Consider the following 144,179-nt stretch of genomic DNA (forward strand, 5'->3'; position numbering starts at 1 on the left):
TTCTTCATCTCACGTTCCCTTTCCTTCTTATCTGACTCTTTTTGAATTCTGCTCCTGTCATCCATTGTATAATCTATCCTTCCCAGCTTCTTGCTATATGCCAATTTAACAAGCAGACTTTCATGATGATACAGGCACAGCTGAGTAAGGAGTGTCAAGGCGTTCAAGGATGAAGAGATGGAAAAGGCACAGTCTCTTTCCTGGATTTACTGCCTAGCAGGAGAGAGAGGATATGTAAAGTGTTGTTTAACAAGAACTAGGCTAGAAGTCCAGAGACTCAGGTTGTAATCCTGCTCTTCCACTGAGTGGCTGTGTGACCTTGGGCAAGTGGCTCACCATCCCTGAGCTTTATCTTTCTCCTTTGTTAACAGGAGTGAGGTCATGATCCTTTATGATCCTGAAGGTCATAGCTGTTGATTCAGCAAGTATTTATTAAGTCTCACTGCTGACTACTACACTCCAGGCATTATGGCGGTACTGAGGGTGCAGAAATGAATGTTATAGTCTCTACCCTTGAGAACCTCTCAAGCCTGAAAGAAAGACAGAAAATTAAAACAGAATCGCCATCAATCCTCTAATAGAGGTTTGCACATGAGAGCACAGAGGAGCGCGTGCTGTGGTTCTGTGTTTGGAAATAACCATAATACAAGGCAGTCAGTGTTTGCTATTAAATAGAAGTACTGATGAAGCGTTGTAGGAAGTTGCTACTGGTGCCAGGATGCCCTCTCCCGATTGTTCTGAACTTCCTGGGGCCCCAGAGTAAACTGGGTGCCCGTGGTAAGAAAATCTCAGGCTACTGTTAATTAACATCCTTAGCTCAGTGTAACAAGGGAAGCTACTCTCAGACTACGACAGGGTCTCCCAGGACATTGCGACTCAACTACATTAGCTCCTCTCATCAAGGTCTGGATGAGTTTGAACATGACTTTTATTTTGAATTTGTCCCATCCCTGCCCTTCCTACTCAGCTCTCTCTCTTCTAATACTAACAAAATTCCAAGGGAACAATCCACCCTCCTTTGAAGCATTGGCCAAGGGCATACGTTACCTCATATTTATTAGCTATCAGGACACCATTCCACATTTCTCATCATCTTCTACCTGAACTTATTGAATTCAGGCCACCTCACATTGAGTGCCGCCGTGCAGCAGGCTCTGGTCCCCTGCCTCTCTAATAACTCAGCCAACAACCTGACAGCAGGTCCATTGACTTCATCCTCTCAGAGACCTTCACCCCCCCTCCCTTTAGCAACCCAATCAAATGTCCACCACTTGAACCTCGTCAGAGGAATTTCTCCACCTCTAAAATGCCATCCTGTTATCCTTCCATGTACCAAGCCTGCCTTCAGCTTTAGGGCAACTCCAGACTCCAACTCCCCCATAACTTCTCCGCTCATGAGTTCCTTCCTGACTTCTTTATGATGCCCATCGCATCCCCATCTACACACAGACACAGTGTAGAGTGGACAGTAACTTCAACTACAACTGTACTTTCCTCAGGGATCTCATTTCACTTGCCCCTTGACCTTCTACTAAGTTTGCCTTGCTGGTTCCTAACCTGGAGTCTGGCTGTGGGCTTCTCGCTCTGAGGCTGGCCAACATTTCTGGTTTCCAACCAGAGTCCGATCTCAGGCAGCTTGGCAATCCTCTTACGTTTCCCCAATCTGACCTTTTCCTTTCCCTATAGCAACTGTTCCAAACAAGATTCCAACCTCCCCTCACCTTCCCCGCTTGCAGTGGTCAACGGTTCCTTCCAAATACAGGGAAAAGTGAGACCATTGGTGAGAACTTCCACTTTGAAGGAGGACAGGCTATCTATATCATTCCTGAGTTGCACTAACCTCTGCTTCAAAACGTATACTGTTGCTCCCAAGGCGCTCAAACTTCTGCTCTATCAGCTCTTCCTGTCCTCCCCTGCCCGGCCTCCTTCCTCACAACCTGTGAGGATGATCAAATGTTTGTTTTCCCTGAAATATTTACCTTATCTTTCACTTCCCTTTACTACCTTTACTTCTCAAAAGAGACCAAAGGAAACCAGTCATGTTTTCAAGCAGTAATGGGTTACCAGAATTGGGTGATAAAGTGCAAACTTTGGCCTCCTGAACAAAGCAGGAGCGTCCCCACGACCAGACCTGAAGCAGACGTCAGAGCCAGGCCTGCCCAACAAGAGTGGCCAGATGCCAGTGCCTGAGTGTCACTATGGAGCTCCTAGGGGTCAGAAGAGGTCCCTGGTCGGGGGTAGGAAGAAGTCTGAGTGGAAGCACATGTGGCCCCAGCTGTGAGGAGGGGAGGAAATGGGGGCAGAGACCACTCAGGGTTGGCAGGAAGAGAACTTGGCCTCCACCTCTAGCCTTGTCCTGCCACTGTGAAGCCTCAGCACTCTCTAGGACACTTCTGTTGGGGGTCCCCCCAGCCTGTGTATGGACATCTCCAGGGATTAGAAATATGCTACTCCTCCAGGTGGCCCATTTTATTTTTAGGAGGATCTTCTTTTTACGGAGTCTAATTCTGTTCTGCCTTCTGAGGCCACACAGAGGAAATCTCAACTCCTTTTTGATATAATAGTCCTGCAAAGGTATGAAAAAAGTGATCACGAAACATTTCTTGATGAAACCTCAAGTTTCTTCAATAGCGCCTTGAGTGAAATGGCACTGAGGGTCCCGCACCAAGCTGGATGGTCCCCTCTGAACATGTCCACTTTGCCAATGTCCACCTTAAGCTACTGTGCCATGAATGTCACACTTCACAGGTGAGCTCTTCAAGGGAAAGTACAACTATCATCAACCTCACTCTGGTCAGTAGACTTTCAAGATCTTATTTTGCTTTTCTGGCACCTATGTGGACTCAGGCTGAAGTACCCTTTTCCACAAGCTATGGCACAGGAATTGAGGTCAGAGGTCAGTGACACCTTCCTTATGAAGCATCATCAGCTTCCACACCGGTTATCAAAGCTTCCCAGACCTATGGCCCATCTCAGTGCAAGTCATTAGTAGCATAGTAAGTTAATCAAACACATGTCCATCCCCCCAGTTTGCTCTATTTTTCCTTCTCTTGATTCCACTCATTTTAAAGGTCTCAGCCCTGAGCTCAACGAAGCCCTAGATTTCTGCTGGCCCTGCCCTCCTGTAGGAAACTTCTGCCCTTCTGCTGCAAGCTGCCCTTCCTGCCAGCCAATCTGCAGTGCTCTAGACTGCTTGTCTGACCACCCTCCGAGAGCTCCCACAGCTCCCAGCTCAAGGCAGCTGAGTCCCTAATCCTGGAGGGTGGAGACTCTAGGTCCTGCTGCTCTGGGATGAGCTGGCCACTCTGGCACTCCAGGGATTGGAGATGTGGCCACAGCTGTGCTGGGGTAAGTGGACACCAATTAAAGGATTACTGGCAACAAGAAGCCACTCTTGATTCTGGTTTGATTGGACAGGGAATTTGGGACTCAAGTGTAGAGCTGCCCTAGCCAGGTGCCCTCCCCAGTCCACCTATTCTGATTCAACATCCGATTAGAGGGGCCAGGAATTTCTGCCTCAAATGTAGGTCCTTTCCAGAATAAAGTTATCATTACATGAGAGGGTGACTCTGTGGTCAGGGGCAGCAATTAGATGGTCAGGCCCAGGACACAAACTCCACATTCTTAGAAAGACACCCTCCCAGCCCAGGCCTCTCCGGGTCTTCTTGCAGAGTGAACTGGTCCTTTTCCTTCCTTTCAAGTCTTTTTTTAAGGGTCCTTCTGTATCTCAGCCAGCCCTCCTTTTCCACAACAGCTACATCTTCTCATTCTTTAAAACATGCTAATACCTCCTGGCAATAGTTGCTGCAATTACTGCTCAACCCAAGGGATGCCACTGACAAACCAAGCCACTGCCTCCATTTTTGCCAGCACCTGCCACACTTCCTCCTAATCAGCTACTCCTACTTTCTAACCCCACCACCACCATCATCACCCATCCTAAAAGTCAAGTGTTATTTCCAGGTTCTAAACTCTCTACCTGTTCTAACTCTCCTGCCTGCTCCTTCACAACTTTCTGTGCCTTTCCTTACCATCACCTCCCCACTCCCCTCACCTCATGTTCTCCTTTTTCCCATTTAAAAATCATATTCAAAACCCTCCTCAGATCCAGCCGAGGGTAGAAATGCAACACCTCCTTCTCAGGCAAAGAGCTTCTTAGAAAGCAGAACTCACCTTCCTCCTCAGATACCAAAAATATGCAACCTTGTCTATATGCACAACGGGTCTTAGGGCAAAATTTCAAGCAACTTGGTCTAAGGACTAGAAAACCCCAGAGGAAAATAGGAATTGTATACAGTGTGCCCTGGGCTATAACTGAAAAGGGAGGCCTGGAAACAGTGGAGCATCCTAGTTTAAAATATCATAGAGCAGCTAAATCACTCACTTCAAGCATCAAAGATATAATCAACTTTCTCCGTTTTCACAGAAAATAGAGGCAAAGACTATGGGATTAAGTTTTAGAAGTAATATCTAGTAGACTTTAGTCTATCTATATCTATCTATCTATAAATAATACCATGCCCACCCATGAAACGAGATGGTGCTACTGACCCACTGTCACATGAGCACTCACTATGGTGGATGCTCTTCCCAGTTAGAATTGACTTAAATGGCTTTATCGTATCCTTTTGACACATTTTCCATACAATCAATTACACATTTGTTGAGTTTTCAGTATTCATGCACTAAAAGCTCAATTTCAATTTGCAAATAATAGTAAATATTATAAAAAATAAGAGCATGTTAAAAGGCCAATACATGACACAATGAACTACTTCAAGAATTCATCTGGACCTAGGTCTCTAATGAATAGATACCTGGGAAACAGAAGAATCTGAAGATGCTTTGGAATTACAAAGTAAACAGTTCAAACTTGGAAAGGCTTGACAAAAGCCAAAAGAAGTAGTTACTCATAAAAGAGCTAGAATTCTAATTGAAAAAGCAGAAATCTGATGCAAATTGAAATATAAATAAATGCAAATAAAAGTGATATTGCCTTGGGGGAGGGGGCCAGTGGGGGGGGTCTTCCATTTTTGTATATATCTAGGCCAAAAGTCAATAAATAAATAAAACAATTAAACAAAGGAAGAAATTCAATAAGAGATCTTGCCTTTAGGAAAGTCCCCTCTATTTTTACATAAATATATACAGGATCAAGAAGATAAAATCTAGCCAGGCTCAATTCTAGATCCCCAGGAACTTAAAACTCCCCCCGCCCCCAATTTGACAGATGCAAGAACTGAGGCCAAGAGAGATCAAATGACTTAGTTACAGAATCCAGACTGGAACCTAGGGCTCTTGATTTCTAGTCACTGGATTTCTTCATTCTATTACACTGCCAGTGAGTTTATTCTCAAGGCTATGTAGAAACAGGGAAAATGTCCAGACATAATGTTAAGTAGAAAAAAGTAGGGTACAAAATCAGAGGCAGTGCAGTGCTAGTCACACCTGAGTAATCTCAGATCTGCCCCTTACTAGTTCCATGACCTTAGGGTCAACCACTCTGAACCTCCAAAAGAATAATAGTAGTATTGATATTTACCTCATAGGATTGTTATGAGACTAAACAGGAGAAGGAATGTGAGAATAATGTCTGTGATACAGAAATGTTTGATGTTAACCACTGTTATTATCATAATTATACCATAAACTCAGCTGTGAACAGAACAAGGACTGGAAAATGATATGCAAAAATGAAAACAACTGCAAAGATGGGATTATAAATATGCATATTTTTTATTTCTCTAATAATGCTATATCATTTTCCAATAAGAAAAAGGTGTTGTTTTCTTTTTTTCAGCCGTACCGCGCGGCTTGCAGGATCTTAGTTCCCCAACCAGGGATCAAACCCAAGACCCCTGTAGTGGAAGCGTGGAGCCCTAACCACTGGACCACCAGGGAATTCCCCAAGAAAAAAGCATTTTAAATAGAGACCTAAAACAAAAAAACAAACTCATACTGGGACTTGAGTCTTAGTCTGCTCTTTCCTCCAGAGGGCCCGAAGGCTCCCAGTTTCTAAGACTGCTGTGGCAATTGTTGGTGGAAAAGGTCAGGCTTTGGACAACAGCCTGAATCCCCTGGAAAAGACAGGGAGAAATGTTCCAGAATCCAGAAGATTCTGTCTCAGATCACACCCTGAGAGAACTTCGTAGCTACCGGTTGAATCAGATTCTTTCAGTCACGCATGCATGCATTAATTCAGTCATTCAAACATTCTTTGAACCACTAGTGTATACAAGGAACTGTGCTAGGAGCTTTTAATGTATTAGACTCACCCACTGGATGAATTTAGAACAATCTCCATTATATAAGTGGAAAAACAAAGCAAGCTTCAGAACACTGTGTGTATAGAATGCTACCATTTGTATTAAAAATAGATATATAAATATACATATTTAAAAACTTGTAAATGCATAGAATTGCTCAGGAAGGATACATAAGATATAGAAACAGTGATTAATTCTGGAGAGGGGGATGTGGAACTGAAGGCTGACCTCCATTGGGAAGCTTACTTTTCATTGTATTCTCTTTTTGCATTGTTTGGATGTCTTACCATGTATGTGTATTAATTTTTTCAAAAAATGAAAAAAAAATTTAAAAACAAGTAAAAGAAGTGTGCCCAGAGCTGAATACACAGTGATGACCAGGGCAGGCAGAGGGGTTTTTCTGCAGTCTCGGGGAAGGCAAAGTGTGTTGAACTTGCTGAACCACAGCTGTTTTCAAAAGCCAGACTGTTTACATAAGTTAAGGGAAGAGCTCTTTCTACACCAATTAGCTTATAGTAATTCGGCATATCATTTTACAGAGATAAAGGAGTTGGAAAATAAATACTAGTCATTTGTCAAGCCTTAGAGTGTATTAAATTGTAGTTTCTACAAGGGTGGGGATCTTATCTGTTTAACTTGATCAGTAGAGCATTCACTCCAGCAGATAAGTGCTTGTTACAGCAAGCATTTTCTGATAACAAATGATATCACAACTCTTTTAAAACATCTTTTAAAAAAAAAATCAGAAGATATTGGACCCTGAGGGAACCATGTTCCCTGTGAGGGCTGGGCCACTTTTTCTGGAATAGCCTCACCAAAATGATGATCTTCAAATGGCAAGACAAATCCCAATGAGAATGAAAGGTCACAGAGACACTGCATGTGCTTCCGAAAGCCACAAGCAAATGTGATTCACAGGGCCCTCCTTGGGGTGAAAAGGCACAGACTGACTCCAAAGAGAACCTGGTGCTCAGTGGGGCACCCCAACTGCAGGGGAGGTAGGAAAGCAGATGTCTGGATGGCTGCAAACTGTTGATAAGCTGGCAGCCAGCCAAAGTAGCCAGGTCACTAAGGCAACACAGCAGTTGACATCATGGACTTTAGAACCAGATGGGCTTGACTTACAAGGTCACCCAGCAACTTATTTAACCTCTCTGAGCCTCTGTTTTCTTCTCTGTAAAATGGAGGATAACTGTGAGATCACTGTGAGGACAAAGTGAGAATCACTGGAAAGTGTTTTTAGAAAGATGCTGGGCCCACGAGCAGGACTTAAAGTGCTGTTAATCACCACTCTTACTAAACAGTGGAGAGATGTCCCAGACCCATCATAACTGACCATCAGCATCCAAGTCTGAATAGCCGGCAAGGTACACTCCACCCTGACATTGATAGTGTTTCATAGTCAAGTCAATAATCCCTGACATTGATAGTGTTTCATAAACTAGAAAATGCTTCCATACTACATTGATAGTGTCTCATAAACTAGAAAATGCTTCCATACTTATCACCTCACAAAAGCCTGTGAATCGAGTTGGATGGGAAATACTAGGTCTATCTTGAAGGGGAGGGGCTGGTGAAGTTAAGAGGGTTTGTTAAGAGCTGGTTGAGGGCAGAACCCAGGCTGTGACCCAGGTTTCTTGGTGAGTGGCTCGACATTCTTTCCACTCCATGCCATTCCCAGGAAGGAGATAGATCTGAGGTCAGGACAGGTCAAACCTGTGATTTCACCACCTCCTCTCCCCCTGCTCCAGCTATACTATCTCTGAGCAGGAAGTGGTTCCGCCATCCATTTCAAACGCTTCTATCAGCCTCCTCTATAATCTGTTCCTGTGAATGGCCCCGGGTGCAGGGTGGGCACCCTGCAACTGGAATTAGGAAGGGATGACAGCTGAGTTGGGGCCAGCTCTGGCTCTGCAGGCAGCCGGAATCAGGCCCGGTTTGCCCTCGCTGCCTGCTTGGGAAGCAGGGACATGGTGGCCTTGCCAGGTATGGCAATCATTAAAAAGCACTGTTTCTCTGAAACTGAAACAAGCACTAACCTTTCCCAATGCCATTAGCATTTCCACTAAAAATCTGGCATTTGATAGAGGAAGACATTTTTTTTTCAATTGTGAAAAGGTCAGGCATATTTACCTGACTTAATAATTTATCATCGATATTCAATGTCTTCCTTGAAGGATCGCCTCTAAGAATGCAGTCAGCACCCACTTCCCTTTGCTGCACTAGATCCTGCCGGGCCCAGTCCCACATCCCACCCACACAGGGCTGCAGCAGCTACTCGGAGCAGAGGTCAGAGGACACCTCCACACAGCCGGCTCCTTGCGCTCGGTCAGGTCCTAACTCTGCCATCAGTGAAAAGACAGCCCAGCCTCCCATGTCTAATCCCAGTGCTGCCACACCCGAGTTCCCTGTGGCAGGGGTGATATCAAGACCTCTTGAATGGTGGTGCAAGAAAAGTACAGAATTCCTCCCTTCTATCCCTCCCCCTCCTCCCACCAGTAAAGGGTTCTCTTAGTTTGAAAAACCGTTTGTAGGAAAGATGGAGGTGCCCAGGAAAATTTCAATAGGCCCTAAAAACCAAGGCTGCTAGCTCAGGGGAGAACTTGGAGGTGACTCTCGACCAGCATAAGGCCCTCCCCCCACCCCTTCAGAAGTACTGAGCTCCTGGTTTCCACACCACAGCTCCAAGGTCTAGAGAGGACGGTCCTTGGGCAGCAGGAAACAACTGTTCTCCCTCAGAGATGGGACAATGAGGGAAGTCTGAGGTGGACTAGGGTAGGGCCAGGCTCACTGGAAGAGGAATACAAGAGCCTACCTGCATGGTAAGAAGATTTTTTTATTTGAAATATAGTCTGAGCAACACGGGTGCAGCCGAGAGGACGAGGGGCTGGCCTGCCTGGGGCAGCAGCCTCTCTAATGGCACAGGAGCAAGAGTACAAATACCCCAACGTCTCTGTGCCCCAAACCCCGCTTGTCAGGAAAGGCAGAACAGCAGCAGAACAAGGACGCACAGCTCCTTCTGAAGGGGGTCTGCCTCTCGGTGCCTGCCTGCCTTGGCTGCGTTTCCTGCTCTCCCGGGTGCCAGACAGAGGTGTGCTGCAGAAGTTTCTCCCCCCCACACAGACAGGATGGGCCAGTGTGACAATTAATTCTCCAGGACTCTTTTTGGGGGAACGAATCAGAGAAGACAGAAAGGAAGGGCATGGTGACCGAGGGCCCTCTGCAAGCCAGGCTGGGCGAGCTCTCTGAGAGGGACTGCGCCAGCACCCTCATCCCCCTTCCCAGGCTCCAGTGGCAAGAAAGAGAGCTGCTGTCAGGAGGCCCCTGGCTTAAGGCAGCGAGCGGGGAGCCTCCCAGAAGAGCACAGCCGCCGAGGGGTTTCGAGCTGAGGTGACAGCATCGGGGTTGGGCCACTTAAGCAGCCTGGGGCTGGAAGGACGCAGACAAAAGTTGGGGTACCAAGAAGCAGCACAAAGCCATAAATAACAGAAGCAAATTCAGAGCTGTGAGGGTCCTGGGCGACCCCGCCATCTCCTGGGGCCGGGGGACACCCAGCTCCCAGAAGCTCAGGGCAGACACTGCTCCAGGGCCCAGCCAGCCACACACACCGGGGCGGAGCCTTCTCTTTCCCACTGTCCGCACGGCAGGTGGAGGACACCACGGCACCACCCCGACTGCACACTGCAAAGCTTCCAGTCACACCTGCGGGGACGGTGTGTGGCTGTCCCGGTCCTGAGAGGCCTGTGGTTGACTCTGAGCATCTTGGGCACCATCCTCGTCAGGGGCCAGGCCCAGTGACCTCCTGGCCTCTGCGTCACCCAACAGAGGCTCCTCGGCACATTCTTCCAGTCCGTTCTCCCTGGTCTCCACGGGCACCTCCTCCCCAGAGCCCTCCTCTGGCTCTGCCGCCTCTGCCTCTTCCTCCTCCTGGTCTCTCACCTTGTGGACGATGAAGAGGTGGCGGCTGAGGGAGCTGGCAGAGGTGTAGCACAAGCCACAGAGGAGACACTGGGCTGTGGAGCTGTCCTTCTGGTGCTGAGGTATGTGGCTCTGAAACTCGAGCCCTGAGTCTGTGGCAAAGCTACATTTCGCACACTGGAAAAGGGACTTGTGCCTTTTGGTGGAAGAGACAGTCGCGCCATTGCTGGTGTCTGGAGCATCCCCTGCTCCGCTGACTGGTCTTTTCAGATGGTTCACCTGAAAGGGGAAACGATGTGAGCCCGAGACATGAGCCCCCCAAACATGATAAACGCAGCCCAAGGACTCACAGAATCACCACCCAGGCCAGGCTCACCCCAGCCCTAAATTCTGGTTTAGGTTTGATTTGTTTCTTATGTTTTTGTTTAATGTAACACATACATGTGGCACAACATTCCAAAGATATGGGAAGGGTGTAGAAAAGATTAAGTCCCTCCTACCCAGCTCCCCAGCCCTGCTCTCCAGAGAACACCGTATTGCCTGGGTTCTGTGGCTCCTCCAAAAGATATTCTATCCATACACAGAAATAAAACTACTGCCTTTTACGAAATGATAGCATTACACGCACACTTTTCTTCACCCTGCTTTTTTCACTTAAAGACATATATTGACATGTTTCTTTATGCCCAAGGCCAAAGATATCTGACAGATAAATCTTGGAAGCCGAATTGCTAGATCAGAGGATGGATGCATTTGGCAGAGAAGGGAGGGTATGCATTTTAATCATAGCCAGATGTTGCCAAAATGTCAATTGACACCCTTCCTGCTGTGTGTGAAAGGGCCTTTGCAGACTAGGGCCCTTCTCTGAATAGCCATTAAAGAAACTCCTGAAAATCCAGGCAGTCTCCCAGACATGCCTGCCCCTCTGAGGAGCAGCCCCCTCGCCGTGGAGTGGGAAGAGCCCGCTGTGAGGAGGCTGCTCCAGAGGCTGGCCAGAAAGGGACTAGGGCACGAAATAGGGATGAGGCCATAGGGCGAAGGTCCAGGATAGCAGGAGTCTAGGTCTGGCTCCTCTGTAACTGGGGGTGGGGGTGAGGAGGTGACTCAGCCAAGCATGGCCAACCTCACCTAACAGTCAGCCCTGCCCACCCCTGCCTCCTAGGACTGCAGAGGGGCAGAAGCAGGAGGGTATGTGTGAAAGTACTCCGACGGCCACAGAATGCAGCATACACCCAAGGAAGGGGGTCGCAGTGACAGGGAAACAAAAAGAAAAAACGGTCAGTGGGCTGCCTCGTGGGTCTTTGTTCCTGTCCTTTCTTTGTGTGCAGTCCCCAGGCAGGTCACACAAGACTAGAGAGTGACTGGCATTGAGGGACGCTGTCACTGCTGGCTACTCCATGGCCACAAGGACAAATGGGCTCCCTGTAGCCTTCCTAGTGCCCCTCCAGCTCCAGCCTCACTGGGCAAGCTGCTCCAGTGGGGAGGGGTCCCACACTCACCTGAGGGGAATGTCCACCCGAAGGTCTGACTTTGGACGTCTGGCTCAAATCAGGGTTTCTGATACCATGCATAAGGCTGATGTGGCTCTCCAGGAGGGAGGGCCGAGGAAAGCTGGGGCTGTCCTCTGTGCAATACCTGCAAAAGTACAGCCGAAAGAGGTCATGTAAGATGACAGGCTCCAGGGCCCAATGGGGCCAGGCAGGTCTGGCAGGCAGGCAGAGGCAAAACTGCTTCTGGCTCCAGCAGGGAGAGAGTTTGGAGCAGGCAGGGTGGTCCTCAGGCTGGCTGGGTGGTGCTGGGTACTCCCCAGAGAAATCTAGCCAGCAAGCCAGCCAAGGTGGCAGACAACAGCGAGTCAGAGTCTCTGCACTGGCCCTGAGCTATGACTGCACTCTCTGCTCTCTGATATCAGGGTCCAGAGACCCAAGTGCTGGGCTAGTAGTCAGCCTGAAAGAGTGGCCTCTCCTGTCCTAAAGCTCGGACAGATGGCGTTGAAGCCTCACAGCCGAACTGGGCACATGCTCACATTGCCACCACTCCTCTCAAACCTCAGGGCCCTCCACTGCTGACTGGCAGGCCAGCCTGGGGTTAGGGAGTTGGGAAGGGGGAGGGCTCCAGAGCCACCAGGCTCTAGAAGCTTATTTCTGGAATGCCCTCATTTCTGACCTAGCCAGAGCATATTCCCGTTAGAAACCTGCTTATCTCTTGCCTTTGAGCCCTAATCTCACAGCAGAGAAAAGCCCCAGTGGTACTATGGACAGTCTTGATAAATTCAGGCCTCCTGGCTCCCGCCCCCAGGGACTCACCCACAAGTGTAGACTTTCTTTACTGTGTCATGGTTGTTGCGGATGTGTTTGCGCAGGCTGTTGGGGGTGTGGAAGGACTGTTCACACTGCCGACATGGGTACCGCTTCAACGTCTATGGGAGATGACAGGATGCAAAGCATCAGAACCATAAGACAGTTCTGGGTGCATCTTTCTTCTCAGATGATGAAGGCAGAAAGGAGGATGCCCCAAGACCTCAAGATCTGTAGTACCCACCATGCCCAAAGCACCAGGAAGTCATCCACATAAGGGGGCTATGACCCCACAGGACAGAAGTCCAGAGAATCTGGGGCTGCACTGTGCCTGTGTGGCTTCACTTACCCGACCATGGCTCTTTTTCATGTGGGACACATAGCTCTCCCGATCAGGAACCCACTCCTGGCACTCTTGACAGGTCCAGCCAGTGTTCCTCAGCCGGGGCCTGGCCTCACCCCTGCGATGGGCTTCAGGCCTGCCCCAGCGGCTAGAGGGCAGGGAGCTGCCCCGAGCAGCCACATTAGTGGCTGGGGGTTCAGTGGGAACTCGAGAGCCAGGGCGGCTTGAAGATGTGTCTGCTGAAGACTGGAGGCTTGACAGCTCGTCCACGTTTCGGGGAACACCGTGGGTGCTCTGGGGATGGGGAGAGCGATTACTGACTGGGCAAGGGGAAAGATGCACAGAGTCAGACCCCCGGCCTGAGGCATGTGCCCTTCTCCCCAGCCTCCTTCCCCAAGGCGTCCCACCTTGACATGTTGCATCAACTCTGGCTTCTGCAGGAACAAGAGCGGGCACTCAGGGCACTTGAAGACGCCCACCTGCGCCTTACTGGCATTCTGGTAAAAATGCTGCTGAATGTGCCTCTTCTTGTTGAAGACCATTTCACAGGAGCACTTATAAATGAGCCTGACGAGACAAGCCCCAGCGTGTGAGGTAACCAAGGCTGCGCTGGCAGAACTACAAGGCCCCTCCACCCCATCTCTGATCTCTCTGAACCAGAGTCAGGTTTGGGAAAGCAATACTCTGAGCCAACGTTGATACTCCGCAGACTCAGGATGTCTTTAGAGGACTCCAGGCATCTCTGCCACTAGCCCAGGCTTCCCAGTCCATCCCAACACCTCCCCACAGAGCACCCAAGCTATCAGCTCTGCTCCCACAGGCCTGCTGGCCCTGGAGCTGCACTCACTGGGAGGGTCTGTGGGGCTGGGTGGGATGCTGGGTGGCGCTGTGGTCCGCGGTGCTACTGGCAGTCTTGAAGGCCATGGGGCAGAATGCACATTTGTGGAAAACCTGGCAGTGTCGCTCCTGGATGTGGCTTTTCAGCAAGGCCAAGGTCAAGTGGACTACCCCACAGTGGATGCACCTGGATAACAGATGTGGGGGGTGCGGGGGTAGTAGGCATGTCAGACGGAGAAGTAGTGTTGGAAAAGGAGGAATGGAAGACAGGAACAGAGCCATCTCAGGGACCCTCCCTCTTCCCCTCCCTCGTGCACTCAGTCTTCTATCCTCCACGTGTACACCTCGAGAGCCTGCTTGCCGCCGCCTGGCACAATGCAGTCACCCAGGGTCCCCCAAGCCCAACACCCAACCTGGTAGAGAAGGGGGAAGAGAGTCTCCCCTCCCCTCACTGGCCAGAGAATATTCTTCTGCAAACCAAAAACTTGAACCCAGCCAAGAGAATCTGGTGGGAGTGGAGAGGGTGGAGAATGGTTCAAAAATGACATCAACAGTATCCATTTAAGTGTGATAACAACTGCAGGAGTCCAAGAGGAATTTTAAAAGGAGACTGCAGAAAGCCTGTGCCTTCCCGCAAGCTGGAGCCAAACAGGCAGGGATGTTCACTGAATAAAATGTACAATTACGGAATGCTACACTCGCCATAACAACCACATTAAAATAAACAGCCCTCGAAGCCCAAGAAGAAATGCTCTAGAGCAGCACTGTCTGATGGAACTTGCTGTGATGATGGACATGTTCTATATTGCACTGTCCATGTGACTATTTAAATTTAAGTTAATAAAATAAAATGGCCAGTTGCACTGGCTACACTTCAAGTGCTCAGTAGTCACATGTGCCTGATACTATTTTGGGTTTTCTTTTGTTTTTTTATAAATTTATTGATTTTTTTGTTTATTTATTTTTGGCTGTGTTGGGTCTTCGTTGCTGCGTGCAGGCTTTCTCTAGCTGCAGCGAGCGGGAGCTACTCTTCATTGCGGTGCGTGGGCTTCTCATTGCAGTGGCTTCTCCTGTTGCGGAGCACGGGCTCTAGGTGTGCGGGCTCAGTAGTTGTGGCGCACGGGCTTAGTTGCTCTGAGGCATGTGGGATCTTCCCAGACCAAGGATCAAACCCGTGTCCCCTGCATTGGCGGGCGGATTCTTAACCACTGCGCCACCAGGGAAGTCCCCCTGATACCATTTTGGACCGTGCAGCTCGTAAGTGTTCTACTGTCTCCTTGGTGGGACTATGGATAACATTTTTCTTTTTTTCCCTACCAATTCGTATTTTCTGAGTTTTGTTTAGTGCATATATCATTTTTGTAAAGTATCAACTGTCTTAAACCGTTTTTCTGAAATTGAGGTCTGCTGGACTCTTCTTTCAACTTCAAAATATCTCTCTATAAACACTGTGTTTCCTTCCTTCAGTATCAGAAAATGATGTGACCTTCCTCCAGGCTAACCTGCATCTATTCAGGTTCCTAGACCCTCTCATGTGTTCAGTCTTTCTTCCTGCCTATAAACACACACAGGTCTCCCCTACATGAGAAAACACCTTCCCTGCTCCCAGCTATTCCTCTGGAGATAACTATTATTTTCCGTTTGTTGCAGCATTGCTTGCTCCTATAACCTTGACATCCCAGTAGGCTAGATAGAGGCTAGAAGAGAGGCTGTTGCTTTACTGAAAGGACATCCCTTCACTTAAGAATTCTTTGACTCCCAAATATTAGCCTGCATTTCAATACATTAGCCCATTTTTGCAATCCACGTAACTCATCACAGAATCCTGACCAGTCCTTTTTGTTTTTCTTCCTTTTGTGTGTGTTGGGGAGTGGGGGTGGGGGACAGAATCACCTTTTGCAAACTTAATTAGCAACGAGGAGAAGTGTACAGAACCCAAAGCCTTTTCGCAACTGAGGCCTATGAGCATTCGTTACTAAATGTGTACATGTGTTACAGCAACTATACAAACTACTTACACTTAAATTATATTTTCTTTTCTCTCCTGCTAAACAAAATAGTGACCAACTCCTAGCACACAGAAGTACATCCATACCACAAGTAATTATGAGGAGAAAAAAAATCCACATATTTCCAAATTCATCCAAAGTGGCAAATACACCTGATGTGTAAAGAATCTCTTAAGTGGTTTTATTTGTGCAGTTTGACCAAACTCCTACAGGAGCAATGTAAATGCGACTGAAAATCTATTCTATTTACCCAGCAGACATTCTTGGAAGAAACCTCACGGAAAGTAAGAATAAGAATATAAAGGGGTAAAAGAACATGTGCCAAGTAGCCTCAGTGAAGGACTGAATCAAGCAGGGTTTACAAACTGATGAAAAACTCTGCAGAAGAGAAATCCAACCCTATGACACAGCTCTTTACCAACTGTTTAAGAGAAAAAGAGAAAACAGACAATTATAGAACCATATGCTGTCAAACATATAAAGTTTTAGAAAAGATAAAGAACAGTAAAATATTTAGCTTTGCCAATAATCACAAATAATAAGAAAATAACACATTAGTAAACAGTCTAAACTTGCTCCCTTACGACACTGGTCACTCTCCAAATTTTCAACAAAGAGCAGAATAATTTATAGAATTCTAAAAATATAATATTGTAAAACTCTGTAGTAGAGCTCAATGAAATGGAACATAGGTACCTTCTGAGAATTTCCTAAAAAACAGTAATACCCAGAGAATGGGAGAAAATATTAGCGAATCATACATCTGACAAGGGACTTGTAACCAGAATATATAAAGAACTCTTACAACTCAACAACAAAAAGACAAATAACACAATTTTTAAATGGGCAAAGGATCTGAATAGATATTTCTCCAAAGAAAATATACAAATGGCCAATAAATTTATGAAGATATGCTCAACATCATTATCCATCAGAGAAATACAAATCAAAATCATAATGAGATACAACTTTATACCCACAACAATGGCTATATGCAAATGTCAGACAATAACAAATATGTGAAGAAATCAAAATTCTCATACACTGCTGGTAGGAATATAAATGTGGTATAGCCACTTTGGAAAACAATCTGGTAGTTCCTTATTTTACTGTTAGGTATATATCCAAAAGAACTGAAAACATGTGTTACATAATAACTTGTACATGAATGTTCATTAGCAGCATTATTCACAATAGCCAACAGGTAGAAACAAAAAAAGGAATGAAATACTAATATATGTTACAACATGGATGAATCTTGAAAACATTATGCTAAGACCACATATTATATGATTCCATTTATATGAAACGTCCAAAGGAGACATATCTATGAGACAGAAAGTAGTTGCTTAGGGTTGGGGGGATGGGAGGATTGCAAATAAAGGGTTTCTTTTTGGGTGATGAAAATATTCTAAAATTGATTGTGGTGACTGATTGTACAACTCTGTGGATATAGTAAAAACCACCAAATAGGACACTTTAAATGGGTGAATAGGATGGTACGTGAATTACATCTGACTAAAGCTGTTACCAAAAAAGCACATTAATAGTTGAAGATCTTAAGTATAATGAATACTGTATTAGTGTGTATATCTTCTGAGTTCAACCATAGATCATTGAAAATTTTAATGTCAATATCTTCAGTAATCCCTCTAGCTGAATCATAATACTTTTTGTCTGACATTTCTTACAAAGGCTTGATAAACTAAATTCCTTTTGAGACATTAGGTTTCTTTCTACTCTTACAGAAGAAAGTAAAATATTTAATTACAAGACAAAAAAATGCTATTAATCCATCTGTGTTATTGAAAATTTCTTGGATTCAAGATTCAAATACAGAAATTAAAGTGTTGATTGCATTGCTATTGGATTCGATTTGATCTTGAAACAAGCAGCATACACTTAAGTCAAAGTTAGAAAGATATTTTCAAACTTTATGAATACTGCAAAAAACACAGGTTCAGGTGTTTGGTTTTAAAATGTAGCCTGGGGTGCTGCCCAGCAATGCTCTTCGGCAACACAGTGGCAATGGCTTTGTATAACCCCATCTCTCGATTATTTTCTTCCCACACACTTTAGCTTCTCCATTCTCCATAACATGTAAAAGAAATCAGTCTACATTTGGAAATGCTTATACCAAGAGAGAAACCTGGAAGTGATCACTAACCACTCCCCATCCCTCACCCCAGTATACAAACTATCATCAAGCTCTAATGTTTCTACTTCCTAATCTCTCTCAAATTTACCTTCTCGCCATCCCCACAGCCATGCCTTAGCTGAATCCCTCAGTCTCTCATCTGGATTGTCACACAACCAGTCTCTAATCTCTCCCCTCTAATATACATGTCACCTTTCCAGAATGATCTTTCTAAAACACAGATCCAGCTGGATCACTCCCCTGCTGCAAATCTTTCTGTAGCTCCTCACTGTCCACTGGATAAAGTCCAAACGTCTGCCAAGGAATACAAGGTCTTGCATGGCCTGGCCTCTACCAACTCCCTAGTCTCATTTCTCACCCTTTCTCTGGTTCATCCTGACCTACATCTATTGAAATGCTCATCATTCCTGTAAGCCCTTTTATGTGTGCTGGTATCCCTTGCCTATGCTCTTGCCAGATATGCTCTCCCCCTTTCTTCTACCTAAAACCTCCTAACATCTCCTCTATGAAGCTTTCCTGACCATTCCTCAACTATGGGACTTACCACTTTGAATCGTAATTACTTGTGTGCATGTCTGTAACCTATCAGACTGAACCCCTTGAGGGCAGGAGCTGGGTCTTAATCATCTTTGTATCTTGAGTGTCTGGCACAATGTTAAAGACAACAGTAAGTACTCAAAAAATGTTTATTAAATGAACTAAATCAATAAAAAAATTTAATACCAAAGAGAAGAAAACCTTAATAAATTTGGGCAAAATTATATTTCTGAAGTAAAAATGATCAAGTAAAGCATGAGAAGATGTAGAAACTCCCAAGCAACCAGTAAACCAGTAAAGGAGACCTGATTGCGTCAATGTAAAATGATGGATCAATGAGTTTTGGAGGGAGTGTTCTCCCTCATTTTGATCTTTTTCCTGAAAATGACTTCTTGCTTATATTTCTTCGACACAATGGAGAAGATTCAGTTTAATTAAAATAGAGTTTTCTCGGTTTTACCATGAAGCTGATGATTTTTTCCATTCTCAGGTTTTGCTTCTCACAAACTGACAAAAACTAATCAATACAAAGATACTAGAGTCCTTTGAGTTTGGCATCTTGCCATTTGTTAACAAAAATTGAGAACATTTGAAAGTACTGACAGTTGTAAATTTATTACTGAAATAGTACTTTAAAATTAGTATGCCAAACATGATAACTTTGTGAACAAATTTATATACTTTTAAAAAACAAACTGACAAAGTGAATGTTATATATATTCTAATCTCCCCCAAATCTTCCCATTTAAAGCTTTTTTTCTTTTTTTCTTTTTTTAATTTATTTATTTTTTATCTTTTGGCTGTGCCACGCACGGCATGTGGGATCTTAGTTCTCCAACCAGGGATCGAACCCGCGTCCCCTACAGTGGAAGCAGAGAGTCTTAACCACTGAACAGCCAGGGAAGTCCCAAAGCTTTTTTTTTTTTAAATGTTTAACTTTTTAACTCCTTATTCTTCTTCCCCTTGCTCTTCTGGTTCCCTACAAGATAAAAATGTCTGTCCACATACCAATCAACATTCTTCTCTTATTAGGCTGGAGCCCAGGCCCCTTGAGACCAAAACTCATTTTTTTTTGGCCGTGCCTCGTGGCTTGCAGGATCTCAGTTTCCCAACCAGGGATTGAACCCAGGCCACAGCAGTGAAAGCACCAAATCCTAACCACTAGACCACCAGGGAACTCCAAAAACTCTAGTCTTAAATGAGTTCTGGTCCAGAAAAAGAACCAGCCACTGGGCAAGCCCAGGACAGTGAGTCAGGTAGCACCCACCTGTAGCCCACCTTGCGGGCATAGTGCAGGCAATTCTCCTTTACATGGGTCTGGAAGTAGGCAGAGCGACAGAGGGCTCCACACTCCGGACAACAGTAGGGGGACTTGTGGGCGTGGATCCGCTGGTGGGCACAGAAACTGCACTGGTTGGGCAGCAGCATCTGGCACACCTGGCAAGTCTAGGAAAGAACAGCAAGAAAGCAGTTCACGCAGGAGCCAGAGGCCTGTAGCTCTCCAATCAGAGCTGTCTGGCTTTCCTAAGACATGGGTCAGAATGACCTCCTCCCCCAACCATTCTCTCTTCCAGCTCTCCTGGGACACTAGTGAAATCCCCAGGCCTCACCAAGTGTTGACACTGACACCCAAGCGAGCTTTGCCTCTCACCTTATTAATCAAAAACAGACCTGATCATATCTTCCCAAAGATTAGTCCTACATGTAGGACTGTGAGTACTTCTCTCCTCTGGCTTAGCAGAGGACCACGTTTTCCTTTTCAGAGGCCCAAGGCACTTCTTGAATTCTAAGACCTCATTACACTGCCAGACTCACCAGGGCCTCTACCCTAGCTCAGCAGGTTCCTACTCAACAGCTTTAGTCAGCTGGCTCAGGGACTTCCAAAGTAGACCTGAGCCTACCCTGGTTAATGCTCAGAAGCCCCAGTGCAGACTAACTGAGCTTCCATATCCTCAGCCCACTCTGGGGGGTGCCCTGAGCCACAACTGACCACATACACCCACAGGAAAGCACAGGATAGGTAGCAGCTCCTTTGTTGTCAGCCCCAGGAGAGAACCAGAGGCTAACAAGTCCTACAGGCAGACTCATTGAAGCTCTCTAATGGGGAGAGCCCAGAGAGGGAAAGCAAGAGACTAAGCTGGTGCCTGCATCTGAAGAGGTCCTTCTTAGTAAAAAAGGGACAACTGTATTACTCACTGAGGGGGCCACTGACCTGGGGTCAGAGGAGTGCTCAGAAGGATAAGTTGTTAGGGAGGCCAGGAAAAGATCTCTGCTTTAAGCAGCAATATCCAGAATGTAGGGCCTCTACAGGACAAACAATCCAGCGTTTTCAACAAAAAAAATTTCAATGGAAAAAAAAAGATTAAGGGAAGAGGAATTTCCAGATTAAAAGAGACTTAAAAGACATTTTCAGTGTATACAACTGCACTGTATAGCCCTTATTTGGATCCTGATTCAAGCAAGCCAAGTGTAAAAAGAAACGAGACAATCAGATATTTTAACCCTAACTTAATGATGGCAATACTGAGACATCTGCCACTTGATATTAAGATTTGATAGTAAGGAATTATTATTAATTTTGAGATGTGATGATATTATGTCTATGTTTTGGTATTTTTTGAGGATAAAGCTTTATCTTTTAGATATACATATACTGAAATAGACACTATAATGCTGGGATTTGTTTAAAAACAATCTACTGGGGGAGAGGTGAGCAAGAACATAGATGAAACAAGATGGGCCACTGAGTTGGTAACTGTTAAAAGAAGGTTCATTATACCGTTCTTTCCACTTTTATATATGTTTGGGACATTCCATAATAAAAGTTTTTGTTGTTGTTGTTATTTCACTATTGCTCTAGGTACAGAACAGTAAACAAGTATGCTATTTTTTGTGTAAAAAAGGAGGAAATAATCACTCTCACACATACACATACACACACACATTTGTTCATATTTGCAAAAAAGGAGCAATGGAGCGATAAACCAAAAGTCAATAAAAATGGTTACCTATGGGGAAGGAGAGAACAGGGTGAAACGGACAGGAATGGAAGCAAGACTTTTCTGAATATACCTTGTTATGTAATTTTGGAATCACATAAATGTTTTACATAATTTCAAATACATATACAAAATTAAACTAAATAAACAAAAGCATTCCCTAAAATTGAAAAACAGAAACTACCTAACTATGTATCAAGTAGGTGACATAACCATGTAAAGAAAAAAATTATACCCAGTGACTTTTAAAACATAGTATTTTGACTTATACATTCTTAATATGATATATTCTAAGGACAAAAAGAACTGCAAATACACCCTCAACTTTATGCAGTTATCCTAACATTAGAAATAATATTGATTTTGATATTTTAAAATTGGTGTGTATGTGTGTGTGTGCGTGTGTGTGTGTAGTAAGAAAAGCTTAGGAACCAAGATTTTCAGTATAAAATCAGTTACATAAAAAGGATAATCTTACATTTTAATACCAGCATAAACTCATGATCTTCCTTTCCTCTTTTTAAAAATATATTTTTTAGCTCTGACCACTGAAAAGGCCTGGGAACAGATATATCCAGCAGAATAAGCATCTCTGGTGCCCAGAATGTGGTCTCTAAATATCATTTCTCACACACATACACACACAAAAAACCCTGGCTTCTTGGAAAAACAACTGACTCTAGGTTTAGCACAAGAAATGTGCCCAGGACATCTTGTTGGGGCTCAAAGTAAGAAAGCTTCTCAAGGTTTAATGAGTTCATATCAAAAGGACACAGGAGCCAGCTTGAAGGGGCTCCCACTGATCAAAGATGGGATAATTGAGCATCAAAAAGAATGACTCACAGGACTTCCCTGGTCACACAGTGGTTAAGAATCTGCCTGCTTGCTGAGTACTGCCTTATCTCCTAACTAGTTTGGGACATTAGCCAAGTTAAAATCAGTAAGTGCTATAAACCACTTTATGTTGTTCCTGTCAGATTTCACCACCAGTGTGATAGATGGTCTGTGTTTGGAATGTATACACAGCTTGTGTAGAAAGGTGTGAATCAGCTTACAGCTTAAACCAACCCAAACAAGCCAAGTGGAGACTGAGTCCAGGTATGGACTCAGGAACAGTGGACACCATCATGCTTTGAGAGTCACAGATCACTATCTACAACTTGGCCGCAAACTCGTGGCAAACATTCCTGGCAGCAAATGCGAAAACAATGAATGTTGTGCACAACAATTAAAAAAAAAGTAGAATCTGACTGCCAATGCAGGGGACACGGGTTTGATCCCTGGTCTGGGAAGTTCCCACATGCCACGGAGCAACTAAGCCCGTGCACCACAGCTACTGAGCCTGCACTCTAGAGCCCACAGGCCACAACTACTGAGCCCACGCGCCACAACTACTGAAGCCCGTGCACCTAGAGCCCACGTGCCGCAACAAGAGAAGCCACCACACTGAGAAGCATGCACACCGCAATGAAGAGTAGCCCCAACATGCCACAACTGGAGAAAGCCCGCGCGCAGCAACGAATATCCAATGCAGCCAAAAATAAATAAATTTATTAAAAAATAAAATAAAATAAATACTCATGAGATATTTAAAAAAAAAGAATGACTCACAAATCAAAAACATACAACAGATTCACAAAAAAACAAAAAGAAGAGGACACAAGCATAACACAAAAGAAAACCATCAAACCACAATAGGAAAAACAAAAAGAAAAAGAAAGGAACAAAGAAGAAATACAAAATCAACTGGAAAACAAGGTTTAAAATGGCAGTAAATACATATCTGTCAGTAATTACCTTAAATGTCAATGGACTAAATGCTCCAATCAAAAGACACAAAGTGGCAGACTGTTGATTAAAAAAAAAAAAAAAAAAAAAAAAACAAGAACCTATAATATGCTGCCTGCAAGAGACCCACTTTAGGGTGAAGGACATACAAAGATTGAAAGTAAGGGGATGGAAAAAGATATTTCACTCAAAAGGAAATGATAGGAAAGCAGGGGTAGCAATACTCATATCAGACAAAATAGACTTTAAAACAAGGCCAAAATGAAAGATAAAGAAGGACACTGTATAATGATAAAAGGATCAATACAAGAAGAGGATATTACACTCGTTAACATATATGCAGCCAATACAGGAGTACCCAAATGCATAAAATGAATACTAACAGACATAAAGAGAGAAACTGATGGGAATACAATAATAGTAGGAGACTTTAACATCCCACTCACATCAGTGGACAGATCTTCCAGACAGAAAATCAATAAAGCAACAGAGATCCTAAACGACATACAATAGAACAGGTAGACCAATTGATATCTTCAGGACATTACATTCAAAACACACACAATACCCATTCTTTTCAAGTGCCCGTGGAACATTCTCTAGGACTGACCACATACTAGCATGCAAAACAAGCCTCAACAAATTTAAGAGGACAGAAATTATTTCAAGCATCTTTTCTGACCATAAGGGCATGAAACGAGAAATCAACCACAGAAAGAGAAATGAGAAAAAAATGATTACATGGAGACTAAACAACACGCTACTAAAAAACCAATGGGTCAATGATGAAATCAAAGAGGAAATTTTAAAATACCCTGAGACAAATGACAATGAAAACACAACCATACAAAATCTATGGGATGCAGCAAAAGCAGTTCTTAGAGGGAAGTTCATAGTGATACAGGCCTTCCTCAAAAAAAAAGAATAAACTCAAATAAACAACCTAACCTACCACCTAAAAGAATTAAAAAAAGAACAAAAAAACCTAAAGTTAGCAGAAGGAAGAAATAATAAAGATCAGAGAGGAAATAAATAAAATAGAGATTAAAAAAAAATAGGAAAAAAACAATAAAACCGAGAGCTGGTTCTTTGAAAGGGTAAACAAAATTGACAAATCTCTGGCCTGGGTCACCAAGAAGAAAAGAGAGAGGACCCAAATAAACAAAGTAAAAAGTGAAAGAGGAGAAATAACAACTGATACTGCAGAAATACAAAAAACCATAAGAGAATTCTATGAACAACTATATGCCAACAAACTGGACAACACAGAAGAAAGGATCAAGTTTCTAAAAACATACAGCTCACCAAAACTGAATCAAGAAGAAATAGATAGGGACTTCCCCGGTGGTCCAGTGGCTAAGACTCCATGCTTCCACTGCAGGGGGCATGGGTTTGATCCCTGGTTGGGGAACTAAGATCCCACAAGCGACGGGGCACAGCCAAAAAGTAAAAATAAATAAAAATGTTTTTTAAAAAAGGTAAAATTGGGACTTCCCTGGTGGCGCAGTGGTTAAGAATCCACGGGCCAATGCAGGGGACACAGGTTCGTTCCCTGGTCCAGGAAGATCCCACATGCCGCGGAGCAACTAAGCCCGTGCGCCACAACTACTGAGCCTGCGCCCTAGAGCCCGTGAGCCACAACTACTGAGCCTGTGTGCCACAACTACTGAAGCCCGAACACCAAGAGTCCATGCTCCTCAACAAGAGAAGCCACTGCAATGAGAAGCCCGCACACCGCAATGAAGAGTAGCCCCCGCTCACCCCAACTAGAGGAAAGCCCATGCACAGCAACAAAGACCCAACACAGCCAAAAATAAATAAATAAAATAAATAAATTTATTTTTTTTAAAAAAAGGTAAAATCATCATTATATGCAGATGACACGATACTATATAGAGAAAACCCTAAAGACTCCACACAAAAACCACTAAAACTGATAAACAAATTCAGCAAGGTAGAAGGATACAAGATTAACATATAGAAATCTATTCCATTTCTTTACACTAACAATGAAATATCAGAAAGGGAAAGTAAAAAAAAAAAAAATCCCTTTCAAAATCACATCAAAAAAAAAAAAAAAACCAACAATGATGCAGCAAAAGCAGTTCTAAGAGGGAAGTTTATAGCAATACAATCCTACCTTAAGAAACAAGAAACATCTCAAATAAACAACCTAACCTTACACCTAAAGCAATTAGAGAAAGAACAACAAAAAAACCCCAAAGTTAGCAGAAGGAAAGAAATCATAAAGATCAGATCAGAAATAAATGAAAAAGAAATGAAGGAAATGATAGCAAAGATCAATCAAACTAAAAGCTGGGTCTTTGAGAATATAAACAAAATTGATAAATCATTAGCCAGACTTATCAGGAAAAAAAGGGAGAAGACTCAAATCAATAGAATTAGAAATGAAAAAGGAGAAGTAACAACTGACACTGCAGAAATACAAAGGATCATGAGAGATTACTACAAGCAACTCTATGCCAATAAAATGGACAACCTGGAAGAAATGGACAAATTCTTAGAAATGCACAACCTGCCGAGACTGAACCAGGAAGAAATAGAAAATATGAAGAGACCAATCACAAGCACTGAAATTGAAACTGTGATTAAAATCTTCCAACAAACAAAAGCCCAGGACCAGATAGCTTCACAGGCAAATTCTATCAAACATTTAGAGAAGAGCTAACATCTATCCTTCTCAAACTCTTCCAAAATATAGCAGAGGGAGGAACACTCCCAAACTCATTCTACGAGGCCACCATCACTCTGATACCAAAACCAGACAAAGATGTCACAAAGAAAGAAAACTACAGGCCAATGTCACTGATGAACATAGATGCAAAAATCCTCAACAAAATACTAGCAAACAGAATCCAACAGCACATTAAAAGGATCATACACTATGATCAAGTGGAGTTTATCCCAGGAATGCAAGGATTCTTCAATATATGCAAATCAACCAACATGATACACCATATTAACAAATTGAAGGAGAAAAACCATATGATCATCTCAATAGATGCAGACAAAGCTTTCGACAAAATTCAACACCCATTTATGATAAAAACCCCTCCAGAAAGTAGGCATAGAGGGAACTTTCCTCAACATAATAAAGGCCATATATGACAAACCCACAGCCAACATTGTCCTCAATGGTGAAAAACTGAAACCATTTCCACTAAGATCAGGAACAAGCCAAGGTTGCCCACTCTCACCACTATTATTCAACATAGTTTTGGAAGTTTTAGTCACAGCAATCAGAGAAGAAAAAGAAATAAAAGGAATCCAAATCGGAAAAGAAGAAGTAAAGCTGTCACTGTTTGCAAATGACATGATACTATACATAGAGAATCCTAAAGATGCCACCAGAAAACTACTAGAGCTAATCAATGAATTTGGTAAAGTTGCAGGATACAAAATTAATGCACAGAAATCTCTTGCATTCCTATACACTAATGATGAAAAATCTGAACGTGAAATTAATAAAACACTCCCATTTACCATTGCAACAAAAAGAATAAAATATCTAGGAATAAACCTACCTAAGGAGACAAAAGACCTGTATGCAGAAAATTATAAGACACTGATGAAAGAAATTAAAGACGATACAAACAGATGGAGAGATATACCATGTTCCTGGATTGGAAGAATCAACATTGTGAAAATGACTCTACTACCCAAAGCAATCTACAGATTCAATGCAATCCCTATCAAACCACCACTGGCATTTTTCACAGAACTAGAACAAAAAATTTCACAATTTGTATGGAAACACAAAAGACCCCGAATAGCCAAAGCAATCGAGAAAGAAAAATGAAGCTGGAGGAATCAGGCTCCCTGACTTCAGACTATACTACAAAGCTACAGTAATCAAGACAGTTTGGTACTGGCACAAAAACAGAAATATAGATCAGTGGAACAGGATAGAAAGCCCACAGATAAACCCACGCACATATGGTCACCTTATCTTTGATAAAGGAGGCAAGAATGTACAGTGGAGAAAAGACAGCCTCTTCAATAAGTGGTGCTGGGAAAACTGGACAGCTACATGTAAAAGAATGAAATTAGAACACTCCCTGGCTTCCCTGGTGGCGCAGTGGTTGAGAGTCTGCCTGCCAATGCAGGGGACATGGGTTCGAGCCCTAGTCTGGGAAGATCCCACATGCCACGGAGCAACTAGGCCCGTGAGCCACAACTACTGAGCCTGCGCGTCTGGAGCCTGTGCTCCGCAACGGGAGAGGCCGCGATAGTGAGAGGCCCGCGCATCGCGATGAAGAGTGGCCCCCGCTTGCTGCAACTAGAGAAAGCCCTCGCACAGAAACGAAGACCCAACACAGCCAAACATAAATAATAAATAAATAATAAATAAATTTTAAAAAAATAAATAAATAAAAAAATAGAACACTCCCTAACACCATAACACAAAAATAAACTCAAAATGGATTAAAGACCTAAATGTAAGGCCAGACACCATCAAACTCTTAGAGGAAAACACAGGCAGAACACTCTATGACATAAATCACAACAAGATCCTTTTTGACCCAGCTCCTAGAGAAATGGAAATAAAAACAAAAATAAACAAATGGGACCTAATGAAACTTAAAAGCTTTTGCACAGCAAAGGAAACCATAAACAAGATGAAAAGACAACCCTCAGAATGGGAGAAAATATTTGCAAATGAAGCAACGGACAAAGGATTAATCTCCAAAACATATAAGCAACTCATGCAGGTCAATATCAAAAAAAAACAAACAACCCAATCCAAAAATGGGCAGAAGACCTAATTAGACATTTCTCCAAAGAAGATATACAGATTGCCAACAAACACATGAAAGAATGCTCAACATCATTAATCATTAGAGCAATGCAAATCAAAACTACAATGAGATATCACCTCACACCAGTCAGAATGGCCATCATCAAAAAATCTACAAACAATAAATGCTGGAGAGGGTGTGGAGAAAAGGGAACCCTCTTGCACTGTTGGTGGGAATGTAAATTGATACAGCCACTATGGAGAACAGTATGGAGGTTCCTTAAAAAACTACAAATAGAACTACCATATGACCCAGCCATCCCACTACTGGGCATATACCCTGAGAAAACCATAATTCAGAAAGTGTCATGTACCAAAATGTTCATTGCAGCTCTATTTACAATAGCCAGGACATGGAAGCAACCTAAGTGTCCATCAACAGATGAATGGATAAAGAAGATGTGGCACATATATATAATGGAATATTACTCAGCCATAAAAAGGAACAAAACAGTTATTTGTAGTGAGGTGGATGGACCTAGAGACTGTCATACAGAGTGAAGTAAGTCAGAAAGAGAAAAACAAATACCATATGCTAACACATATATATGGAATCTAAAAAAAAAAAAAAAAAAAAAAGAAAAGAAAAGAAAAAAAATGGTCAGAAGAACCTAGGGGCAAGACGGGAATACAGATGCAGACCTACTAGAGAATGGACTTGAGGATACGGGGAGGGGGAAGGGTAAGCTGGGACAAAGTGAGAGAGTGGCATGGACATATATACACTACCAAACATAAAATAGATAGCTGGTGGGAAGCAGCTGCATAGCACAGGGAGATCAGCTCAGTGCTTTGTGACCACCTAGAGGCGTGGGATAGGGAGGGTGGGAGGGAGGGAGATGCAAGAGGGAAGAGATATGGGGACATATGTATATGTATAACTGACTCACTCTGTTACAAAGCAGAAACTAACACACCATTGTAAAGCAATTATACTCCAACAAAGATGTTAAAAAAAATCACATCAAAACAAAACAAAACAAAACAAAACAACTTAAGAATAAACCTGACCAAGGAGGTGAAAGACTTATATGATGAGAACTATAAAACACTGATAAAGGAAACTGAAGATGTTTCAAAGAAATGGAAAGATATCCCATGCTCTTGGATTGGAAGAATTAATATTGTTAAAATGGCCATACTACCCAACGCAATCTACAGATTTAATGCGATCCCTATCAAATTACCCAGGACATTTTCCACAGAAATAACAAATAATTCTAAAATTTATATGGAACCATAAAGGCCTCAGAATTGCCAAAACAATCCTGAGGAAAAAGAACAAAGCAGAAGGCATAACCCTCACAGATTTCAGACAATATTACAAAGCTACAGTAATCAAAACACCATGGTACTGACACAAAAACAGACATATGAGTCAACGGAACAGAATAGAGAGCCCAGAAATAAACCCACAAACCTACAGTCAATTAATCTTTGACAAAGGAGGCAAGACTATACAATGGAGAAAAGACAGTCCCTTCAAGCAAGTGGTGTTGTGAAAGCTGGAGAGCCATATGTAAATCAATGAAATTAGAACACACCCTCACACCATACACACAAATAAACTCAAAATGGCTTCAAGACTTAAATATAAGACATGACACCTTAAAACTCCTAGAAGAGAACACAGGCAAAACATTCTCTGACATAAATTGTACCCATGTTTTCTTAGGTCAGTCTCCCAAGGCAATAGAAATAAAAGCAAAAATAAACAAATGGAACCTAGTCAAACTTATAAGTTTTTGCACAGCAAAGGAAACCATAAATAAAACAAAAAGACAACCTACAGACTGGGAGAAAATATTTGCAAACAATGCAACCAACAAGGGCTCAATTTCCAAAATATACAAACAGCTCATACAACTCAATAACAAAAAAACAAACAACCCAATCAAAAAAATGGGCAGAAGACCTAAACAGACATTTCTCCAAAGAAGACATACAGACGGCCAGTAGGCACATGAAAAGATGCTCAACATCACTAATTATTAGAAAAATGCAAATCAAAACTACAAAGAGTTACCACCTCACACCAGTCAGAATGGCCATCATTAAAAAGTCTACAAATAGCAAATGGTAGAGAGGGTGTGGAGAAAAGGGAACCCTCCTATACTGTTGGTGGAAATGTAAATTGGTGCAGCCACTGTGAAAAACAGTATGGAGGTTCTTCAAAAAACTAAAAATAGAGTTGCCATATCATCCAGCAATTCCCACTCCTGGGCATATACCCAGACTAAACTATAATTCGAAAAGATACATGCACCCCTATGTTCATGGCAGCACTATTTACAATGGCCAAGACATGGAAGCAACCTAAATGTCTCTGGACAGATGAATGGATAAAGAAGATGTGGTATGTCTGTATGCACACATGTACACACACACACACACACAATGGAATACTACTCAACCATAAAAAAGAATGAAATAATGCCATTTGCAGCAACATGGATGGGCCTGGAGATTATCATACTAAGTGAAGTAAGTCAGAAAGAGACAGACAACTACCATATGATATCACTTATATGTGGAATCCAAAATATGACACAAATGAACTTATTATGAAACAGAAACAGACTCACAGACATAGAGAACAGACTTGTGGTTGCCAAGGGGGTGAGGGGATTAAGGAGGGATGGATTGAGAGTTTGGGATTAGCAGATGCAAACTATTACATAAAAAATGGATAAACAACAAGGTCCTACTGTATAGCAAGCACATGGAACTATATTCAATATCCTGTAATAAACCATAATGGAAAAGAGAAAAAAAGAATGACTGAACACATAAACATACTGAATATATAGAAACCAATAAGTTCATTATAACACTACCACTAAAAATAATAGAGGAAGTCACCTCATACCAATTAGGGTGGCTACTATGAAAAAACCAGAAAATAACAAATGTTGGTGAGGATGTGGAGAAATTGGAACCCATGTGCACTATTGGTGGGAATGTAAAATAGTACAGCCACTGTAAAAAACAGTATGGGGGCTCCCTGAAAAATTAAAAATAGAATTACCATATGATCCAGCAATTCCACTTCTGGATATATACCCCAAAGAACTAATATTGTACAACACAAGGAATATAGCTAATATTTTACAATAATTATAAATTTTGGAGTATAACCTTTAAAAATTGTGAATCACTATATTGTACACCTCTAACTAACATAATATTGTACAGCAACTATAATAAAATAAAATAAAATAAAATATTTGATCACACAAAAAAAGAATTGAAAGTAAGGTCCTGAAAAGATATTTGTACACCATGTTGATAGCATTTTTCATGATACAACTGGAGGCAACGCAAGTGTCCATCAATGAATGAATGGATAAACAAAATGTGGTATATACAACAATAGAATATTATCCAGGAAAGGAAATTCTGTCAAATGCTAAAACATGTATGAACCTTGAAGATATTATACTAAGGGAAATGAGCCAGTCAAAAAGAGACAAACACTGTATGATTCCATTTATGTGAGGTACCTAGAATAGTCAAATTCATAGAAACAGAAAGTAGAATGGTGGTTGCCAGGGGGAAAGGGGAGGGGAGAATAGGGGGTTGTTATTTAATAGGTTTAGAGTTTCAGTTTTGCAAGATGAAAAGAGTTCTGGAAACTGATTGCACAACAATGTGAATGTACTTAACGCTACTAAACTGTACACTTAAAAAATGGTTAAGATGGTAAACTTTATGTTACGCGTGTTTTACCACAATTTTTAAAAATAATAGAGGAGGGACTCATAAAACACCATTTAAGATTGTTGGGGCATCAATTCACTACTGTGAAAACTGTTAACTGAGGGAAACAAATTTATCCAATTTTCCAACATAAACTGTATTTCAGGGTAACCTAATAGCCCTCAAGGAAGAGGAAAAGATTTTATACAGAATTCCAGCTAATAAATGAGAAAGAAATAATAAATTTAAAACAACCTCCTGCAACTCCTAATAAAATTACTGACTCAAGCAGCAATTATTAACGGCTGCTAAAATCATTAGGTAAAAAGATAGGAAACTTTATAAGGAAGGGATCTGAACATCACCAACCTAAACTCACTGATCAAGTTTAGCATCATTAAAATGGAGACAATCAAGCACATTGTGCCTCCCTGAAGTAATGAATTATGAAGAACACAGTATTCCCACTCCTCAAGACGAATCTAATCAAGTCTTCATTGCTAACTTCTAGTCTACAGATAAAATATGGGGTATAGAACAAATTAACTGTATGAGGAAGCAATCAGTCAAACTCAAAATTACCCTGAAAAATTCTCAGGAAGCAATCAGTGAAACCCAGAATTGTCCTGGAAAATTCTCAGGACACACGAACCAGTTTCTTCAACAAAGCAATGATGTGAAAAATAAGGGGGGGGGGGGCGGGGGGCCCTTGTTGGGTGGAGTAGGAAGAGGTACTGCTCTAGATTGAGAAATTTCAAAGATATAACAAACAAACACAACACTTGGTCCACATTTGGTTTCTGATTCAAAACAAGCTCAACTGTAAAAAGACAATTTTGACATGAAGGGAAAATTTGAATATGAATTGTATTAGACAATGTTAAGGAATTGTTATTAATTTTGTTAGGTGTGATAATGACATACTTAAACAAAAGCTTAAGAACAAGAAGAAATAATCTCTCTGTGCTGACATCTGTCCAACAAGGTGGCTTGGAATGTAAGGGGAAGGACCCCTCCAGCCACTGCAGAGGGAGACATAAGTGGTTCAGACTCCCAGGAAGAAGTCAAAGGCCCAAGCATGCTGTCCTACAGTCCCTCCAGCAGAGTGGAGCCCAACCCCACCCCACTGGTCCACTGCCTGCCCCTTGTATGGCCTAAAGCTTGGGTACCATCTTGGGAAACCCAAAGCCAACAGCCATCAAGGTTAGATTTTGATCCCAGAACTCAAGCCCTCCCCTTTCCCTGAGACTCTGAGGCCACATTTATTGGCAGGAGATTTTGTGAGAGAACAGAGCTGGACTGAGAGAAGCCTGACAGCAGTCCCTCCCTTTCCCTCTGGGGGGCCCTCTTGTCCAGCTCCCACTGAAGGAGAATGACACAGAGAAGATGCAGGATGAGAAGGGTGCCAGCCTGGGATCCTACACCCAGACCTTAGCCTGCTCAGATTTTAAAAGGCGAGTGAAGAAAAGTGTGGGGGAAAAACCACAGGCACAGGCATCAGACCTTCACTGGCAAAGGTTCTGATCAGATGACCCAGAAGAAGTGATCCTGTCCAAGTCAACCATGCTGGTACAGCAGGAATACCTGAAGCCCCAGAGGAAAGGGCCTGGGGGGCCCACACTCCACCTGACTCATTAGAAAGAAAATGCAAACTGAAAGAGAGAAGGTGAAGATGGGAGGCAACAGTGACCTATGGCACCTTGCTGGCCCCTTGCAGGGGCTGCCTACTGAATTCCACCTCCTGTCTCTAGCCCAACACTCCCAAGGCTGGTCTCACTCCCAACAACTCCCTGTACCTCAAACCACTTTGCACTTTCCCATACCTTTGTTCCCTATACCTGGAACACCCCTTGCCCCTCCCCCTCCTCCAAACTCATCCTTGCAGGTCCAGCTCAAATGTCATGTCCACGTGGCACCCTCCCTATGTCTGGAACCACGAGGAATTAGTCCCTCTGAGGAACTCTATGCAACTATGTTATAAGCCTGTTTTCAGCCCAGTCTTAGCCTGCCGCACACTCTAGCAGTTCGGGTAGGGAGCCCTGCCCTTGCTGAGCCACCGTGAGCTCCTGGAAGAATGGTGCGACTTCCTCCTATGGGCATCCCTGCTCTTGACACAGAGCCTCTGTGCACACGGGCAACACTCGATAAACAAGGGCAGAGCTCATCAAGACACCAACAGGTGCGTGGGTCACTGTGAACTGAAGTAAAAAGAGCTGGTTTGCTTTCCTTCCAGGCCTCTGTGGCCCTGGCTTAGGGAGGCTTGGTGAGGGGCTGGGCTTGGCTAAGTTGTTAAGGGAGCCACCTGGAGAGGGAAGAGAAGAGCCTTCTGGAGGCCTGCTTCTTCAGAGCACCTTGCTAATACAGACAACCACTGACACACAAGGTGCCAAAGGGTGTTTTCAGCATGGACTGCCTTAAGTCACACACACACACACACACTCATCAAGTTCTCATCAAGCATAACCAAGAATCAGAACAAGAGATAAGGGCAGCTGCTTTCTTAGTGGTGAGAACAGCGATGAAGGGAAGAGGCCCCAAAGCCTTTGACTCGGGGCCCACATGTCAGTCTACTCTTCCACATCAACCCTGCTACTGGCCCTACGACAGCTTCCCCAAAGGGATTCTGCAAACACAGCTATGTCCACCGTGGGGCACAACAACTTGGTAAAGACAAGGTTCTCAGAAGCACAGACTGAGGCGCAGGGCAGTGATGCACGTACCTCTGCCCCCAAGTTCTTTGGGCACGTGCAAGGACTGTGCTGACAGCTGCCAGAGACCAGGGGACCATCCAGCAGAGCCCTAGCCCCGGCCCAACAATGGACCCTGAGAGCCCAACAATGGACCCTGGGAGCGGAGTGTCCATAAACACACTCGTTAAATCTTCAGGGTCTCCCCTCAGTTGTGGGCAGGACGCTTTTCCCAATAAACACCAAGCACTAAATATCCAGGTGGGTCGCTAACCAGCAAGCCAGATTCCTCTTCTAGGACTCTTAAGATGCCACACTGCCCCACATCAATGAGCTTCTCTCTCCATGCCCAGTCATGGAACCGTGTGAACCAGGGGCCTGACAACTATCACAGAGAGGGTCTGCTTACCAGCCCCTCGGTTTCCTCCGTCATCCTCTGGAAATGTGCAGCCATAGCCATGTAGTCTCGCATCTGCTTGTGACATTCGAGACACTTGATACTGTGCCGGATGAGCCTCACAGGGTCTGGGTAGAGCGGCAAAGCTGGAAGCGGGGGGCTGGCACTGCTTGAAGTGAGGCCGTGTTTGGGGGAGGAGGGGGGAGCCGGGGTTGCTGGTGCCATGGAGTTCGCGGGGGCCGACACGAACATTTGGTCCGCAGAGATGGGCTTCACAAGCAGCTGAGAGCACTGCATGACGAGCCCCTTGCTCTTGTGGTCACGGGCATGCCGGAGCAGGCTGCACTTGTTGAAGAAGAGCAGCGTCTGGGAGCACAGCGTGCACAGCACCTCGATGTGGACGCTCCGCCGGCCGTAGTGCTGGCTCAGGCTCTTCTCTAAGGCAAACGCATCCCCACACTCCAGGCAGCAGTACCCACTGGCCGGCACGTGGATCCTGCTGTCCGCAGGCGGGCTGAGATTTGGCGCGTAGAGGGGCACGGGGTTGGAGCTGTGGAGGACCTTGTTGAAGACCTCCACAACCAGTGGGGCGGCCTTTTTCACCTGGTGGACCAGGGGCACCGACATCTGCGTGAGCTGTGGCTGGCTCCGCCTCTGTGCTGAGGACTTGGCCGTCACGGATGCGGCCACACTGTGGGGGACCAGATTCAGGTTGGCCAGGTGCACGGCTTTGGGCAGGAGGTTGGCAGGGGCCAGGGTGGATGCCTGCAGTGCTGTGCTCTGCTGCTGCTTCTTGCCCATCTGTGAGCCCGAGGCAGCCCCCTTTGGGCCCCGGGACCCAGAGCTGCAGCAGGAAGTTGAAGATTCACTGGCTTTTGTCATGCTCTCATCCCCCTTCCTGTCACCCTGGGGGCTCCCTGAATTTGTGCCCACCTCAAGAAAGTGCTCCGCCCCAGACAGGGCAGTGACCTCATCCTCTGGCACCTCGCTCGGGGCCTCAGCAATGGCGCTTCCTAGAGGTGACCCAGCAGGGGACTTACTGGGATCATCAGGGTCTGGCAGGATCCTTGTGACAGTCCGTTTGATTTCCCCTGATGATGTCTTAATGGTTTTGATTCTGACTTTGGGAATTGCTGGTGGGGAGCTGGCAGCCACAGAAGGGGAGCCTTTGCTGCTGCTGTCACTGCAGATGCTCCGAGGGCTGTCTGATGGCTTGATACTTTTTCTAGTGGCCTCCAGAGGGCTCCGGGGACTCTTTGGTGACTTGGGCATTTTGGGGCTGCCTTTGGAGCCCTCTTTTGTGGGCCCTGAGGGATCCTTTGTGTGGGTAGGCTGATCCTCCTTGGTGACACTGGCCACTCGTTTAGCCTGCAGGGCCACCAAGGCTGCAACACAAGAGGACAGCTTGGAATGAGCTGGCTTAAGACGCTGCCTAGGGGGCACTGACGAACAGGTACCTAGCTCCGAGGCAAGCCCCTTAGGCTCTCCGATACTGTTGCCGGGGTGGCTGTTGAACTCCAAAGCTTCCCCAAAGAATCGACTGGTATCCAGCTCCTTGTGAGGTTCCACTGCCTTCTGCCCACCTTGCTCGTCTTCCTGCTGACTCCCCAGGGGCAGGGGTTCTGGCTTGGGTTCTTTCTTACAAAAGTGATCAAACATATGCAGCTCTGGGACTGGAAACTTAGTCAGAGCCTCCAGGACCGGGCCCCCCACAGACTCACACCCAGGAGGGGGTGGGAAATAACTGTCAGAGTGCTTGGGCTTTATCCCAAACCCATTATCTTTGATGGCATCCTCGGGTTCGGGGCTGGAGATTGGACTGAACTGGTTAAAAGTTGGTAAGGGCTCTGACTTGGAAGGTTCCAGCTTGCTGGCGAAACTCCTGGTACTATCTCCATTCATGAAAGTGGAATCAAACTTCCCACAGTTGTGGCCTAGGTTGTGGGGATCTGGAGGCAGGTCTGAGCCCCGGAATCCATTGTGTAGGAGGCTGGGAGCAACGTGATCTTTCTCCGCTTCAAATGACTCCTGGCGGCTGGTGTTCTTGACGATGACACTCACGGCTGGCACATCTGAGGCTGATCCTGAGTGAGACAAGGACACATTCTCATCCATACACATGCCTGGAGGTTTGAGGGGACTCTCATTCTCCTCACTAGGGGTCTGGATGGCCTCCTTGGCATCAAGGCTGGTGGGGTCTGGGATGTCAAAGGCAGCCAGAAGGTCATCAAAATCTGGAGTTTTCATATCCCCCATGGCTGGATGCTGGCAAGGGCTGTAACAGAAACAGAGAACAGAATCAGTGATCACCAGGATCCCACTGGGCTCTGCCCAGCATCATCTTCATCACAAACCCATCTCGCTAACACACATGCAGCCAGCATGCACATGCACAAATCCCCATGCTATGGGAAGTCACACACCTGAGTTTTACCCCAACAGGTTTCCAAAATGCTGGGGACATTGGGGGAGGAGTGGAAGAAAAGTTAGTATGTCACTAGTGACAAGCCTGCCTGGCAGGCTCTAAACATTAATACGTGGAAATTCCTGGTTGGCTGCATAGCCAAAGAGAGGGTACACTCACACCACACTCCCTCAATTTCTCAGGGAATATCATCACTCCATGATCATAAGCATTAGCAAAAAACCAATCACTCAGCCCTTTAAAAAAAAAAAGCATGGCTCAGCACCTCCGTTCTTTAGAAAACTTCTGATTCATATATGAGACTTGGCTATAACTTCTGCTAATTTACTCTTAGTAATTAATCATTAACTTTGTATAACTTGGTTTTTTGCTGCATGAATTCAAGCAAATCCAAAATGATTTGCCACTGCTAGGATTAAACAAACTCTAGCAGATTATATCATCCCCTAGGTGTTTTTTCTCTAGTCAGTGTCTGCTTGATTCCTTAATTTTCACCCCAAATCTGTTATTGGTTGGTGAATTGATCACTAAACCTGAGGGACAGGGTGACTCTCAAAGAAGCACACAGTTATCAAACTGGCCAGGGAATAGTCTTAGAGAAGTCTTCAATTTTATTTTAACTTAATACACAAAGGAAAGAAAATCCTGTTTCCTTCATGATCTGGAGAAGCAGCAGAGCTACAAAACTACTGCAAAGGAGGAAACCCAAGATCCTACGAAAGAGGCCTTCCCTTAGGAAGTTACTAAAATACTCACACTTAGATAAGACATGAAGCTGCCTGGCTCAAACCTGCTGGAAAGAGGAAGAAAAAAACCCCACTATCTCCCTTGTTCAGCCCATAAATCCTGCAACTGCTTCAGCATCCCAGAGCCTTATTTGCTTAAGTATTTCCTACACCATGTCTGTACTGAAAGCCTCTGTGAATGCAGATTGACACAACTCTTTTAGAAAGCAGTACAGCAGCTGCACAGAACCAGATAAGGGGTAAATCCTTGGGTCCGGGAACCCCACTGCCAGAAATTTATCCTAAGAACAAAAATTCCCAAAAGCTATATGCAAAAGTGTACAGCATTATTAAAACAACACAAAAAGGAGACACCCACATACACACAAAGAATCTAAATGTCCAAGGACAGGGAATGGTTAAGTAACGGATAGACTATTACGTAGTTATTAAAAATCCCAATTATGAAATCTATGTAGCAACATGAAAATTACTTAGTATTAAGATTAAAATAAAAAACAAATACAAAAATGTTGTCAAACTATGACAATGTAAAACTAAGTATGCATTTGAGCCAAGATTAAAAGAGAAAAGTAATTTATGCAGGGTGGTGGGATTACTGGTGGGTTATTTTTTCACAACTTTTGTGTGTGTGTGCTGGTAGATTGCCTTTATAATTTTAAAAAGGGAAAATAAAGAAAAAAAACAAAAATTAGAACCACAGGGGAACAGCTGGCAGAGATATATCTATTGCCATCCCATGGGATCAACAGGCTTCCAGGTTTGGTTTCTTGTCCCACCCCACCAAGCCCCAACAAAACACATCTGCCTTCTTAAGAGTTCTCACAGAAAATGAAACAGACTGCCCCATTGGGAAGATATCTAATTATGGTAGATACTAATAAAGTGAAATACCAGTTAACTAAATATGAGTTGGCAGAATATCTCCCTGAAACGAGGTGTAAAGTTTCTGGACAACAAATGATTGTCTGGTGGAATATAAGTGTTGGAGCCCATAAGCGAGGGGAATATACTGGATATCAGTGGAAGCAATCAGCATCCCAATACCAAGTGAACTACTATGCAGGCTGATCCCAACTATAAGGAAACACCTATGTGGTATTTGCTTTATAAGCTTATCTCAAACTCCCCCCTATCCCCCTTCAGTCTAGGAAAAAAGATTGAGGGAGAAGGGTGGAATAGATTGGTCTTTTTAAGGTGCTGGGAAAAGCCTGTGGGGAAGGAGGGGTAGTAGTTGGCAGTGTGTGCAAGGATTATCGAGAAGTCTACTATTGTTTAACTCCAAGTCACAGAGGCTTTGAGCAGAGAGATACAACATGAAAGTAATGACGTTCTCCACACAGAGAAATCTCAGGGATTGGCCAAGAATGGTCAGAGGTCAGAGCAAAAAGTATCTTTTGCTAGGAAAATCAGAGCTAATAAATGGTGTGGTAGCTCAACATCAGCAGCAGGAAAAACTTTTATAACCTTTGAAATTTAAATACCAAGGCTGATACTTTTAAAAGCCAAAGATCAAATCCTGTTTTCTATTTAGCCCTAGTAATGACAACCAAAATCAGCAGCAATCGATAACTGTTAAAAGACTTACAGTGGGGGACTTTCCTGGTGGTCCAGTGGTTAAGACTCCGCGCTCCCAATGCAGGGGGCCCGGGTTCGATCCCTGATCAGGGAACTAGATCCTGCACGCTGCAACTAAGACCTGGTGCAGCCAAATAAATAAGTAAATAAATATTAAAAAAAAAAAAAAGACTCAGTGTGCCCAAGTATCTGTACTTCTTTAAACTCTGCTCTAAAGTAAGTACTGCATTGTTTATAAGTAGAAAGTAGAAATTAATCAAAATGTACCCTGTTATAAAAGCAAAGGAAAGGGACTTCCTTGGTGGTGCAGTGATTAAGAATCCGCCTGCCAACGAAGTGAGAGAGTGGCATGGACATATGTACACTACCAAATGTCAAATAGATAGCTAGCGGGAAGCAACCACATAGCACAGGGAGACCAGCTCGGTGCTTTCTGACCACCTAGAGGGGTGGGATAGGGAGGGTGGGAGGGAGATGCAAGAGGAAGGGGATATGGAGATATATGTATACGTATAGCTGATTCACTTTGTTATACAGCAGAAACTAACACAACAATGTAAAGTAATTATACTCCAATAAAGATGTTAAAAAAAAAAAAGAATCCGCCTGCCAATGCTGGGGACACAGGTTTGATCCCTGGTCCGGGAAGATCCCACATGCCGCAGAGCAATTAAGCCCGTGCGCCACAACTACTGAGCCTGCGGTCTAGAGCCCATGAGCCACAACTACTGAGCCCGCGTGCCACAACTACTGAAGCCCACGCACCTAGAGCCCATGCTCAGCAATAATAGAAGCCACTGCAATGAGAAGCCCACGCACTGAAGAGTAGCCCCTGCTCACCGCAACTAGAGAAAGCCAGAGCACAGCAACAAAGACCCAACGCAGCCAAAAAAGTAGAAAAAAAAAGCAAAGGAGAAACTGCAAAGAAAAAGACTACCAATAAAAAGTTCTATTCATCAAAAACCTGCCAACGCATAGTTAAAAAGCCAACAACCAAAAGGAATATTTGCAACATATGATAATTACTATCATTAATATCTTTACTAATATGTAAAAGGTCCTTAAAAAGTAGTTAGTAAAAGATAATCAACATATTAGAAAAATAAGCAAAAGTGATGAGCAGGCACTTAAAAAAAGAACAACCACAAATGGACAATTCATACATAACAAAAGTTGCAACCTCACAAAAAATTAGAGAAATACAAATTAAAATCATGAGAAACATTTTTGGCTTATTAAATTCACCAAAGTTTTACTAAACTAATAATCCCCAGTGTTGGCAGAGATGTGGCAAAATAAGCATTTTGAAAGTAATAGAAATTGATACAACCTGTCTAAAGAGCAATTTAGCAATACATACATAAGGCTCAATAATTCCACTTCCAGATATTTATCCTAAGGAAATAGAGATGCATGTGACAAAAATAATCATTCCAGAATTATTTATAACAAAATTATTTTATGGGGCTTCCCTGGTGACGCAGTGGTTAAGAATCCGCCTGCCAATGCAGGGGACACGGGTTCAAGCCCTGGTCCGGGAAGATCCCACATGCCACGGAGCAACTAAGCCCCTGCGCCACAACTACTGAAGCCTGCACTCCTAGAGCACGTGCTCTGCAACAAGGGAAGTCACCACACTGAGAAGCCCACGCACCGCAACAAAGAGCAGCCCCCGCTCGCCGCAACTAGAGAAAGCCCGCATGCAGCAACAAAGGTCCAACGCAGCCAAAAATAAATAAATAAAATAAAATAAATAAATTTATATTTTTAAAATATCTGAGGAGTTTCTTACAGAGGACTCTAAAAATCACTACTATAAAACTCTTTAAGCACATCTGGCATGACTCAGCAAGGGACTGCCAGCTAGAAAATCGGTGAAGTAACTTAATTAAAATTAAAGGTGTACTCAAAATAAAAAGCTTCAGCATACACCAGTGTCTGCAACTTGCTGCAAGCAGCCAAAGTTGGAAAGAGCAAACCACAGACGTCTGCCTGCCTACCTTGCCTGGGGGCAGTCCTCAGGACCCAGAGGTGATGGCCCCTGCCCCATGTCCACAAATACTAGCCTAGGAACCATGGCTCACCCTGCAGAGCACTCAGCAGGGTTCACCCTGAAGCATCTGAACAAGCTAGATCCACGCATGGTGAGCTCACCCAGTGATCTAGAATGGCCTAGTCAACAGGCAAGGCAGGCTCCCCGGTTCTCTGAGCCCTAGGCCGAGAGCAAATTTCACTCAAAGGTGAGAAGGTGGAACCATGCTATGATACATACAGCCCCCTTGGGGGTGAACTGGCAGACTGACGCTGTATCCTCTCAGGGTAAGTTTCTATTCAGGGAAGATCTGGAAACTAAAACAAAAGTTACAGTGAATATAAATACCCAGTTTTTATTGCAGGGTCTACTAGCTGCCCAGGAAATTTTGCCAAACAGTTAAGTAAACATATAAACTAGGTGAGAGGGAGGGAAGAACACCTTAATTTTAAAAGGGCCTCATCAGGCCTAATTAACCTATTTGAATTCTTTGTGGGGATAAAAACAATATGATTATGGCAGAACTAGTAGGCAGAATTTCTAATGCCAAAATTCCACCAAAAAACAACAAACTGAATTCCATGTTGCATGTATGTTTGTCTTTATGTGATTGTGATTTATGGGAAACCATGAACGACGGTGTTTTTTAACCCATTGACCAGTTCTGGACTGGAGCTTGATGCTTTCATAAATTGCCTAGAATGATAGTTCCCAACCCAATGGGGACCCAACTTCATATCCACAGATGTGTTCCCAATGACCAGCCATTAAAAACACCACTACTGAATGAGACTCCATGAAAAAATTAATTTGAAAAGGAGGTCTCAATGCTTTGGGAACCAATAATCTAGCAGAAAAACATTAGGCTGTAAGATTCATGAGGGAAGAGGCTTATCTGTCTCGTTCACCACTGCATTCTCCATTAGGCAGTCAATAAATATTTGCTGAAGCAATAAAACGAAACCTTCAAGACTGCAAATGGCCTAAAAGCTGTTCCAGAAATGAAAATGCGAAATTAAAAGACAAGTTCTCAGGAGGCTGTATGAATAGGCGAAATTATGGCAAAGGAGCATTAGTGAAAGCAAATGTGAAGGAACGTTTAGGGAAAAGCAATTCCAATTATACTGGAATGTATATGGTTATGGTTAGAATAATGGGTTCTAAGCTAAACTGTTCAATAAAGAAGCATCAGCTTAGACTGTTCCCTTAAGACACCATGTTGCATGTTTCATCACAAAAGGCCCAGAAAACACTGGGCATTATCAGAAAGGACACTGGAAACAAAATAAAACTTGTGATCCTGCCCTTCTTCACAACCACTCAGTGTCCACAGAGAGAATATGCTGAGCAGTTTTGGCTCCCCACACTTTAAGAAAGATGTACCAGAGTTGGAAAAGGTCCTGAGAAATGAGACTGAGTAGATGGAAGAGCTTTCTAATGAGAGCCTAAAAATTAGAACTCTATTTTATTCTAGAGAGATGAAGATTTAGGGGAAAGGGGGAACATAATTAAGTACAGGTTTGTTCATCAAACCTCAAACACTAGAGAGCAGAGGGCAGCATTTTTGAAGTTTGAAGTAAATAAAAGATATAGACCAAAACCAACAACAACAACAACTTAATCCATTAGTCAGAAAATATATTGATATTGTTAAAGGTAAAATATATAAATGTAGTAACATCCACACTTATTCAAATCTAGAATTTTTTTTTTTTAAAGGCTCTGAGAAACTAAGAACGAGGAATTGTCACTAAATCCATGAGCTTTCTTTCCCTCAGCATTGAAGCCTTTGAATTTCAAATAACATTAAACTTGATCACCTGTTTTTCTTAACAATATTAAGTTCAGCAATAACAGGACATCAAGGGGGCAGAGACACTCCAAATTTAAGAAAAGTCTGATCTCTATTCAGTATATTCTGTCTAATGAAACAAGGTAACATCACAGATTTACACGATGAAAATGAAAGACCACATGATTTAGGGAACACTGGGCTGTGAGACAACAAAATTGTTTCCTTTTATTTGTCACCTTGTTGGATGAGGACTAGAAGGAAGGATGAATGTATGTATGTTTTACAACCTGTAGGTGAACTCTTTACCCTACTGCCCCACATGACTGAATATGGCGTAGATATTGACATAAACTGTGTTCAATTATTGTTATAACAGTTAAGAGTTTAAAAATGGATAAATAGGGGCTTCCCTGGTGGCGCAGTGGTTAAGAATCTGCCTGCCAATGCAGGGGATGCGGGTTCGAGCCCTGGTCCAGGAAGATCCCACATGCCACAGAGCAACTAAGCCCACGTGCCACAACTACTGAGTCCGCGTACCACAACTACTGAAGCCTGCACACCTAGGGCCTGTGCTCCACAACAAGAGAAGCCACCGCAATGAGAAGCCCGTGCACCACAACAAAGAGTAGTCCCTGCTCGCCACAACCAGAGAAAAGCCCGCGTGCAGCAACAAAGACCCAATGCAGCCAAAAATAAATTTATAAAAATAAATAAATAAAATTTCCCTCAGCTTTCTATTTCAGAAGGAACATCCCAGGGGATAACAAAGCAAAAAATAACTCAAACTGTATGAAACACAGAGAGAGAGAGAGAGAGATTATTTAGCAGACCCTAAGAAAGTGCTTGAGTTGGTTCCCAGGTGGGAGAACTTCTGTACCAGGAATGGAAACTGGGCAAGGGGAAAGAGAGAATGAGCAAGCAAGCACAAGAGCAAGCTGCTACTCCCATGACTTGCAGGAACCTCAGTCTGGACTCTGGCTGGAACATTGATCAGAAAGAGACACTGCTTCTATGGGTGGTAGAGAAGGGAGCTCAGTGAAACTTTAGCTGGATCAAAGGAAACAGAAAAAAAGAGTTCCATGTTCCTGGACCCAGAATGAAGCCCCAGACTGGGAATAGTAGAGCTAAAAGAATAAGAAATTGTGAACCACAGAGAACTAGCTTTCACCCCTATGCTGTCACCAATTACCTACGTAAGGATCTTAGGCAGGCCTTGGTTTAATATGTAAAATTAAACTAACTTGAAGGGTCTCTGAGACCTTGAACAGGCTAGGCTACAACAGCTGGGCAAATTAATCTAGAACTATTGGATTTCTACATAAAACTTTAGTCCTAAAGTAGACAAGCAGACTCTCTACCACATATATACTACTGCCCTCCTGAATACACTTCTGAGGCCTTCTTATAGGTCTAAGTGATCCCAAGTCACAGACGTTCTGAGTCAATCAGTGGCCAATGCTTCATTTCATGAGGCACCTGGCATTCTAACTATTAGCAAAGAACAGCCCAAAGAGATTCTCAGCAGTATACAAGAAAACAGGTGCCCCTACAGACCCAGGCAAAACAACAAAGCGTTTCACTTGTCTTTTCCTCTATCTGGTCTTAGTCCTGCCAATGCATATTTTGCCAGAATGGTTGCTGTAAAGCACTTATCTGATCACAGAGACGTCCCAGTTCAAAATCCCCATCACCTTCAGTAAATAAACTCTTCTTCCAGCATGCAGAAGCCATTCCCATCTGGTCTGTGTCCACCTCTCCAGCCACTTCCCAGGGTACATTTCAGTCACTGGTGTCAGAGCTTGAGCTGTTCCTCCTGAGTGGCCCCAGACATAAATCTGCCCGAGAACTCCTCCTCATCCCCAAGCTCCTGTTCCAGGGCCCCACCTCCTGGATGCCTTCTCTGAGTCCTCTGCCCTTTCCTTCCTCCCTTCCTCTATGGCAGCACTTCCCACAGTAGGCTGGGATCCGGAGTTTTCTCATCAGTCTCTGAGTCTCCCCAAAATTGGGGTCATGTCCTTTACCTTTATGTCCAGGGCCTAACACACCTGGTTCCCAATGGTATGGGGGCTGTCACTGCTCCCACCCCTCCCAGAACCTTCCCTTGAAGCCTCTCCGAACCCTGGGTGATACACCTGTCCCTGCCTGCCCTGCCCAAGATGTCCGTCACCCAGAGGCAGCTTCTCTTCTCCCCGTCTAAGCCCTTCCACCCCAACCAAAAATTCCATTTCCCAAGAACAGAATTGCATTGCAAGCATTCTAACAAGACTCACAGGATGTTAGAGCTGAAGTGGACCTCAGAAATGACCTGGTCCAGTGGCTTCCAAATGCCCGTCTGCAGACTGCTGCTGGACTGACTGCAAAAGAATAACATGGGGAGTGACTTTAAAACACAGAATCCCAGGCTCCACTGTGGAAATTCTGATTCAGTAGGCCTGGGATGGATCCCTGCATTTTTTTTAAAAGCTTCCCAGTTGATTCCAGGGCACTGGTCTAGTCCAACCTCATTTTATACATGAAGAACTGAGGCTCAGAAAGGGGAAGTTCATCCATCAAATAATTACCAAATGCCAAGACTTATGCCAGGCACTGAGGACACAAAGGGAAGGCCCAGACCCTGTTTTTGAGTGCCCTCCCCTCCACAACCCACTGAAAACACCTCGCAACCACATACCTGTGAGTGCCACCAAAGGCTCATCAAGGGGACACAGGCTTCCTATAGGCAAGGAAGGGAGAGGGACTTTCTCTGACTACCCTTGTCAGAAGTCATCTCATCCTCCCTTGTGCTCCCTTTTGTTTCACTTATTTCTCCTCATAATTTTCTACCTTTAATGTAGTACCTTTAAACTACCTTTAATGTAGTTTACCAGTAAAATGTTCTCTCTTGTGCTATTTCATAAGCCCCTCAACAGGCACTCACTGAATCATTAATTAATTGGTATCCCTCGATTCTAGACTTGGATTTCTACTTGGATAGGCATCTCAAATCTAATATGTCCAAAATCTAACTCTTGATTTCCTCCTACCTTCTTTCTCATTTCAGTAAATGACAACTCAGTCCTTCCAGTTGCTTGGGCCAAACCTTGGCATCTTTGAGTCCTCTCTTTCCCTCATACCCTTCATCCAATCCATAAGCAAATCCCGTCAACTCTACCTTCAAAATGTATCCAAATCCAACCATTTCTCACCACCTCCAACCATCTTCTTCTCTCTCCTGGATTCCCACAAAAGCCTGATGACTGGTCTCCTTGCCTCTCCTCTTTGCCTCTACTACTCACTCTCAACACAGCAGCCAGAGTGCTGCTTTTAAAACATCCACCAGATCATGTTCCTCCTCTCCTTAAAACCCTTCAACACCGTCCCACCTCGCGCAGAGTAAAATCCAGTCTTCACCCCAGGCTACATGGCCAGGATGATCTAACTGCCCTCTGTCTCCTACACCTCTCTCTGTTGCCAGTCTGCTCCAGACTCCTTACTGCTCCTCAACCAAGCAGGGCATACTCCTGCTCAGAGCCTCTGCATTTACTATCCCTCTGCTTGGAATGTTCTTCCCCTCAGATCTCTGTGGGCCCACTCCTCACTTCCTTCAGGTCTTTATTCAAACACCACTTTGTCAGGAGCCTTCTATGACCATTGTGCATAAGATACTAATCCCCACCCTCACCATCAATCTCTGTCCGTTTAGTCTGCTTTGTTTTCCTTCACAGCCCTTATAGCATCTGACACATTATATAATTGCTCATTTATTTATTGTCTGTGTGTAAGCTCCACTATGTTTACTAGATGGTAATCCACCGTTAGAAAGGGGGAGTGATGTGACAGGCTCATCTGTCCAGAAGGAAGATTGTTCAAGGATAGTCACAGATTCCTAAGCAAGTTTACTACCAGTCAAGCAGCTGGCAAATTTGCTATATTGTTTGTATTTAGCTTTTTAAAACTTTTTATAGAGAGACCTTGAGTGGTGATGGGGCCTTGCCGGGGGAAAGGGTCTATCTGAAGTCGCACTTGTCTATGAACCCTGGGCCCCTGCAGAGCTAAGTTAAATATTATATTTTATTGGTGGAAAGTGCCTACTGGCCATTGTCCCCACAATAAGGTCATCTGTCTTGAGGTCTGGATCAGTGTGACGCCAGTGGAGGGGGAAGGCTAGCTCTCAGAACCGCAGGGAAGAGGAGAACACAAGGTGGTCTTGAGTCTTAAGACAAGAGGATACGACTCTGTGAATATACCAAAAACCATTGAATTACGCACTTTAAATGGGTAAACTGTACGGCATGTGAATTATATCTCAATAAAGCTGTTAGATTTTTAGAAAAGATAAAAAGGAAGAAAAGAGGATAGAACCGAAAGGAACTGGGATTATAAAAGACTACAACTGACTGGGATGATACAAGTGGAAACTAGGTATAGGCAACAAAGTTTAAGCAGAGCTAAGAACTGAGATAAAAACTGATACTTTGTAACCAGTACCCCCTTTTCCTTTCATTACTTGAAACAGATCTCAGCACTAAGGGACACTGCACTTTGTTAAAAGGGAACAAGACCCAGAGACAGAAAAAAGAGAGACAGGACTCCTCTTGTTCACACGCCATCCTTGAGGAGTTCCCCCCACTGAACTTTGTAAAAGCATCATCTCTTGGTAGTAGGGATCCCCAAATTTAGGTAAGAAGCCAGTAGCCTCAGACCTGCTGGGAACCAAGCCTCCACTCCCTGAATAAAAGGGCCCCAGAAAAGAAAAAGTGGCCATTCCGCAGATCACTCCTTCCCCAGCTCTGGTACCCCTGTGTTTGGTGGCTCTGGGTGTGCCACCAATCTCATCTACCACAGGCAAACCACAGTCCCAAAGATCCTGAAATTAAAAGGTTGGGGAGGGGGACAAATGTACTATTAGCATTGGAGTGTCTCTTCAGTTCCCTTAGGTCACTAAGGAGTTTAGGAGCTGGTGAGTCAAGGGCCTGGTAAAGGATGCCTCTCCCAGGTACTCTACTCTCACTCCTCTTTTCTTTTTCTCACACCTCCACACACACACACACACACACACACACACACACACACACACACACACACATATACTCTTCTCCTTCCCGTTTCTCTCTCCCCCTACTCCTTCCTACATGCCCCTCTCCATCCCTCCATCCCTTTCTCTCTTCCCCCCTCTTCTCTCCCTCACAGATGTTCTTCTTTATCCCCTTGTTCCTCCCTCTTCTCTCCTTCCCCTCTCAAAAGAGATCTGGGTGGGCTCTTTCACCATGGCTGCTCAGACCCAAGGGCAGCCAGCCTCCTGCAGGAAAGCAGGGCGCCAGCCAAGGCAGCTTTTCACCAACAACCCAGCATGGCAATGGACCCAACATCCAGGTGTCCGCATGTATGCCCACTGTATATGTCCCTGGTGATCCAAGGGAATGATAGAAAATAATGTGTTCAAAGGACATCCCTATGTGCCCTTCCACCATCAGAAAAAAATGGAATATTAAAAGTCCTTATCTTTTTAAGATATTATCTGTGAAATGTTCACAGATAAAATGATGTGATATCTGGGATCTGCCTCAAAATAACACAGGGCAGGAGGAAGAGAGCAGGGAGGGCATGTATAAATGAGACAAGATTGGCCATGAAATGATAACTGTTGGATCTGCATAAGGAGTGCATGGGAGTTTATCATATCATTTTCTCTACATATGCACATCTCAGCACACTAGGAACCAGACTCTTGGATAGTGGACTCTATGGGTGCAACTAGCTTACCACCAAGATCACACCCATTAGGATGGCTATGATCAAACAAAACAGAAAATAGCAAGTGTTGGTGAGAATGTGGTGGTGGAGAAACTGGAATCCTTGTGAATCGCTGGTGGGAATGTACTGTAGCCACTATGGAAAACAGCATGGCAGTTCCTAAGGAAAATTACACATAGTGGATATAACACTTCCAATTCTAGGGATATAACACTTCCAATTCTAGGTATATACCCAAAAGAATTGAAAGGGGTCTCAAAGAGGTATTTGTACATCTATGTTCACAGCAACATTATTCACAATATCCAAAAGGTGAAAACAACCCAAGTATTCATCAATGGATGAATGGATAAACAAAATGTGACATAAATATAAAAGGGAATATTATTCAGCCTTTAAAAAGGAATGAAGTTCTGATACATGCTAAAACATAGATGAACCTTAAAGGCATTATGCTAAATGAAATAAGCCATATACAAAAGGACAGATATCGTGTGATTCCACTTATATGAGGTACCTAGAGCAGTCAAATTCACAGAGACAAAAAGTAGAACAGTGGTTACCAGGGGATAAAGGGGAGAAAGGAAAAGGGGTTGTTATATAATGGGTACAGAGTTTCAGTTTGGGATGATGAAAAGGTTCTAGAGATGGACGGTGGTGATGGTTATGTGAATGTCCTTAATGCCACTGAACAGTACACTTGAAAATGGTTAAAATGGTGTAAATCAACTATACTTCAATAAAAATAATAACAAAAACACTAAAAAATTCTTGGATCCCCTTAAAATATGGTTAAAATGGTCAATTTTCTTATGTATGTTTTACCACAATTTTTTAAAATAATGATAACTACCAAGGAACATTGAAAAAAAAAAAAAATCACTTGTGTCCCAACTCTCAGCTCTTCAAGGCCAGCTCAGGTCAGCCTAGACATCATACCTCAGTGAGGTTCTCAAAACAAGGGTGTGGTGAGTATTGCTGGGAGTGTAGAGCTGTGGAGAAAGGAATAACTTCTACCTATAGGCACATGGTCTAGTTTCCAAACACCACCTAAGGAAAGAAGAAAAATAAAATGTTTTTTAATAGGTCTGAAGGCAAATGTTAAAGTAAGTTAATAATAATAATAATAAAGTGTAGGTCAGACCCTGAGAAGAATCTCCAAACCTAATTCAAAGCGGGCCTCAAACGTAGTCAAAGATAAACTATCCCCAGTCCCAGATCTTCTCCCTTTCGCCTAGCATAGCGTGCTGGTTCAGAGCCCAGACTCTACGTGGGTTCAAACCCCAATTCTACTACTTGCTAGCCATGTGACCTTGGCCAGGTTTCTTCACCTCTGTGTCTCAGTTTCCCCGTATGTAAAATGGGGGTTATAGGGGTTAAATGAGTTAATATTTGTAAAGCTCTTACAACACTGCCTTAAACATAGCAAATACACGTGTTTGTTAAGTATTCTGCCACCGACCTCAGTGGCCAGCAAGCTTTACCTCATAATTTTTCAGAGTGCCCCTGCAGACCACTGAATCCCTAAACGTCAGGCTGACTGGATGCATGCACAGGGGACAGAGACAGGGCAAGTGAAGGTCGGTTACCCCTCCTCGCAGCTCATCCTCCAGTGCTCAGGAGGGCTGAGGAAGCAGAGGATCAAGGAGTGAGCAAGGGGACCAGGGGGCAGGCAGGCTGGGGGAAAGTCACAGGTGGGGGAGAGGCAGGGAAGGGACAAGTACCAAGCAGGGGATGAGAATAAGAGAAGACATGGGAAAAGCTGGCAGACCCTTTTTTTTTTTTTTTAATCTAAGTGGTCCTCAATTGTAACTGGACATCAGAATCACCTTGAGAACTTTGGAAGCTACTCATGCTTGGCCACAATCTCCCAAGATTCCAATTTTATAGGCCCGTGTGGAGAAACTAGTTAACAGTCCATCAAGTGCATGTACCCACAAATGACAATATAAAGTCTCTTTTCTAATTCCGCTCACTCTCACTCTAATTCTGCATTCCCTCGCTTGACTTCATTTCTGTCTTAACTCTGACAGACCAGCATTTAGTTTGGATTCTAAATAGAGATATAGACAATATTAACGGAAAACCTTATAAGGGAATGGAAGGAAACTCATTATTCCAATTCTATAGAAGGGAAATACAGAAAACTTTTTTTTCTTTTCTTATTTGGACCTTCACATTTCAAAACATAAACTAACAAGCAGACACTGTGCTGTCCAGATGAGGATAAAGTCAGAAACCAGGGGATGGGGTAGGGAGTGTCTTAGATCTGATGTCCAAAATAAGTTAGTTCTGAGGTGCTCCAATGAGTGTGCCTGATTATTTATTCCAGGGTAACCTCAGTTCCTGCAGACACTGGATTCTTTAGGGTTATTCAGACCATCTCTGGTGCCCAATAACACAGTTTGGCTGCAGAGAGGGGCTGGCAAACCTGAGCATCAGGCTCCATCCACCCAGGCTGGCTGCTTCTCTCAGGTCACCCTACCACATACACAAACGTGGATTTATAGGAACTTCACAGTTTATATAACACTATTGCCACTTCACAGGGAACTCGCCAGTTGAGTGGCAGAACCAAGACTAATGCTGAGGCTCCTGCTTGCCTCCAACCACCAGACTGCCCTTCCACTCAGGAACTCTGAACCAGGAGGTCTGACTTCACATTTCAGTTTCCCAACATCCTCATCTTTCCAAGGTGCTACTGTATATGGCACACATTTTCCTTCAACTGGTATTGAGACATTCACTACAGCCCTTGCCACAATTATGACACACTTTAGGGTGTTGTAAGACCAAGATTAGAAAACAACGTACTAGAACACTGTTCTAGATTAGAGGTTCTTCCAACACCAGAAAGATTAAGAACTGTCAGAGCCCAAGAGATTCTAGGAAACCATTAAATTTAAGCTGCTAACTCTACGAGCAAGGAAATGAAGGCCCAGAGAGGTGAGGTAATCAAATGAGATAAAGTACATAAACTGAAGAGTTTTTATTACTGTGAAAGATTCCTGTTATTCCTGGCAAGGTGACTGGCCCTGCCTTAGCTTCCCAGAGGGCCTGAAGTCTCCTACTCACAGTTACCCATTCAAATCTCTCCATCAAACACCCCGTATAAGGCTTATTAACCCTCAGACTAGTGATTCTAGCCCTGGAAGCACATTAGAAACACCTGGGGAGCAGTGCTAATACCTAACCCCACCTCAGGCCAATTAAATCAGAATCTTTAGGGGTGGGGCCGAGCATTTTTTAGAAAACAACCCAGAGGACTGATGTTGTCTGGGGCTGGGAACCACGGTCTTTAGACCAAAGTATAGTCCAGGGACCACTGGCCTCAAAAATCACCCCAAAATCTTGTTAATGATGCAGACTTCTGAGTCCACCTGCAGACTGACTCAATAGAAATAAAGTGGGTCTCGGGACTTCCCTGGTGGCGCAGTGGTTAAGAATCCACCTGCCAATGCAGGGGACACGGGTTCGAGCCCTGGTCCGGGAAGATCCCGCAAGCCACAACTACTGAGCCCTCGTGCCACAACTACTGAAGCCCACGTGCCTAGAGCCCGTGCTCTGCAACAAGAGAAGCCACGGCAATGAGAAGCACACATGCCGCAACGAAGAGTAGCCCCCGCTCGCCACAACTAGAGAAAGCTCATGCACAGCAACGGAGACCCAATGCAGCAAAAATAAATAAATTAAATAAATTAAAAAAAAAAAAAGAAATAAAGTGGGTCTCAGGAATCTGAAGCTGTGACAGTCATCCAGTGGTTAGAGAACAACAGCACTGGCACTGAGTGAGTCTTGGAAGTCACACCTGTGCTCCAGCTGACCCTGGAGTCCTGGATGGCCCCAGTAGCTGGCCTGGGAAAGGTTCCCAGATGATTCAGACTCTGGTGCCCACTCTAAGCTAAGAGCCCCTGAAGAAGCCCCACTGCTTCAATCACCAGCAGCTGTGGCAAACCTTTCAAAAAGAGAGGTAGAGTCCATCGTGGTTCTACACAGCCACCTCGGGCTTCCCATCTCACTCAGAGCTACGGCTCAGGCCCCCACTAGGATTTACAAGCCCAGTGGGTCCACCCTGGGCTCCTCTCCCATACCTTCCTCCTCCTCACTCCAGTTTTTCTCTCCACCCTGACTGCTCTTCCCTCAGATAAATGCATGGCTCCCTCTCTTACTCCTTCAGAACTCTGTTCAAATGTCCATTATCAGTGAGACTTCCTTAGTTAAAGCAGAAAATCTGCCTCCCCACCAAACCTCTCTATCTTCCATCCCAGCTTTGTTGTTTTTCTCTGTAATACTTTTCACCATCTCTCATACTTTATGTTTTACTTGTTTATTGTCTATAAGACCTCACACACTAGATTACGAGCTCCATGAAAGTAAGACTTTTGTTTGTTTTGTTCCCTGTTACAGTCCCAGTGCCTATGGTGCCTGGCACAGAGCAGGCACTGAAATATTTATTCTAGGAATTAATACATCAGGAAGACCAATCTTAAAACATAACTTGTACCAAAAGATCATAAAGAAGCTGATTATACCAAAATCACTTCTCCACTGATCTCATCTTGGCAGAAGCCTTTTTAAAAACAGGCTAGAGGCCTGGGCTTCCCTGGTGGCGCAGTGGTTGAGAATCTGCCTGCTAATGCAGGGGACATGGGTTCGAGCCTTGGTCTGGGAAGATCCCACATGCCGCGGAGCAACTGGGCCCGTGAGCCACAACTACTGAGCCTGCGCGTCTGGAGCCTGTGCTCCACAAAAAGAGGGGCCGCAACAGTGAGAGGCCCGCGCACCGCGATGAAGAGTGGCCCCCGCTTGCCACAACTAGGGAGAGCCCTCGCACAGAAACGAAGGCCCAACACAGCCAAAAATAAATAGATTAATTAATTAAAAAAAAATAAAAATAAAAAAAAAAAATAAAAACAGGCTAGAGGCCTAATGAAACAGAAGCCATTTAGAAGTATTTCCCGTCAATTAATCCAATCCAAATGGGTTTGTGAGTCAAAGACAATTTGTTCTGAGGAATAGATAAAACTATGGAGACAGAAAATGGAGTTGAAAGAAGGTAATCGAACAAATGGATTTCAGATACTGTCCTGGTATATGTGTAGGTTCAGAAGAAAACCAGAGAGCACTTACAGCTACTCTCACACAGGAAAGTTTCCAGTGGACCAAAAAGGACAGGCTCCCATCCAGGGTTACAGTCGGTGAGATGCAGGCCCAGTGCAGGATACGACGGCCTGCTTCCCACCAGATCCATCAACCTAATGAACCTGGAGAGGACCCTTCCTCTTTCCCTTGTGCCCGCTTATCCCCACCCGCTTCCAAAACTCATTTGAAACCATGGACAGTACTTTAAGCTCTACCAAGTCGGGAGCACGAGAAGCTTTTGTCAAGGCCACACAGCAGCTGGGGAGAATTCTGCCATTACTAAGTCTCACAGATGTCATCTGTTCTGCTCCATGTCTCCATCCTTGTCCTTGTTACCGCTTCCCTCGCCACCTCTGGTCTCTCCCCACAGTCATCCTATATGTCTAAGACCAATCTTCCCCATCACCATTTTCACGGGTCGTTCACTCTGCTCAAAAACTTACAATAATTTCCTATAGCCAATCACATCAGCTCCAACCCTCGGGCCAGACTTTTGAGAACCTCCGTCGTCTAGGCCTAGACTTTAAATTTCAGCAGCTGCTTCTTCACCCACCTCAAAGCACCAAATCACTGCCTTCACCTTCAACAGCACCAGTAAGAGATGAGACGGTAGAGCCTGGAACAGACTGGACCACATCTCCAACCTCCATTCCTGCCCAAAGCATCCTCACTCTCCACACCATCCATACCCATCCCCCCACAACAGCTTCTAGCCACACTGTCCTTTCCCACTCGACTTCCACAACACACACACACACTACACACATACATGCATGCTCATTCATTCAACTGATAATATTAGTTGAGCACCTCCTAGGTGCCGGGCCTTATCCTAGTCACTGTGGATACCACAGTGAACAGAACAGACTAAGTCCCTCCCGATGCAGTGCTGACATTCCACTAGGAGACAAATGGACACAAACAAGCAAATTCATGATATGTCAGGTAGTCATATAGCCTTTCTCAATAGGAGTTCAACTGTCCTATTGTCTCAATAGGAGTTCAGTAGGAAATCAGAAAATGGTACGACTACATTCTCAATTCTGAAGCAAGTGAGAGTGCAAGCCATGTGAATACAGGGGAGAAGAGGTTTTAGGCAGAGAAAAGAGCAAGCAGAAAAGCCCTGAAGCAGGGAAATGCTTGGTGCATTCAAGGAACCCAAACCAGAGCAGAGGCAGTCACAGGAGATGGGGGCGGGAAGCAAATAATGGAGGGCCACTGTGAGGACTTTCACTCTTAGATTGAAGGCTATAGGAGGACCTGGGGTAAAGGAGCGACATGCTCTGACTTTCATTGTAAAAGGATCACTCCTCTCTGCCGTCTATCATCAGGTAGTAAAATTATGAGGGACTTATTTTCTTCTTGAATGTTCCAAAATTTTCTAAACTGAATATATATATATATATATTTTTTCTTTTTTCTTTTTTTTTTTAAGGCCGCACCACACGGCTTGTGGGATCTTAGGTCCCTGACCAGGGATCGAACCTGGGCCCCCGTCAGTGGAGGCTCGGAGTCCTAACCACTGGACTGCCAGGGAATTCCCAAATTTTTTTTTAAATTTTTATTGGAATATAGTTGATTTACAATGTTGCATTAGTTTCAGGTGTACAGCAAAGTGAATGAGTTATACATATACGTATATCCATTCTTTTTTACATTCTTCTCCCATATAGGGCATTACAGAGTACTGAGTAGAGTTCTCTGTGCTATACAGTAGGTCCTTATTAGTTATCTATTTTATATATAATAGTGTGTATATGTCAATCTCAGTCTCCCAGTTTATCCCTCCCCCTCACCCCCTTACCCCCTGGTAGCCATACCATATTTTCTAAATGAAGGAAAAACAATCTTCCTAATCCTTTAAGACTGAGCCCAAATTCCACCTCCACTCAAAGCCCCCTGTACCAGTGCTAGGCCATGCTGTACTCTAGACCCTGGCCATCAGGACCACTAGGGTGGTCCCAGTGTTAGCAGTACCTGCTAACAGCAACTAATGTTCATGAAAGTTTCTTCTGCTGCCCTCACTTCTCTCCTGTCATGCAGGAACATGTCCCTTCGGACACTCTTGCCCCAAGTGCCTGCCTGGGTCCCAGTCTTTCTCGCCATTAACTTAATTAATTCCTGGTAATTAAACTTACAGTTTAGTGATGAACTGCTAAAAGACTGACCTCTCCCAAGGGGTGTAAATACTTTTTTTATTCTTTATACAGTTTTTAAAATTCTTTATACAGTTTTTTAAAATAAATTTTATTTATTTATTTATTTATTGCTGCACTGGGTCTTCGTTGCTGCGTGCAGGCTTTCTCTAGTTGCGGCGAGCGGGGGCCTGCTCTTCGTTGTGGTGCGCAGGCTTCTAATTGTGGTGGCTTCTCTTGCTGCAGAGCACAGGCTCTAGGCATACGGGCTTCAGTAGTTGTGGCACTCGGGATCAGTATTTGTGGCTCGTAGGCTCTAGAGCACAGGCTCAGTAGTTGTGGTGCACAGGCTTAGTTGCTCCGCAGGATGTGGGATCTTCCCGGACCAGGGCTCGAACCCGTGTCCCCCCGCATTGGCAGGCGGATTCTTAACCACTGCGCCACCAAGGAAGTCCCGGGTGTAAATATTTTAAAAGGGGACACTAAGTGGAAGTGCAAACGTCTTAAGCTTCAGAGGAATGCAGCTATAATGTTGGAACGATAGGCACTGGGGTGCCTAGTTTGTGGGTAGGTGGCTACCTTCTCCTAAAGGGTACAGGTGCTTAGAAAAGCAATGTCAAAGGGAGACAAGTGAAGTAATGAAAGATGAGATTACATCATTGCCACCACCTCCCTCCTCCCAAATGGCCATTCAATCCATTTTGGGTACCAGAGAATGTTCCCCAGAGGTAACCCCAGCCATCTCAGAGGGGTAACTTGTGTGAAAGCAACCACCACCCTCAGAAAGAAAAGCCCCCTTAAGACACTTCTGGTCTGGAAGCAAATTGTTCTGCAATTGCTTTCAGTGGGGGAACTCCTTGAGGGCAAAGTTCATCTCACATGATTCTTTTATGCTCCATAGAGCATCCAGCTCTGTGTTGGGCCCAGGGTGGGCCTTTCATAAACAACTGTAGATAATTGATCATTGATGGCCCAGTTGTAAAAAGGTTCCAAAGGATTTTTTTTTCCAAAGGATTTTAAATACACATAAGCATTCTAACTAAGAACAACAGTAGTATTAATCACACACCTAATATTTTTAAGGTCCTGAAGATTTATAGCCTTAATGAAGTCTCAGACAGTGAAGCAGTTTTTACGACCTCAGCCAGCTCAGTTCAGGTCTGGAGAGTCTGTCTAACAAGGCAAAGACAGAGAACAGCCCTTGTCCACACACACCCGAGCCTCGGCTGGGCCAAGCCCCAGAAGAATCTGAACAGCTGCTTGCTGCCCACCCCTGGACTCCCTTCTCCTCTGAAAATGCCAAAGCTCTGCCTCAGAGGTGTTTTGGGGCCCTGGAATAGCCTTGAGAGGCTTGCAGTTACAGTGGTCACCTTGAAGGTCACCTACCTTCAAGACCTCTCTCTCTGGTCTCACTCTGTCCTTGGCTTGCTAAAGAACAACTTTAACTTCAGAACTGAATTGGCAGATAGGAGTAGAATGCTGTAAACTGCAGCAAACCAGGGGAATAAAAGTGGAGCCAGAACCCACTCCACTGGCTCACATTCAGCTCCAGCTTGCCAAGGGCAGTGTGGGTAAACGTTCCTATGCCCAATGACTGGATGGATATAAGGATGAAGTAGCTCCCTGCCTCACTCCCAGGATGGGCTGAACCTCCAGTAGGAGGGAAATTCCAGGAATGTATGTGAGGTTTATACATAGGAACCTCTCTCTTTAGCATCCCCCATGTCAATGTGTAGGAGACTAAGAGCCCTGTGGTCCATGGGAGAGGGTCCAGGGCCATGCCCAAAAGAAGTGACTTCTTTAGAAGCATGCCCCCCAAAAACACCCAACAAATGAAGCTAGAAGCCAATTCATTCTGCTCATCAGCTCCTCCCAGATGGGTGCAGCCGTGGCTCCCTGAATTCAGGAACTATCCCGATCAGAGTTTCTAGCCTAATTCACCTGCTGGGGAGAGCTGTCTTTACTGCACATCTACCAAAGGCAAGCCTCCTTGCCTACCAAGGACGGACAGCCAGTTCCAACATCATACCTCTTCTAGAGGGACATATTTCTGGGCAGTTTGAGTTTTTGCTTTAGGGCATTCAATGTTTGTCTCTAAAATTAAAAACAGATTTACCCATTGTTTTTGTAATGATGACATATAAGCTTATAGAAAATTCAAATGACAGGCAAAAATATAAAGAAAAAAGTAAAAACCACTCTAATCCCACCACTCAGAGGTAAGATCTGACAGTAAACTCTGTTCTGCAGAAGAAGTGAACCTATTCTGGGTTAAACCTAGGGTGTTGCTCTTGCTGTTCTGGATGAGTCTGTGGATTTGTTTTCAGAAGACCCTTAATGCCACCCCTGAACTACCTGAAAAAATTTCAGGGGTCACCAATATTTCTGGAGCTCACAAATGGACATAACAAAGTCATACAGACTCCCTGCCCCCCACACATACTGACTTGAGGCCAGGAGTTCATCTGTTCAGCAGACATACCCCTTTTTTTCACTCAACATAGCAGAAGTCTTTCTACAATCAATCACATAAATAGACATCATCATCCTTTTCATCTCCTGGAGCATGTAAATGAGAGGAAGGGGGACACCATTACCTCTTGATACAATACCTTTAGAATCTGAAATGGAGTATTTGGGTAAATGTGACTTTACCCAAAGTCACACAGCAAACAGAGGACACCTATTCTCTGCTGATGGATTTGAGGAATGACTCTGTGGTGACACCAAACTCAAAAGGTGTTTATTAACTTTTCTTTCAGTCATAAAAAGGATCCAATGTGCCATTTCAACACATACATAAACACTTCCCACTGTCAAATAAAAATGCATGGTTGGTTGAAGTAGCACTTTTATCCCTAAAAACATTTCCCAAAATTAATAAGCTAATGGATATCCCATCCTACACGCCTAAAGCATGAAGGGGGAGAACAATGGACCAGATGCCCACAAATGGAAACATACACAGACTGTGGGTACATGCAACTGCTCCACCTCACAGGCATCAACACTAGGAACTCTCTCCTATTCAGGATGCTCCTATTTTTGCAGGAAAAGAAAAAGTTAAAACAAACGCATATAAAGATAGCGCTGGAGATAAACGTCTAATAAAAACACTAAATATTAAAACAGTAGCTCTAGGTTATAGGATTTATCAGTTTTATTTCATTTGTATACCTATCTGAATTGCCTAAATTTTCTACATGAATGCTCTTTAGAGTTTTAAAAGAAAAATAATTAATCCATAATCTAGGTTGGTCTATTTGGATTTTATTTTTTGCTGTAGAAAAATACAGATTCAAAACTCTAGAGGGTCCACCACTCGTCCCAGTTTTGTGGAAGCAGAAGGAAGTGTTAAGACGAAGCTCAAACCCCATGAAGATTGCAATCCAACAGGAAAGCTCACCATGACCAGGCTGAGTAGAGGGCAAGAATTATTACCTTCTTTTCTGTCTCCAATGTGTAGGGAAGATGAAAATCCTAAACCAATCTCTCCTTCAAGTGCAACCAAAAGAAACCACCCCTGCCCCACCTCTTCCAAGAGTTCACAGACCTCTGCTCTCTAAACAATTTCCAACGCATCTGTCCACAACCACCCCTTGGCCACAAAATTACCCACACCACTTGGTATCTGCATACCTTCTGCAGTAATCCCCTTTTCCAATACTTTATTTCTAAAAAAGTTATTCCTCCTTTTCCTTAAGTTTCACAAACACAGGATCCCACCCAAACGGTACAGAATCATTCATTCTATCAATTAAATAATCATTGTTAACTACACTGTATAGAGCTTGAGGAAAGATTATGTTAACAAAAAGGGTTAGTTTTCATGGAGCCTGAGAAAAACAAACGGGAATTGAGGAGCAAGAGTTTGTTAGTCTGTCCCAGCCCTGGCCAGAAGTCAGGGAGTGGGGGTGGGGAGGGCCATGGCCAGAGGACAGAAACATCTGTCATTCTGCAGTTTCATTTCTCAAGGCTAGTTATACCCTGAGTTTATGCATCAGTCTCTTCCAAGTTTGGTTAATCAGTCTCCCTGGATCCAATCAGCTCTGCGTGCCCTACAAACTGAATTTCAGGTTTATGAAACTGAGAACAAGATCCTGAAGCACAGAGATCCCACCAAACTAAAGTCACCTCCCAGGATGACATCTGTCTCCACTCTCTAACAGCAACACCCATCACGTGATATGTATTTGATGTATCCAATAGTCTCTGATATGTCCTTGTGACTTACAGAATTAAATCCAAACTTGACCTGCCTTTCACAAGCCCAACTCAGCTTCCCAGCCTCATCCCTGGACAAACCAAGTCTCTCATGGCTCCATGCTTTCACACATGACTCTCTCTTCATAGACTGCCCTTTGCCCAGTCTTGCTTGCCTGCAAAACTTCTGTTCTTCCTCTAAAGCCCAGTTCAGAAGTCACCTCGCCCTAAAGCCTTCCCTACTTCCCCAGGCATTTATTTCTTACTGCCCCCAACTGTAGCTCTCTAACTACAAAGGCTTTAGAGAATTTGTTAAATACATTGTAGCTTATTCTTTTAATTATCTGACCTCCCCTGGATACCTTGAGCTTCTTGAGGCAAGGAACTCACATTGTATCCATAAGCCCTAGCACAGTGTCAAGACTGAAATAAGAGATCAACCTTGAAGGACTGATCACATGGAACATTGGCATTAAGTTATTTAGAGGAAAAGAGTCTCAAAATATTCAAGAATTAAATTATCTATATACTTAATCTCATCCAAAATGACAATAGGGCATGGAGGCAGCATGGGTGTTTTAAAATTTTAAGTAATAATAGCAGCTAACATTTGTACTAAGTTAATTTGATCAGCACAACCACCCTAGGAGGTAGGTACATTTTTCTGCATTTAAGCTGAGAAAAGCTTGAGGCTTTTCCAAACAGGAAACTGAGGCACGAGAGGGGTTAAATAACTCAAAAACATCCAGTTAGTAAGTGGCAAAAGCAAGACACAAACTCGGTAGTCTGGCTCCAGAGCCAGTGCGCTCTGGAATCAGGAAGATCTAGGTTTTAATATAGATTATGTTACAAATATGGCTTTGGATAAGAAATCTAACTCCTCCGAGCTTGTATATGTAAAGGAAGCAGGACAACCCCTTTCTCTTAGAGTGCAGGGAGGATTAAGTTAAATATGATAATGTTTGCAAAAGTCTCTAAAATGGATTCTCCCACCTAACAGGCACTCCATAAATGTTCATTTATTTTCCTTTCCCTTCATAAAAGCTGGGCAAAACAGTCTCTCTGAGGAAAAGGATCCTCCCCCAGACTGCTTGAGGCTTTCCGAAGCAGATCAAGTAGTGTGGCCACTCAACACAGAAAGCCTTCCTTGCCTTACCTGTTTATCTCTGTCCATACCAGAGTCCTTTTAAAATGTAAATATCATAATGTCACTCACTTAAAACCTTTCAAAGGTTCCTAATTACACCGGGGATACAATCCAAACTAAGGAGGGAAGGCATTTGGTCCCCAAGGCCCCCAGTGATCTGACACACCTCTCTATAAACTTATCTCCCCTCTCCTTTTCCCCCTCCAGCCATACAGGCCTCTTTCACTTCCTCCAACTTGCCAAGCTCTCTGCTGCTCCACACATGGTTAACTCTACACCCTCCTTCAGGTCTCAGCCTAAATGTCACTTCCTCAAGGGAAGCCTTCCCTGAGCCCCCAACCCAAATCAAGGCCCATATCTCTTACCACTCTCTTCACCTTTCTTTCCTTGTACTCATTACAGTTTGAAATGATTAGTTTACCACTTCCTTCAAAGTTTTATTCAAAAGACACCTTCTCAGGAGGCCTTTCCAGACCACTCAAATATAAATTCAGTCCCTACCCAATAACTCATATTCTCCTTCCCTATCTTCTTTTTCTCATTACCACTTATTAACAGACTATATTTTTATTATATATTTTATTGTCTGGACCCTTAGAATGAAAGCTCCACAAGGGCAGTTATTTTTGCTTGCTTTCTTCACAACATCTAACAATGGCTGGCACATATTGGTTGACAAATATTTGTTGTTGAATGAAATTTCAAGATTATTTATTATCAGGCCTTCTCACTGGTCTATGAGCTCAAGCTAAAACATGTCTTTCTGGTTTCCCACTGTACTCCCAACACCTAGTCCAGTGCCTAGCACATAATAAGTGCTCAGAAAATTTTACTAAATGAATCAAAGCCATGACCAGTGGAAAAATTGGAAAATGGTCAAAATATGTGTTAGCACCTTGCTTCCTCTTCTCTTTCACTGTATAATGTACCTGTGAGTTTGAGAAAACAGACCCCTGAAATCCCACCAAGCACCTGCCAGGCATCTATCTGTCCACATCCTGTATCCTCAGCCACACTGTACACACCAACAGATGCACTGTACAGGTCCTCCAGAACACAGAGCTGAAGGCAAGTGGGCCAACCCTATGCCAAATACCATCTTACCCCCAAGTCCCATTCTCTGACTGCCAGTCCTATTCTAGGCTAGTCCTGGGTGCCAGACATGCTGCCCTGGGTGGGCCCGTGTATTTATTCCAATCCAGGATTTTTAATGCCACCTCTGGCCTACTCAAAAAAGAAAAAAAAAGTTAAAAATCCCTGAGCAGCTCGAATAATCCTGGGGTTCTCAGAAACAGACATACCTAAGGTCGTACGGACCCCTCCCCCTCACATGCGCTGATCCAAGGCCAGGAGGCCATCTGTCCAGCAGACGCTCCCCGTCCTCCCTCGGGTCACATTGAGCCTTTCCCCCCGGGTTGGCAGGAAGAGCCCCTGCAGAAAGACAATCTCCACCCTGATCAACAGGCCTGGTCACCCCCTGGGCCCCCAACTCTGGAGCAGGAATACCCGTCAGCTCCCGAAGAAACCTCCCCCAGGGTCAGAACTTGGGCGGAGGTGGGGGGAGGGACTGAGGGGCGCCAAAAAAGGTCGATCCCCCAAGTGTCTGTCCCGTGACGACGCCAGCTCTTCGGGCGACCGGGACGGTCCGGCTGACAGGGCGCCCCAGCGGGGTAAAGTGGCACCGTTATCCGTGCCTGGGCGGGGGGCCGCGGGCCAACGCCGAGGGCGACCACCCGTCCCGCGCCGGGAGGACAGCAGCGTGCCCGCCCGGCGAGGTAGCGGCGGGTCGGGGTGGCGGAAGGGGCAGGCTGCCCGTCCGCCGGGGGCGGGGTGGGGTGGCGGCCGGGGCCCGCCAGGCGGCGGTCAGGGGAAGTGGCTGCCGCCTCAGGCGGCGAGCAGGGTCCGCCTGGCTGCAGGGCCGGGCCGCGGTGCGGGCGCGGGCTCGGCCTCGGCCCTGGCTCCGCTCAGCCCCGGCTCGGGCTGGAGCGGCCTCGGCGGCGGCCCCGGCCCACAAGCCCCGCCCGGCCCGGCCCGCGGGGGGCGCTTACCTGGCGGCGGCGGCGGCTGCAGGCCCCGGGCTCGGCCGCGCGCGTCCCCAGCGCCGGCTGCGGGAGCCACAACATGGCGACGGCGGTGGCGGGCGGGGCTGCGGCTCCGGGGGCGGAGCGGGGGCGGGAGCCGGCCTGGCGGCGGGACCTGGCTGGGGCCGCGGGCGGGGGTTGGGGGCGGGGGGGGCAGGCGGAAGGCGGCTCGGACCTGGGCACCCGCCCAGGGCGGTGCGGCTGAGGGGCTGCCCCGGCCTGGGCCCGGCTTCTCGCCTCTCGCCTACCGCCTGCCGCCTACCGCCTACCTCCTCCTGCCCCAGGCGGGCTGCGCGGCACCGACCCGGCGGTGGCGACAGCGGCGGGCTGGGCGGGGCGGGGCGGGGGCGGTGCCGGGCAGAGCTGGACCCTAGACCTCGCAGACCCAGGCCCGGCCCCCGCCCTCGTGTGACCCGTCTGCCCCGCCGAGCACCCGGCGCGATTCCGGCCCGGCGGCCGCTCCCTGCAACCTGGGCCTCTCGTTCTCTGACCGGCCTCCAGGGCAGGGGCCTTCGGTCAGGGCCGAGGTCCCCCACTAGAGGGCCACGATCTGCCTACGCGGCTGTCTCGCCCCAGCGGACAGCGAGCGCCTCTGGAGCCGGCACGGCGTCCTCTTCCCTCAGATCTGGCACCTAGTGGGGCCTAGTAGGCTGTTAAGTGAAAAGTAGCAGAGGTGGTGTGGGCCTGGCACTTAGTAGGTGCGCCCTAAATGTTCGGTCATCGCTGGAACTAGGGACTTGCAAGCAGGCCTGGAGGTGTGGGGCGCTCTGACATGTTGTCTCTGGGGTGACCGTGAGACCCGCGGCGAACAGAGTTGGAGGCCTGGCAACGGGTGCTTCCCAGGGGTAGACTGCAACATCTCTGAGTTACAGGCGAAGCTATGACTGTGCGAGGTGAGAACTCGGAGAGGCGGGCAGATGGCCAGGGCAGGACCTTCCAAGAACCCAGAGTACCTGGAAACTGGCGGCGTTAAGGTGGCAACTAGGTTGAGGGTGTGAGAGCACGGAGATGAGGCCCTGGTGTCTGGCAGTGAGCACCCACTGCTAACCACGGAGAAATGCCCTCTGAAGAACCGGGGGAGAGACGCCAATTTGTTCGAGAGGTGCAACTGATTTTCAGCCAGGGCCTGCTGTGGGCCAGGCTCTAAGCTGAGTTGACCACTTGGGTAGGGGGTGTGTGGTAGTGAAGCGATGAAGGCAGTAAAGGGTGATGATTCCAGAAGTTTGGCAGGAAGAGGGGGAAAAGAGTAAGCCTATAGCTCCAGGGGTAGTAAGAGTAAAGGAGAGAGGTGATTTTTATTTTTATTTTTTCCTATTTGAGGAAGAGCTCTCAAAGGAGCTGAGAGGGGAGAATAAAAGATAAGAGATAGGATAATTAATGATGCGTGATCTCAGAAAAGAAAAAGGAAATAGGGCTGGGAAGGGGGAGGAAGAAATCAGAGAAGAGGCACACCCCTTCCTGCTAGATTTAAAGGATACACATAGATAGAAATATTTTGAGGTGGGGAGGCATGCATACTCAGTGCTGCATGTTTCCATGGGTCAGCTGCCTGGATGCCCCCCAAAGTCAACCATAATGCTGCTGGGGGGTCACTGCCCTTTAAAATTTAAGTGCAATTGGCTCAAACCCCTATTCCACTTAGAGTGGGAAACCCAGCATACCTGCCAACATTTCCAAAGATTCACGGGAGAACTTACATTTCTTCAAATTATCACTGGCCCCAATTTCTTATTTCCAAAAATATACTCCACTGTGCTCTTTTAGGAAATTTGTCACTACTCCCTGGATACCACTCCATTTATATTCCCCCAAAATACAGTACCATGCTTGTGAAAACAAGCAAAATGCCCAGTGTTATATGATTGTTAAATTATAGTTCATTTGTAACCATTAAAAATCATGTTGAACACATTGTAAATCAACTATACTCCGATATAAAATTTAAAAATTTAAAAAATCATGTTGAAGAAAAAGATTAATGACATGGTATATACTTGTAATTAAAAAGCACATCACAAGATGGTGTGATACCAGGACTTCCCTGGTGGTCCAGTGGGTAAGACTCTGTGCTCCCAATGCAGGGGGCACGGGTTCAATCCCTGGTGGGGGAACTAGATCTCACATGCATGCCACAACTAAGAGTCCACATGCCGCAGCCAAAAATAAATAAATAATAAATAAATATTTTTTAAAAAGATATGATACCAGCTTGTAATATGTAAATATACATAAATGTGTATCACACATAGACTTTTTTTTTACATTTATTTGCATTGGGTTTATTGGATAACACTATATTGAATATCTTTAATCCCAGAATCTGCTTATTCTTTTTTTAAATTGAAATATGATTGCTGTACAATATTACACAAGTTACAGGTGTACAACATAGTGATTCACAATTTTTAAAGGTTATACTCCATTTATAGTTATTATAAAATATTGGCTATATTCCCCATACTGTACAATATATCCTTGTCACTTATTTTATACCTAATAGTCTGTACCTATTACTCCCCTACCCCCATATTGCCCCTCCCCTTCAAATTTTTTAAAATGCAAGGTGGAGAGCAGGGTAGAATATAATTCCATTTTTTATAAAAATTATACATATAATTAATATTTACGCACATATATATTTGCTTATCCAGGCATAGCACATATCTGATGGACACAAATGAGACTGGGGAGGGAAACTAGATGGCTGGGGGACAGGAGCATGAGGGAGACCTTTTATCACCGTATGCCCTTTTGTGCTCTTTGAATTTTATACCATGTGCTTTACCAATAAAGAACAAATAAATGCAATTTAATTTTTTTTAATGCATATACTTTTTTAGTAGTGTTCTGGATCACCAGGTATAAACAGGAAAATAAAGCAGGGCTCTGGACAGCAGACCTAGCTATTTCTTTTTTTTTTATTATTATTTATTTATTTATTTTTGGCTGCGTTGGGTCTTCGTTGCTGCGCGCGGGCTTTCTCTAGTTATGGCGAGCAGAGGCTACTCTTCTTTGCGGTGTGCGGGCTCCTCATTGCGGTGGCTTCTCTTGTTGTGGAGCATGGGGTCTAGGCACGTGGGCTTCAGTAGTTGCGGCACACAGGCTCATTAGTTGTGGCTCACGGGCTCTAGAGCCCAGGCTCAGTAGTTGTGGTGCATGGGCTTAGTTGCTCCGCAGCATGTGGGATCTTCCCGGACCAGGGCTTGAACCCGTGTCCCCTGCATTGGCAGGTGGATTCTTAACCACTGCGCCACCAGGGAAGTCCCAGGCCTACCTATTTCCAAAGTCCCCTCCCGTGCCTAGAGGCTGCATGGTGTCCATCAAAGAGCATCACAGAAGGAATCAGGAGACTTGGCTTCAAGTCCAGCCTCTGTTACCAACTCTCTGTGCTGCCCTGAACCGGTCACCTCATCTCTGATCATCCCTTTCCTCTTCGGTAAAATGGAGGCAATAGTACTTTTGAGCTACGTAATATAAAATAATATCACACATAGATTTTTAAATGGTATTTTTATTTTCTTCTGTGACTTCTTATTTTCTTATTTTTACAGTAGTACATCAATATTTATCTTGAAATCAGGAAAAATGATATTTTAAAGTCTATTTTTATGAAAGGTATTTTTTTAAAGATATTTATGGAATTCAGAAGAAAGATATTAGGAATCAGGAAAGGAAATTGGAAATAGATATTTGAAGGATGGATGGGACTTTGGCAAGCAGAGACGGGCTAGTTGAGGAGGCTGCCCTATGCAGAAGGAATAGTACAATGATACAGAATGAGAAGTTCAGCAAACACCAAGAGGTCAGTTTGGTTGGAGCACAGATTCATGTGGAAGAAATTTAGATGAATCAGTCTGGACAAGTAGGGCAATAGTCCTGAATGCCAAGCTGAACCCTTTGTAATTTGACAGCTGGGAGAACCCTGGAGCTTGAACTGTGCAGGTGATAAATTTTAAAATAAATGTTCCTGTATCCTCTTCCTTAATGAAATTCTAGGTTTTAGCCCTTCTACCCTAATGATATCTGGGCATCTGATTGACTCAGAGTGAAGAGGTAGGGGCAACAGTTTTTTTTATTCCAGCTGTTCACAGAGTGAGAACTGGCTCTTGCTTCTCTGGTTATTCATTACTACAATTTTTATTCACAAGGCAGCAGTTTCAGAGAGCAAATTAGCAAAGAGTGAAAATGAAAGGAAGAAGAAATGTGCATTTTAAACCAATGCTTTGCAAAAACTTTTTTTTTTTTACAACTTTCTATGAGGTCAGCTTTTTCTTAGATTCCATATATAAGTGAAATCACACAGTATTTGTCTTTCTCTGATTTATTTCACTTAGCATAATGTCCTGAAGATCCATCCATGTTTTCAAAAATGGCATGATTTCCTGCTTTTTTATGGCTGAATAATATTCTTTGCACTCTTTTCTGACTGTGAACCTCCATAAGAAATATATTCCACATCTCAACCCAGAATATATACACATGTGCACACAGACACACACAACTCTGAAACAAAACATTTCATGAAATATTACCATTTTATACAATGCATTCTGATATTTTCAACTTTATTAGTTTTATTTCTTTTTAAATAGTGGTCATTGATCTTATGACCCATTATAGGGCTCCAAAATGCCTTAAAGGACATTGAAAAAAGGCTAGACTATTATTCCCTATGTTTGCAGTTCTCATTTAAATATCCATACAGGCAGTGACCTTAAGTTTGCCATGTTTACATGTCCCAGGAAGCCTCAGGACAGGCAAGACTCTCTCAGGATGTGGTGGGGGAGAGAATAGAAGGATTGGCAGGAGCCATGTTTGAGTTTCTCTTCCCTTCTCAGTAAATATTTCCTGATATCAATATTTCTCAGGAGGCATAAATGTTTTCTCCTTTGTCTAGCTTGAGATATAGACTGAACTTCAAACAAGATTAGACTACTGCCTGCAGACTACCAGAGACAACTATTTATTTGAATGAACAGAATCATGGACTAAAATAAAAGGGAAAATAATATGTCTGGATTGTGACAATACATAGAAGCCATCTGATCCAACGCTGTTGGAGCACTATAGGGACAGTAAATTTTATCCCTTACTTAGAAGTTTGGAACCAGTGAAAAGCTGAAAATATCAACTTTATTACCAATAAAGCTGAACTGAAGAATGTTCTGGTTGATGACCAATAGGCTTTTTACTATTCTTTGAATTAAAATAATCTCCCCCAAAACTCCAACCTACAACTTGCAGAGGTCTAGCAACTTTAACCACGTATGATTAGAGAAGATTGCCCTCTGTGTAAGGGCAGGCAGATCCAAATTCACCAATTAGGTAGGTCACCTGGAAGAACCAGGACAAATTCTCCTACCTGACCTCCTATGGGGAAAAAAAAAAAAAAAAAAGAATGGGAACAAGGATTTATCCCTGCCCAAACAAATTGGACCTAGCCCAGTAGTTGGTCAGTTAATTGGAAAAGTATATTAAAGCAGTGAATTATAAAAAGTGACAAATACAAACCTTAATATTTCATTTTCATTTCAAACCTATAAGGAACACCCACTTGCAAATCTTTTGATGTGAGGTCAAACCTTTTATGTGAGCAACAGTGGCGATTAGAATTCTTGAGTTGTTTTTCTTACATAATTCATATCCATGATATATTTTCTGTGCTTTCCAATTCGTTTTTTTAAAGTTGACTGAGGGGGACTTCCCTGGCGGTCCAATGGTTAAGACTCCGCGCTTCCACTGCAGGGGCCACAGGTTTGATCCCTGGTCCAAGAACTAAGATCCCGCATGCCCCGCAGCATGGCCAAAAATAAAAAATTTAAAAAATAAAGTTGACTGAGGACTTAGAGCTTCTTGCAAAGCAATATAACTAGAGGCTCCCTCTTAAAAAAAAAAAAAATCCTTCTTAATTCTCTCACTCACGTCTGGTTTGACAGTAATTTTCAACTGGTCTCTAATATTTCCAAAGCATTCAACTGACATTTCATAGAAACAACTCTTTCTTTTTCATGCTTATGTGTCATCAGTTTATGTAATTTTAATTAAATTAATTATACTCTGGCAAACAGCTGTCATAAGCAATTTTGGGATCAAACACAGCAGATTCTTATTAGGCATCTAACAAAACTGGTAGGAAGAAGTATGTAGATATTCCAGAGATGGACTCACTAATCCAAAGCATTCAGCAGGCATGGGCATTAGTCAATATGTTTATTTGGAGGGAATGGGAAGTGTTGATTCCAGAGAGTTCATTAAAACAAAACCGGTTAATGCTCATATACTAGTATAACCAACTCTGGGTGCATATATCTTAACATTCTTCTTCCATTATGTATCCACTTTATAAATGTTTATTGATATTCAGGACAGTGCCAGGCACTATACTAGGCCCTGAAGAAGCACAGCTCACTGAAAAGGAAGAAACTGGTATGTAAACAGGATGAAGAGGCAGGATGGAGAAGGAGGAATGTTAAGGAGCAAATCCCTTTACCTTCTTTCTACTCCATCCCCTCAAAATCACTGTCCCTCCATTCCCACTTAGCTTAAAAATGGCTTTAAATATCTTAGGATTGGCATGGCTATCACAGAAATCCCCATGGTAATACCACCTACTACATTAACAGTATATATATATATATATATATATATATATATATATATATATATATATACATATATATACACCTTATATACTTTCCAGTGCTAATGAGATGATGCAGTTGGTCCATTCAGAGAAAGCTGTGGCAATGGGAATTGGTATAATCCTCTTAAAAAGCAATTTGACAGTACTTCCAAAGAGCCTTAATAGAGATGTGACTCTCTTTTGACTCATCAGTACCACTCCTAGAAACTTTTCCTTAAGAAAAAGTCCTCCCTCCTTTTCACAAAGATGAGACTGAAGGCAAAGAAGGAAGCCCCTGCCCCTCCCAAAGCCGAAGCCAAAGCAAAGGCTTTGAAGACCAAGAAAGCAGAGTTGAATGTGTCCACGGCCAGAAAAAAGAAAAAAAGATTTGGCTGTCACCCACCTTGCCACAGCCCAAAGCACTGAGGCTCAGGAGGCAGCCCAAATATCCTGCAAAGAGCACCCCTAGGATAAATAAGCTTGATCGCTATGCCATCATCAAGTTCCCCCTCACCACCAAGTCAGCCATGAAGAAGACAGAAGACAACACACTTGTGTTCATTGTGGATGGCAAGGCCAATAAACATCAAATTAAACAGGCTATGAAGAAGCTCTATGACATTGACGTGGCCAAGGTCAACAACTTGACCAGGCCTGATGGAATAAAGAAGGCATATGTTCACCTGGCTCCTGACTATGATGCTTTGGATGTTGCCAACAAAATTGGGATCACCTAAACTGAGTCCAGCTGGCTAATTCTCAATATAAAAGTTTTCACTAAAAAAAAAAAAGAAGAGAGAGAGAGAGAGAAAGAAAGAAAGAAAGAAAAAGAGAGAGAGAGAAAGAAAGAAAGGAAGAAAGAAAGAAAGAAAAGAAAGAAGGAAAGAAAGAAAGAAAGAAGAAAGAAGAGAAAGAAAGAAAGTTAGTTCTACCCAAAAGAGAATGGCCACATGCCTAATATTTACTACAACCTTATTTGTGATAGTGAAAGTTTGAAACATTTGAATAAGTAACTTATGGCATGCCACATTGTATAACTTACCACTGAGTATGTAACAGAAAACATTTGATTACATATTAAATGAAAAAAGATATAATTTGCTCAACTATACTGAGAACCACTGAATTATATACATTTAAAGGGTGGGGCTTCCCTGGTGGCGCAGTGTTTAAGAATCCGCCTCCCAATGCAGGGCACAAGGGTTCAAGCCCTGGTCTGGGAGGTTCTCACATGCTGTGGAGTAACGATGCCCGTGCGCCACAGCTACTGAGCCTGCACTCTAGAGCCCGCGAGCCGCGCAACTACGGATGCCCGCATGCCTAGAGCCCATGCTCCCCAACAAGAGAAGTCACCGCAATGAGAAGCCCACACACCGCAAAGAAGAGTAGCCCCCGCTCGCCGCAACTGGAGAAAGCACGCACGCAGCAAGGAAGAGCCAACACAGCCAAAAATAAATAAATAAAATAAATAAATTAATTTAAAAAAAAAAAAGGGTGAACTTTTGGGAATTCCATGGTGGTCCAATTGTTAGGACTCTGCACTTTCACTGCCAGGGCCTGAGTTCAATCCCTGGTCGGATCCCCGTGTGGCCAAAAAAATATAAAAAAATAAAAGGGTGAACTTTGTGAATCATATCAATTTCTTTTAAAAAGATAAAATTCTCCATTTTTACTTTTGTGTCAGCCAAGATCAGGAGAAAACAGATGGCCTGCTCAATGTGTGTAACTGAAGAAAGTTAATGAAGGGACAGTGTATAAAGATGCTGGCAGGGTTGAGGGAAACCAGCAAGGGATAATGAAATACCCCAGGGCTAATGCTGAGAAGCCATTATCAACCATAGGCCTGAAGGGGCAAAGAGATGGAACCAGTGCTCAGTTAGAGCAACAGATGAAGGAGAGGGAGGGCCAATAGGAACTTTGACGAATACAGTGCTCTCTCTCTCTCTCTCTCTTCCTGTGGTACCTTCCACTGGCTGAACCCAAGAGGAAGCCTAAGGGCAAGTGACCCCAGATGACGCTGCCCTTCAAGGTCAGCCTCTAGAGAAGGATGGAGAGGAGTGGATCTGGAAGCAGATTATCTAGCAGGTATGTGATCATATAGCAATGTGAGAACCATCTAAACATATGGCCGAGGACCTTAAGGGAACCTGGAAAATCAGGGTTTGTAGGGATAAAAAGTGGAGGTAGTTAGAGAATGGGTAGGATGGGTAGAGGGGGCAGGAAAGATTTAACTCAGGCTGAGACAAGGATGAGAGCCAGACGCGGGAATGATTTATTGTTTGGTCAAATACTGAGCTAGAGTCTGAGCTCTGGAAGAGATTAATAGGAGATACAGAGCTAAATCAGAGTGTAGCATTAAAAATTCTTCCCCTATTGGCTATTACCCAGCCGTGTCTCCTTCCCAGCTAAACTTCATGCCTTCAACAAGTAATTGTTTAGTACCTATTATGTGCCAGGAACTGTTAGGCCCTGGGGATTGAGGAAGGAACAAAATTAACATCCTCGCTCTCCTGGAGTTTACATCCTGGTGGGGGGAAAGAGACAACAGATAAGTAAATATAAGTCAAGGGTGATAGGTGCTATAAAGAAAAGCACAGGAGAGAATGGAACTAAAATTCTGCCCATTCTACCTCTTAAAAAAAGCCCATACATGCCTACACACAGCAGAGCTCCTGAGTAAATCAGGACTTTGATATCTCTCACCTGACCTAAGATCAGACTATCCTAACTGATCTTCCCTCCTGCAGCACACTCCAACCAGTCCTCCACTCTGCTGTGAGGATCTTTCTGAAACAAATCTTGTCAGTACACTGCTTTAAAAAGTACCCTCCAGGAACTTCCCTAGTGGTCCAGTGGTTAAGAATCGCCTTCCAAGGCAGGGGACACAGGTTCGATCCCTGGTCGGGGAACTAAGATCCCACATGCTGTGGGGCAACTAAGCCCAGGCCCACGCACCTCACCTGTAGAGCCCACGCACTCTGGAGCCTGTGCGCCACAACTAGAGAGAAGCCTGAGCTCCACAACTAGAGAGAGAAGCCTGCACTCTGCAACTAAGACCCGACACAGCCAAAAATAAAATAAATAAATTAAATTAAAGAATGTTAATGTTAAAAAATTGTTTATACTGAGCCTGCACTCTAGATCCCACTAGCCACAACTACTGAAGCCTGTGCGCCTAGAGCCCGTGCTCCCCAACAAGAGAAGCCACCACAATGAGAAGCCCACGCACCGCAATGAAGAGTAGCCCCTGCTCGCCGCAACTAGAGAAAGCTAGCACACAGCAACAGAGACCCAATGCAGCCAAAAATAAATAAATAAATTTATTTTTAAAAAGATTGTTTAAATAATAAATAAAAAGTACCCTCCAATGCTCTTGTTTGCTTACCATGTGGAATAAGGCCTAACCTCCTTATCATGGATCTTATCTTCTGGATCCATCACTTGCATGTACCTCTTTCATTCTCCTTTTCTGTCAACCCTAATTGTCTGTAGTCTATTGAATGCTGCCCTGTCTCTCATTTCTGTACCATTGTCCATACTGCCCTTTCCGTTTGGAACGTTCTCCAGGACCTCCCCACCTCCTCCCAAGGTTGGCAATCTTCTTATTCTTTTAAGCCCATTAACTGCCACCTTTTTGGTCAAGCTTCCCTGACCTTCCCTGGTGTGAGGAAGTATCTTCCAGTTCCCACCTTTGTGTTATCAGTACATCTTACTGTATAGGTACCTCTAAATGTACTTATCATACCATATAATTCTATTTCTTGGGGCTCAGGTGTACATGATGGAGTTAAATATGTTCCATGGGTCAGGGACCCTATATTCTTTTGTTCATGTGTGACCATTTTTTGTTACTTATTCAACCTAAAAACTAGAATTGACAACTTACATATATCCCCCCATCCAGTGCTTAATCTTTTTTTCTTTCAGTTTTACTGAGATATAACTGATATAGAGCACTGTGTAAGTTTAGGCGTACAGCATAATGATTTGAATTTCATACATTATGAAGTGATTACCACAATAAGATTAGTGAACATCTATCATCTCTTATAGATACATAATAAAAGAAAGAGAAAAAAATTGTTTTCCTTGTGATGAAAATTCTTCGGATTACTCTCTTAACAACTTTCATATAAAACATACAGCAGTGTTCATTATATTACTCATGTTGTACATTACATCCCGAGTACTTATAACTGGAAGTTTGTACCTTTTGACCACCTTCGTGCAATTCCCCTTCCCCTCCTCATCTCCCTCCCCATACCCTTGCCTCTGGCAACCATAAATCTGATCTCTTTTTCTTAGTTTGTTTGCTTGTTTCTTTGGGGGTTTTTTGAAGTATAACTGACCTACAGCACTATGTTAGTTCCTGGTGTTCAACACAGTGATTTGATATTTTTATACATTACAGAATGATCACCACCCCATTGCTTAATCTTGTGTTTATCATTTTCTTGCTCTTAAAAATATTTTTATGTAAAAAATAAACATTTTAGGGCTTCCCTGGTGGCACAGTGGTTAAGAATCCACCTGCCAATGCAGGGGACAAGGGTTTGAGCCCTGTTCTGGGAAGATCCCACATGCCACGGAGCAACTAAGCCCGTGCGCCACAACTACTGAGCCTGCGCTCTAGAGCCCGTGAGCCACAAATACTGAGCCCGTGTGCCACAACTACTGAGCCCGTGTGCCACAACTACTGAAGCCCACGCACCTAGAGCCCGTGCTCCGCAACAAGAGAAGCCACCGCAATGAGAAGCCCATGCACCACAACGAAGAGAAGCCCCCACTCACCACAACCAGAGAAAGCCCGCACACATTAACAAAGACCCAACACAGCCAAAAATTAAAAAAAATAAAATTTAAAAAAATTAAAAAAATTAAAAAAAACAAAAAACATTTTATTAAAAATAATAATTTTTTTTTGGCTGCACCATGCGGCTTGCAGGACCTTAGTTCCCCAACCAGGGATCAGAGCCACGCCCTCAGCAGTGATAGCTGCGGAGCTTTAACCACTGGACCACCAGGGAATTCCAAAAAAATTATTTTTAAAAATTGTCCTAGCTTTATAAAAATTTAAAGTTAAAAAGTCTTGCTTCTTTAGGGAACCCTCCTACACTGTTGGTGGGAATGTAAATTGGTACAGCCACTATGGAGAACAGTATGTAGGTTCCTTAAAAAACTAAAAATAGAGCTACTGTATGATCCAGCAATCCCACTCCTGGGCATATATCTGGAGAAAACCATAATTCAAAAAGATACATGTACCCTAATATTCATTGCAGCGCTATTTACAATAGCCAGGACATGGAAGCAACCTAAATGTCCATCGACAGAGGAATGGATAAGGAAGATGTGGTACATATAAACAATGGAATATTACTCAGTCATTAAAAAGAATGAAATAATGCCATTTGCAGCAACATGGATGGACCTAGAGATTGTCATACTGAGTGACATAAGTCAGACAGAGAAAGACAAATATCATATGATATCGCTTGTGTGTGGATTCTAAAAAAATGGTACAAATGAACCTATTTACAAAAGAGAAATAGAGTCATAGATGTAGAAAACAAACTTATGGTTACCAAGGGGTAAAGGGGGGGAGGCGGGAGGGATAAAATGGGAGATTGGGATTGACATATATACAACACTATATATAAAATATATAACTAATAAGAACCTACTGTATAGCACAGGGAACTCAATACTCTATAATGACCTACATGGGAATAGAATATAAAAAAGAGTGGAGGGACTTCCCTGGTGGCGCAGTGGTTAAGAATCCACCTGCCAATACAGGGGACACGGGATCGATCCCTGGTCAGGGAAGATCCCACATGCTGCGGAGCAACTAAGCCCATGCGCCACAACTACTGAGCCCACTTGCCGCAACTGCTGAAGCCCGTGCACCTAGAGCCCGTGCTCTGCAACAGGAGAAGCCACCACAATGAGAAGCCTGCGCACCGCAACAAAGAGTAGCCCCTGCTCACCGCAACTAGAGAAAGCCCGCGTGCAGCGACGAAGATCCAACACAGCCAAAGATAAATAAATTTTTTAAAATTTTGTATATGTCTATGTATTTACATACATAGATAAGTATATATTTGTGTGTGTGTGAACATGCATACATATTTCCAAAACATATATTATTAATTTTAGTTGTTTTGTTTATTAAAGTAGTATCATTCCCTACATAATAACCTGGGACCTTTTTTTAAAAATTTACCTACAGTTGATTTACAATATTGTGTTAGTTTCAGGTGTATAGCTTCAGATTCTTTTCCATTATAGGTTATTACAAGATATTGAATATAGTTCCCTGTGCTATACAGTAAATCCTTGTTCTTCATCTATTGATATTTTATACATAGTGGTGTGTCCTGGGACTTCTTTTTCACTTTTCATGTTTTATTGCTAAGATCCATCTCAGGTTTGTTGCCTGGAGCTGAGTTTATTTATGGTTGCTGCTGTCGACTATTTCAATGTGTAAATATGCTAATATTACTTTGTTGCTGGCAGCAAAGGCTCTTGGTACCCTGTGTTCTTCCCTTTGGCCCACAACTGGTTTTAGCCAAATATGCGGTAGCCAGTTTTGTGGGGGCCTCCCATTTACTGACAATGCGCACCTCAAGTGCTAGGCTGTGGGCCTCTCCAATTTCTGCTTTAAGGCCTTCTCAAAAGCCACAAGAGCCTTCTCAGCCCTCTCCCAAACACAGACTGAAAGTAAAGAGCATTAACCCTCAACCAATGGGGGATGTAAGCCAAGGGATAAATGCCCCAAGCTCCCTTTCTTCAGATGGACAATTCTGGGAGGCATTTTTTTTTATACGGGATTTTTAAAAATATTTATTTATTTATTTATTTATTTATTTGACTGTGCTGAGTCTTAGTTGCAGCACACGGGATCTTTGTTGCTGTGTGTGGGATCTTAGTTGCGACATGCGGGCTCTTAGTTGTTGCATGAGGGCTTTTAGTTGTGGCACGCAGCATCTTCAGTTGCAGCACATGGGATCTTTAGTTGTGGCATGTGAATTCTTAGTTGCGGCATGTGAACTCTTAGTTGCAGCATGTGGGATCTGGTTCCCTGACCAGGGATCGAACCCGGGCCCGCTGCATTAGGAGCACAGAGTCTTAGCCACTGGACCACCAGGGAAGTCCCTGGGAGGCATTTTGTATATTTCTCAGAGGTCTCCATGGAATCACACTCCTTATGTTGGCGTTTCCTGCTACTTTGCCTCAATCTCTCCCTCTTATTCACCCCTGCTGCCTGAGATCACTTCCCAAATGAACAACTTGCACCCAAGTCCTTGTCCCAGTCTCTGCTTTTGGGGACTTCAAACTAATACAACCAGTTTCCTGATCATGAGCATTTGGATTGTTGCAGGTTTTTGCTATTGCAAAAGAGCTACTAAGAATATTCGTATAAAACCCACTGGTGCACAAGTGCAAGAATTTCTCTTGCATATTTATACAGGAGTAGACTTGTTGGGTCAAAGACTAAGTGAAATTTCAGCTTTACAAGATAATTCCAAACTGCTAACCAAAGTGGTTTTTACCAATTTACAGTTTCAACAACATTGTATACAAGATCTTATTGATCCAAATCCTCTTCAGCACTTGGTTTTGTCAGATTTCTTAATGTTCACCTCTCAAATAGATATTGAATAGAATCTCATTGTGGTCTCAATTTGTACTTCTTGGTGATTAATGAGGTTGAACATGTATTCATATATTTATTGACCATAAATGTTTCATCTTTTGGGAAATGTCTCTTCAAAGCTTTTGCCTATTTTTCCATTGCTTGACTGTCTTTTCCTCATTAATTTTACAAATTCTTTTACAGTTATGGTTATTCTCCTTTGAAACTCAGAAGCTCAAAATCAAATTAACCATAATCTTCACTGAATATTACCCTTTTCCTGGTTACAAAATTAATGCATGCTTGTTGTAGAAGAAACATGTAAAGGATACAGACATGTTTAACTTAGAAAGCCTTCCTTGCTGTCAGCTCCAGCCCACCTCCAAGCAGGAATAATTCCCATGAATTGTCTGCCAACCCATATTTCGAGGATTTTGTTGTCACATCTCTCTCCCAAATTAGACTGATAATTTCCCAAGGGTAAGGACTGTGTTGTATTCATCTTTGTATCCTCAGGCCCAGGCATAGTGCCTGGTTTAGACCTGGAACGCAGTACATTATTGTTGAATGAATTGCTGAAAGCTGGGTTAGAACAGAAATTTTAAAGTTACAAGAAGACTTCAGTTTGGAACAGAGGATTCAAGTAAAAGTGGGAGATAGCACTGGTAAAATGTGTTAGGGCTTGATTACCAAAAGTCTTGGCCGTTAGGCCAAAGTGTTTGATTTTTATCTTGGAGGCAGTCAGCCAGGGAGGCATTCAAGACTTTTCAGGTGGAGGGAGGTTATTTGTTCTTATGTTTTTACCAGCAACAGAATTAGAACAAAACATTGACAATCCAGTCATCTAATGGCAATGTACAGGATGTAAAGCGGAGGAGGTTGGGGAAAATGAAACTGAAGACAGAAAAATGAATGAATCAAGAAGTTATTAACTTCTGGGGGGACATAGGCACCCATGAAAAACATGAGAACTATGTTTCTGTCAGAAAAATAGGCATAAACCCAAGCCCATGCACTTTTTAAGAACCCTTTGTTCTTGGGTTGGTTATTCTAAGAGTGAGAGAATAAGAACCTGAACCATGGGGCCAGGATGTGTTCATTCATTCTGACATGTTTATCCATCTCCTGCTACGTGCAAGGCACTGGGCTGAGTGCTGAGAACAGTTTGAGGCGTGGAGTATGGTATGGCATGGTGGCCAAGAGCATAGACTCTGAGCCCAACGGTCTGATTGCAAATGCCTGCCAGAGGTTTGGGACCTTGGCTAATTTACTGAAGTCATCTACACCCCACAGGTGTTTTACAGAGACAGTACTATCACCACCCTTGTGATTAAGGGGGTCCTACATCTGTATAAAGCACTTAGAATTCACAACATGCAGGGAGCCCTCAGCAGAGTTGTAAGGCAGAAACCAGAGTGGAGAGCAAGAGGAGGAAGCAGAGGGCATGGGCTTTATTTCAAGAACTTTTGTTAAAATAGAGGAGAGAGAAGACTAGACGGGGAAGTGAGGGCAAGGAAGGTTTTTTTGTTTGTTTGTGTTGTTTTTTAAGATGAAAGATATCCTAAATGCTCACAAGGAGGATGCAGTAGAGTGGGAGAGGCTAAGGACACATCACTGATGATCTGTTCCTTCCCGCTGAGGGTACCCAGATGGCAGGAGGGGAGGGCTCTCTGGCAAAGGTGAAAGGCCCGGCTTTAGCTAGGAAGCCACTTCCGCTTGTGAGCTGGAGGAGTGGCGCTGAGCGTTGCGTGGCTGCAGGTGCTGGCTCTGAAGTAACACAGGCAAGCGAGAAGGAATCTCACCAGGGGGGGAGGGGCGAGGAGCGGCGGCTGGTGGGAGGTCTGAGGAGAGAGAAGAAAAAGTTGTGCCATACCATTTAAAAATGGGATGGTCAGAAACTAGAGGAAGCAGACTAGACTGCCAGGAGCTGGTAAATTTACAAGGGTACTGATCTGCCTGGTTGGGAACTCCAGGAGGAGGGAAACATCCAAAGAAGGGGTGGTGAGTGCCAAATGTCACGGTGGTGAAGTTGGGGAGAATGGGGACGGATAGGGGACCGCTGGATTTGCCAGCGGACTGGTCATTACTGAAGTAGGGTCTGGAGGGTCACTGTAGTGTCAGAGCAGATGACACATGGCAGAGAAGAAAGGAGAGAAAGAACGGCAGGGCAGTAAAGCACATGCACTCCAAGAACACTGACTGTGAAATGAAAGGGCAAAGTAAGACATTAACCAAAGAAAGTAACTAAGTCAGTGAGGTGTATTTTTCTTTCTAAAGGTCGGGAAAGCTTTGTATACATAATTATTTAATTAATTTATTTATTTATGTGTGTATGTATTTATGTATTTATTTGCCGCGCCGCCCAGCTTGCAGGAATCTTAGTTCCCCAACCAGGGACTGAACCCAGACCCCCTGCAGTGGAAGCGTGGAGTCCTAGCCACTGGACCGCAGAGGAATTCCCTAATTATTATTATTTTTTAATAAGGCAAAGGCAGCAATTGTACATGCTGGCAGGAATAGGGCTCCCCAAAGCCAGCAGGGGTATAATACAAGCATAACATGGTAATAAACAGCTCCTCTGAGCCAGATGTTTTCCATAAGACGACGTTATCACCAATTTATAGAGGAAGAAACTGAGGCTTAGAAAGTGAAGTCACTTGCCCCAAATCATGCTGCTAGTATGGGGCAGAGTCAGGATGTGAACCAGGTCTTATGGCTCTAAAGCACCAATGCTTTTCTACTCGTATACCACAGATAAGCAGAAAAGCTGGCACTACTCAGGAGGAGGGACTGAGGGAAGGAAGAAAGAGTTGGGAGAGACGTGTGTACTAATGATTTGTGTTTATTTAGAATTACTCTCCTTCCCGCTCACATATGTAAATGTATGGACTTTTGAAGTTGGCATTATTGGGAAAGCCTTGCTTTACGTAGCAGAAAATTCAAGCCAGAGAACTGAGGTGACCTTTCTGTAGTAAGAGGATTTGTTGGCATGGTCCAAAAAGTTACAGTTGAAGACGCAGGACAATTGGGTAGTCAATTGATTCACCCAACCCTCTACCCAAATGGTTGTTTCATGGGAGCATCAATCTCCTAATTCAAGGGAATGGAGGGGAAAAGAGTTTGTACATATTGACAAATTGTTTATTACAATTATCAACCTGAGACCTTTTGTGGTATATTCTCATCTATGAATGTTTTCTGATAGGTGACTTCAAAATATCTGCCTAAAGAACAGATCTCATTTCTTTTTGCTAAACTCCCACGTGCAGTGAACACAGAGTAAACCAAAACTAAACCATAGTCCAAAGGGAACTGTGTAGTGTTATGGTCAGGTCACAGGCTCCGGCCAGGGATAGAAACTGAGAGCTTTGGTGAGCAAACTGGGCAGCTAGGACCCAAGGTCAGGACACAGGGGTCAGACCCTGTTGCCACACCAAAGTTCCAGCCCCAGAGGTCACAACAAAGGCAGTGGAGAAAATGCCAGGGTTCATGGGCATTTAGTAGACCAGGAAAGGACTGAAAAAGCAGATCTGAGCAGAAAAGAGGTAGCCACCTGACCCAGCTTGCAAATTAACCTCTACACGCCCACAAATGCAATTTTAAATTATCTAATAGTCATATTAAAAAGAGTGAAAAGAAATAGGTGAAATTAAATTTAATGTATTTTATTTAACTCAATATATCAAAAGTATTATCATTGCAACTTCTAACCAATATTGCCAATAGTTTACATTTCTTGTTTCATCCTACATCTTCCAGATCTAGGATGTATTTTATACTTGCAGCACACATCTCAGTTCAGACTGGCCCCATTTCAAGTGCTCAGTGGACCATGTATCAAGCAGCCCAAGCTTAAGAAAAATTGAATTACTTTGTCTAAATATTTTTCTCTTCTTTCTTTTTTTCTTTCTTTCTTTCAAAACATGTTGAATTGGGTAGGACTGAATTATGAAGAAATGGATGGAAACTCTCATATTCTAAGAGTCTCCAGTTTGAAATTTTAAATGTTTCAGGTACAGCTCTCCCAGTCGATTTTCTTTCTATCCCTGAGAAATGGCTTTTTTTGTTTGTTTGTTTGTTTGTTTTTAGCTCCACGGTGCACAGAATCGCTTGGGAATCTAAAAAGCCAGGGAATGTGATGCATCACAGGGAATGTGATGCCTGCTACCAAATGTTCATTCCTTCTGTTCACTTGTTCATTTATTTTTTTCCTCTTAACAACAGTTACTAAACACCAACCATGGGTCAGTTGCACCTAGGGCTAGTTTTACAGGCATATTCCCTGGCTTGTGAAACCTACAATTTAGCAGAAAAGCCAGGCAAATAAGTAAAATAAAATGTAGTAAGTGTTGTGATAGGGGAAATATGAGGGGCTGAGTGGCTACTGAGGAGAGTAATTTAACCCATCTTGGAGAGATAAGAGAAGGCCTTTGGAGAGGAGGAGGGAATGAAAATTGCCTAAAGAGTGGCTAAGAAAAGGGAGAAGGGAGGGCTGGAAAATGCTCGAGGCAGAAAGAGCAGAGGTAGGGAAGGCCCAGAAGCTTTTTGTGGAACTGAAAGAAGCTTGGTGAGATTGGGGCCCCCAGGGTGAGAGGTAAGGCTGGTATCATGCATTTTTCTCTGGTCAGCCTATTTAACAGTGGGAGCTGGAAGGCAGGATGTTGACAAATCTGGAATAGGCAGGCCCAGCACAGGAAGTACTCCACCCCAAAAGTATTCCTTCACCAGTTCAGTTCAACTTTACTAGTTACAGCCTCAAGTGGGTTAACTAGCTCTTCTTTATAAAAGCAAGAATTTCTCCTACAGTGATTATTCTCTTTTCAGATTATGTCAGGCCTTGATACTGTATTTCTGATTCAGACAATTGAACATGATTGAAGTTCCATGTACCAAAGGACAAATAAAAGTACATATAAAATTCAGGAGTGGAACTAATGAAGCAGTGTTAATCCTGCCCAGGGGAGGTCTGAGCAGGCTTCACACAGCAGATGACACTTAAACAGGGGCTGGAAGAAGTAGGAGTTTCTCAGGCCTCCATGTGGAAGGACATTCTGATAATAATAATAGCCATTATTTACTAAGTATCAGGTACCATTCTAGTGGTTTACATTCTTAGCTCACTTTATCTTCATAAAAACTTTAGATACCACAATCCCTGCTTACAGATAAAGAAACTGAGGTACAAAGAAGTAAAATAACTTGTCTAGAGTCACACAGTTTGTAGAGGGTAAAGCAGTTTGGTCCAGAACTCTTCATTAACCCCTCTGTCACATCCTGGGGCTGCAGGTGTTTGCATATGCCTGGGTTGTGTGGCGAAGCGTTGACAAAGAATCAAAGATCAGACTGATGAGAGAGGCAGTGGCCAAACCATGCAGAGTTTCAGCACGAGCACCTTGAAGACAGGCTCATAGTAGCCTTTAGGTTAATGTTTTTTATTACTTCAGTGAAAGTATAAATGATTGCTAATGATCATATCTTTGAATGTAGTTACATTAAGAGAACATTATATTCAAATCCAGATTTACGCAAACCACATTTCGACTGGTGATTCATTGCCTCAACAGATTCCCACAGGATCCCTAAGCTATCAAGAAGAGCCAACCCCTATCATTGGCTGTAAGATGCAAAAGCTCAAAAGGCAACTCATCAGTGACAGAGGAGGTGTAAGCCGCAGTTAGGGGGAGAGGTTACATTTGCCCCGACTCTTGGCCCTTCACCCACAGGACCTCCACATTCACAACACGGCTCTCTCCTCTCTAAGAACTAAAAAACAAACAGCAAGGCCCCTTTCTCCTTTTAGCCAAAGTAGAATGGCCAAACAGGAAACTGGTGCCCTCCACCCCCCCCCCGACCCCTTGTACACACATACCAACCCGGGAAGCCTGCGCTTCTTTCTCCCAGCTGCCCTTGCAGCTGTCGAGGACTTTTTAAAGAGAGCGCTCCAAAAATCTTCCAGGGAAACTTGAGTGACTCTAGTAATCTCTCTGCACAGAAGGCACCTTTGATTTGGGGGAATGATATTTCTTCCTGATGCCCCATGTTATACAGAGCTACTGCATCTTTTATTTATTTATTTATTTTTGGCTGCGTTGGGTCTTCATTGCTGCGCGGGCTTTTTCTAGTTGCAGTGAGCAGGGGCTACTCTTCATTGCAGTGTGCAGGCTTCTCATTGCAGTGGCTTCTCTTGTTGCGGAGCACGGGCTCTAGGCACACGGGCTTCAGTAGTTGTGGCACGCAGGCTCAGTGGCTGTGGCGCACGGGCTTAGTTGCTCCACGGCATGTGAGATCTTCCCGGAACAGGGCTCAAACCCGTGTCCCCTGCATTCTTAACCACTGCGCCACCAGGGATGTCCCAAACTACAGCATCTTTTAAAACCATGGTCTCTGATGACCATAGCCACTGGGTTGGTGGGCAGAAAGTCTCATCTCTTGAGCCCCTGACCTGACCTTAGGGAGGCTGTGTGGATGGGTCCTCCCAGCAAACCCAGATAGATCCTTTTGGGAGGTGGCACCGGGGAAGAGCTAGGCTTCCAGTGTGGTCTGTGCACTGGCCTGCCCTGATATGCCTGGGCCACTTCCTTTCCTGTCAGGGTCATAAGGAGTCCTTCTCCTTCCACCCACCACTTCCTTCATTGGGAAGGTCAAGGAGAAACTGGTGAGATCATAGTTTTTTTTGAATAGGGTTTTCAAAAATAGAGTCAACTTTGCTTCTGCTGTAGACACCCTTGATTTTTATAAAAGTGACTAACCGGGGCTCAGTTGTATAATGACAGGCCTGAGGATTTGGACATCAGTTTGAACCCACTTCCTATTTTTAATAATTATTATCATTCATTGTCCACTTACCATTTGTCATCCATTGTGCTAATGGCTTTACTAACATGTACTATCTTGTTTAACCTTCGAATGATGAAAATGATTTTTATTCCCATTTTACACATCAAAAAACTGAGGATAAAAAGAGTTAACTGACTGGCCCAAGTCACACAGCTAGTGAGTGGTTGATCTGTAATTCAAAGTCAACTGGACCTGACACACTCTATAAGATGCTTCCTTCAAGCAGGCCTATATATTGATATAAAGGAAAATACTAGGCATGCCATTGTGATTGATGGGGTCCAAAAGACTTATGTGTTTGGAAAGATTGGCAGTCCAGTGAACAGAGAAAATAGCATGTTAGAGTCCCACATTCAGAAAAGTTAATTCCTTAGGCTTTACATCTTTATCTAGTGTGGGATCACCTGTCTTAAATATCTGAATTATTTTCATAAGAGATACTGTTTCCACCCCAGCACTGCAGGGAAACCTTCTTAAGCCTTTCCAGATCCACCCAGTTTGTATGAATCTCTCCAGGTCCTATTCCTTCCTAACTAATTCTTTTCAGCCCAATTATTTCTTACTCAGCCTATCTTTTCTTCAAAACTGTAAGCTCCAAGGAACGAAGCCTGGTTGTTAGCCATCTCCCCATACCTAACCCCATTTCTAATCTGTGCTTATGCTTCCTCTATTACAGTGCAAAGCTGGCCCAATTGTGGCCCAGCTTCCCTCAGGAATCTCCTTTGACTAAGGCATGCTTGAAAGATTCTTTTCTTCTCTAAGTTTCAATAGCATGTATAAACTAGCAGTTATACCTTAACTAGCTTTCTTTCATAAAGATACCTTTTTTTTCTGCTGCAAGTGATACTGAAAGCTCTTCAAAGACTAGGGCTATATCTTCTGCTTTTTACTTGGATAAATCCATTTTCAGCCTAGAGCACACACTGTGGGCCACTATCCCTGTGGATCTGAGTGAGGATAATCCTATCCTTAGAATCATTCTTGGGTCGGGGGGTGGGCAGAGGGATAGACTGGAAGTTTGGGATTGACATGTACACACTGTTATATTTAAAATGGATAACCAACAAGGACCTAGTATATAGCACAGGAAACTCTGCTCAATATTATGTAACAACCTAAATGGGAAAAGAATTTGAAAAAGAATAGATACATGTATATGTATGACTGAATCACTTTGCTGTACACCTGAAACTATCACAACATTGTTAATCAACTATATTCCAATATAAAATTAACAGTTAAAAAAAAAGAAGAATCATTCTTGATCCATCTGTCTCTGGAAGGTCTGGGCCTCCTCGGCTTTAAGACCTTCATTCATTCATTTGACAACTTTTTTTATGTGTTTGTTTCATGTAAGTTATTGGGAGTAAAAAGATAAGTAATAAGGCTCTTGCCCCCAGGAAACTCAGAGTCTGGTGAGAGCAACAGATACACAATACACAACTACACAATACACAATACACAAATGATGGTAAGTATGCAGGTAGGAGAAGTGCAGTGAAGGCTTCCCAGAGAAGGTGATGCATGAGCTGAATTTGAAAGGCAAGGAAGACTAAAAAGCACTGGGGTGAGATGGAGGTCTTTTCAGGCAGAGGAAGCAACTTACACAAAAGTGAGAGTATGCAGCGTTCAGGGAACTACACGCTCTTAAATGCGAGAGGAATGAGACCAGTCAGAGAGGTAGGCAGGGGCCAGATCACAAAGTGCCTTTTGTAGCATGCTAAGGAATTTGACCTTATCCCGCAAGTCAGGAGGATCTACTGAAAGATTTTATGTAAGGAGGTAACATCATCAAGTTAATGGTTTGGTTAAATCACTCTGGCTGCAGTATAGAGAGTAGACTGGAGTGAGGCAAGACATGGAGCAAGACTGCAGCTGGAAGACTGATTAGGAGTTCAATGCAATAATCAGGATAAGTGACAGTAGCATGAACCAAACTAGTGACAGTGGGAATAGAGAAAGTGGTCGGATAAGAGAGATATTAAGAAAGTAGAATAATAAGAGTTGGTAACTAATTGGATTTGGGAGTTGAGGGAGAGGGAAGAATCAAGAATCACAATCCGATTTCTTTTTTTTTTTTAAACGGAAACTGTGATCTTTTTTATTTTTTAAAAAATATTTATTTATTTATTTATTTGGCTGCACCACGTCTTAGTTGCGGCACCTGGGATCTTCGTTACCAGGTGAGGGATCTTCATTGGCATGCGGGATCTTTTAGTTGTGGCATGTGGGATCTTTAGTTGCGGCATGCAAACTCTTAGTTGAGGCATGTGGGACAGGGATTGAACACGGGCCCCCTGCATTGGGAGCGTGGAGTCTTGGCCACTGGACCACCAGGAAGTCCCACTATCCGATTTCTTGTTTCTGTGATTGGGTGGTGCCTCTGTGGAGATTTGGAACATAAAAGGAAGAACAGCTGTTTTATGGAGAATAGTGAGGATGGAGACATTTAGACATAGTGAATTTGAGGTGTCTGCTGGACGTCCAAATGGAGCTGTCTAGAGGCAGTTGATATAATGGCCTGACCTCCAGGAGGAGATCAGAGTTGTAGACATTGGAGAGTTGAATGCATAGTGAAGATAGTTGAAGTCATGAGAACAGATAAGATCACTCAGAGGCAGTGTAGGGTGAGAAGATGGTGTGGGATTCCACCATTTAAGGAGCGAGCTATGGGACTTCCCTGGTGGTCCAGTGGTTAAGACTCCACGCTCCCAGCGCAGGGGGCACGGATTTGATCCCTGGTCAGGGAACTAAGATCCCGCATGCTGCACAGCGCAGCCAAAAAAAGGAGTGAGTGAAAGAGTCCATGGTGGAGGCTGAGAATGACAAGCCAGAGAGATAGGAGGCAAGTTGGAAAAGGGAACCTAATGGACCTTGAGGTTTCAATCAGTTATTTTATGACTTTTAGCCGTGGGATGGGGCCAAGAACGAGCTTTCAGGGAATTGAAGAAAGATGTAAATGATGGTTAAATGGATATGTATATTTGTTGAAATTAATCAAGCTGTATGCATATTATTTATGCATTTTATTGCATGTAAATTGTACCTCAATAAAGCACTCAGCATAAACATTTTGAAAGAAAATTTGAACGTGATCAAATATGCTGGGAGAAGAGCATACTGAGGGAAAGAAATTAAGGGAGAGAAGGGATGATTAAGGGGAAAAGGTCCTGAGGAGGTGGAAGAGAGAAGCTTTGAGCAGGTGGAAGGATTAGCTTTAGACAAGGGATTAGCTTTAGAAAGAGGGCTTCCTCTTTCACTGATAGAGGAAGAAATGAGGAAGAAGGAATGTTTATGGAAGTGGATAATTTGGATAGGAAGTAAGGTAGTAAGTTGAGTCTCTCTTTAATACTTTCTTTTCCCATGAAACTGGACTCCACATGTGGTGGTTTTAGAAATACGCCTACAAATTCTTTGATACTCCTCCCTTCAAAAGGTGGAACTTAATCTCCTCCTTTTGAGTTTGTACCAGACTCATTTCTCATGAATAAACTATGAAAGAAATGATGATATGTCATTTCAGAGATTAGGCTATAAAAAAGACTGCAACTTTTGTCTTTATAGGGTAAGCAACCATCCTGATTTACCTGGAACTGAGGGATTTTCTGGGATGCAGAAATTTCAGTGCAAAAACCTGGACAGTTATGGGAAAATCAGGATGAGTTGGTTATCCTAGGCTTGATCCTGTTCTTTTCTCTTTTGGATCATTCACTCTTATAGAAGTTAGCTGCCATGTTATAAGCTGCCAAAAGAGAGGTCCACATGAAACTGAGGGAGACCTATGAGCAACAGCCAAGTAGGAACTGAGGCTTCAGTCCAACAGCCCAGGAATAACCAAGACCTACCAACAACTACATGAGTGAGCTTGGAAGCAGATCCTCCCTCAGTTAAGCCTTCAGATGAGACTGCAGCCCCTCTGGACAGCTTGACTATAACTTTATGAGAGACCTTGAACCTTAACCACCAGGGAGCTCCAAATTTCTGACCCACAAAAACTGTGAGATAATGTTTCTTGTTTTAAGTCACTATGTTTTGGGGTAATTTCTTATACAGGAATAGATAACTAATCATCAGATCAATGAAAATGAGGGGAAAGTGGTGTGATAGGTTTCCAGGACCTAGCATGGTTGGATGACTTCTCCAGCAGCCCTAGACAACTCCAGGCCATGTGTTTGTCTACTTCATATGCCACTGATATTATGCAATGTCCAACAGTATCTTTTTTTTCAACAATATCTTTTGATAAAGGAATTTTGCCAAAATCGTATTTAGCTTTTTTACTGAGCTATTAATCATTAACACTATGACTGACTTTAAAAGCTTTTTGGCCGGAATGTAACCTGTCGCTATTTTGGCTACAAAAAGTGTAACTTTAAAGGATAGCTTTATATTTTTGATCCCTTCTCTTATCTTTAGGAAGAAATTTTATTGAAGTTACATTAGGAAGCCTTATTTTGTGGGTTTTTCTTCCTCTAGAAAAAAAATATTTTTGATTATCGGATTGGCCACTGTGCTTTTTTAAAAATGGCGCTAAAACTTCATTGACTTTATGACACTATTTGACCAAGTTTCATAATCTATGTAATGAAACATATGTAGTGTACTAGGAACCAGGGGCAAATAGACTACTAGTTTATTTTATTTATTTAAAAAAATTTTTTATTGACGTGTAGTTGATTTACAATGCTGTGTTAGTTTCAGGTGTACAGCAAGGTGAATCAGTTATACATACACATATATCTACTCTTATTTATTTACGTAAAAATTTTTTTTAATGTATACATTTTAAAATATTTATTTATTTAGGCTGCATTGGGTCTTAGTTGTGGCATGCAGGATCTTGGTTGCAGCATGCAGACTCTTAGTTGTAGCATGCATGCAGGATCTAGTTCCCGTACCAGGGATCAAACCTGGGCCCCCTCCACTGGGAGCATGGAGTGTTACCCACTGGACCACCAGGGAAGTCCCTCTACTCTTTTTTAGATTCTTTTCCCATATAGGTCATTACAGAGTGTTTTTTTTTTTGGCTGCGTTGGGTCTTCGTTGCTGCACACAGGCTTTCTTTACTTGCAGCAAATGGGGGCTATACTTCGTTTCGGTGCATGGGCTTCTCATTGCAGTGGCTTCTCTTGTTGTGGAGCACCAGCTGTAGGTGCGCAGGCTTCAGTAGTTGTGGCACGAGGGCTCAGTAGTTGTGGCTCGGGGGCTCTAGAGCGCAGGCTCAGCAGTTGTGGCGCACAGGTTTAGTTGCTCTGTGCATGTGAGATCTTCCCGGACCAGGGATCAAACCCGCATACTCTGCATTGGCAGGTGGATTCTTAACCACTGCACTACCAGGGAAGCCCCATAATTAGCACTTCTCTTTTTCAGCTGTTCATCATAATTCATTACACTTGTGGATTACCCAGCCCCAGCACAGTCAGATTCACCCAGTATATGTATTTGCACTGTATTCCTGGGCAACGTTTCAGTTACAACTTTTTTCTGAGTTTGAAAGTATTCAGTGTCCTGATTTAACTTTCAACTAACTGATTTGAATTAGTGTCCATTTTTGTGAATTGAAAATAAAATGTAACACAATGAAATTTAAAATTTAACACATAAACAATAACACATATTATGAAAAAATACATCAACTGAACATTATTAGCTGAGACAAACTATAGAGCAACCTAAACTTTAAGAGTGAAATGACTATTGAGATGTTACATGATTTGAGAAAATCATGATTAATCTGACATTTAAAATTTATGAAGTAGATGTGAATAAAAGCTTCTCATCCCACTAAATATCCTGTAGATAACTTGATAGATCACTGGTTCAGGGACCTCATGTTGGAAAAGTGCTGGTAGATTGGGAGAAAGTTGCAGTCACATGACTAGAGGACTCATTGAAGGGGAAAAGAGAAAGGAGAGCAAAAACTAAAAGGAAATGTACAGTGTGATCCCATTTATGTTAAAAAGTGAGCGTAAATTTTAAGTACATAGGAAAAAAGCACTAGAAGGAAAAAGTGTGTAGTGGTGATCAGTCTAGAGAGGGGAGAGACTAGGAGAGCAAAGGGAACCCATCACATTCTACTCTATATATGCTTATCTTTTTTTTTTTTTAAGGAACATTTATTTATTTATTGGCTGCGTTGGGTCCTCTTTGCTGCATAGACTTTCTTTAGTTGCAGCGAGTTGGGGCTACTCTTCGTTGCAGTGTGTGGGCTTCTCACTGTGGTGGCTTCTCGTTGCGGAGCATGGGCTCTAGGCGCGTGGGCTTCAGTAGCTGTGGCACGCGGGCTTAGTTGCTCCGTGGCCTGTGGGATCTTCCCAGACCAGGGCTCGAACCCGTGTCTCCTGCACTGGCAGGTGGATTCTTAACCACTGCACCACCAGGGAAGTCCCTATGCTTATCTTTTTTATTTCAAATTATGGTCAAATACACATAACAAAAAATGTACCATCTTACCTGTTTTTAAGTGTAGAGTTTAGCAGTGTAAGTGCATTCACATTGCTGTGCAACCTATCTCCAGAACTTTTCTATCTTGAAAAATTGAAACTCTGTATCCCTTAAATATTAACTCCCCATCTCATCTCCCTAACCCCTTAAACACTGTTCTTTCTGTCTCCATGAATCTGACTATCCTGGGTACCTCATATAAGTGGAATCAGACAATATTTGTCCCTTTGTATCTGGCTTATTTCAATTAGCATAACATCGTCAAGGTTCATCCATGTGGTAGGATATGTCAGGACTTCATTCCTTTTTAAGGCTGAATAATATTCCATAGGCTGTTTATACCACATTTGTTTATTCATTCATCCATTGAGGGACACTTGGGTTGCTTCCACATTTTGGGTATTGTGAATAATGCTACTATGAACATGGGTGTACAAAAACCTCTTCAAGACCCTGCTGTCAATTCTTTTGGGTATATACCCAGCAGTGGAATGTCTAGGTTGCCTGTCATGTTTTAATCTTTTATGGTGAGAATGTACTCATGTATTATTTGTATAATTTAAAACATATGGAGAAAAGAGTCAGGTACTGTTAAGAAAGCTGGGGATAGAAGGGTGGAAAAGGTCCCTGCCCTCACAGAGTTTATGTGTATTTTCCTCCACAGGCCTTCCTAATTTGGAGAAATCAGGAATTCATATTTCAACTCAGTAAGTGTGGGTTACCTATGGGCAACAGTTAGGGATACCTCACCCCTGCAACACACGTATTTTAAATTCAGCAAATATTTGTTGGGTGCCCAATACTTGTCAGGTTGTACATTTGCCACTGGGAATTTAACAACAAACAAGAAATCAATGGTTCTTTTTTCTTTTTCTTTTTCTGTAACAGCTTTATTGTGATATAATTCACATCCCATACAGCTCACCAATTTAGTGTATTCATGGTTGTACAGTTATCACCACAATCAATGGTGGTGGTGGTTTTTAGTGTATTCATAGGGTTGTACAGTTATCACCACAATCAATTTTAGAACATTTTCAACACCCCACCAAAAAAGAAACCCCATACCCATTAATATCACTTCCCATTTCTCCCAACGCTCCTGCCCTAGGCAATCACTGCTTTCTGTCTTTATGGATTTGCCTATTCTGGACATCTTACATAAATGGCATCATATAATTCATGGTCTTTTGTGACTAGCTTCTTTCATTAAGAAGAAATGTTTTAAGAACCTAATGTTTTAAAGGTTCATCTGTGCTGTAGTATTTGTTTTTGTTGCTAAATAATATTCCATTGTATGGATATACCACATTTTGTTCATCCCTTCATCAGTTGATGAATATTTGGGTTATTTGCGCTTTTTGGTTATTATGTATTATGCTGTCATGAACATTCATGTGCAAGTTTTTGCGTGGACATATGTTTTTAGTCCTCTTAGATATATACCTTGGAGTGGAATTGCTGGTTAATGTGGTCAAGATAGTAACTACAGTAATATAGTTAATATGTTTAACCTTTTGAGGAATTGCTCTATTTTCTAAAGTGGCTGCACCATTTTACATACCCACCACCAGTGTTCCATCCTCCCCCAAACTCATAATAAAAACTGTCTTTTTTATTATAACCATCCTCAAATATACTTAACTTTTTATTGTGAAATAATTTTCAATTTAAAGAATTGCTAGGATAGTACAAAGAGTTCCAGTGCTATTTCCTCACTCAGCTTCCCCTGGTGTGAGATAATCAATATTTTGAAAAAGAAAGAAATAATAGCCAGAGACCAGTTCCAGTTTTTCTTGTCCTAGGTGTTAGGAGCTTCTGCCAGTCAAAGCAAAGACTATTTATATGCAGACGTGCCTGACTTAAAATGGTTTGACTTACAACTTTTGTATTACTTTAACCATGGTGTGAAAGTGATACGCATTCACTAGAAACTGTACTTCTTTTCCCAGTATGATACTCTCTTCTGATGGTGGGCAGCAGCAGCAGCAGCAGCAAGCCACAGCTCCCAGTCAGCCACATGAGCACAGATGGCAAACAACCAGTATACTTACAACCTTTTGTAGCCACACAACCATTGTCTTTCACTTTCAGTACAGTAGTCAATAAATTACATGAGATATTCAACACTTTATTATAAAATACAACTGTGTAGGACTTCCCCGGTGGTCCAGTGGTTAAGACTCCACACTTCCACTGCAGGGGGCACGGGTTCGGTCCCTGGTCCGGGAAGTTCCACATGCCCAGCAGTGCGGCAAAAAAATAAAAACAAAAAACGGTTTGCATCAGATGATTTTGTCCAACCATAGGCTAGTGTGTGCTCTGCTTGCTTAAGGTAGGCTAGGCCAAGCTACGATGTTCAGTAGATTAGGCGTATTGAATGCATTTTTGACTTACGGTATTTTCAACTTACCATGGGTTTATTGGGAGGTAAGTCAAGGAAGATCTGTATAGAGACAGAAGTCAGCGATAAGAGGGTCGCATTATGGTGCCCGAGGTAACAAAACCAGGTTTTCGTCTAGTAGACAATCAGATCCTGTTAGCAAGGTCAATTTCGGGGAGGAAGGGACTACCTCACAACCCGCACTACTGGTGGTCTCATCACACGGATGCATGGTTTGGTAGCTTTCTAATCCTACCGGGCTGTTTTCTCTCCAGCCAAGAGTTTCTTGAACTCCTGAAAGCGTCAGGCAGTGCTCTGAAAGTCACATCCTCCGCCCTTACCCAACAGCACTTATTTAAACACCTCAGCCGTCAGTTTCCCGTAGCGCAGGAGACCGGCCGCAGCAGAGGAAGCAAGGCGTGGCGACACATCTAGGGCCACACCCAGACCCACGACCGGGGCTTGAACGCGCCGGCCGCTCAGGGGCCTTTTCTGCCCTCAGACTCCAGAAACACGGCTCCCTATTGGCCAGACGTGCACCAGGGTCCGCCTTCTGGAAGTTGCAGGGCGGCCTCCTATCTAACCCCGAGTGGTGGCCTCCTTGTGGGGCCACGGGGCTGAGAGAGGGAAGTGGGCTTCATTCTGTTCTCAGCAAACGAGGTTCGGGGTACGAGAGCCCTCTTACAGCGAGGTCAGGCCAGGAGGCTGGATGAGGATGGTCCCGAGACCCTTTGTCTGCTCGCCCCGGCGAAGGGGCGGGGCCGCGCCGGTTCCGCTCCGGAAGCGGAAGTGCGGGCACCCTGGGGTTCTGTCCAGTGAGAGCTTGGCCCGTGCGCCAGCCGTTCCTCCCGCCGGTCACATCTCGCCGTCTTTTCTGCCCGTGTCCCCTCGCCGGCCCCGCCATGCTGTCTCTAGATTTTTTGGACGATGTGCGGCGGATGAACAAGCGGCAGGTGAGGTTGGCCGCCCACTGTTCCCCTTGTCCCTTCGACGCTGCCAGTGCGGTGCCCCGCGGACCTCTGGGCCCCAGTGTGAGGGCCAGAGCGGGTCGGACGCCTGGATTATTCCATCTCTTTGTGGGGTCTGTGTCCAGAGGTAGCTTTATCCGCCCCCTATTTTTAGCCGCTAGCTGATACGGGGCCTTATAAGGGCGGAGCGGGAAGCCTGGTCTTCACGTTCCATTGCCCCCTCTGAGGCAGGGAAGCCAGTGGAAACCGTAGGGCTCTTTGTAAGTGGGAGTTGGGGTTGCTTATTGTTTTAGGCTTAGTAAGGCGGCAAACTCGTGATTTCTCCAGTCGCAGCGACTTCCGATGGATTCCGGCAGCTAGGTTTAGCAGTTCACCGCTACTCTGGGATGCTCCGGAAGGCGGTTGCAGGCCCCACAAAAGCCGTTTGGCTACTTTGAGCCCGTTACAACCTTTCTAGTACAGCTGGGTTTCAGCGGGCTGTCCTGACTTACTTGAACCACCTCCGACTTAAGAGTTGAAACAGTTACTCTCCTTGCCCTTTAGTCCGCTTAGCATTAAGGTATACCTCAGGATCCTCGGGTATACCTCCCAGTGTTAGTGGTACAGGGATCCTGAAACTTCCATCTCCTGATTTTGTCCTTAAACCTTACTCCGTCTTGAACTTACAGATCATATTCCAAATGGTACTGGGAACACTGTTGTAATTATTTAGTCATTGGAAAAAGTTGCTCCTTTTTGTCTTCTACACCAAGTGTGTCTGTAGAGCCCACTTTTGCTTGCCTCGGACCTTTTTACAGTGTTTTGATGTTAAGAATTGTCCTGATGTCACTATTAAAGGTTTTTCTCTTGGACTTCTATTATGCACTATTTATATTTACCATTTAGGGAAGAAGATATACAACTTCCCCTTACTCCCCTTCAGACCTTAGCTAGCTCAGTGCCACCTCTTCTTAGACATGTTTCCTAATTACTTCAGTCATAATTGATCATTTTTTTCCCAAATTGCACAAAACGTTTCAGATTCTCACTTGTATAGTGTTTTTTCATCCATATCTGAATTTCTAGGTGCAGAGACATTGCTTTGAAGAAACTCTTCTTTTGGGCCTACTGTTTATTGTACCCTGTGCTAAGTACAATTAGAGAAATGCAAAGATAGATAAGACAGATTCTGCCTTCAAGGAGCATAAATATGTAGAAAATGACTAAGGCAAAACAATAACTATTTTGAGCTCTTGCTATGTGTGAAATGCTTTATATACCTGTGAGGTAGATAATGTTATTCCCATTATACAAGTGAAGAAAATGAGCAACCTCCCAGAGATTGTTAGGAAAGGATGTGAAGGATTGGATAGCATGGGGATGGGATGAGGGAAAGTTAGAAATGAGGTTTTACCTGCACATAATATCTGGGGGGAAAAATTGATACTGACTGTAGGTACCGAGAGCTAATTAGATGAAAAGAGGGAAACTAGAAGTTTCATCAAATGTCTGATTAATTTGAGTTGTAATATTTTTTTCCTATCAGGTTCATAGAGGAATAGTTTAGTACAGTAAACTCCATCCAGGGGAATTCCCTGGTGGTCCAGTGGTTAGGATTCCGCACTTCCGCTGGATGGGGTCTAGGTTTGATCCCTGGTCGGGGAACTGAGATCCCACAAGCCGCGTGGCGTGGCCAAAAAAAAAAAAACAAAAAAAACAAACCTCCATCCATTTAAAGTGTATCAGTTGATAAGTTTCTACAGTTATATACACCCATTACAATCAAAATACAGAACATTTCTGTCACCCACAAGATCCCTTTGTAGTTCATTTCTTTAGCACTTGGCAACCACTGATTTGCCTTTTTGTCAGTATAGATGGGTTTGCTTTTTTAAAAAAATATTTTATTTATTTATTTATTTAGCTAGCTGCACTGGGTCTTAGTTGCTGCACACGGCATCTTCATTGCGGCATGTGGGATCTTTAGTTGCGGCATGAGGGATCTTTAGTTGTGGCATGTGGGATCTAGTTCCTCGACTAGGGATCAAACCCGGGCCCTCTGCATTGGGAGCATGGAGTCTTAGCCACTGGACCACTAGGGAAGTCCCTGGTTTGCATTTGATAGAAGTGGAATCACAGAGTATGTATTCTTTTGAGCTGCAAGTTTTAATTGATTTTTAACACCTTACTCAAGACTTTTGTTTACGGTATGTAATTTTTATTTTTGTCTGCTTCACAGTTTTCAAAATTAAAGTATTTCACTACTTTCATGGCATCCAATACACTGTTGCCAGATTAATGTCTTCTCTCCTGCCCTCCAACCTTCAGTAGATCCCACTGCCTTGTAGGTTAAGTCCAAACCCCTTAGAATAGCATTTGAAGTAAGTCCCAGTCATTTTACAGTCTGCCATTTCTCACTGTTTCAGTCTTGTCCCAGTTTACTCTTCCTGCCTGTTTCATTTCACTGTGTATATGAACGTTGTTCTATTCAAGCTTTGTGTACTTAACTGTCTTCAGAACTCCCCTTGTATTATTTCTGAGTCTTTGTGGACCTCCCTAGACTATTAGGTGATCTCTAAAGCCCTTTTAGCTGTTATGTACTATTCTATTTGTCTTCTCCCCTTTGCAGTGTGGCTCTTTTACTGTAGTGTCAGAGCACAGTGTTCCTGAGGCTTTTCTTAATCCATGAAGCCCTGATTTGTAGTTTGCCTGTTTCTGTGGTAAATACTTCCAACATGGTTGATTTCAAGCTGCTAACATGACATCACTGAATGTGGAATTAGGAAGAAATGTGGTAGCATGCAACTGTAATTTCCACCTTACAGGTAAAATTTTAAAAATAATCTCAAGAACACAGATAATAGTAAAATGTAGTAAAATAGTTAGAAACTGATTTAGAGTATTTATTGACTTTGTTTTTAAAGTAATTTAATTGTACTAATTTTTAATAACACTGTGTTTAACAACCAGCTTGCAAGATTCCTGAAAATTTAGCAGGTTGGCTCCAGCACACCTCTGGTTGTAGGTTAGTTTCTTGATGCCCATTGAGGTAACCTTTGTGTGCAGAAAAGCCTGTTTAGAATTCTTATATTTTAAAACATAATATTCAATTTGTAAAAGCTAAAATTTTAAAACCAAGTTCTTAAACCTTTCAGAATCAGTTTTCAAATCTTATCCTATTTAAAGTCTAGCAGCTGGTGGGATCTTAGTTTCCTAACCAGGGATCGAACCCGGGCTCCCGGCAGTGAAAGCTCCAAGTCCTAACCACTGGACCACCAGGGAATTCCCAGGTCTAGCAAATTTTAACAATCACTTTTAAGGGCCTTTGAATATTTGGGCTAATTTATAAACAGACATCGTTGAAACATTAAATTTAACTTGTAAATTTAAAGAATTTCCTTTTTAAGAACATCGATTATTCAACAAACATCACTGCATACTTATATAATTTTTATAAATCTGGAGCTTAGGTTCTCCTAAATGTTTCAACATTTGAATATAAGATATAAATAGTAAGCTTTCTGATTAAAATAATAAATCTGGGCTTCCCTGGTGGCACAGTGGTTGAGAATCTGCCTGCCAATGCAGGGGACACGGGTTTGAGCCCTGGTCTGGGAAGATCCCACATGCCGCGGAGCAACTGGGCCCGTGAGCCACAGCTACTGAGCCTGTGCGTCTGGAGCCTGTGCTCTGCAACGAGAGGCCGCGATGGTGAGAGGCCCGCGCACCGTGATGAAGAGTGGCCCCTGCTTGCCGCAACTAGAGAAAGCCCTCGCACAGGAACGAAGACCCAACACAGCCAAAAATAAATACATAAATAAATAAATTTTTAAAAAATGGATGCCATTATTTGGCATCTATATTTAAAATAATAATAAAATAAAATAAAATAATAAATCTACAATTGATTGTACATTTTAAATTGGAATTACAAACCTGACCTATTACTTTAATATTCCAAATTCTCTTAAATTTTACAAAAACTTAAGATACCAAATATGCACAGCACCCTTAACATAAAAGTATTAATACTATACATAATTTCCTTTAAGCATTTCTGTTCTTAATTATGAATTTTCCTGGAGTGAAAAGATGCTTATTCACTAAATAAGTATGTCATGCCAAGTAATTTTTATATTACTTTCATGTGTATTTCTCTGCTTGCTGAGAATTCTTAATGATCAGAGGATATTGGCCAGCATGTGACTAGATCCATGTTTGAGCCCTGATGGGACTAATCTGACTTTCACAGAATTTGCTTTATTAGCTCCTCCTTAGGCCTTTTGCATTACTTGATTGAATTTTGCATTTCTTTGGATTTTAATTATCTGTATGTTTTCCTACCTAAATCTGAAGACCTTAGGACTTGGCATGATCCTTTCTTTTTATTTATTTATTTATTTATTTTTTAATATTTTGGCTGTGCCTCGCAGCATGTGGGATCTTAGTTCCCTGACCAGGGATCGAACCCCTGCCCCCTGCAGTAGAAGTGCTGAGTCTTAACCACTGGACCGCCAGGGAAGTCCCTCTTTTTATGTTTTTCAGTCTCTTAGGATCCCTTAACTCTTTTTTTGTTTGTTTTTTAATTTATTTATTATTATTTTATATTTTGGCTGTGCTGGGTCTTCATTTTGGCACACAGGATCTTTGTTGTGGCATGTGGACTCTTAGCTGTGGCATGCATGTGGGATCTACTTCCCCAGCCAGGCATTGAACCATGGCCCCCTGCATTGGGTGTGCGGAGTCTTACCCACTGGGCCACGAGGGAAGTCCCTCACTTAACTCTTTTTAAAAAATAATTAATTAATTAATTTATGGCTGCATTGGGTCTTCGTTGCTGCACACGCGCTTTCTCTAGTTGTGGCGAGCCGGGGCTGCTCTTTGTTGTGGTGCGCAGGCTTCTCATTGCAGTGGCTTCTCTTGTTGCAGAGCATGGGCTCTAGGTATGCGGGCTTCAGTAGTTGTGGCTCAATGGCTCTAGAGCGCAGACTCAGTAGTTGTGGCGCATGGGCTCAGTTGCTCTGCAGCATGTGGGATCTTCCCAGATCAGGGCTCAAACCCGTGTCCCCTGCATTGGCAGGTGGATTCTTAACCACTGAGCCACCAGGGAAGTCCTGCTCACTTAACTCTTAATGGCTATTGTAGTGATACCTGATTGAATTCCGGATATCTTTTGTAACTTTTTTGTAATGAATTGGCCTTCTGGTGAAGCACATAGAAGCCTAGATTTTTCCTAGACTTGGACCTAATATGAGTAAGTGTGCTGTGAATAGGAGGTATATACAGCGCAGAGGACAGATCCATTACTTTTTTTGATTATTGAAAACTAATCTGGTCTTGTTTAGGATCAGGAAACTCTTTATCACTGGCAGGGTATCAAAATTCAGTAATAAACTGCCAGGTTTCAATGTAGAAATATCAGTCTCCATTATACACACAAGGAAATCACAAGTAAAATTATGTTAAAAACTGCACTTACTGTCCTCAAATATATTCTTCTTGAGCATCCAAAAATCATTCTTCATCCTGTATAACTTTGAGCAAATCTAGAATACAGTGCCATAGTAAGGATTAGGCATTTACTTGTTATGGCTCTTAGATACTTCATATTTTTTAGGGTTTTTTTTTTTTTTTTCCCCATAGTATTCTCTCCATGGATATACAGACAAGCATGATTATTTATTCTCATGCCAGATGGCACAAGCCTCCAACAATAAAGACAAATTCCACTTAAGCAGAAATTATGACCATAACTCTTCAAAAGAGTTGTCTTTTGAGACATCCCTGGCAGTCCAGTGGTTTAAGACTTTGTGCTTCCACTGCTGGGGGCACAGGTTGGAACCCTGGTCGGGGAACTAAGACCCTGCATGCCACGCAGCGTAGCCAAAAAAAAAAAAAAAAAAGAGTTGTCTTTTCTGACTTCAAGGAAGGAGGTGAGGTAGAGTATCCAAACACAGAAAATGTTCATGGGGATAGAATGCTTTGTCTGAAAAATATGGCTTATCGGTCAGGGTTTAGTCTGGGAAGCAGAACCACTATGAATATTTTAGAATTAAGGGATTTATTATAGGAATAAGATTTTATACAACTGTAGGAGAAGCTGGATGAGTCAGGAGTCTAAAACAGAGATGCAGAATCAGAATGTCACTAACCAGTTCTTCTGTAGCACTGTTATGGGTAGATGGAAGCTTGCCATGGAATCTGGGGCTAGATTCCACATCTGGCTGATGGAGTGGAATCACACCAAAGGAGAGTAGATGAAGTCTGTGGAAGGCTGTTGCCTCTACAGCTCGTTTCTGGATGTGGAGCAGGGGAATGCGAGGACAAACTGGATTCTGCCAGGCCTTTAATGTCTGTCTCTCACCATGTCTAACCACAATGACCTTCAGCATAATAGCAGCTGCTTCTCTTTCACCTTTTAGGTCTTGGGCAGATTTCTCTTTTGCCAAATCTAATTCAGAACCATACATGGAGGGGGGTTTGGAGAAGCCTAGTTCTAGCTAAGCCAATTTGGCAAAACTACTGTAGTTTTCAAAACTATTATAGTCTACCCTTTGTCAGCTCAGCATGTACACACCTCTTTTAATCATATTTCACTTTTCAAATAAAGATAAAAGCAAGATTATACTTCTGTCTAATATGCAGCTTACCTTTGTTTCTGTAATTGGCTACATGGTTGTAGCTGTCATCTTTCTTCTTAACCATTCCACATTCCTTTTGCTCTCAGCAAGAACCTAAGTTGGTCATAGTTTCTTGCCTTACGGCGTGACCCAAACCTTGATTATTAAAGGGTAATGTCATGAGGAGTCCTGCCTGAACTGGATTGTTATAGTTTTCACTAACTTTTATTGTAAGACATGGAAGTACTAAGAAAGGCCTCAGAGGATTCTTTATATTCCTGTATATTCACTTCCCTCATTATGTAGTAACAAACCTCTGTTTTTCTCTGATGGTCAGGGTCAATCCCCTTTGCCAGTAAGTAACCACCCCGTTCCCTGCATTTTGGTTCACTGGCATGAGTATCCCAAAGTGGCAAGGGGGCAGACTCAACTTCCAGTTTAATGGAACCACTGTGTCTCCTGGTGGAAGGAAATCTCCTTTAGGAGTGAAAACTTCTTTTTTTTGGCTGCGCTGGGCAGCTTGTGGGATCTTAGTTCCCCGAACAGGGATTGAATCCGGGCCATGGCAGTGAAAGCGCCAAGTCCTAACCACTGGACCGCCAGGGAATTCCCAGGAATGAAAACGTCTAAACCAGCAGAACCCAAAACTATGAGGCTGGGAAGCTGAAATTTCACTAGCAGATTATTAGGGGTAGTAGTGGGAGGAGTCACTTCCATTCCCACCCTTTAATTCTGGACTGGTGAATCCTACTTACAGAAGAAATTGGTTGCTGATTAAGAGCATATACCACATACTGGAGGACATTAGACATTATCCCAGCCCAACAGAGTGTTGCTGCTGTCTAGCTGGTACTCTAGCTGTCCTCAAAAGGCCATTTGTATCACTCAGAAGATAGAAACAACACCAGTAATTGAACAGGGAAAAATTAAATACAAAGAATTGTAAACTGGTAAAAGATGCTCAACCACTGAAATGTGTAAAAGAGGACTCTTAAGGTGTTCAGAAATAGCGTATGCAGAAAACAGTTATTACCTTCTAGGATAAGGGAGTGAACAAAGAAAGAACTAGCAAAATACCTCCCTCCAACCCCCTTCACCCCTTCTTAACCTGAGATGTAGACCTGTTTGGAGAGGGTGTGGCTGTCACAGGGACATGCAATGACATTTGCCAGAGCAGTGGGCTGGAGCTGGTCCATAGAAGTGGCCTGCTGGGAGGTTGAGAAATTTGCCAGAGTGTGTGTGGGCAGGAGCCAGTCTGTGATGGTCTCTGAGGTGAGTACTAGCAGACCTCCAGTACACAGATCCACTAGCTACTGGGTGAAATAAAAACACTCCATGGGAAGAGAAGCCCCTCCCACTCTCTGTCACCTTGCAGTGGCCCTGCATTGCCTTTATTAATAAAACCTAACATCACTGAGCCAACTGGAAAAGGTGCCCTTGTTTATAGGCTCAACCTAGTAACACGAAGAAGGATGGATTTGGTGCTGAGAGACAATAAATTGATAATGCATACTGTTCCACTGTTCTTTCAGGCCAGCCATTTAAGATGATGGAGGACACAGTAAGACCAGTGAAATTCATGACGATGTGCCCACTGTTGTGCTTTAATTACCTATAAGTTACCTGGTCAGAAGCAGTGTTGTATGGAATACCATGATGTGGAATAAGGCATTCTGTAAGTTCATGGATGGTGGTTTTGACAGAAATACTGAGGACAAGGAAGACAGATCCATATACAGAGTCTATTCTAGATAGAAGAAATTGCTGCCCCTTCCATGATGGAAGTGATCCAGAATCAGGAATGGTGGCATTGTTGGTCTTTGCACTTGGCAGTCTAGGCACTCATCATTGGCTAGAACCAAATTGGTCTTGGTGAGTGAAAGTCCACATTGCTAACCTTCATCTTGGCTGCTACAGCCACTTTGATCATGAGTCCATTGGGTAAGACATGGATGGCTAGGGAAAGAGGCCGCTGACATCCACAAAACAGGTAATTTTATCCACCTGATGATTAAGATACTCTTCTGCTGAGGTAATTCTTTGGTGGGACACAAATATCTTCACATTCTATGTACCTACTTGGAAAGCTCCATCCACATACCTTTTCCCCAAACCTCTTATCTCTAACTTTCCAGTGATGTCTCTTCCAAGTCCCTGGCCATCCAGCCAAATTGCTGGTCACTCTTGAATCAGTGTAAATCCACACCTGTGGCCATCTCTCCGTCCAGGAAAAGCAAACAATTATTGTATCACTTGCAGTTCTGCCCATGGGAGGATTTCCCTTCATCATAATCCTTTATGGTGAACCCTGAATGGGGATGTCATGGCACAGCTGTCTACTTTCAGTTGGTGCTAGATGGTTCATGTAGAACCATCATCTAAACACCAGGCCTAAAGTCTTCTTTAGTCAGCTGGTCATAGGGAACTCCCCATGGGGCAAGAGGTGTAAGCTGAGAGAGAAGAAGCAATGTAGCATGAGTAGGAGCCATGAGTATCTGAGTCACTTGCTCATACAACTTACTTGTGTCTTCAGGACCTGCTTGAGCCCAATCTTGTATGTGCTACTTACAGTGGATGATGGAGTACTGCTGTGAATGCCCAACTTTATGACTTGGTGGATCTGGCAGCATCCAGTTCATGCTGAGGAGTTCAGGTTATATGGTAACTTGGTGATCCATGGTCTAGGGTTTAGTCTCTACTAGAATTCAGCAGCTAGCTAGAAGCTGTTACAGAGGAGGAGAATAGTTCTCCAAAGGATAGCATAGCTTTGCCCCCAAATTCAAAGACCTGTGCTGTTGTTCACCCGTAGAGGACTGCCAGAGGCTCTCCATCTGTCACAGATATTTCGGTTACCATGAGATCTTCTGGGTCTTATGGCCCAAGTGATAGAATAGCTTGTATGGGAGCTTGGACCTGTTGCACAGCCCTCCTCAAAACTGGATCAAAATTGGTTTACTAGGTTAGTAGATTGGAGTAGCACACCCAAATGAGGTATATGTTGCCTCCAAAATCCAAAGAGGTCCAGTAGGCTTTAAGTTTCATAGTAGTAACAGGAACCAGATGCAGCAACTTGTTCTTCGTCTTGGAAGGGATATCTTAACATGACTGGGGCTACTGAACTCCAAGAATTTTCATGCGGATAGGAATTTCTGTGGGATTTATTTCTCACACTCTGGCCACATATGTGTTTTACCAAGGTGTCTAGGTCATGAGGTTCAACCACCCAGTCTAGTCACTGTGATATCATCAATATAGTGAACATGTTTACTCTGTGAATGCTGGGCCAATCAAGGTCCCCATGGACCTTTATGATAGAAGGCTCTAGAGCTAATTGAGCCCTCAAGTAGGCCCTGCCACCAAAAGCATACTGCTTCTAGTGGTCTTATTCCTCTTGCTACAGGAGTCCTCAGGGATAGGAAACTGTCAAAAACGCAGAATGAGCCTCTTCTAAGTTGGAATTGCTAGAAGCTGATGATTGTCTTACTAAGACAGGGAACCTAACTTTATTTTAATCATCTATACTTATTAAGAATATGTAACTTTTAGTTTTGATTGGTTATGCAGTTATTGCTACATGTAGTAGCATTGTTAAGGACTGATATTCTGCATTACAAGCTAAATTATGGTTTAAGCCTAGAATATCACTTGTAGCAAGAAATAGGAGTGGAGAGGACAGCAAGAGCCAGATCATGGAAGGCCCTGTATACTCAGAGGTTCAGAATTTATCCTATAGATAGAGAAGTTTTTGAGCAGACACCTCAATAATTTTATTTTCACTTTGCGAACAGTAATTATATATAGGTGGATGAATTAGAAGGATACAAGTCTAGAGGTAGGACTCTCAGATTGTTTCAGTAGTCTGGGTAAGAGGAGATGAGACATGAAGTAAGGCAATAGTCATAGAAATAAAGCCAATGGGATGGATGTGAGAAATGTTGGGGAGATAAAATTTAGAGGACTTGGGTGGATGGTGATACTAATCACCAAGAGAATGTGGAAGGAGGAAGAGATTTGAGGAAAAGGATTGAGTTCAGCTCTGGATGTGTTGAATTTAAGGTGTCTGTGTAACATCTAGGTGATTTTCAGTAAGTAATTGGATATACTTACCAATTGGATATAATTGGTCTGGTATGGAGAAGAGATTTGGGAGTCATCAGCATATATGTTGTAATTGAAACCATGAATAGACAAGATTGCGTGCAGAATGGAAAGAGAAAAGGGCAAAGGTTGACTCCTAGAACACTTATATTTAATGGGATGTCAGAGAAGAGGTCAGGTCAGGGTCTGAGGTCGGTGACATAGAAACCAAGGGATGAGGAAGTTAGAAGAAAGTTAATCAAGTGCCAAGTGACTCAGAAAGACAAGGTAGTTAAAATAAGTTCATGAACTCCCTCTTCCGGGTTTTTTTTCTTAACTTATTGATTGATTAATGGCTGTGTTGGGTCTTCGTTGCTGCACGCAGGCTTTCTCTAGTTGCAGTGAGCCAGGGCTACTCTTCGTTGCGGTGCACGGGCTTCTCATTGCAGTGGCTTCTCTTGTTGCAGAGCATGGGCTCTAGGCACGCGGGCTTTGGTAGTTGTGGCACGTGGGCTCAGTAGTTGTGACGCATGGGCTTAGTTGCTCCATGGCATATGGGATCTTCCTGGACCAGGGCTCGAACCCATGTCCCCTGCATTGGCAGGCAGATTCTTAACTACTGCGCCACCAGGGAAGTCCCCCTCTTCTTGGTTTTTAATGAATAGTTTAAATAGGTAATATATTTACATTGTTCTCCCCAACCCCCACAAAAAAGTGAGAGTAACTTTTTCCTGTAGTCTCGCCAGCATTGTGTGTTTTCAGACTTTTAGATTTTCGCCATTCTAATAAATGAAAAGTAGTATCTCAGGACAGTCTTACTTTGTATTTCCCTCATTTTCAGTTTGGTTGAACATATTTTCATATGATTTTGAAGTTGTTTTTATTTCATTTTCCGTGAACTAGCAGTTCATAATCCTTTGCCTATTTTCCTTTTGGATTGTTGTTATTGATTTCTAGGAGCTCTTTATAGGAAGATTAGTCTTTTGTCGTATATATTGTAAATATTTCTCCCAGTTTGTCTTTTGATTTAGCTTATAGTATAATTTGCCATGCATAGTTGTCGGGTTTTTTTGGTTATTTGCTCTTTTATTTTGTTTTGGGTAGTCAAATTTACCCATCATTTCTTCATGGCTTCTGGATTTCAGGTCAGTTTAAAAAACCTCCTTTACTTCAAGGCCTTTCCTACTTTGTTTTCTTCTATTACTTTTGTGAATATATGCTTTAAAAAAAAACAGCTTTATTGGGGTATAAAGTATAAAATTCACCCATTTTAAGTGTGTAATTCATGTTTTTTAGTAAATTTATAGGGTTGTGCACCTATCACCACAATCCAGTTTTAGAACATTTCCATCATCCCTGAAAGATCCTTCGTGCATTTTTACAGTCAATGCCTGTTTCCACTCACAGCCCCAGACAACCACTAATCTGCTTTGTATCTCTATGATTTGCCTTTACTAGACATTTTATTTTTTTATTTTATTTTTATCAACAATTAGCTTTTATTAAATCATTTTATATAAATGGAATCCTATAAAAATGTAGTCATTTGTAGCTGGTTGCTTGCCTGCTGGCTTTTTATTTTTGGCTGTGTTGGGTCTTCATTGCTGCACGCGGGCTTTCTCTAGTTGCGGCGAGCGGGGACTACTCTTCGTTGAGGTGTGCGGGGCTTCTCATTGCAGTGGCTTCTGTTGTTGTGGAGCACAGGCTCTAGGTGTGCAGGCTTCAGTATTTGCAGCACATGGCCTCAGTAGCTACAGCACGCAGGCCCTAGAGCGCACAGGCTTCAGTAGTTGTGGTGCATGGGCTCAGTAGTTGTGGCTTGCAGGCTGTAGGGCGCAGGCTCAGTAGCTGTGGGGCATGGGCTTCGTTGCTTCGCAGCATGTGGGATCTTCCCAGACCGGGGATCAAACCCATCTCCCCTGCATTGGCAGGCGGATTCTTAACCACTGTGCCACCAGGGAAGTCCCTGATTGCTTTCATTTCACATGATTTTTTTAAATTGTGGTAAAATACACATAACAAAATTTTCTATCCTAACCATTTTTTAAACTTTATTATTTATTTATTTTTTTAATGGAAATGTCGTTGATCAGAATGTTGTGTTTGTTGAGGTGTATAGCAAAGTGATTCAGTTATACACATATATATATGTATCTATTCTTTTTCAGATTCTTTTCCATTATAGGTTATTATGAGATATTGAATATAGTTCCCAGTGCTATACAGTAGGTCCTTGTTGTATCGTAACCATTTTTTCCTTGTTGTATCTTAACCATTTTTTAAGTGTAGAGTTCAGTAGTGTTAAGTACATTCACATTGTTGAACAACCCGTCTCTAGGACTCTTTTTATCTTGCAAAATTAGAACTCTGTACTCATTAAAAAAACTCCCCATTCTCCCCTTCCCCCAGCCCCTAGAAACTACCACTGTACTTTCTGTCTCTGTGAATTCGGCTTTTATTGATTTTTTTCTCATTATTTGTTTTCTGTTTCACTGATTTCTGCTCTAAACTTTATTTCCTTCCTTGGTTACTTTGTGTTTAGTTTGCTATATTTTCTAGTTTCTTAAAGTGGAATCTTGGGTTATTGGGTTAAGGTCTTTCTTTTCGACTATATGTATTTAAAGCTATAAATTTCTCTCCAAGCAGTACTTTAGCTACTACAGAATTTTTGACACGTTGTGTTTGTTTACACTCAGTTCAAAATATTTTGTAATTTCCCTGTGGTTCCTCTTTGAACCATGGGTTATTTGGGAAAAAATGTTTATAAGTATGTATTTGCGGGTTTTTGAAATTTCTCTCCAGTGCTGATTTCTAATTTAATTCTATTGTAGTTGAAGAAAATAGTTTGTATGATTACAATCTTTTAAAATTGAGTCCCCTTTTAAAATTTGCCTAGAGCCTGGTCTCTGGAGAATGTTTCATGTTTGTTTGAAAAGAATGTGTATTCTGCTGTGTGGGGTGGAGTGTTCTATAGATGTTTAGTTGCCTGAGGTATTCAAGTTTTCTATATCCTTGCTGATTTTCTGTCTTATTCTATCAACTATTAAGAAGAGGATGTTGAAGTCTCTAACTTTCTATCCTGAGATAGATCCTACTTGGTCATAAGGTGTATATTGTTTGGTCTAAACATTTACTAAAATGTTAGATACTTTTTATGTCTATATCTGTGATACCATTCTGTGGTTTTCTTGTAACATCTTTATCTGATTTGGGTATCAGTAATGTTGACCTTCATAAAGTGAGTTGGGAAGTATTCCCTCTTCTGCAGTTTTCCAGAAGAGTTGGCATAGAATTATTATGATTTTTTTTCTTTAAATGCTCGGTAGAATTCATTAGTGAGTACTTTCTGAGCCTGGAGTTTTTCTTTGTGCGAAGGTTTTTAAATCGTAAATTCAGTTTCTTTAATAGGTCTGTTCAGGTCTATCTATTTCTTCTGCAGTGAGCTTTGGTAGCGTGTGTATTTCAAAAATTAATATATTGGTATAAAGGTATTCACAATACTTATTATCCTTTTGATATTTGTATATTAATACAAATTAATAAGTATTAGTCTAGTGATGTCACCTCTCTCATTCCTTCCTGATATCAGTAATTCATATCTTCTTTCTTTTTTTCCTGATTAGTCTGGCTAATTGATCTCCTCAAAGAACCAACTTTTGGTTTGCTTTTCCTTACTGTTTTCCTGTCTTCAGTTTCACTTATTTCTACTCATATTTTTAGTATTTCTTTTTTGTGAGTGACTTTGGATTTCATTTGGTTTTCCTAGTGTTTTAAGGTGGAAGCTTAATTTGGGAAATCCACAAATATTTGGAAATTAAACAGTGCATTTCTAAATAACCCATGGGTCAAAGGAGAATCACAAGGGAAATTGCAAAATATTTTGAACTGAATGTAAACAAAAACACAACATATAATTTGAGACATTTCTGTTTTTCTTAACATAGGCCTTTACTACTATAAAATTCCCTTTACATACTACTTTAGGTGCATCCCACAAATTTTGAAATGTTGTATTTTTATTCTCTTTTGATTTCTTCTTTTACCGTGGGTGATTCAGAAGTGTTATTTGATTTCTAAACATTTAGGGGAATTTTTCAGGTATCTTTCTGTTACTGATTTCTATTTTCATTCCATTGTGATTGGAGAATACTCTTTGCATAATTCAAATCCCTTTCTATTTATTGGGACTTGTTTTGTGGTCTTGAATATGGCTATCTTGGTGAATGTTCTGTGTGTACTTAAAAGGAATGTGTATCTGTTGTTGTTGGGCAGAATGTTCTGTAAATATCAGTTAGGTCAAATTGCTTGGTAGTGTTGTTCAAATCTTCTCTATGCTTATTGATTTTTTTGTCTTCCTGCTGTATCAGTTACTGACGGGGTGTTGACATTTCTGACTGTAACTATAGATTTGTCTATTTCTCCTATTCTTTTCCATTATAGTTTATCGCAGGATATTGAATATAGTTCCCTGTGGTATACATTATGCTATACATAAACTTGTTGTTTATCCATTCTTTTTTTAATATATAAATTTATTTATTTATTTATTTATTTTTGGCTGTGTTGGGTCTTTGTTTCTGTGCGAGGGCTTTCTCTAGTTGCGGCGAGTGGGGGCCACTCTTCATCGCGGTGCGTGGGCCTCTCACTGTCGCGGCCTCTCCTGTTGCAGAGCCCAGGCTTCAGACGCGCAGGCTCAGTAGTTGTGGCTCACGGGCCCAGTTGCTCCGCGGCATGTGGGATCTTCCTAGACCAGGGCTCGAACCTCTGTCCCCTGCATTGGCAGGCAGATTCTCAACCACTGCACCACCAGAGAAGCCCCTATCCATTCTTAATGTAATAGTTTGCATCTACCAACCCTAAACTCCCAATCCATCCCTCTCCCTCCCCCTCCCCCACTTGGCAACCACTAGTCTGTTCTCTATGTCTATGAGTCTGTTTCTGTTTTGTACATAGGTTCATTTGTGCCATATTTTAGATTCCACATATAAGTGATATCATATGGTATTTGTCTTTCTCTTTCTGACTTACTTCATTTGGTATGATAATCTCTAGTTGCATCCTGAAATAGTTTTTTATTGCTATGACTTCAGTTTCACTGAACTTTTCTTCTGTGATGTCTAATCTGCTGTTATTCCATTCTGTGTGGTTTTCAGACAAGATTGGGTGCTTTCAGGGTGGTATGCTGTGTGGTTTTCACTTCAGGCATTTTCTTTTTCATCTCCAGCGGTTTGGGTTGGGTCTTGGATATATTTTCCATCACCTGAATCTCTATTTAATGTGCTCAGTCTTTCCCCTACCTTTTATTTTTATTTTTTTTGCCACACCACACAACTTGTGGGATCTTAGTTCCCTGACCAGGGATTGAACCTGGGCCACGGCAGTGAAAGTGCTGAGCCCTAACCACTGGACTGCCAGGGAATTCCTGTTTCAAGGCTTTTTTAAAAGGCTTTGTTAGGCAAGTCCAGAGTAGCCTTCAGTCTAAGGTTAATTTTGCACCACAACTGAACAATAACTTTTGAGTATGCTATCCAAAGCCCATGTGTTATGAACATTTCCACTCTGGCTGGTGGAAACAAATTATCCCTGCCCCATATGAGCTTTTAGAATTGTCCTGTCTGCTCCTTTTAGTTGGTTCTTTTTCCGTCCTTGGTACTTCCCTGAAATGCATGTGCTTATCATTGCTGATCATCACTCAGCTGAAGACTTGAGAAGAGACCCTCTGTAGATCTTTGTGTAGTTCTCATTTCTGTACTGCCCTACAATCTAAGTTGCCTTCACTTCCCCAAACTCCCAGTTCTTTATCCTCAAGTCAAGGAGACTTCTAGGCTCTGGCTACATTTCTGTTTTGGCCTGTGGCCCGGAAACTATCCATTCTGTAAATTGGAGCAATTGTAGGGCTCACCTTGTTTCTCCTTTCATAGTCCTATGCTACCTGGACACAGTCACATGTCCAGTGTCTGAAAACCTTTGTTTCATATACTTTGTCCAGTGTTTTAGTTATTTCAGGCAGGGAGGTAAATTTGGTCCCTGTTCCTCCAATTTGGCCTGAATAGCATATATTGGAGATTCATGTATGTTGTGTGTTTCAGTAGTTCACGTTTTCTATTCCTGAGTAGTTTTCCATTACGTGGAAATGTTGTAATTTATTTATTCACCTGTTGATGGACATTTGGGTTTTTGTCTTTTTTTTCCCCAATTTGAGGCTGTTACAAATGAAACTGCTGTACATGTGTTGTGTTTTCATTTGTCAGATTTTTAAAAGATTTAATGGATTTTTTAAAATGAAAATTATCTTATTGGTATTATGCCTGTTTAGACTATTCAGGAACTTTTGTTATTGTTGTTAATCTTTTAAGATCCTCACTGGGACTGTCAGTGACTTTATTGGACCATAATAACAGTGTCTATTCTGAATGCACTTCAATTTTTCCAACACCATCAGTTTCACTTGTACCTGCTGTCCATGTATCTGCCTCTAATGCCCTAGCTTCTATTGCTGCTTCTTCTGTGAGTTAGAAACCAGGGGAATTGTGGTTATGAATTAATGAGTCTCTTAGTTTGAGGTCGCAAGGTAAGTGGAATTTAAGACTTAGGCCAATGGCTATTTTGCAGCTCTGGGACACATTTTTGCTTCCATGGTCACTTCTGTCTTTGCTTGAGATGGCTAGAAGTCTGACTTCTATGGAAATAGCCTATATGTTGAACTTCAAGTATCTCTTACAAGAACAGGAAATATAATGGTATATTTGATAACTAAAGGATAAATGCACAGTATATAATTTCCAGATTATGGCTTGTTAAATTATAATATTTAAACTTACTATCAGCTTTATTTTGCTGAATTTTCTGTTGTAGGTTTTTCTTAAATTCTTGTTATTTATTACTTACTGTGTATTTTAAGTTGTCATGTGGATTATTCTAGTAATGGAACTTTTGGGGGAAGTCTCCACACACTACTTCCTAAAAGTGCAAAAGAAAAATAGCACACACAGATCTCCCTATACCATAGCTACCAAAAGATATTACATAGAGCTCTGACTATTTTTAATAACATTCTTTTCTGGTTACACCTTGAACACTGAGGGATATAATGTTCCAGTCACTTCTTAGAAAAAATAATGGGGCTATTCAATTCTGTGGTTATTATTCTACATATGTCACAATGTCTTATTAATAGTTAGCTTGATGTAGCCAAATGGTATGAGAAGGTTAGGTAGCTGCCACCTTATTTCTGCCAGTACCCAAAAAAGCACTTCTTTCTGTACATTGATTCTGTATATTCATTAGCATTCAGATATAGTGGTGAAGAAAGCAGGGGCTAGGGAGGCAATATGTTTGTCTTTTCAGTAAAGATTTTTGTCACAAAAAAGGGGAGAAAAGAAAGAGAAAAATAGGACATTTTCAAACTTGCTCAGGGAGAATATTTGTTTTAGCAAATAGTGTGCTTCTGTCTAGGTTTTGGCTCACAGACTGACTTAGCAGTATGCAAACAGGCACCTTTTAAGGAACATTTGCCAGTTACATGTATTGAGGGACTTTTAACCTCTTTCTCTAATAAGAATGATGAGGATGATCTTGATGATTAGATGCATTTCACAACAATGATTCTATAGCAAAAAGTAGTATTACATGTCTGAAGAAAAAAAGAAGGGTAATTATAGTGACCTTGCAGGGACAGAGAAAATCACAATTTTTAAGTCTTTCATTTTTCTTTTAAAGAACAGTTATTTTAGGGACTTACCTGGCAGCCCAGTGGTTAAGACTCTGCACTCCCAATGCAGGGGGCATAGGTCCCATCCCTGGTTGGGGAACTAAGATCCCACACGCTGCATAGCATGGCCAAAAAAAAAAAAAAGAACAGTTATTTTATTAGATATCGCACACCTGTTCTGACAATGCTACATCTGTGCCCTTCTGAAAATGGAAAGATTTTCCTCAACGAAACAGATTTGAACTGGCCAACATGTAGCTATTTTTAGTTTTATTTATTTCAGTGTGAATTTTTTATGTTTTGCTGGAGAAATATTAATATGGTTGATTATGGGATATTGCCTGCTTGGGGTGTTATGTGCTATATGGTATGTTACCTTTTCAAAAAATGGCCAATTCTGAATTACGAAGCGTTTCTGACCCCCAAGGATGTTAAATAAGGAATCATGAAACTATATTTTGTAGTTTTTATGGAATCCCACAGCCCTTCCTAAAGTGATTCTAGATCAGGGCCCATAATCTATTGTCCTAACCAGTACTATAGGTGGCTTTTTTAGGATGGGAAGTTTGGAAAATAGAGCCTTTAACTGAATTCCTGACTGCTGATCCATAGATTGACCATAATCACTTCTTAGAAGCTAGTTTTCCTACTTTTAGCCTCTCCCACTCTACTTCCTCAACTCTGTCTTTGGAATAAAAAGACCACTTTTTGTCTTTTAAAAAGCTATCATCTTGAGGTGGAGTCAAGATGGCGGTGTGGGAAGACGTGGAGTTAGCATCTCCCTACAACTAGGGTGCCTGCCAGCTGCTGGTGGGGGACTCTGATGCCCAAGGAGACAGAAGGAACCCCAAAGTGAACCAGTAGGATGTAGGGGGACTGAGGGGTAGGAGAAGTGGAGGCCAGAGAGGATCAGCACCCCTGAGGCTGGAGAGATCAAGAGAGGCAGGCAGAAGGGGCCCCCGGAGAGAGCAGGAGAGGAGTGGAGGGCGATTGCCATGCCCACTCAGGCACAGGGAGCCTGCTGCGCTCCCAGGCCGGTCCCCTGCTCTCCAAAGCCCACTCCAGGCCACATGGGTCCTTGAGGGCATATGAGGGAGGCCTGGGAGATCAGGAGAGGCAGGCGGGAGGGGCCCTCTGGGAGGAGCAAGAGAGGAGCAGAGGGCGATTGCCCTACCCACTCAAGCCCAGGGAGCCTGCTGGGCTCCCAGGTGAGGCCCCTGCCCTCTGAGACCAGAGGTGGGGGCATGCCTGGGACCCTTCTGTTCCTTGAGCCTGAGGCCCACCCCCCACAGCCCCCAGGGCCTTTTCCAGCCCTGTGGGTCCTGAGCATTGGCCCCACCCACCACCCAAACCTCGCCCCTGCTTAGGCCCTGCCTCCCACAGCCAAGACCTCCCCCCCCCCTTTTTCTTTTTCCCTTCCTCTTTTTTACTATTGTGGTATTGATGTACCTTCTGGTTGTTGATTCATCTATACTTTTATTTTTATATTCTTCCTAACGTATCTATTAGGTTCCTAGTCTAATTTTATTTTTTACTTTGTTACTGTTTTTCGGTTTTTTGTTTGTTTCTTTTTTGTTTTTTTTTTTCTACGCCTCAGGCGGCTTGCGGGATCTTGGTTCATGAGCCCAGGGTCCGGCTGAAGCTCCTGCAGTGGGACTCTGAGTCTGAACCACTGGACTAACAAGAGAACCTCAGACTCCAGGGAATATTCATCAGAGTGAGGTCTCACGGAGTTCCTCATCTCAGCACCAAGACCCAGCTCTACCCAATAGCCTACAAACCCCAGTGTTGGAAGCCTCAGGCCAAACAACAAGTAAGACAGGAACACAATCCCACTCACAAAAAATTAAAAAAAAAAAAAAATGAGCCGGAAAAAAATATGTCACAGATGAAGGAGCAAGGTAAAAACCTACAAGACCAAATAAATGAAGAGGAAATAGGCAATCCACCTGAAAAAGAATTCAGAGTAATGACAGTAAAGATGATCCGGAATCTCGGAAATAGAATGGAGGCATGGACTGAGGAAATACAAGAAATGTTTAACAAAGATCTAGACGAACTAAAGGACAAACAAACCGAGATGAACAACACAATAACTGAAATGAAGAATACACTAGAAGGAATCAATAACAGAATAACTGAGGCAGAAGAATGAATAAGTGAGCTGGAAGACAAAGTGGTGGAAATAACTGCAGAGGAGCAGAATAAAGAAAAAAGGAATGAAAAGAATTGAAGACAAGCTCAGAGACCTCTGGGACAACACTAAACGCACCAACATTCGAATTATAGGGGTCCCAGAAGAAGAAGAGAAAAAGAAAGGGTCTGAGAAAATATTTGAAGAGATTATTGTTGAAAACTTCCCTAACATGGGAAAGGAAATAGTCACCCAAGTCCAGGAAGCACAGAGAGTCCCATAGAGTATAAACCCTAGGAAAAACACACCAAGACACATATTTTTTTTTTTTAAGTGGTTAACTACCCTTTTTTTTTAAAAAAAAAATATTTATTTATTTATTTATTTTTGGCTGTGTTGGGTCTTAGTTTCTGTGTGAGGGCTTTCTCTAGTTGTGGCAAGCGGGGGCCACTCTTCATTGCGGTGCGCGGGCCTCTCACTATCACGGCCTCTCTTGTTGCGGAGCACAGGCTCCAGACGCGCAGGCTCAGTAGTTGTGGCTCACGGGCCCAGCTGCTCCACGGCATGTGGGATCCTCCCAGACCAGGGCTCGAACCCGTGTCCCCTGCATTAGCAGGCAGATTCTCAACCACTGCGCCACCAGGGAAGCCCAACACATATTAATCAAACTAACAAAAATTAAATTCAAAGAAAAAATATTAAAAGCAGCAAGGGAAAAGCAACAAATAACATACAAGGGAAACCCCATAAGGTTAACAGCTGATTTTTCAGTGGAAACTCTGCAGACCAGAAGGGAGTGGCAGGAGAGGGCAGACAGCAGAAGCAAGAACTACATTCCTGCAGCCTGTGGAACAAAAACCACATTCATAAAAAGACAAGATGAAAAGGCAGAGGGCTATGTATCAGATAAAGGAACAAGATAAAACCCCAGAAAAACAACTAACTGAAGTGGAGATAGGCAACCTTCCAGAAAAAGAATTCAGAATAACGATACTGAAGATGATCCAGGACCTTGGGAAAAGAATGGAGGCAAAGATCGAGAAGATGCAAGAAATGTTTAACAAAGACATTGAATAATTAAAGAACAAATAAACAGAGATGAACAACACAATAACAAATGAAAAATACATTAGAAGGAATCAAAAGCAGAATAACTGAGGCAGAAGAGCGGATAAGTGACCTGGAGGACAGAATGGTGGGGAACAGAATGAAGAAAAAAGAATGAAAAGAAATGAAGACAGCCTAAGAGACCTCTGGGACAACATTAAATGCAACAACATTCGCGTTATAGTGGTCCCAGAAGGAGAAGAGAGAGAGAAAGGACCTGTGAAAATATTTGAAGAGATTATAGTCGAAAACTTCCCTAACATGGGAAAGGAAACAGCCACCTAAGTCCAGGAAGCGCAGAGAGTCCCAGGCAGGATAAACCCAAGGAGAAACACGTGAGACACATAGTAATCAAATTGGCAAAAATTAAAGACAAAGAAAAATTACTGAAAGCAGCAAGGGAAAAACGACAACATACAAGGGAACTCCCATAAGGTTAACAGCTGATTTCTCAGCAGAAACTCTACAAGCCAGAAGGGAGTGGCATGATATACTTAAAGTGATAAAAGGGAAGAACCTACAACCAAGATTACTCTAGCCGGCAAGGGTCTCATTCAGATTCGATGGAGAAATCAAAAGCTTTACAGACAAGCAAAAGCTAAGAGAAATCAACACCACCAAACCAGCTCTACAACAAATGCTAAAGGAACTTCTCTAAGTGGGAAACACAAGAGAAGAAAAGGACCTACAAAAACAAAAACAAACCCAAAACAATTAAGAAAATGGTCATAGGAACACACATATCGATAATTACCTCAAACGTGAATGGATTAAATGCTCCAACCAAAAGACACAGCCTTGCTGAATGGATACAAAAACAAGACCCATATATGTGCTGTCTACAAGAGACCCACTTCAGACCTAGGGACACATACAGACTGAAAGTGAGGGGATGGAAAAAGGAATTCCATGCAAATGGAAATTAAAAGAAAGCTGGAGTAGCAATACTCATATCAGATAAAATAGACTTTAAAATAGAGAATGGTACAAGAGACAAGGAAGGACACTACATAATGATCAAGGGATCAATCCAAGAAGAAGATGTAACAATTATAAATATATATGCACCCAACATAGGAGCACCTCAATACCTAAGGCAACTGCTAACAGCTATAAAAGAGGAAATCGACAGCAACACAATAATGGTGGGAGACTTTAGCATCTCACTTACACCAATGGGCAGATCATCCAAACAAAAAATTAATAAGGAAACACAAGCTTTAAATGACACAATAGACCAGATAGATTTAATTGATATTTATAGGACATTCCATCCAAAAACAGCAGATTACACTTTCTTCTCAAGTGCGCATGGAACACTCTCCAGGATACATCACATCTTGGGTCACAAATCAAGCCTCAGTAAATTTAAGAAAATTGAAATTATATCAAGCATTTTTTCTGGCCACAACGCTATGAGATTAGAAATCAATTACAGGGAAAAAAACGTAAAAAAGGGGCTTCCCTGGTGGCACAGTGGTTAGGAATCCGCCTGCCAATGCAGGGGACACGGGTTCGAGCCCTGGTCCGGGGGGATCCCACATGCCGCGGAGCGGCAGAGCCCGTGCGCTACAACTACTGAGGCTGCACTCTAGAGCCCGTGCTCCACAACGAGAGAAGCCACTGCAATGAGAAGCCCGCGCGCAGCAACGAGGACCCAACGCAGCCAAAAATAAATAAATTTAAAAAAAAAAAAAAAACGTAAAAAAGACAGACACATGGAGGCTAAACAATACATTACTAAATAACCAAGAGATCACTGAAGAAATCAAAGAGGAAATCAAAAAATACCTAGAGACAAATGACAATGAGAACACGGTGATCCAAAACCTATGGGATGCAGCAAAAGCAGTTCTAAGAGGAAAGTTTATAGCTATACAAGCCTACCGCAAGGAACAAGAAATATCTCAAGTAAACAATCTAACCTTACACCTAAAGGAACTAGAGAAAGAAGAACAAACAAAACCCAAAGTTGGCAGAAGGAAATAAATCATAAAGATCAGAGCAGAAATAAATGAAATAGAAACAGAGAAAACAATAGCAAAGATCAATAAAACTAAAAGCTGGTTCTTTGAGAAGATAAACAAAATTGACAGACCATTAGCCAGATTCATCAAGAAAAAGAGGGAGAGGACAGAAATCAATAAAATTAGAAATGAAAAAGGAGACGTTACAAGAGACACCACAGCAATACAAAGCGTCCTGAGATGCTACTACAAGCAACTCTATGCCAAAAAAATGGACAACCTGGAAGAAATGGACAAATTCTTAGAAAGGTTTAACCTTCTAAGACTGAACCAGGAAGAAATAGAAAATATGAACAGACCAGTCACAAGTAATGAAATTGAAATTGTGATTAAAAATCTTCCAGCAAATAAAAGTCCAGGACCAGATGGCTTCACAGGTGAATTCTATCAAACATTTTGAGAAGAGCTAACACCCATCCTTCTCATACTCTTCCAAAAAATTGCAGAGGAAGGGACACTCCCAAACTCATTCTATGAGACCACCATCACCCTGATACCAAAACCAGACAAAGATACTACAAAAAAAGAAAATTACAGACCAATATCACTGATTAATATAGATGCAAAAATCCTCAACAAAATACCAGCAAACAGAATCCAGCAACACATTAAAAGGATCATACACCATGATCAAATGGGATTTATCCCAGGGATGCAAGGATTCTTCAATATACGCAAATCAATCAATGTGATACACCATATTAACAAATTGAAGAATAAAAACCATATGATCATCTCGATAGATGCAGAAAAAGCTTTTGACAAAATTCAACACCCATTTATGATAAAAACTCTCCAGAAAGTGGGTATACAGGGAACCTACCTCAACCTAATAAAGGCCATATATGACAAACCCACAGCAAACGTCATCCTCAATAGTGAAAAACTGAAAGCATTTCCTCTTAAGATCAGGAACAAGACAAGGATGTCCACTCTCACCACTATTATTCAACATAGTTTTGGAAGTCCTAGCCATGGCAATCAGAGAAGAAAAAGAAATAAAAGGAATACAAATCGGAAAAGAAAAAAACCTGTCACTGTTTACAGATGACATGATACTACACATAGAGAATCCTAAAGATGCCACCAGAAAACTACTAGAGCTAATCAATGAATTTGGTAAAGTTGCAGGATACAAAATTAATGCACAGAAATCTCTTGCATTCCTATACACTAATGATGAAAAATCTGAAAGAGAAATTAAGGAAACACTCCCACTTACCATTTCAACAAAAAGAATAAAATACCTAGGAATAAACCTACCTAGGGAGACAAAACACCTGTATGCAGAAAAGTATAAGACACTGATGAAAGAAATTAAAGATGATACAAACAGAAGGAGAGATATGCCATGTTCTTGGATTGGAAGAATCAATATTGTGAAAATGACTGTACTACCCAATGCAATTTACCGATTCAGTGCAGTCCCTATCAAATTACCAATGGCATTTTTTACAGAACTAGAACAAAAAATCTTAAAATTTGTCTGGAGACACAAAAGACCTCGAATAGCCAAAGTGGTCTTGAGGGGGAAAAAAGGAGCTGGAGGAATCAGACTCCCTGACGTCAGACTATACTACAAAGCTACAGTAATCAAGACATATGGTACTGGCACAAAAACAGAAATATAGATTAATGGAACAGGATAGAAAGCCCAGGGATAAACCCACCCACCTATGGTCAACTAATCTATGACAAAGGAGGCAATGATATACAATGGAGAAAAGACAGTCTCTTCAATAAGTGGTGCTGGGAAAACTGGACAGCTACATGTAAAAGAAATTAGGACACTCCATAACACCATACAAAAAATAAATTCAAAATGGATTAGAGACCTAAATGTAAGACCGGACACTATAAAACTCTTAGAGGAAAACATAGGAAGAACACCTCTTTGACATAAATCACAGCATGATCTTTTTTGACTCACCTCCTAGAGTAATGGAAATAAAAACAAAAATAAACAAATGGGACCTAATGAAACCTAAAAGCTTTTCCACAGCAAAGGAAACTGCAAACAAGACGAAAAGACAACCCTCAGAATGGGAGAAAATATTTGCAAACGAATCAACAGACAAAGGATTAATCGCCAAAATATATAAACAGCTCATGCAGCTGAATATTAAAAAAAAGAAAAACCCAATCCAAAAATGGGCAGAAAACCTAAATAGACATTTCTCCAAAGAAGACATACAGATGGCCAAGAAGCACATGAAAAGCTGCTCAACATCACTAATTATTAGAGAAATGCAAATCAAAACCACAATGAGGTATCACCTCACACCAGTTAGAATGGGCATCATCAGAAAATCTACAAACAACAAATGCTGGAGAGAGTGTGGAGAAAAGGGAACCCTCTTGCACTGTTGGTGGGAATGTAAATTGATACAGCCACGATGGAGAACAGTATGGAGGTTCCTTAAAAAACTAAAAATAGAGTTACCATACGATCCAGCAATCCCACTACTGGGCATATACCCAGAGAAAACCATAATTCAAAAAGACACATGCACCCCAGTGTTTACTGCAGCACTATTTGCAATAGCCAGGACATGGAAGCAACCTAAATGCCCATTGGCAGACAAATGGATAAAGAGGATATGGCACATATATACAGTGGAATACTAGTCAGCCATAAAAAGGAACGAAATTGGGTCATTTGTAGAGACGTGGATGGATCTAGAGACTGTCATACAGTGTGAAGTAAGTCAGAAAGAGAAAAACAAATATCGTATATTAACACATATATGTGGAACCTAGAAAAATGGTACAGATGAACCGGTTTTAGGGCAGAAATTGAGACACTGATGTAGAGAAAAAACGTATGGACACCAAGGGGGGAAAGTGGCAGGGGGTGACACCAAGGGGGGAAAGTGGTGGGGGGTGGTGGTGGTGTGATGAATTGGGAGATTGAGATTGACATAGATACACTAATATGTATAAAATGGATAACTAATAATAACCTGCTGTATAAAATAATAGATAAATTTCAAAAAAAAGTAAATAAATAAAAGTTAAAAAAAAAAAGAAGGGAGTGGCAGGATATACTTAAACTGATGAAAGAGAAAAAACCTACAACGAAGATTACTCTACCCAGCAAGGATGTCATTCAGATTCGATGGAGGAGTCAAAAGCTTTTCAGACAAGTAGAAGCTAAGAGAATTCAGCACCACCAAACCAGCTTTGCAACAAATGCTGAAGAAACTTCTCTAAGCGGGAAACGCAAGACAAGAAAAAGACCCACAAAAACAACCCGAGAACAATTAAGAAAATGGTAATGGGAACATTCATATTGATAATAACATTGAATGCAAATGGATTAAATGCCCCAACCAAAAGACACAGACTGGCTGAATGGATACGAAAACAAGACCCATATATATGCTGTCTGCAAGAGACCCACTTCAGACCTAGGGACACATACAGACTGAAAGTGAGGGGATGGAAAAAGGTATTCCATGCAAATGGAAATCAAAAGAAAGCTGGAGTAGCAATACTCATATCAGATAAAATAGACTTTAAAATAAAGACTGTTACAAGAGATAAGGAGGGATAGTACATAATGATCAAAGGATCAATCCAAGAAGAAGATATAACAATCATAAATGTTTATGCACCCAACATAGGAGCACCTCAATACATAAGGCAAATGCTAACAACCATGAAAGGAGAAATTGACAGTAACACAATAATAGTAGGGGACTTTAACACCCCAGTTACACCAATGGACAGATCATCCAAACAGAAAATAAATAAGGAAACAGAAGCTTTAAATGACACAATAGACCAGATAGATTTAATTGATATTTATAGGACATTCCACCCAAAAATGGCAGAATACACTTTCTTTTCAAGTGTACATGGAACATTCTCCAGGATAGATCACATCTTGGGTCACAAATCAAGCCTCAGTAAATTTAAGAAAATTGAAATAGTATCAAGCATCTTTTCTGACCACAACACTATGAGGTTGGAAATCAATTACAGGAAAAAAACTGTAAAAAACACAAATACATGGAGGCTAAACAGTGTGCTACTAAATAGCCAAGAGATCGCTGAGGAAATCAAAGAAGAAATAAAAAAATACATAGAAACAAATGACAATGAAAATACAACGACCCAAAACCTGTAGGACACAGCAAAAGGAGTTCTAAGGGAAGTTTATAGCAATACAACCTCACCTCAAGAAATAAGAAATATCTCAAATAAACCCTACACTTAAAACAACTAGGGAAAGAAGAACGTGGAAAACCCAAAGTCAATAGAAGGAAAGAAATCATAAAGATCAGAGCAGAAATAAATGAAATAGAAACGAAGAAAACAATAGTAAAGATCAATAAAACTAAAAGCTGGTTCTTTGAGAAGATAAACAAAATTGATAAACCCTTAGACTCATCTAGAAAAAAAGGGAGAGGACACAAATCAATAAAATTAGAAATGAAAAAGGAGAAATAACAACTGACACTACAGAAATACAAAGGATTATAAGAGACTACTACAAACAACTATATGCCAATAAAATGCACAATCACGAAGAAATGGACAAATTCTTGGAAAGGTACAACTTTCCAAGACTGAACCAGGAAGAATTAGAAAATATAAACAGACCTATCACAAGTAATGAAATAGAAACCGTAATTAAAAATCTTCCAACAAACAAAAGTCCAGGACCAGATGGCTTCACAGGCGAATTCTATCAAACGTTTAGAGAAGACCTAACACTGGTACTTCTCAAACTGTTCCAAAAAATTGCACAGGGAGAAACACTCCCAAATTCATTCTACGAAGCCACCATCACCCTGATACCAAAACCAGAAAAAGATATCACAAAAAAAGAAAATTATAGACCACTATCACTGATGAACATAGATGCAAAAATCCTGAACAAAATACTAGCAAACAGAACCCAACAGCACATTAAAAGGGTCATACACCATGATCAAGTGGGATTTATCCCAGGGATGCAAGGATTCTTCAATATATGCAAATCAATCAGTGTGATACACCACATTAACGAACTGAAGGATAAAAACCATATGATCATCTCAATAGATGCAGAAAAACCTTTTGACAAAATTCAACACCCATTTATGATAAAAACTCTCCAGAAAGTGGGCATAGAGGGAACCTACCTCAACATAATAAAGGCCATATATGACAAACCCACAGCAAGCATCATACTCAATGGTGAAAAACTGAAAGCATTTCCACTAAGATCAAGAACAATTCAAGGATGTCCACTCTCACCACTCTTATTCAACATAGTTTTGTAAGTCTTAGCCACAGCAATCAGAGAAGAAAGAGAAATAAAAGGAATACAAACTGGAAAAGAAGAAGTAAAACTGTCTCTGTTTGCTGATGACATGACATTATACATAGAAAATCCTAAAGATGCCACCAGAAAACTCCTAGAGCTAATCAGTGAATTTGGTAAGGTTGCAGGATACAAAATTCATGCACAGAAATCTCTTGCATTCCTATACACCAACAACGAAAAATCAGAAAGAGAAATTAAGGAAACACTCCCATTTACCATTGCAACAAAAAGAATAAAATACCTAGGGAATAAACCTGCCTAAGAAGGCGAAAGACTTGTACTTAGAAAAGTATAAAACACTGATGAAAGAAATCAAAGATGACATAAACAGATGGAGAAATAGACCATGTTCATGGATTGGAAGAATCAATATTGTGATAATGACCATACTACCCAAGGCAATCTACAGATTCAGTGCAATCCCTATCAAACTACCAATGGCATTCTTCACAGAATTAGAACAAAAAATTTTACAATTCGTATGGAAACACAAAAGACCCCGAATAGCCAAAGCATTCTTGAGAAAGAAAGATGCAGTTGCAGGAATCAGGCTCCCCGACTTCAAACTATACCACAAAGCTACAGTAATCAAGGCAGTATGGTACTGGCACAAAAACAAATATAGATCAGTGGTACAAGACAGAATGCCCAGATAAACCCGTGCACATATGGGCACCTAATTTACGACAAAAGAGGCAAAAACATACAGTGGAGAAAAGATAGCCTCTTCAGTAAGTGGTGCTGGGAAAACTGGACAGCTGCATGTAAAAGAATGAAATTAGAACACTCCCTAACACCATACACAAAAATAAACTCCAAATGGATTAAAGACTTAAATGTAAGACCAGGCACTATAAAACTCTTAGAGGAAAACATAGGAAAAACACTCTTTGACATAAACCACAGCAAGATCTTTTTTGACCCACTTCCTAGAGTAATGGAAATAAAATCAAAAATAAACAAATGGGACTTAATTAAACTTATAAGCTTTTTCTCAGCAAAAGGAAAACCATAAACAAGGACAAAAAAGACAACCCTCAGAATGGGAGAAAATATTTGCAAATGAAACAACAGACTAAGGATTAATCTCCAAAATACACAAACAGCTCATGGAACACAATATCAAAAAAACTGTCCAGTTAAAAAATGGGCAGAAGACCTCAGAAGACAGTTCACCAAGGAAGACATACAGATGAACAAGAGGCACATGAAAAGATGCTCAACATCACTAATTATTAGAGAAGTGCAAATCAAAACTACAGTGAGGTATCACCTCACGCCGGTCAGAATGGCCATTATCAAAAAATCTACAAACAATAAATGATGGAAAGGGTGTGGTGAAAAGGGAACCCTCTTGCACTGTTGATGGTGATGTAAATTGATACAACCACTATGAAAAACAGTATGGAGTTTCCTTAAAAAACTAAAAATAGAACTACCATATGACCCAGCAATCCCACTACTGGGCATATACCCTGAGAAAACCATAATTCAGAAAAAGATACGTACCCCAATGTTCATTGCAGCACTATTTACAATAGCCAGGACATGGAAGCAACATAAATGTCCATTGACAGATGAATGGATAAAGATGTTGCACATATATACAATGGAATATTACTCAGCCATAAAAAGAGTTATTGAGTTATTTGTAGTCAGGTGGATGGACCTAGAGTCTGTCATACGGAGTGAAGTAAGTCAGAAAGAGAAAAAGAAATACCATATGCTAACAAATATATATGGAATCTTTAAAAAAAAAAGGGTACTGATGAACCTAGTTGCAGGGCAGGAATAAAGAGGTAGACATAGAAAATGGACTGGAGGACATGGGGTGGGAGGGTGAAGCTGGCGTGAAGTGAGAGTAGCATCGACATATATACACTATGGAATGTAAAATAGTTGGCTGGTGGGAAGCAGCATAGCACAGGGAAATCGGCTTGGTGCTTTGCGATGACCTAGAGGGGTGGGATAGGGAGGATGAGAGGGAGGCTCAAGAGGGAGGGGATATGGAGACATGTGTATGCATATGGCTGATTTGCTTTGTTGTGCAACGGAAACTAACAGTATTGTGAAGCAATTATACTCCAATAAAGATCTATTAAAAAAAACAAAAAAGCTACCATCTTGAGATGGAATTTAGGAGACCTAAGTTTTAGTTGCTCCTCTGCCTGCCAAGAGCTGTGCAGCCATGAGTGCATCACTTAGCTTCTCTGTGCCTCAGTTTTCTCACCATAAATGGGAGTGTCAAACTAGGTTTCAAATCATATCTGTATACTCATATTACTATATTACTCAAAGAACAGCAGGTATTTCTAAGTGTCCGTAAGAAAACGTCCGTATTTTCTTTCTTCCTTTGTGCATGATGTTATGTTGATAGAGTATGTCATACTTCGTTGGAAATATGTTCTGGCCATTAACGTGGACTTAAGAAAAAAAACCTAAACAACTTATTTTTGAATAGGTGATACTTGAATTTAGTAAGAACTTAAAAAACATGACGCATATATATTGGAAAGAATTTTCCTTCCACCTTGAGTTCCAGTTCCTCTTTCCAAAGGCAGCCATTGTCCCCAGTTTCTTGTGTGTGCATCCAGAGATTAACTATACGTTTATAATAATATGCAACCTGAAACCTTTTTTTAGAGTATGCAGGAAAAACAGGTTAATTGCAGGGGAAAAAATAGAAAATGGTATAAGAGAGCTAAAATCCTCATCATAATAAATAGTTTATAGATGATGTTCCAAATTTATGGAAAGAGAAGCAATTAATTTTTAGAAGGATGAGGGTAAAATAGCTAAAAGAGATGAAAATGATTGCTGGGGGTGGCTTGCCATGGCCAGGATATGCAGGGGTTTGTTTTTTAATTATATATATCTGTTGACTCTGTGTATGTAATCTTTTCATAAAAATAAAAATTAAAAAGGAGAAAAGAAGAAAATGTGGATAAACAAATGAAACAAAATTGCCTGGTATTGTTACCCCAGGTGTAACCAGTTTATTTTCTTCCAGTTTTGTCTATACTTTAAAAAATAAGAAAAATTGAAAGGTATCACCCCCATCCCCAAGAAAAAAAAAAAAGGTAAATACATGAGGTGATGAATGTGTTAATTAACTTGGGGGAATTCTTTCACAAGGTATATCAAATCATCACATTGTACTCTTTAAATATCTTAACAATTTATTTGTCATGTATACCTCAATAAACTAAAAAAAAAGAAAGCTTGAAAGAATAGTACAGCAAACACCTGTAAGCTATCACAGGTTTAACAGTTTTTAACATTTTTCCATATTTGCTCTGTATATACTTATGTGTATGTGTGTGTGTGTGTGTGTGTGTGTGTGTGTATATATAATTTTTTCTGAATCCTTTGAAACAAATTGCAGATATGACAGTTCACCCCTAACTACTACTACTAATTACTGCTAAGCATGCATCTCTTACGAGTGACAGTGTCCTACATACCACAATACCATTATCATATGTAAGAAAATTAGCACTAATTTCCTAGTATCATTTAAGTCATAACTTGAGTTTCCCCAATTGACCCCAAAATGTCTTTTATAGTTAGGGTTTTTTCTTATATGCATTCTGTTCTTCTGAACCAAGATCTAACCAGAGTTTATGCGTTACATTTGGTTATTATGTCTCTTTATTCCAGTCCCCCACCTTTATTTTCATGACATTGAATTTTTGAAGACTGTAACAGTTGTCTTGTAGAATGCCCATATGCTCATATATATGTGTGTGTGTGTGCATATATATATATATATAAATATATATAAACTTTTTTTTTTTTTTTTTGCCGCACCACACGGCATGCGGGATCTTAGTCCCCGACCAGGGATCGAACCCGTGACCTGTGCCCCCTGCAGTGGAAGCATGGAGTCTTAATCACTGGACTGCCAGGGAAGTCCCAGCACATATATTTTTTAAAATGACAAAAGTGAACTTACATTGGACATATTTTTGAAACTTTTATTTTTTCACTTTATTTTATGACTGTCTTTTTAAGTTCACATTTTCGGTCATACATTCAAGGGTCTTCATAATCTGAGCTTAATATGCTTTTTCAGATTTCTGTCACTGCTCTCCAGCACCATCTTTTCCTCCCCTGAACTATCTGCCATGGTGTCCAGTCATCCTCTCTACTTTTATTCATTATCCAGCATTAGTACAACACAATTAGCTCATATATTTCCCTCACTTGAAATACCTTTCTAGTATTATATTTGCTTGTTTAAGTCATAGAATTTTACAATTTGTTGAGCAGTGTAAGTTTTGTAGGACATAAGGCTGGCCTTCAAGTCCTAACGATGTGACTGACAAGCTGTATGACTTTGATAAGTCATTTCCTTTCTGAGACTAAGTTTCCTCAGCTGTAAAATGAGGGGTCAAGTTAAATGTCATTGAATAGCCCATAATTATCAAGGGATAAGTATTGTAGAAAAGTAAGTATTAGAGTTTAGAAGCAGAGGTATGTTGCTGTTGGCTGGTATGTGTCATGTATGTGATTGAATTTAAGCTGAATGGTCGTGAAGCCCAAATGAAATAATTTATGTGAAAAGTTCTGAAAATAATGTTATATAAATGTAATGTGTTTTAGCAAACAAAACGGCAGCGTTCTTTGAGTGGGTGGGGATGTTCTGGGATGCTGATGGTGTAATTATTACAGTATTTTAAAGAGTTTCTTAGAACTTCAGGTGCCCTAATAGTACTACTTAAAACTTTAAAATTGATATTACTCAGTGCTTTCCTAGGCGAGGATAATTATGGATCTGATCTCTTCTCTTGTTCTTACAGCTCTATTATCAAGTCCTAAATTTTGGAATGATTGTCTCCTCGGCACTAATGATCTGGAAGGGGTTAATGGTCATAACTGGAAGTGAAAGTCCAATTGTAGTGGTGCTCAGGTAACAGTTTTTCTTTTCAAGGCATGGAATTGCATGGCATTACTTGGGAGAAAAATTGAAATGTTGAATAACTGGTATATCATTCCTTTAGACACTACTCTTTCCCAGAACAGGGCCTGGAAGAAAATTTGTTAGTCTTTCTCAGTTGTGAGAAATTCTCAACCTTGTTAGGCACTTTCCATTCAGATCCCAAAGGGCTCATGACTTTCTATGAAATGTTTATGTGAGCTTTTATTTTTGGCACATCTGTTAAGAAAGTGTTTCAGATACTTTATTTTCCTGAAATCCTTCTGTCTTCTTACATTCTTTACTTTGGTGTATCAGGGCTGATACTAGTTGTTAATTTACAAGATTATATATCATCTTTACAATTAAGAATTTTTCTGCAGCATGTTTTCAGTGTCAGTACAGAAGCATCACTAATTATTTCCATGTTTCCTGCTGACCTTTAAATATCACTTCTAAATAGACTTCAGGAATTCTGAGTATATTAATGCCATCTCTTGAAGTGACAAATAGTACTGACTTTTTTTTCTCCACTGTCTTCCTTTCCTATCCTTGTACTCGTACTCTTAAGGATTTAAAAACCTAATTTAGCACTCATTTTTGGAGAATTACCACTTGGTTATTTAATTGAATCATTGTAGTTCTGTCTTATTTGGGGCTTAATTATGTAAGCTATCTCAAGTCTTTTCTGGAGATAATGGAGTATAAATATAAAATAAATTGAATCATTAACATTACCTAAAGTCTAGATAATAGTACCTTATTCTTAACAAGATGAATTTGACTCTTTCATTGTCATACTAGGATATACTTCCAGCAACAAGTGGTTGGAAGCACTGGGTCTCCAGTATCTTACTCCTCCCTTACTCATACCCATACCCTCGGTCTGAATTTATTAGTAATCAAATGCAACTGTGATTTTAGAGATCCAATGAAATGTCTGGAGTTTATTACCTGGGAAAGCATTTAATGTACTATTCTAGGGGTATAGAGACTTGGGTCTCTAGCTTTTTCATTGTCTAACTACAGCCTTGAGCAAGTCATTTATAGACTGAACCATAGTTTCCTCATCTATAAAATGAAGGCTAGACCTAGATGATGTCAGAAGACTTTTCCAGTTTTAAAATTATGTGGCCCTAAGTTCCCAGTCTTGAACTCAGTGGAGAGCTTCAATTTGTGAGGTGTTCAAACACTAACAGAAGGAGAAGCCACACTAATTGGCACTGTGGGGAAAAGCTGTAGAGAGAAGGCCCAGGGAGGCATCTTTGGAGATTCTTCTGGAATTATTTCAGATTGAGTTCTGTTCAGTGGAGATGTTTAAGTACAATCTAATGACCTTTAAACTGGGAATGATGGAGTGAATAGGGGATTAGAGTAAGCACCTGTGGAACATTTTGGTGGTCCTGAAAATATCAGTTGGGGCTTAAAAGGAGTGTTTGGATAAGTTATTTGGTAGCTAGGTTATTTGTATACTAAACTTTTCTGATTGCCGGTGTGGAATAAAGAAAAAAAATGAAAAGAGACCAGGTCCTATTAGAAGAGAATCTGGTCAAGACTGGAGGGAGTAGTCATTAGAGAAAGGTAATTTATGTGATTGGGTGTTATTTATGTGATTTCATAAAACTTCAAGGAATATAATTTTTACCTGGAACCAAATGTGCCTCAGAGGACTCAGGCCAACTGAGAATCCACTTTTAGGACTTTAGTGAAACCACTGGGGATAAAGACAAAAATACTTTCTTATTATTTATTTTATTAACTGAAGTTTCAGGGAACATTGAAAACATTTTTTCCCCCCTTTGTGAAGCTGAAGTCAGTTTAATTTATTTTTATTTTTATTTTATTATTTATGGCAAGCTGCGCAGCTTGCGGGATCTTAGTTCCCCCACCAGGGATCGAACCCGGGCCCCCTGCAGTTGAAGTGTGGAGTCCTAATTGGTGGACCACCAGGGAATTCCCCAGTTTAATTTATATATAAATTATTTATATATAACTTCTTATAAAATTGATCATGATTGATGTATTAAATTTAAAAGTATAGGGCTTCCCTGGTGGCGCAGTGGTTGAGAGTCTGCCTGCCAAGGCAGGGGACTAAGGGTTCGAGCCCTGGTCCCGGAGGATCCCACATGCCGCGGAGCAACTCAGTCCCAGCGCCACAGCTACTGAGCCTGAGCTCTGGAGCCCGCAAGCCACAACTATTGAAGCCCACGTGCCTAGAGCCCTCAACGAAGAGTAGCCCCCTAGCCCCCGCTCACCGCAACTAGAGAAAGCCCGCGCGCAGCAGCAAAGAGCCAACACAGCCAAAAATAAATAAATAAAATAAATAAACTTAAAAAATAAAATAAAATAAAATAAATTTAAAAGTATAGTTTAATCAGATAACAGTAAGAAGTTTATCAATAATTTATTTAATTTTAAAAGTTTCCCCTGGTTATTTCTTAATGATCCTCTTACCACGTGCTTTATCTGTTTTTAATTGCCATCTGTATCTGAATTTTAAATCTTTTTTTTTTTCTGATCCAACTTTATTCCCTGAATCTACACTCTTGTTTTCATCCTACACTAACATCTCTATCTGGATGTTGACCAGGCACTTGAAACTCCACCTAATAAAAGTAAAATTCATCTCCTTTTCTCAAAAACCTGTTCTTCTTCCTCCTATTTCTGTGACTGTCACGGCCTTCTGCTCAATTGCCAATGTTAAAAACCTAGGAGTCATTCTTGATCCCCCCTTCTGTCATAGCCTATTGGCCATTGAATTTGTTATTTTCCCTCTCTCTATTCTACCCTTTTTTAGCTGTCCTCCCTGCTGTTATTCTATTTCAAGCCCTCATCATTTCCTGCCTGGGCTGTTGTAGCGACCTTTAAAAAAATGCTTTTATAATCAGAAAAAAGTTAATATATTTTCATTATATGAAATGTTGTAAACACAAAAAAAATCTAGATGAAACTAAGTCACCCATAGTTCTGGGATATAATTACTATTAACATTTTAGTCTCTTTTTTCATGTATATTATTTCTTACATAATTGAGGTAATTCTGTATGTGTATCCTTTTCTCAATCTTCTCCCCTTATCATTCTCCAGTGTCCATGTTTTTAATAACACTTTTAATAATTACCAAATATCACTTGTAGTAATAGCCTGGACAACTGGTCTCCCAACTTACCTTCTCATCTTTTCCAGTTTACTCATCAATTCAATAAATATTTGAATGTCTTCTATATACTCTGTAGTTTCTGAAGGGATGTTTCTTAAATGCAAATATGATAATGATATTCCCTGCTAAAATTCTAGAGTATCTCAGAAGCAGTTTAGCACAGTGAGAGTGAACCCCCTTGGTTCAAATCTCACCTTTATCATTTTTTTAATTTACAACTCTAGGCCATTCTAAGCCTCAGTCTCCTTATCTATAAAGTTGGGATAATAATAGTACCTACATCATAGAGTTGTTCTGAAGATTGTTTTTAAAAAAAACTCTTAAAATTAGCACTCTGCATATAATAAGTGCTCGATAAAGATGAGTCATTCACCCAGAACAACTCAGCTTTTATCTGTTTCATTTATATCATTTTCAAGCAAGGTTTTATTTGAACAAAGGATGTCACTGATTTTAAAAAATCAGCCAAAATAAAAACTTGAAAATTTCATGTCTAGAATACCTTCTGTAATATTTTCACCAAACACATGTTCTATCTTTTATCTGAACACCTTCTGAGAAAGGGAACTCATTGCCCCAAGAGGAACCTAAACAAAACTTTTAAGAATAAACATGTACTGAAAATCCATATTTCTAGTGGTTCCCGAATTTTGGTCATATTAGAATCACTTGGGATCTTTACAGAATACTGATGCCTGCTTCTCTCATCCACAGACATTCTGATTTAAGTGGTTTGAGATATGACCTGAGCGTGGGGATTTTTAAGTTTCCCAGGTGATTCTTGTGTGCACCAAAGTTTGGGAACCACCACCATATTCCCTTATGTATGTAGAGGGACCAGAGTCTTCAAACAGAAGTGTCTGGACTTTGTCATTTTTGCTGTATTGAATTTTATTCCTTGTCTTCTATTTTTTCTTATTAAATTTATTGTTAATGAAAACTGGAGCTTGAGTTGCTGAAAACAATACTGATGGGCTACTTCTTTATAGAAAGAAAAGTTTCATTAATTAGTGCAAATATCTTAGGACCTTTGAAGAACTTGGTATAAGGTAGAACAGGTGAAAGGTAAGAAGACACTCTAGAAGTTTGTCATCAGTAATTACCATGGAATTGAATTCTTTGCTTGTTTCTGAAATTCTTAGGCAAAAATCTCTGCTCTTGTCCTTGGTTTTGTTTCTTGTTTCTCTTTTTTAAATAAATAAATTGATAGCACAAGCATTATCTCTGTCGCTGACTGTTCTTTGACTTGATGGGCTGTTTTTCCTTCTTGTTGGGTTGAAACCATGAGGTCATCTTGGTCTGTATCTTTATAAATGGCAGGAAAAGATGATCCAGTTCTCATCTGAATATCTTTTAGCATTTTCAGATGAAGTGAGAATAAGGACAGTGATTATAAAGTTCACTCTTTTATATTCTGTTTGTCATTTGAAATTTTAAAAGGTTAAAGAATTAGTAACATTGCCCTTTTCAAAATTTAAGTTCTTTTGAATAGTAATGGTTGAAATGGAACTAGTTAATGAAGGCTATTAACTAAAGGAAACCTTTAGTATACCTAGTCTGAGGAAACCATATTTGGAGGACAATACACATTTTATGTTGATATATTTGTTAAGATATTAAGTATATTCCAAAGGTGATACTTTTAATTGTTTGTTGCATATCTAACTTTGAAAGTAAATTTAATCTCAGGCTTTCTTTTGCTATTATATTCTTCTTTCCCTCCCAGTGGCAGCATGGAACCTGCATTTCATAGAGGAGATCTTCTCTTTCTAACAAATCGAGTTGAAGATCCCATACGAGTGGGAGAAATTGTTGTTTTTAGGATAGAAGGAAGAGAGATTCCTATAGTTCACCGAGTCTTGAAGATTCATGAAAAGTATGTGCAAACTATATCTTCTCTATTTTAAAACACTTTTATGTTTTAGTGTCTGCAGCATTTAATTTTGATAGCCTAAAGATTAAGAAAGGGTGGGGAACTCCTAGGTCCTTCTTCTAGTCCATTTTTATGAATGTCTGAAGGTTTGGTGAACATTTGGAAGACTAAATACTTATTTAGTAATTCATTTTTCCCTGAAGGCTTTTCTGGAGGGTTTTCTTGGTTCCCTTCCACTTCCCAACCAGATCAGTAACCCTGTCTGTATATAGCCCCAGAAAAAACATGACACAAAGGTTGATCCCAAATAGAATCTTCTGATATAATGGACGAGGTAGCCCTAACGTTTCAAAAACAAACCTTTAAGGCAATCTCACAGATATTTTAAATAAGAATAAATTTGTCAACTTTTTCAAATTCCAAAGAAAATTTCTGAAATCTAAGTTATTCTTGTAAATATAGACTCTTGCATTTTAGAATTGAAAAAGATATATGTAAAACCTTGAGAATCTCCTGGTGTGGAGGAGGGACATAACAATGAGCAAAAAATGTCACCTCTCTGGGTCTCAGTTTCCCTGTCTGTAGTAGAAAGAGGTTCAGGAAGATGAACTATAAGACCTCTGGGTTCAGTATTTTAAGATAACTTCAAATGGAGTATAATCTGTAAAAAAATTTTGGATCCCTGTGTTGTACACCTGAAAACTAATATAATATTGTAAATCAACTATACCTCAATAAAAAATAATAATAAAATAAAGTATGCAGGAAAAAAAAAAAAGATCTCTGGGCTCTAAGCCTGTGCTTCCCTGTGCAGCTACATATTCCTCACCCCCTCCATTCCAAGTCTGTAATATTTCTAGTTAAGGAAAACTTTCAGAAGGAAGGAAAGAAAGAAATGAAGGAAAAGGGAGTGTCCTGGAGGACATACAGAGGGAAGTAAAACAGTGGGAGTGATGTAGGTTCTTGAGTATGAAGAAGCCCTAAATAGATACTACCTCATGCTTACCACCCTCTCAAGTAGTTTACATTCTCCATTTCCAGAAGAGGGAACTGTCAACTGTTGCTTTTTGAAAAATCTCTGTAAACATTCTAGCTTAGAAGAGTTCTTTCTTCACTGATAAAATAAAGATCTTACTGCTCTTTTTTTTCCATACTTCAGTCTATTGGAAGATTATAATTTTTATATTGCATTCTATTAGTGACTAGGAAGGAATAACTTAGTTTTTTTAATTTTACTTTTATTTATTGAGAAGGTTTATTCAGTACAGGTAGTGTTTTCCATATTCTCAAAGTATATTTGTGTTGTTTGTTCTCACCAACTTTCCCCTGAATTTATCAGAAAAAAATCACACCCTGCTTTGGGTAGAGCAGAAGTTGTCCATTTTTATGTGTGATCCTTTGAAATTGAGTTATTTATTTATTTATTTTAGAATAGGCTTTTTTATATATATATATAAATGTATTTATTTATTTATATTTATTCTTGGCTGCGTTGGGTCTTTGTTGCTGCGCGCGGGCTTTCTCTAGTTGCAGCGAGCGGGAGCTACTCTTCGTTGCGGTGCGTGGGCTTCTCATTGTGGTGGCTTCTCTTGTTGTGGAGCACCAGCTCTAGGCTCATGGGCTTCAGTAGTTTTGGCACGTGGGCTCAGTAGTTGTGTCTCACAGGCTCTAGAGCACAGGCTCAGCAGTTGTGGTTCACGGGCTTAGTTGCTCCGTGGCATGTGGGATCTTCCCAGACCAGGGCTGAAACCCCTGTCCCCTGGATTGGCAGGTGGATTCTTAACCACTGTGCCACCAGGGAAGTCCCGAGTCTTTTATTTTAAAACAGTTACCTTGTTTCAGGACAGGTTCACTGACAGATATATCAGTTACAGATTCCTTAAATTTAACAGAATTGTGAATATTTTAAACTGTATGGTATTTGTAATCTGACGTTATTGGTCATTTACGTTAAACATTTGAGATGCCTTTAATTAGCAGGCCTGTTTAAATAACAGATCCTATTAATCTTCTGAAGTTTCAAATTTCCTTTTTTGGGGTGGGGGGAAGACTAAAATACCTGGTTGTAATAATCATTTGATTTAATAGTATTAACATTGTTCTTAAATGTGGGACCAAATGACAAGCAAAATGGATTAAGTTTTTGTAGTAAATGTGTCCTGAACGTTTTCAAGCTGGTTTTTGCACTGTTAACACGTTTCTGTCATCTGAACCTTGTTTTAAGAAGTGAAATCCTGAGCTTTAAGAATAGAGGTAGGAATTGTTCAGCTAACCTCTCTCTTGTCTCATTCCTCCTTTCCTTCTCCATCTACTTTTTTTAAAAATAAATTTTATTTATTTATTTATTTATTTATTTTTGGCACCTGGACAGGGACTTGAACCCTGGGCCCTCAGATTAAAAGTTCCATCTGCTTCTTATGTAACTTTGTAAATTTGTAAATATAACATAAAACTCTTTTTTTCATATATTGAATCTCCATCTTATGAACATTCTTATTACATTATTATTCTTACACATGATGCTGTGTGAAATTGGAAAACACAAAATTGCCTGTAATCCTAGCATCCAGAGATAAAATGTTAAGTTGGGGGTCATTCTCTTTTTGTCTTATAAACATACGTTTTCCTCCCCATGCAACACTGGGATCTGCTTAATACTACCTTTTTTTTTTTTTTCCCAACATCTTTATTGGAGTATAATTGCTTTACAATGTTGTGTTAGTTTTTGCTGTATAACAAAGTGAATCACCTATATGTATACATATATCCCCATATCCCCTCCCTCTTGCACCTCCCTCCCACCCTCCCTATCCCACCCCTATAGGTGGTCACAAAGCACTGAGCTGATCTCCCTGTGCTATGCAGCTTCTTCCCCCTAGCTATCTATTTTACGTTTGGTAGTGTATATATGTCAGTGCTACTCTCTCACTTCATCCCAGCTCACCCTTCCCCGTGTCCTCAAGTCCATTCTCTATATCTGCATCTTTATTCCTGTCCTGCCCCTAGGTTCATCAGAACCATTTTATTTTTTATTTTTTGGTTCCATATATATGTGTTAGCATACGGTATTTGTTTTTCTCTTTCTGACTTACTTCACTCTGTACGACAGATTCTGGGTCCATCCACCTCACTACAAATAACTCAATTTCGTTTCTTTTTATGGCTGAGTAATATTCTGTTGTATATATGTGCCACATCTTCTTTATCCATTCATCTGTCGATGGACACTAAGGTTGCTTCCATGTCCTGGCTATTGTAAATAATGCTGCAATGAACATTGGGGTACATGCTTCTTTTTGAATTATGGTTTTCTCAGGGTATATGCCCGGTAGTGGGATTGCTGGGTCATATGGTAGTTCTATTTTTAGTTTTTTAAGGAACCTCCATACTGTTCTCCATAGTGGCTGCATCAATTTACATTCCCACCAACAGTGCAAGAGGGTTCCCTTTTCTCCACACCCTCTCCAGCATTTATTGTTTGTAGATTTTTTGATAATGGCCATTCTGACTGGTGTGAGGTGATACCTCATTGTAGTTTTGATTTGCATTTCTCTAATGATCAGTGATGTTGAACATCCTTTCATGTGTTTGTCGGCAGTCTGTATATCTTCTTTGGAGAAATGTCTATTTAGGTCTTCTGCCCATTTTTGGATTGGGCTGTTTGTTTTTTTGATATTGAGCTGCATGAGCTGCTTGTATATTTTGGAGATTAATTCTTTGTCAGTTGCTTCGTTTGCAAATATTTTCTCCCATTCTGAGGGTTGTCTTTTTGTCTTGTTTATGGTTTCCTTTGCTGAGCAAAAGCTTTTAAGTTTCATTAGGTCCCATTTGTTTATTTTTGTTTTTATTTCCATTACTCTAGGAGGTGAGTCAAAAAAGATCTTGCTGTGATTTATGTCATAGCATGTTCTGCCTTATGTTTTCCTCTAAGAGTTTTATTTATGGGACTCTCTGCACTTCCTGGACTTGATTGACTATTTCCTCTCCCATGTAAGGGAAGTTTTCAACTATAATCTCTTCAAATATTTTCTCAGACCCTTTCTTTTTCTCTTCTTCTTCTGGGACCCCTATAATTTGAATGTTGGTGCAATTAATGTTGTCCCAGAGTTCTCTGAGACTGTCCTCAATTCTTTTCATTCTTTTTTCTTTATTCTGCTCTGCAGTAGTTAGTTACACTATTTTATCTTCCAGGTCACTTGTCTGTTCTTCTGCCTCAGTTATTCTGCTATTGATTCCTTCTAGAGAATTTTTTATTTCATTTATTGTGTTGTTCATCGTTGTTTGTTTGCTCTTTAGTTCTTCTAGGTCCTTGTTAAATGTTTCTTGTATTTTCTCCATTCTATTTCCAAGATTTTGGATTATCTTTACTATCATTACTCTGAATTCTTTTTCAGGTAGACTGCCTATTTCCTCTTCATTTGTTTGGTCTGGTGGGTTTTTACCTTGCTCCTTCGTCTGCTGCATATTTCTCTGTCTTCTCATTTAACTTACTGTGTTTGGGGTCTCCTTTTCGCAGGCTGTAGGTTCATAGTTCCCGTTGTTTTTGGTGTCTGCCCCCAGTGGGTAAGGTTGGTTCAGTGACTTGTGTAGGCTTCCTGGTGGAGGGGACTGGTGCCTGTGTTTTGGTGGGTGGGGCTGGATCTTGTCTTTCTGGTGGACAGGGCCGCATCCGGTGGTGTGTTTTTGAGTGTCTGTGAACTTAGTATGACTTTAGGCAGCCTCTCTGCTAATGGGTGGGGCTGTGTTCCTGTCCTGCTAGTTGTTTGGCATGGGGCGTCCAGCACTGGAGTTTGCTGGCCGTCGGGTGGAGCTGGGTCTTAGCGTTGAGATGGAGGTCTCTGGGAGAGCTCTCACTGATTGATATTACGTGGGGCTGGAAGGTCTCTGGTGGTCCAATGTCCTGAGCTCGGTTCTCCCACCTCAGAGGCTCGGGCCTGACACCAGGCCGGAGCACCAGGACCCTGTGAGCCACACGCCATTGTGTTGACTGGCTCTCCATCACCGTGACCGTGGCAGGCAAGGTTTGTGGGCACGACTTCAGCTACCTGGGAAAAGCTCTGATATGACATCAGAACTTATTTCTGCAACTATCTGGAAAAATCCATACTTGACTTTTTCCCATCTTCTCCAGCTGTAGAATATCTGCCCTCCAAGCAGCACATAACCTAAACAATGAGATGTTTGCCTCAGTTGTTTCCCAGAAGCTTGGAGTCAGCTGTGTCCTCAATACTATTTTGTAACATGATTATCTCATGAGCATATGGTAGAATATACCTGGTATTACCACATATGCAAAGAATCCCTGAACTAAAAGATGACCTTGCCAAGTACTACTTAATACGATGGTACTAGGTCCATGAATTTGAATCTGTTCTTTGTGCCCAGTGTAGTTGTTCATCTAGTCCTGCCTGTTATCCAGATGAGACTAATTTTGTGTCCTGAACTATCTGACTAGGCAGTGGAAAAGTGCACGTTATCAAGGGCTTCTCTCTAATGCACTACTGAGCTTAGGAAAAATTCCCTTAACAGAAACATTAAGTAATTTCCAATATTTGGGGACAATAGGAAATTGTGAGAAAGTGGTTGGCATTGGAGTTTTTGTTTCTGTTTGGAGATTGTGTTATCCCTTAATCATTTTATCTTTTCAAAAATTATTTTTTTTGTTTTTTTAAACTAAACATGTTACAGGATATTAAATATAGTTCCCTGTGCTATACTGTAGGTCCTTGTTGTTTATCTACTTTATACGTAGTAGTGTGTATCTGTTAATCCCATATTCCCAATTTATCTCTCCCCCCGGCATTGTTTTTTTTTAAAAAAAAGACTTAACCACCTCCTGCACTGATTATAGTTAATACTGTATTTTTAATTAAGTAAAAAAAAGGAGGGCTATGAGATATGCATGCAGGTAAGGTTATATGTACTGTGGCAAACAGCAAAAAACTTCTTTGAATCCTCCTCTCCCCTCGCCTATTTCTTGCTTTCCATTTTCTTCCAAAATGGGCGAGTTAGGAAAGCAGAGATAGTGAAGTTTGTTTTTTTTTGTTTTTTTTTTTTTTTTAAAGCTTTAGAAGCTCTTGTCCACTGGCCATGAATGTGCCAGGGCATGTTCACTGTACAGTTGGGGGAAGACCTGGATCAGACCCTCCCACCCTGCCACGCCCATCTCTCCCACCAGCTCCCTTCATGTTCCAGCCCCCACTCCATAGTTCTGCAGTTTTGTATAGCTACTTTATTTATTTTTTTATTATTTATTTTTGGCTGTGTTGGGTCTTCGGTTCGTGCGAGGGCTTTCTCCAGTTGCGGCAAGCGGGGGCCACTCTTCATTGCGGTGCGCGGGCCTTTCACTATCGCGGCCCCTCCCGTTGCGGGGCACAGGCTCCAGACGCGCAGGCTCAGTAGTTGTGGCTCACGGGTCCAGCCACTCTGCGGCATGTGGGATCTTCCCAGACCAGGGCTCGAACCCGTGTCCCCTGCATTAGCAGGCAGACTCTCAACCACTGCGCCACCAGGGAAGCCCCTGAAGTTTGTTTTTTAATTTAAAAGGTGAAATAGCTATTAAATGTTTATCAGTTGACTTAATTTTCGTGTATAGCTCCTCATATTAGCCTGTTAGTCAGCAATTTGTAATACTTACATTTTTCCCACATATAAACTCTTACTTTATCTTATTTTATAGCCTGCTCTAATATGTATTTAGTAAGTTTAGCCTATAGGTAGTATTATAATTTGATGATATTGAATACTGGCATGTGATCAAGTATTTAGAAGGAGAATTCTCCATTGGGGTGGCTTAGTCCTTTGCTTTGCTTTTTCTGTGCAGATAGATTATTTTGCACCTGTTTGGCTCTTGGGGTCTTACTTTATCTTATCTAAGTTATTTCCTCCCTCCTAACATCACAGTATTGTGATGGTTGAATTAAATTTTAGGTGCTTTGAGCTCCTTGGAGATAGATAATACTAAATATTTGGTCCCTATGCTAGCGAGGGAAAAGTCCCATATAAATGTGTTGTCAATCAGGATTCGGTGCTCGTGGGTTGTGAATTGCTAGAATAGGTCTTCATAGTTGGCTTAATAGGAGCTGGTTGCCACCAGAGAATATTTCTTGCACTATTAAGTAGATGAAGGAAACCTGTGCTTTTTCAAACAGCTGTAGTGGGTCCTGATTACATCCCAGAGGTGGGGAAATTGTGTTTGTTTGTTTGTTTTGTTGACAAATTAAGTCTTTGGGAATAGCTCAGATCTCTCGTAGCATCCCTTTCCTTTCCTGGGGAGTTTCCCATTTCCCAGCTTTTCTTTCCTCATACTTTACTTTTCTGCCTCTTTTCTTGGTGTTATTTCCTGGTTGAATGGACTCTTCTTCCTGCTGCTCCTGACTGTCACTCCACAGCTAGCCCCACCTTGGCACCTGTCCTCTTTTACCCTCCAGGATTTTTCAGATATTCTTTCACTTACTGAGTTGTCAGCTACAGATTATTTTTCTCTGTATATATTTGCATTTTTTCTAATTGGAATCTCATTTTTAATGAGACTGTTTGCACTTGACTGTTTTTGGTGTTTGCAGCAGCTCCCAATTTAGTTTTATCTGCAGATGATTTAGTGTCTAGAGAGCCAGTTTCTGGCTTAGAATCTAAGTGGATATTAGTCAGTAGGAGTTAAAGCTATTTTTCTTCTTTCTAGTGTAGCTGTTAACCCAAACTCACTTGAGTTAATTTTAAGACAGTCTTTATCAACTGTAAAATGTACTTTGCTTTCAGTTAAATTTTAAGATTACTAGAAGCCTCATGGTTCTTTAGTAGAATTAAATTAATAATTATCTGATCGAGTAAGATGATGTTTCTGTAGACCCTGGCTTGTAAAAGTAGTGCATGTTTGTTGGAGAAAAAAAAATGAGAAGCTAAAGTTAAGCTAAAAAAAAGCCATAGATAGCTGCTGTTTACACCTTGGTCTATCATTTTAGACCCTGTTTAATATTTTTCTTTTTTACTTTTTTTTTCATATGGAGAATTTCTAACATGCACAAAGTAGACAAAACAGTATAATGAACTTCCATGTACTAGTCACCTAGTTCCAATAATTATTAATCTATAGCCAATTCTGCCTACATTACCACCTCTTCCCCTTCTCCTGCCTGTATTATTTTGAATCAAATCCTAGATATCATGTGGTATCATATGTAAATATTTCAATAAATAGCTATAAAACATAACCAGTGAGCTTTTAAAGAGTATAACTATAATTAGCATTCTTACACCTAAAAAAATGAACAGTCATTCCTTTGTATCATTAAGTTTCCAATCTTTGTTCAAATTTCCAATTGTGTCTTAACTTTTTTTAACAATTTGTTTGAATCCAGATTCAAAGAACGTCCTCAATTGCAGTTGGCTGATATGGCTTTATAATGTCTTTTATTTATATCTGTAAATTCCTTCTCTAACTTTCTTTGTCCCTTGCAATTTATTGGTTGAAGAAACTGGGTCATCCTGTAGCTTCCCACAGTCTTTGTTTGGCAGATTATATCCAAACTAAGTAGTTTAATGTGTTCCTTTGCGCTTTGTATTTCCAAAATATTGGTGGTTTGTGTTTATTTTAATATAAAAATGAGATTATACTGTACATGCTATTTTGTAATATTTTTTCACTTAATAAAATTTGTATGATCTTCTGATGTCATTAAATTTTCTTCTGTATCATCGTCCTTAATGCTTGCATAGATTTCAACTCCTGTTAGACTTTATTTGCTTCCAGTTTTTCCCTGTTGTAAACAATATAGCTATGAATATCCTTTTAGCTAAATAAATAATTATTTTGATATTGGGAATGATGATAAAATGCCACAGTTCCACAGGAATTTTCAGTTAACATGAACAAATTTTGTACTTTCAAATGGCATGAAGGTATTTGGTGACTTGGGTTTCCTTTACTCTTTTAAGGCAAAATGGACATATCAAGTTTTTGACCAAAGGAGATAATAATGCGGTTGATGACCGAGGCCTCTATAAACAAGGACAACATTGGCTAGAGAAAAAAGATGTCGTGGGGAGAGCGAGGGGGTAAGTATAGAGGGGAGATTTACTGAAACATTGGCTCTCTCGATCATATTGTCTGATCATACACAACTGAATATAATGGTTTGGTCCCGGTTCAGCCAAATCACCTTGTGTCCTTTGAAAAAGTATGCTTCTTAAAATGCATCTGAAACTTCAGGTTTACTGCTCCAGAAGGGAGGATATGGGGTGCTATAGAAGAACAGAATATTAGTGATGAGGATGAATTAGAGTGACAATTTAAAAAATTCATTTGTCTGTTTAATTCATTTCAGAAATGTTATTGGGCACCTTTCATGTACTCTGACGTCTAATACTGTGCTAGGCTCTGGGGATCCAGAGCGGTATTAATCCTGCTTCTTGAAACTTACATTTCTTAAGTGTTTACTGAGTCAGCAACTTAAAGTGTTCATCTAGATTAATTTCATCATGTTGATTTATTCCATATTGTTTTATTTCTAGTTTTGAAATTATTGAGGTCAAATGAAATTTAAAAGTTATATTAAGCCTGTTTATTTCAGATTTTATCAGGAGAACAGATCAGTGAAGGACAGGAATTGTAAGTTACTGGTATGAGGAAGTATGGGATTATTACTACCTTCATGTTATTAATACTATTAACAATAACTCACATTTATTAGTGCTTACTCTGTGCCAGAGACTCATTCTAAGTGCTTTCTTTACAAGTATTACCTCATTTTAACCTCAGAACAACCCTAATATTTCCATTCTACAGATGAGGAAACACAGACATGTTAGGTTGTTTATCTAAGGTCACACTGATGATAGTAAGTGGCTGGCTGACTCCAGAGCCCACCTTTTAACCATCATAGCAAAATTACTGGTATAACACTTCTGAGATGGGTAGCTGCTTGTTCTCACTCTTTAGATGCCACATGGCACTGTTATCCACTGTCAGAACATCTGCTCCTTCTAACCTAGGACAGACACTGTGGATTCAGTGATTCCACCAGCGAACAGTGGAACAGTGGAACTGAGGAACTGTGTTCCCATAAAGAAGTAAGTTCAAGTTATTAAGTAAAAGCTGCCTCAGTTACAACAGAAGAGCTGTTCAGTTTGGGGCCAGAGAGATCGGATCAGAAAAGGCACCAGTGTGTTTTGTCTTCGGCAGACCTGGTTTTTTGTGCACACCTCCAGTTCAAGGGAACTTGATTTCCTATGATGGAGCTAAACATACTTTTATAATTCCAATTAGATTATCAGTGCTTCTGAGAAGTGATAGTCCCCATTTCCCTCAGTTCCCAAGGTGCTGCTAATATCAGCCTCTTAGGTCTTTTTGCTTTTCCTTTAATTGCAAATGTACAGATTCTTGTAGAAACATAAGGAAGTAACAGTCATCAAAAAGCAAAGTCACTTCTTTCAGTTCCTCCATAAATATTTAATTTTTTGGTTTGTGTTCTTTTAGCCAATAAGTGTAAAGATGCAGATCTTAATGTATAAGTGTGTATACATAAACACATTTCGTGTGTGGGGAGAGAATGGTCATACTGCTTATAACCTCTTTTTTATCCTCCAATGTTGTT

The 144,179-nt window shown here is 41.9% G+C and overlaps 2 protein-coding genes, 1 non-coding gene and 1 pseudogene across 18 annotated transcripts in view; 2 read left to right on the forward strand and 2 right to left on the reverse strand.

The window, feature by feature from the left end:
• Window positions 1-9,084: 9,084 nt before the first annotated feature.
• ZNF592 (zinc finger protein 592) lies at window positions 9,085-64,178 on the reverse strand. 9 transcript variants are annotated; one of them, XM_036842771.1, is made up of 12 exons: window positions 63,739-64,178; window positions 50,003-50,113; window positions 45,601-45,684; window positions 37,936-37,969; window positions 34,767-37,029; window positions 19,633-19,811; window positions 13,672-13,848; window positions 13,232-13,391; window positions 12,831-13,118; window positions 12,491-12,603; window positions 11,684-11,819; window positions 9,085-10,463 (listed from the first exon to the last, which is right to left on the reverse strand). In XM_036842771.1, exons 5-12 carry the CDS (start codon window positions 37,008-37,010, stop codon window positions 9,963-9,965), a joined length of 3,798 nt encoding a protein of 1,265 aa, XP_036698666.1. In that variant the 5' UTR covers window positions 37,011-37,029; window positions 37,936-37,969; window positions 45,601-45,684; window positions 50,003-50,113; window positions 63,739-64,178; the 3' UTR covers window positions 9,085-9,962. The 9 variants fall into 9 exon arrangements, with proteins under 9 accessions (XP_036698666.1, XP_036698665.1, XP_036698663.1 ...); XM_036842770.1 differs by lacking the exon at window positions 37,936-37,969 and adding an exon at window positions 41,776-41,852; XM_036842768.1 differs by lacking the exon at window positions 37,936-37,969 and adding an exon at window positions 46,002-46,043.
• Window positions 64,179-70,660: 6,482 nt separating this feature from the next.
• LOC118889801 lies at window positions 70,661-71,130 on the forward strand (annotated as a pseudogene).
• A 6,343-nt stretch (window positions 71,131-77,473) lies between these two features.
• TRNAR-CCU lies at window positions 77,474-77,546 on the reverse strand. The gene has a single exon. It is a non-coding gene; the product is annotated as a tRNA-Arg (tRNA).
• A 16,700-nt stretch (window positions 77,547-94,246) lies between these two features.
• The window catches only part of SEC11A (SEC11 homolog A, signal peptidase complex subunit), a 56,228-nt gene continuing 6,295 nt past the window's right edge, over window positions 94,247-144,179 (forward strand). Inside the window, exons 1-6 of one of the 8 annotated variants that reach the window (XM_036844148.1) lie at window positions 94,501-94,649; window positions 102,796-102,938; window positions 128,439-128,548; window positions 133,441-133,590; window positions 142,522-142,641; window positions 143,578-143,655. In XM_036844148.1, coding sequence (XP_036700043.1) covers window positions 128,466-128,548; window positions 133,441-133,590; window positions 142,522-142,641; window positions 143,578-143,655 — 431 coding nt within the window. In that variant the 5' untranslated portion in view covers window positions 94,501-94,649; window positions 102,796-102,938; window positions 128,439-128,465. Of the gene's footprint in view, window positions 94,650-102,795; window positions 102,939-128,438; window positions 128,549-133,440; window positions 133,591-142,521; window positions 142,642-143,156; window positions 143,206-143,577; window positions 143,656-144,179 lie in introns of all 8 variants that reach the window. The other 7 variants (XM_036844146.1, XM_036844149.1, XM_036844150.1 and 4 more) reach the window with 7 other exon arrangements.

The sequence above is a fragment of the Balaenoptera musculus genome, chromosome 2, assembly GCF_009873245.2.
Source record: "Balaenoptera musculus isolate JJ_BM4_2016_0621 chromosome 2, mBalMus1.pri.v3, whole genome shotgun sequence".
NCBI classification, from domain to species: Eukaryota; Metazoa; Chordata; class Mammalia; order Artiodactyla; family Balaenopteridae; genus Balaenoptera; species Balaenoptera musculus.

What these genes read in the sequence shown, in the direction of transcription:
- ZNF592 (XM_036842775.1), bottom strand. Translation starts at nt 37,010, where the DNA reads ATGGGGGATATGAAAACTCCAGATTTTGATGACCTTCTGGCTGCCTTT. An exon ending in GCCCGCAAGGTGGGCTACAG is followed by an intron (nt 13,849 to 19,632) that starts GTGGGTGCTACC and finishes TCTGTTATCCAG; the next exon opens with GTGCATCCACTGTGGGGTAG. An exon ending in CAGCCCCACAGACCCTCCCA is followed by an intron (nt 13,392 to 13,671) that starts GTGAGTGCAGCT and finishes TTGTCTCGTCAG; the next exon opens with GCTCATTTATAAGTGCTCCT.